Below are 144,179 nucleotides of genomic sequence, written 5' to 3' on the forward strand. Positions count from 1 at the left end.
CCTGTGGAACTTTGATCAGTATCGGCCGTGGATTGGCCGATCTCACTCAGATGATCGGTATCGGTGGCAAAAAAAAAAACGTGATTGCAGCATCCCAACCATCCACCCAACAGCTGTGAGGACATTTCACTAAACCATTGATGTGAACCTCTCCATGATTCTATCGAAAAAGTTAGGAGATGAACAAAGGCAACGGGATTCATCCTCTGCGCAGTTTCATGGCAATCCATCCAGTAGCTGTTCAGATATGTCTGTCTTGTTGTATCGACCGACAGACATCACCATCCAGAGCCAAGTCATCAGTGTGGCTGGAAACTCTTCAATTTGTTTTATATCCATTCTAGTGAAAAATGGAAACTCTGAACATTTTCACCTGTGGTAGATGAACTCCAGAGCGGGCAGTAAGTCACCTGTCAATTCTAATTAGATGAATGACATCAATCTGATATCAAAGGAGATGCTCAGGGGAGAGACCTGTGACGCTGTTTCCCACTTAAACTAGCAACAGTGTCAGTCCATCTGACTGAATGGAATTCATTCATTGTACAGAAACTACAGTGATAGAAATTGATGTAGGAAATGAGGAGAAATGATCAAATAAATGAATAACATTAAATCCGGAGTGCTCTGGGAAATAATAGAGGACGGTGACTGAAACAACTGGAGGGCTTGAAATTCACTCTGATCAGAATTACTCCACGCACCCAAATTAACCCAACTTCACCAATTGTCCTCTGAGATGGATTATATATAAGTCCGGAGTAATAACATTGAAGAAAAGTTTCTTTCTGTGCCAAGAAAAGTTTCTGAACCAGGAAGTATTAAAATAACTGCAACTAAGAAAAGGTAGCAAAGAATCTATAGGAGTTAGGGACTGAGGTGTGAGAAAAACCCCACTGCTAGTACAATGTTAACAATTACATAATAACAACACAAAACACACTGACTAAACCAACATTAAACAGTAAACAGTGGGAGTGATGAATGTCCTGAGAATTGTCCTGAATTTGCATGAAAGTTTTTTTGGTCCAGAGAAAGGAAGAGGGTTGTGTGTGTGTGTGTGTGTGTGTGTGTGTGTGTGTGTGTGTGTGTGTGTGTGTGTGTGTGTGTGCACATGTATCACGTACACAGGTCATGATTGTGGGTCATTTGCTGGATTGCCCTGCCTGTGTTACCATACTTCTTTAATTTCAGATGTTTATAGTAGGGCCCCAGCTGGAGGCAGGGATGGTCTCTGGTGACGGGGCACAGGTTCAGCTTGGTGCTGAAAGTGTGATTATGCAGCACATGATCTTTTAGTGCTGTCAGTCTGTTTGGCGCTACTGTGCTTTTAGGACACGTGTACCAAAAACCAGGTCACCCCCTCCTCTATTAACCAATCTCACCTCACCGCTGCTGGAACATTGTGTTGTTGTTCTGGCCTGAGACATCTCTAGAGCTGAAATATGTGCCACGTATTTATTACCCAGTATAAATTTCCAGATCATAAAGAGCTTTGACATCCAGAACATCAGATACATAAAGTACTGTGGAACTGCATGGTAGCCCATTGCTCCAGTTTAACATTTAAATCTGGTTCTTATTAAAGTTGAAGATTGTTTTACTTTGTCCCACTCTGAAATGCTTATCATAAATTCTCAGATAGTAGTCAGGGTCTTTATTTACCTACTGCAGAGAGAATCTGAGAGAATCTTTACAGGGACATATCAGTGCATGGGTGTAGCTTTGCATATGGATGGTGGGGACATGTCCCTATTAATATTTTGGGAGGACAGAGGTTATGTATCCAAGACGACAGATTTAGGCATGCTAGCATTGGATGTATTGGATGGGGTTGTTGTGTCCCTACTGATGCTGTGACCAAACCTACGCATTTGTCGCAGTCAAATCATACATGAGTCCGCTGCTCTGAGTTTCTTTTCTACTTTGCTGGTTTTTCAATCAGCAATATATCATCCTTGAAGCTGAGCACACACCGTACGGAAACAGTTTCATTGTGACGCCGCTACCAGAGGCACAGTGTATTTATCACCACGGTTAGTATTTACCATGATAGTTCGATGGTCATTTTTGACATTTTTAATGTGAAGGAGTAATAGAAGAATCAGCTGTTAGATAAATAGCTGCAGGTGACAGACTGCACTCGTCCAGCTCCTCAATAAACTAACCACCTTCTTTTACTGTGTCCTGCTTTTGTAGGAAAAAAAAACTACTCACACCGCCTGAAGCATGAAATTAGATCGCTGATGCAATTACTGACTGTTCGGCTTCACTGTATCACGTACACTCTTCTGCTCCTCTGTCGTATTTCTGACAAATTAGCCACTTAAAAGTGTGTGCTGTGGTTAAACCACGCTTCCTGTTACCACAGCAACCACAGTTGTTGCCAAATCAGCCAGGACTCAAATCTTAAGAATTACAATGTTGAGCTTCTGTCAAGGAAATTCAACACTTCCTGAAGAGATGTTTCACATTAAAAGCCTTACAGCAGCTTAAAGGGCTGAATCCTTCTCTTTCCTTGTAGGCTTTTAATTTGAAACTTTCATGAACTGAAACTTTTCATCAATGGAAAGAACAGCAAAGTAGAAGAGCAGTGATTAGAATAAATCAGTGACTGAAGAACATATTTCTGTTAAAAAGGAAAAAACAGAGCAGCACAGTATTGAGTACTGACATAACTTCTGTTTTATTGTTGTAGCTGTGGAGTAGAAATATAAAAGAGATTGAATTTACTCTGTGAACCGCTCCAATACAGGTAATTTCATCATCCATCAATATTTTTTACACATCCTTTGTTACCATTAGTTTGTTCATGCTTGCCATATTTCTGTATTATTTATGTGAAAACATTTCAATCTAGTATACCACCTTGATGCTGTCTACCACTCTGCACTCAGGTTCATTACGGGCAATGCTTATAATACTCATCATTGCATCCTGTATGAAAAGGTTGGATGGTCTTCTCCCTTCGAGAGGCATGATTTGCATGTGTATTTGTTTATTTACAAGGCGCTTATCTAACAACTGCCATCATATTTTACATTTAAGATCCACTGGACCACATTACACCAGGACTAATGATGGGCTCACACTCCATGTCCCTCGAGTTCATACTGAGCTTGGAAGAACTGCTTCTTGCTTCTTTGCACCGTCCGCCTGAACTCACTACAAAACACTTTGAAATAAATTTGTTGGTGTCTCCTGGTCACTTTAGATTAGTCATTTCTGTTTGTGCCTGTTTTAATTGATTCTTGTCATTACATTTTTTATTAATTGTATTTATATGTTTGTTTTAATTCACGTTCTTTTTTAACTGGTATTTCTATCTACTCAACATCATTGTTACTGAGGACTTTATCCTCAATGACTTTTGTGTTTAAATAAAGACATATATTCTTCCGAGCAGATATAAATATATACTGTAGCATATTAATATTGTGATTTAGAGTTTAAAAGAACATTAAAATTCAGTCAGTTATTTAGATTCATCTCACAAAAAACTCAAAAGTTTCTAATTTAGAGATTAAATATATGTGGCACAAACATACATTTCATATTTTTTCTTTATGTGTGTCTCTAGAGACCTCTACATAAAACCTGTGAGACTACCAGCGGCATTTTGAGTCCCTCACCACTCCCTCTCACCCTCTTCCCACCAGGTGTAACCACACGTGATCAATGATCAGATTCTACAGCATTAAATTCAAAAGTATAAATTTAATCTCATCTCTCTTGATACAATCCAGATGGGACACACATCAGTTCGTCTTTGTGTGTGTCTGCTGGCAGCTACAGTATGGTGGGATATTTAGGTCAAGATGATTTAGTGTGTGTTTCCTGAGACAAGCAGGATGAGACTCAACACTTGCTAATGGGAAGCCTGCCTAATTCTCTTGGCAAACATTAGTCAGAAGGAGAGACTGACGGAGACGACAGGCACACTGCAAGAAATAGCCCCAACAAGTCAGAAAAGTCACTGTCGGATATCACAGTGAAAATAGCACAACTGGGTCACGCAATGGCAAGTTTCTCATTTTTTTCCTATACAGTGACAGTATGTCAGGGGAATTATTTGCCTTATTTTCTCAACCGTTAAATATTATTCTTATATTTGTGTAGAGTCTCGGGTTATCACAGGTGAAAGTACGGTAGGAAATACATATTCTTCAGCCATTTGTGCTTAAACCAATTTACCGGTCACAACCCAGATTCAGCCTGGGGTGGGAGAGGGACAATGATGACCTGTACATGTGAGAAAATCCGTGTGTGTGTGTGTTACCATGAAAAACAGAGTGAGGAGGTGAAAGGAAAAGATAATGGGAGAGGGAAATGTCTGTGTGAGAGAGAGAGAAAAGGATGGATGAGGTAGAGAGACATTAAGAACTAATGGGCAAAAGAGAGAGAGCGGGCGAGAGGAAGATTTGATTGGAGCATTGACATTGATGGCTCACTGACTGCCAGGCCTGCCAGAAGGCTTATCCAATTTGTCCAAGCTAGACTAAATATGATCAGCACCCACTGGTTGGGTACAGTAGATATCAATTCTGTCAGTACGTGCACATGCTCATAATTCCTCCCCCAACACCCCCCCCAATCGTCTTCCTCATTCCCCCTCCCCATCACCATCGCCATTCCGTCCTCGTATCCCTTCATTTGTCGTGACTGTTAAATGGGAACAAAGTATCAGAGTGTTGAGAGCATCGGGGAAGTCAATGGGGCCCAATCCATCACCAGGAGGTGTTGGCTCGACTGGGAGGAGAGGTGGCGGTGTGGAGCAGGAGGGGCTTGACGAGGACGGGGATGTGGGGGGAGTTGAATTTAAATGGCTGCTCTTAATGGTCACCTCCAAGCAGCTGACTTATGGAGATTGGATTGGATAGTGTATCCTTGAGCAAGGTCAGAATTGTAATGTGCCCGAATATAAAAGCATCTCTAATGTGCAGATGAAAAGACAGCAGGGCAGTGGTAACATGGGTCCTTCAGCATGATGAGGGGACACTGTCCTCTTTATCACAAGACAAATGTTGGAAGGATGGAGAAATGCTGGGGGTGGAATCCAATGGGTGGAAATGATTTGTGAATGGAAGGTCTCCACTTTGAATCGACCCATTGGAAAGAAAAACATAAGATTGTGGACGTTGTTTCATCGTAATAATGGAGGATGCAGAAGGCCTCTTAAAGGTCCATATTGTATAAAGGTAGATTATAAAGCAGGTTTACGTTCTATATTAATACTGTGAAAGTATCAAAGTGCTCAGTCCACAGAGAAATTGAGCCTTGTAACGAGCCGTCAGGACTTCTGTCACTTTGTGATGTCACAACAAAGTCGCCGCTTTCAACCATGCCCTAATCCCAGGGGTTTGCAGGTTTGGTTTCTCTGTTTGTTTCCCTGAAATCTGCTATATTTTCATTGGATCACTCAGAAAACAGTCAGCCAATCAGAGGAGAGGCTAAGAGCCTACTCTCTTCTGATTGGCTCACTGACCAAGATCAACACCATATATATATCTATATATATATATAGATATATACATACATCTTCTTATGGATCAACACTCAAATAAAACACAGGAAAAGTGTGAAATATGGGATGATTGTAAAGCATATCTTTAATTGATCATGTATCAGACAAAAAGAAATTAAAAAGAAAGTATATTTCGCAGAAATGAAAATTGATATACATACAACATGAAATTAAATATATCAAATTAGGTGTGGTTTTTGTTTATATATAAAAACTAAACAACCATTAACTAGATTAATAAATTAGATTAATTGATTTGAATTAGATTTAAATAAATTAAAATGTACTGTATATTTCAGTGCACTTGCCAGTTCAATATGGATTTAAAAAGTCCAAAATTTAGCACATAGGAGCATTAAAGTGACACAACAGTCAGACTTCGTTAGTTTGGTATTTTCTTGACTTTGAAATGAGATTTTCCTCAGTGGGCACAGGTGGCAGGAGAGGCACAGATGGATGTAGGCTTTATTCAAATGATGCAGTGCAGAGCAAGTGATTGGCATTTCCTTTGAAATTTGGTCTTAAGGTTCCTTTACACTGTGTGATTTTAGGCTGTCTGAGACAAAAGTGAACAGTTCTGAGGGAAACGTGGAAAAATCTTTGATCATCAGTTTCGTTCCTTTTTCTTTCTTGACAGAGAGTAGAAAAGGAACGATCACTCTACTGAGCACACTGGATGTACTGACCTCTACTGGATTCATTTGAAGAAATACAAGCTTTTTAGCCAAATCAATACTTGGTTATATGACTACATGCTGTATTTTTTGCAGGACAGAACGTTCCCCTGGTCTTATTCCAGTATGTTCTGCCCTGTGCACAGACCGTACACTCGTGAATGTTTTTCATCACTGTCCTCTCTCCTGTGAGCACTGCATTTTATAGCCCTGTATACCCCTACAGCAGCATGGTACATCACAGCTATAAACTTGTTTTGTCACGGGAGGGAGTTGTTCATTACCACAGAGCGTAAGCAGATCATTGCTTACTCCCCTGCGCTACACACCCCCATTTTCCATGTATATACAGTATATATCCCAGGTTAAGCCATGCTGTTATGGCTTGTATGGGATTTTAGATGAAGTCATAACATGCTCACTCAGTGTGGGCAGACTGGGAGGAACAGAAAAAAAACCCTGTTGTTTGGTTTTGATTTGAAAGGCGGGACTAGATGTGAATCTGCCACAGTGGCACGGGTTGAAAATGTTTAAACTAGAGCAAAGAATTAGCTTGAATCTCAAGTCTCTATGAATCTGCTTCATGAATGCACTTAGACAAGGGGGTAAAGGAGAAAGAATGGAAGGGAATAACAGGATAACAGTTGGTGTGTCCATTGCTAGCTTACAAGTAACATACACTTAGTAAATGGGCTGTTTGGGGCAAATAAATGTAGCATATCCCCTTTAGTCTCATCAGTTAAACAGCTAGTGGTTTGTTATTGAAGGAAGTGAAACCATGTATAGCTCCTTTTCAGCTCAGTCTGTTGTAGTAATGTTAATACTGGTTAATACTTGACACTTCTGTAGCTCTTTTCACCAGGAAGTAAATATGGTTGTTGTCAGAAATGCTGAATCAATCATTTCTAATTTGTTTGTAATCATGGTCTGTGTCAAGACAAACCAGAGTTCTATAGGACAAATTACAACAAGTACATAAAGGAAAATCGTATAAAAATGGTAAGTTAAATATAAATAAGTTCCAACTTATTGGAATAGATAAATCAATAATTGAATAAATAAATATAAATAGATTAAAATAAATAGAGAAGTAAATAAATAGATAGAAATAAAGTAATGATAAGAGCATCAAGGAAGCACCATGCAGCATCACAGAAGTGAACAACGCTAGAACTAAAGCAGCTCAGAGAAGATGATGTTGTGATCTGGGGTCTGTGTTATCTGTGTGAAACTGTGTAGGACTGGTACATCTACAAAGTCTGGAGATAGATAGATAGATAGATAGATAGATAGATAGATAGATAGATAGATAGATAGATAGATAGATAGATAGATAGATAGATACTTTATTTATCCCCTAGAGGCAGCCAGTAAGTTACAACTTGAGAGACTGCTTGATGTGGCAAAGATCTAACCCTACCTGCTGTGCCAGGTAGCATCAGCTTCATGCCACAAGGGCTGGCTCAATAAAGGAACTTTACACAATATGATGTGAAGGTAGCACAGCACCAAACTTTGGAAAGATTTGAACAATACAAGTTTTTGAAAGCTGATACCAGTACCATATCTGTCAACCAGTATCATATCCATGACAATAACAGGATAATGATGCTGTAGATTGGAGGACTTGTTGGTTTTACAGCAATATCTACCTAGCTTTGCTAACATTAGCCACCATAAGCTAGTGGTCACACTACACCAAGTGGGGGTGTGGTAGCAAAACCCCTGAACACTGGAGCACTGAAAAGAGTAACTGGATGTTTTGTTGTTTTATGAATTGAAACCTCCATGTCTGGGGAAAGAGTGATACACCCTCATGCCCGCTTTGCTCTGGAAGAGGCTCACTGGAACATCTCCTCAGCGGCTGCCCAAAGGCCCTGGCAGATGGCCGCTATCGTTGGCGACACGACCAGGTGCTCAGGGCAGTTGCAGAGAGTGTAGCTTCAGCCATTAACACCGGCAAACATCACCGCCCACCAAAAAACGCAGTCACCTTCATCAAAGCTGGGGAGAAACCACAGGCTCGGTCAAGACAAACAACAGGCCTTCTCCATACAGCCCGTGATTGGCAGTTGCAGGCTGACTTGGGAAAGCGGTTGATATTCCCACAGAATATTGCAACAACCTCGCTCCGTCCGGACATGATCATCACCTCTGAGGCTACGAAACACCTGATCATGCTGGAATTAACAGTGCCCTGGGAAGAGCGCATAGATGAAGCCAACGAGAGGAAACGTGTTAAGTACCAGGAACTAGTGGAGCAGTCAAGGGGGGAGGGGCTGGAAAACTTTCTATGAGTCCATAGAGGTCGGCTGCAGAGGATTCACAGGACACTCATTCTGCAAGGTCCTCACTCGGCTAGGCATCACAGGAGCAGAAAAGAAGAGGGCTATAAAATCCGCCAGCGAAGCCGCTAGGTGGCTTTGGTTGAAAAGGGCTGATCCGTGGGTAGCTGCTGGGACGCAAGTCGGGGTCTGATCAGCCCCGGCTGGGTCGCCTGGGCGAGGGCGTATGTTGTAAGACCCGAAGCGCCTGATGACCTCGGGTTCACAACACTGATGATGCGTCCCAGAGTGCATCCCGGAGATGTTTCTTGAATATAAGGTACACAGTCTACAACTTTCACCAAATGTAATGTCTCATAGAGGGCTTCTTATCATCTGCTCTCAAAAGTCAAAACATGACACCCAGGATTTCTGCCTGTATTCTGACCCAAATGAGCATCTACTTTTCTCCTGGACAATAACAGTTTAACTTCGTGGTGTCACAACAAAGCCACTCTCAGTGATGCCCTAAGCCCCGCCCACCTGGACCCACCATCCAACCTTGCAGGATTTGGTTTCTCGGAGTGTTTACCTGAAATCTGCTACATTTCTATTTGATCACTATATACTGTATATATATATATATATGTTGTATATATATATGTGTTTTATATATTATAAAATGTATAATTCAGTCCACTTGCAACAAATAGGAGCATTAAAGTGACACAACAGTCAGACTTCGTTAGTTTGGTATTTTCTTGACTTTGAAATGAGATTTTCCTCAGTGGGCACAGGTGGCAGGAGAGGCACAGATGGATGAAGGCTTTATTCAAATGATGCAGTGCAGAGCAAGTGAGTGGCATTTTTTCTTTGAAATTTGGTCTTAAAGCTCCTTTATAGCTACTTTCCTCCTGGACAGTAACATTTGAACACCTCATTTTAAAAGGTTAAATCATAAAAAAGCATATTATTTCATCTAACCATACTGATACTGAGCCACACAATTACTGTGTGCTCATGTTTTGATGTAAATAACCTTCAAACATCTGCTGCCACCCATTTCAGTGGAGGATTTAGTGAAATTTTAAAGGCTAAAGCAAATCATGTTTAAAAGTATTCATCAGTGTCCAATAACACCCATAACCTTTATTTGTGGCAGTCTGTGAAACATGAGTTCATTTATAATCCACAGGATGGCATCACTCTAACCCCACTTGAAATGCAGTGAGGAGGACAGTCAGCAGACTCCTGCTGTTAGACAGTGATATGAGCATGCAAAACAAGCAGATTTGTAATGGAGAGACTTATCAGATATGCACACATATCACCACTTAAAGTCCCCCGAAACTTGGAGCTGATAAGGGACAGATGTGTGAGACATTTGGCGTATTTTTGTTTTGTTTTTTTAGCTCTTTGCTCATTTTTGGTTTGTGAGTCATGGTGAGTTTTTCATTTGCACTTCTCAGATTCAGATCCAAGACACAATACACACATTAAACTGTGCAAACAATAATGTGTTGAAATGTCTCAGTTGAGATAGATTTTCCTTTGGGCCTCTAAAATTTTATTTGTGTGTGTCAGTTTGTCTTTGGACTTTCAGTTTGGTCATAACGCTAAATGGACAAATATTCCATGGGCAGAGATTCTCTCTGCTGCTCTTCAGTTGGTCAGTCACATCCTGCAAGGAACTCTGGGAAGTGAACACAAAAGTACGGTGCTATTAGGAAGTATGTCACTTACCGAGACCATGGTACCTGAGAAGGTGGTGAGAGCTTGTTCCTTGATGCGGTGTTTGCTCCTGTGTATTGTTACACAAATCTACCCTGGAACACAACAACAACCAAAGCTCTTCATGTGTCATACGCATTTTAAGCTTTTCACCTCATGTGTCATCACATGCGAAAAGCAAATGGACTGCACTTATGTTCCACTTTTCAAGTCTTATCGACTACTCAAAGTGCTTTACACATTCCCTCAACACTTTTTCTATATATACTGCACTTTTCTATCAAACATATCAGGGGCAGTTTGGGGTTTAGTACCTTGACTTAAGACCCTTCAGGGTTGGGGAAGGCAGGAATCAAACCACCAACCTGCTCTACCTCCTGAGCCACAGCCATGATTGCGTGCAAAACTACTTAAGGAAATTCACGTTATCCATACCAGGCTGAATCACATTGTAATCTTTCTACATACCCATTAGGAAGGGTGAATATGTTCAGTCCTGTCCAAATCTTCACTACCACCCATAACTTTACTGTATTTTAACACACAGAGTTTGGTTTTGTTCTGTTTCTGTTGTGGGACAGCCTAATGAACACAAACAGGGACTTGATTATAGCGCATTCATGCTAATGTTCCCTGCTGACCAGGCAAACCTGATCTCCTGCACTGTTGTGCGTAGATTGACTAAATCAACACAAATGTAATCACAGAGAGGGTCAGAGGTGCCAGACAGCTGCTACACCCTGTCTGAGCAGGAGTACAACATTGTTATTGTACATGTATTTAGTCCACTCTGGAGGATGTGCAGGAAAAGTTGTAGTTCCAGGTGTAGAAAGATGCTGCTTTAGTAGGAATATAGTGTTTGTGTTAACTGCTTTAAACTGCTGTAACTGTAGACTGACAACAAAGTGACTGATATCATATACTTTCTGAAAGACTCAGAAGACTCCACCAGAACACTTTAGTTGTCCTCTTGCCCTCTGGATTAAGACTTTATTCACCACTGAGCTGTCAAATAGGTTCTGCTAAGCAGGCCTCAATGGAGGCTCTCGTGTGTAGCTACTGGATAATGTAACTGACTTACTGTTTCTTTTTTACGAGGACCTCAGTAACTAGGAGGAAGACCGTGTCATATTCATCAGCCTCCTACAGAGGCAGCAGACTTATTCCATCATCCAGCTCTAACCTGCCAAAATGTACAAAAGTCCCACTGTGGCAACCCCTGGGGTCTTCTTTAGGGTATGAGATCCTTTTGCTGACTTGTCTACTTGTCTGCAGCTGATTGGTTCATCTGGAACGCCTGTGTTCCAAGGTGTTCCAGAGTATATAGTTCTTGGCTGCCTAGTAATCTCTCTCTGCTTCTCTCCACAGGCGCAACTCGTCTTTGGTTTGGTTTTGTCTCGTCTTAGTTTAAGCCTTTTTATATACAGTCTATGGTTTAAGCCTTGTGTTTGGTTCTGCACTTTACAACAATTGCACTCCCATACCTCACACATGCACACCACGCAATACTGGTTTTTACTGATTTCCACACCTCATACTCATTAATTTGGGTTCCTAATTTGGTTTAATTTGGTTCGATAAAAATATTCTTTGTTAATTTCAACCATGGTGTGTCTCCCTTTTGTTGTGGCCGCTTGAGCCAAGGTCATAACAACACTAATAACTAATAATCATTTTCCTGTTATTTGTGTGTCAATAGACAGATATGAAAATACAGTATGTGTTATAATTAAGTTAACCAGTTAAGTTAATTAATCAGTGTCTTAGCTCAATAGTACAGGAATTAGGCAAGGAAAGGTAAATATATTTGTATAGCACCAATAACAAGGAAATACAAGGTGAAAAAATAGAAGGTGTTTGGTTTTCATTCAGTTATCTTACACCAGAAACTGCAGAATAATTACGTGCGAGCAGTTAAACCAGCTGGTTTAAGCGGCTGAGACTCTGCAGCACTGTAGTGTTCTGTTTTCTGAAATAAGGAAGAACATGAATAGGTTCAGCTAAATACCTAATATAATATTTTGAAGTTCTTTATTAAAACACCTGAAACCATGTTTGCTGTTTCCAGATTTTCCTGCTTAAGCATGGATATAACTAACAAATGAGCTAACAGGTGCACAATAACCATCACTTACATCTTGTTCTGCTGCTCGCACATGGACAAAAAAAAAATTAACCAATTCTGTTTTACAAATGAACTTAACTGTAAATGTGTAGTTATAGGTACAGAATCTCTTTTTTTGGAACTCACTTTAAATAAATATTAGAATGAGAAAGTGATTTAACCAACTGCTACCTTATCTACTGGTACCATTTTACCAGACTCTAAACTATGAAACAATGTAATGTAATGCACAATGCAAAAAATATTTATGCAGACCAAGTGGAACAATGAGTGGTGGTGGCAGATGACTAGATATTATTCATACTGATAAATTATTGTGCGTGTTTTAAGTCACCAACAGCTGAAGAGTTATGTTAATGAATAGTTGTGTCAGATCTGGATCCTGCATCTCCAGAGGAAGAGAGACCTGCAGAATGAGGACAGAGAGAGAGAGAGAGAGAGAGAGAGAGAGAGAAGCACAAACTACGAGAGAGAGAGAAAACTCAATTAAGACATGCAGTAGTATGATATAAATGCATGGGAAGGGAGAGAGAAAGAGGGAGAGCGAGTGCTCAGTTCATCATGGGAGTATCCACAGCAGTCTAGACCTGTAGCAGCATAACTAAGTGATGGTTCAGGGCTCACCTCTAAGCGTCTGAGCAACCACTCGAATGGTTTCCCTTAGGTTTTGTGCAGATATTTAGGGTACGGTAGAGAATGAACACAGACTGGTTGAAATATTTGACTTCAAGTAAAATAAACGTCAACAGCTATTGGATTAATTACCATTAAATTTGTTACAGATCCTAAAACCCGACTATCTAATGCTAAACACTTTGGTTATCACCTGACTTTTCCTCTAACGCCACCAGCAGGTCATAGTTTTCACTTATTCTGTTAAATGGATTAGCACAAACATTTTTTACAGACATTCATGGTTCCGTGATGTTGTTGATATTATGAGGTTAACATCATCCATCGGCATCAGCTCTACTTCATATTGAAGGTTCTGTAAACAAGCTTTTAAACAATAATAAAGCAGCAAACAACTATTTTCTATGTAAAGATATAGTGGAGTGATGGCGTCCTGAGCAGAGAACGAAGCCACACCCCCGCTGTGTCTGTTGTAATCTGAGTTTCTCTGGTCTTTGTTTTGGTAGCCGGTCCGGTAGTGTGTGCATGTTAGTGCACGTATGTGTGCCCGTGAGTCCCTCCTGTTAAACCGTCGGCCCTCTCCACATTTATAAACACAGAGGCTCCGCCCACAGGTGAGATAGCACAGTGCAGTACACAGCGTTCAGGTGAAAGCAACTGTCCGGAATTTCCTCCACTGAAGAAGAAACCAGGTTTTTGTTTCAGCTTGTTCTGTCTCCTGACTCCTACAAACTGGACAGACGAACATTACCCTTTGGTCACCGGGAACTTTATTGAGTAACTATATACATCGATCGTAGCTGTCATCACATCACTATTAGGGTCTGTGTCACACACACAACTGTCCGTGTAGCAACAGCAACAACATTAACAATCCCATTGTTACAGTTTTCATCAGGAAAGGCCTCAGAGAAAGAGATTAGACCAGAGCACAGCTGGACTGGACATGGGAACGACCATCAAAACATCCATAAAGTTTTGAATGTCTTTACCAGCTCCATCAGTGTCATTCGTGTGGCTAGTCCTGGTGGATGAGTCCAAGGCTGACTGTGGAGCCATCACTGGTCTGACTTTACTGAGAGGAGAACCCTGCGAGCTGCTTAAGGGTCCACAGCTGGACTCAGAACAGATTTTTCTTCTCCTCCATGGGTAAGTAACTCGATGGTTCATAATGTTACTAGCATAACACTTGCATTGCATAGCAGAGCGTATCACGGCAATGCTAGCATGGGCTAATGGTTGTGGTTGGATTCTTTTTGTTGGCTCTTCATAACTGATGATGGTGGTCTAATGTGGCATCTAGTGGCCGTGACAATCCTTTACACAACCTTTAAAATAATGGTAAACATGATCACGGCATCAATATTTTAGCATTGTCATTGCAAGCACATTAGCATTGTGATGATAGCATTTAGCTCAAAGCTCCGCTGTGTTTAAGCTCAGCCCCATTGAGCCATTACTGTGCTTGTTGGCCCTTAGTCTTGTTGCTTTCTCTTTGCCTTCCCGTTGACTGATAAAATCTGCATGATTAAATGGAAAAAACAGTCTTACCATGCCCATAACATGATCCCATCAATGTAACAAGTATTACAGTCTATGTTTCAGGTTTCTTCCGACTGGGAAAGGGCAGATCTGCACTGTTTTATTTTCCTTACTTGCTGTCTAATGCATGCTGGGCTTGACTTCATGAAAATGATAATAATTTATTGCCATACAATCTGGAGTAAACCAGCTCAGCACGCAGTGAATATTGAACTGTGCTGCTCATCAAAAGTATAGGATTTTTAAATTTCTAATGCATCTTGATCGATTCCGTAGTTATTGTAGCGTTGACTCATAATACTAAAAAACATGAATTTATCTTAGTGTGAGAAACAACACACAGTTTCACCCCAGATGAGGCAGGTAGATGCCACAGGAAGACACTGATGAAAACTGGCTTCAGGCTACACCGACTGGAAACTTGCACTTTTCCCCCCTAAGCTGAGCCTCCCAGGCTCGACTCCTCCAGGATGTTTACTGCCCCCGGCAACCTCTCCCAATCAGATACTTCAGGTCGTAGAGCGGGTCTACAGTCTATTGGTTTGAACAATGGTCTGCCAACTGAGGTTGGAAAATATGCAGCCTTCCTGGGAGGTTCAACCTCAGGCGATGAGCTGTTTCTGGCTCCGTTTTCTCTCCTCTCCATTCGTGATTATCTGCGCTGCTCTACATGAGGCGTATCCTGTGCCAGTCTGTCTGCTTCAGCCCCCTCTCCTGATTACTCCTCATACCCGTGGGTGGTATGGACTACATCAGTAACAGCTGATCAGCACTATTATGCTGTCATTTATAAATCTTTGAAAACTGCATTCAACAGCCAAATCATGATTGTCCATCATTAGCATCCTCACAGACAAAAAGTAGTATCCCACGTTGATGAGATTTAGAAGGATCGCAGTTTCCTAGTCATTTCTGATGCGTGAACTGGACATGTATTGTGTGCTCACACATCTCAGATTAAAGATTGGCTCTTGCTGGTATATAAACATGCTGTGTGCAGTGCCACTGTCACTGAGGAGCGTGTAGGATTTCAGCTGTAGCTGCAACCACACAAGTGAAATCCTTTACTGTCTCTGCTGAGTTGCGCGAGGCGCATTCGTACAGCAGCACAGTAGATTGTGTGAGTGTCGAATCACACATGATGTGTGTTTGTGTGTGATTGTGTGCGGCAGGCTCATGAAGAACTGTCACTGTGGAAGGGCGTGGGAGCCACACGCTAGCAGCAAAAAAAAAAAAAAAAAACAGATGGCTGCTTAAATATTCATACAGTCAATTTGTTAACATGCTCTGCTCACCTCTGTCTGACTGGCCTCACGTGCTGGAGGAGGAGGAGTAGAAGAGGCGGAGCAAGGAAGGAGCTAAGAGAAAGGCAAGATAAGAAAGAGGGAGGAGGGCAGGGGAGACCTAGCAAAAAGGTTGAGTGATAGATGGAGATTTGGAGTTGTGGTCTCTGCAGTGAGAAGTTAAAGTGACCCTGCTTCATGGAGGTCAGGTTGGCTTCTTTGCCAAATTTCTCTTCCTGGGCTTGTAACCGGCAAACTTTGGAGTCCAGCCCCTAAAAGGTGTTTACTTTCTGTGTCTTATTTATAGAGGTGCAGAAACTCTCTCCCCTGTTGACTTTTTACGAGTTTGAAGTCTGAATCTGTCTCTTTGCAATCTGGAAGAAGCATTGGTGAGTAAGATATGTCTGCTGCCATCTAATCTCTTCAGCTGTGACTGGAAATCTGATGAAAAACTAAGATTCACAGCACTGTACTTTAGTGATTTATTACTCAAATAAAAAATGGCAGTTAAATTTTGTATGTGCAACCTGTCAAGGTCGTCCAAAGCCTTGGCACAAATAAAAGAAAATGTTTTTATCGTATGTGCATGGCCATGAGTGAACTTTTATACATTGCCGTCCTGTTTTTCTAAAACTTACTATATGACCATCGGCCACACACCAACCATCCTTTTCCATGGAAATATTGACATATTGGCCATTTATGAAATTCCTAAAACAACATATGTTTATATATCAAGGACCTCTAGCAGCTAAGTGTCTCTAGCTAAGAGAAAAGGAAGAAGTAGCCTGACTTTGTTGGTACATGCTGCTCACCTCTCAAAGCATTGTGGGATAGATGGTAACACATGATTGATTAGTAATCTGCAGATATGGAGGGGCTGAAAGTTGAAAAAAAAAAAAAGATCCTTCATGCAATTTGCAGTGATTATCTTCTTTTGGAAGATAATCACTGCCATGTTAATTTGAATTATATTAGCAAGTGAAATGTAATCACTACTCAATACGTATTATTGAAATTTAAATACCACTGAGTTTATTGCACCCTGAAAATGTCTTCTTAATTTATTTTAATTTGTGAAATCCTCAGCAATCAACTGACAATGCAGTTGTGCAATTTCTTTATTTTAGGGTTCTCAAACAGAAAGAAAATTCACGACTTGCATCCGAAAGCTGCTCTATTTCAACAAGCTCAATTCAGTTCTAAAAACATCAAGTCAAAAACTCTGGTTGCTCATATACACTTGTTCAAATTCAGTCTCTAAAATTAAAGTTATAAAATCTGGGAGTCATCTGGGACTCTAAAGAGAAGCAGTCGAGCCTGAATGAAATTGATAAAACCTCTGGGAGGCATGGATGTGTTATGAGGAAGCGGATACCCCATTCATTCCTATGAAAGTTGCTCATTGGAAATATAAGCCAACAATGTTTCTGCAGGTTGTGTATGTTTTTGGGCCCATAAGGTATGGCATGTCCAAGATGTCTGTCAGCTGACTGACCTCCTGTGAGCTCCCATACACATGAATGGGATAAAATAATATCATTGACTCTACTAGACTTTCTAAATGTTACAGTGCGCAATGTGCTCAGTGGCACCGGCAGGATTATATTTCATAGTAAGCACCAGAACCACCTCTCCGCTCGTAGGCTACCTTTAGGTTTCCCACACACGTACTTAAGTCTACTCATCGAATGAGTGAGCGAGCAAGAGAGAGAGAGAGAGTGAGAGAGAGAGAGAGATTGATGTATTTGTATTTTAGCACTAAAGTTATGACACGACCCCACCATAAAACTCTGATTAGCACCACATGCATTTCAAAGACCAACCAACAGGCCTGAAAAACAACAGCAGCTAAATAACTGACTACAATAAACTATTATATACTATATTGAATATCCCAGAGAAAAGTCGACATTAAAAAACAGATTCCTTCACATAACATCATCATTATTAGAACAGTTGCCTAACTACTAAAGATAGTAACAATATGTGACATCAAGACCAAACCAACCTATTACGATAAACAATCAAAAGACCACATGAGACAATAAAATTAAATAGTATTCCTGTCTATTTGAAGTTCATTCTGCATCTGAAGGCCAGAACAGCCTCCACATCAATTCCAATATCATGACAGATGTTCATCAGTGCTCCACATCTGCAGTGTCAACACTGAGCATCAAAGAACCAAACTCCTCCTTTATCACCTGCTCTCAAGGGAAGTGGATGCAGCCAAAAATGAAGACAGGATCTCCTGTTGTCACAGTTTCATTTTCAAGATGGAATGTTAAGAAAACAAACAAAATCATTTTTAAAAAAAATTGTACCTACTGTGCGTACAGGATTACAGCTGCTGGCACCACTGAATGTGCAGAAAGGATTAAATGAAATCTGAAAGTAAAAAGTCGGTGCAGTTTGTGAGGCGCAAAAAAATGTACTTGCAGTTGTGTGGCCCCTTACCAATCATTGTTTACGCTCTGTTCCTGGAGGCTCAACAGCTCAGAGATCAGACAGGTTCCATACGTATAAATGTGAGTATATTCTTCACCCTCTCCCTGGTATTAATTACATATGAAAACTTAAAATTACAGAGAAGGAACCAGGAGTTAAACTACTAGGGACCACAAGGAATATTTTGTTGCCCACCTCCCCCTCTAATGTTAATCCTGAAAATGTTTCAACTTAACCAAAGCTCCCGAATTTTAACAAAGTGACTTTTTTTTAACCTAAGCCACAATGTTTCCCCGTCCCACAGTCTTTGTGCCTAAACTGAACCAGACCTCAATGACAGGGGCAGCAGATCAGAAAAAGCTCATTGTACCTTTTGGAAGGCAACAAGTGAGTTTGGAAGACTCGCTGGACATGTGTAACTGAGTTTATGTCAATACTTATGAAACTATTTGAAGATATAAAGGGAATGAACTGCACTATGGCTATTAAGTCAAACTTTGGCAATCTATACAGTGACAATACAGCGTGTTCAGTGTGTACTGTAAATCCTTTGAGTGAATTCTTCCTCACTATCCCCTCCCGTCTCCTGTATGTCTGTGATAATGAAGCAGGTATAAAGTCCCTGTAGTCTGATCCTGTGTGACAGATCTTATTTCCATGGCTGTGATGACAGAGCCCCCCCCCCGCCCCCCCCCCCACACACACACACACACACACCCCGCTCTATTCTTATCATACAGGCACAATAGCATGCTGCTGTTAAAAATCAGCAGAAGTCTTCAGGAGATAGCGACTGAATTCTTTGAGATCCTAAAACTGCTAATTGATTTTTTTGAGGTACGCTTCTTCAGTTGTAATCCTGATTATCAGATACCATTCTCGCCCGGGTATGTATCTTTATTTGGATTTCTGTTTCAGACCTCTGTGCCAGTCACAGTGTTGTACTGACATGGCTGACCCCGTCATTATGTGCTGAATTAGGATATGTTCAATCAGGAGAATCTCTTTGCAGAGGGAAGTTTTCGCACTGCTGTGGCCATACACCTGATTAGCAGTGACATCATGGGTTTTCTTCATATTAATGATGGTGATTCACAGTCTCAGTCCTGGTGATTATGTCAGGGTAAGTGTGAGACTGGGGCTGCACAGTGGCTGTCACTGTGCTGTCTGTCTGCCTGTTACTGCAGTGAGAAAAAGACAGATGTTGCTTTAGCTCCTGAAATCTGAAACATGGAGAGCACTGTGTTTATTATGTGGCCTGCACTATGGATATTACTCATGGTTCCATAATCACAACAGGGTTTCGTTGTACTGGCTTAAAGGACAGTCTTTTTTCTCTTGTTTTCCTTTTCTGAATATTGATCTTGAATTGATTTCATTTCCCTGGAGAACCAAAAATATTCTGCATGATTCTCAGGTCGATTCTCAGACAGCTTGGTGAGACTGGAAATGAAAGGCAAATGTTCCTCTTTGTTTTTACTGTTAAAGGTCCATATTTTACACTTTTCCTGAGTTTTATTTGACGTGTTGATCCATAAGAAGATATATTTGTGGTTTTAAGAACCAAAAACCATCTCAATGTAGTTTTACATCTCCTCTCTCAGGCTTCTCTCTGGAGCTCTAGTAACAACAGGTAGGTGAGCCAATCAGAGGAGAGGAGGCTCTGAGCCTCTCTTCTGATTGGCTCACTTGTTTCTGAGTGACTGAATAAAAATATAACAGATTTCAGGTAAACACTCCTAGGTAAACCAAATCCTGCACGGTTGGATGGTGAGGGGTGGAGGACGGGTGGTGACTGCTTTGCTGTGACATCACAAAGTTACAGAAGTCCTGATGGCTCGTTTTAAGGCTCAGTGTCTGAATACAGGCTGTGTGCATTTCTGTGTGGCATGCACTTTGATACTTTCACAGTATCAATATAGAACCTAGATCTGCTTTATAATCAAAGAAGACATGGACATCTACCTTTATACACTATGGGACCTCTAATATACAGCACTGTACGTGGACTATCTGTTATTCCTTTATATGGATGAACCATGCAGTTGGCTGAATCATAAGCAATTTTAAAGTCTCATTGCACCTTCCCAGTCATTAGAGAGAGAAAAAAGTGAAATGGAATTAACAAATTTATGGGGTAAGTACTAGCATATTAAACCTGTGTAACTGTCTGATGTTTATATGATAAAAAGTTTGTTTCTGTTTCTAATTGTATTCCCCTTGAATTAGACTTGGGTTGTGGATAGCCATTTTGTGGAACACAGGCATTTCAGTCAATTCAAACCATGTTAATTCAACGACTGCGTAGGATTTCTTTCTTGCATGCCAACTGGCACGCTTCTCAGAACCTTCTCAGGTACTTAGTGATGCCACCAGAGGCCATGAGATAGATATATCTATAGAGATATATAAGGAGGTGAAATGAACCTGGAATGTTCAATTTATGTTCCAAAGGTAGAGGAACACCATTTAAAATCACACTGACGTTTATAATGACGCACATTAATAAAATATAAACTTGGAACAGTGATGGATAGTAACTAGGTACATTCCCTTAAGTACTGTACTTACAGTAAAGACATTTGTTAGGTGCTTGCTACCTTATACTTCAACTCTACAGTTCAGAGGCAAATATTGTACTCTTTTCTCCACTGCATTTATGTGACAGCTATAGAAACTGATTATTTTGCAAATGAAAGGCTCTGCACACACAAACACGTGTTTTGTTACTCTGGCTTATGAAACCTATAACCTATCTCATCCTCCTGTTGTTCTGATGGGAACTTCACCATGGTGAACTTTGGTCGCTAAGGTCTTTTATACAACGGTTTAACTGACTTTAAGTGATTCCCGAAGTTCAACCCCATGCAAAAACGAAATATATGACATATATGTCCATATAGCAAGAGTGATGTTGCCATGTATGTCACTTATATTATTATCACATGTACACATGAAGATGTAATATATATATATATACATGTAAAACTTGTATATGAACATATATTAAAAATATCTATATGATGTTTTCTTACATGGTGTAACATGTTGCAACCATATAGGCTACTGTATATTAATGATGTATATTTAATTTATATATGCAAGTTTACTAAAACAACATACATATAAAGATTCTGTGTACATATGTATGTTTTTCTTCTTAATTTCTCATTAATTTTAATCATGTCACATTCTCCAAATTTATATAATATCAACATATACTGACAGGCTTTTAGGATGAATATATGTTACATATGTCTACAATATAAGCATACATATATAAACATATGGAGGCTATATTTGTATGTACATATATGTCAATATGTGAAATTGTTCCAATATCTAATAGGTTTCTCATATATTTTTTACATATGTGCTTTTATTTTATATGTACTTATATGTCATAGATACAAATTCAATGCATGTAGGCTACAAATTTTACATTTGCATATGGGAAGACTAACATAAAGGGAAAACCTGAAATACTTAAGTGAACATTTTAAAGAAGGTGTTTTGTGCAACTGGCCCGAGCTTTAAAAACATCTGGCCCATCCGGGTTTTTCCAGCAGCCACTGGCCACATTCTGAATCCGCCACTGCAGGTAGAGTTTTCTTATTTAGGCTGTAAAGACACACGAAACATCAACAATATTATCACAGTAGGATGAGAGAAAACACAGTATAACACTGTAACAACATCATTTAGCTTGTAGCCTGCAGTTTGATATATCGGGATGATAATGGAGCATATTGTTTTACTCAAACTGGATACACATCATGCCGCCCTGCGCTCTTGTGGCCTGAAAGCCGTGCAACAACGAAAACTGGAAAACTGGAATTACTTAAGACACACTGAGTACCGCATATATACCGAGGGGGGGGAGAAAAAAGAAAAAAAAAAACACTGAAACAACTCGGCTCTGTTCACCTGCTGTCGCCCACCCCGCACCTGTCCAGGGCCGTGCAGGCCAGGCGGGCTGCCCTTCCTTTTATGGTCTCCGTTTCCTTCCTGGAAGCCTCAGTTGGCTTCGAAGCGGAGAGGAGAAGAGAAGAGAGGAGAGGAGAGCAGAGGAGAGGAGAGGAGAGGAGAGCGCAGCACATCACTACTCCGCGTCTCATCCAGCAGAGCTGCTGCGCTGTCCACCCAGCAGCTTTCTGGAACATTCAGTTTCTTTTCTTTTCTAATCCGAAATGATAACGATAAATATGAAATAATTATAGCTCTGACTTGTTGGATACGGATGTTTTTTTTTTTTTTTTAATTTCACCCCATTTGTTGATTTTCTCTCGTTTTGTTTCCGCTCGCCGATCAGTCTGTGGAATGGTCTGCGTTTTTTCCCCTGGGTCGTTTCCACTTCAGCATGGGAACTGCAGTGTCCAAAAGGAAGAATCTGAGGAGTGATGCGATATCTTCCGTGGCAGCAAAAGTTAGGTGAGTGTGGCCGGGTGGATGTGTGGCGCGGGCTCGGGTGCCCCTGGAGCCGCACGGTAAGAAACGAAGAGGCGCGAAGGGGAAATGAGCCGTCTGCCGTAAAACTACAAAAGCCGATACTTTAAGATGATTTTTAGACACATTACTGGTTGGATGTGAAGTTACAAGGGAAGATCCAGTTATCTTACGTATTCCCTAATGAAGTAAAAACTGCTCCTCTGCTCCTCTTACCCGGTTCGTGACTGCTCCTGCTCCATGAGCCCTGCTGTCTTTAGTGGAGCGCAGGTGGCGTTACTGCTTTTAAAGTTTCGCTTTGGCTTCTTGCTCTTATTCTGAAATCTTTAGAAATTCTTTTTAGATTTATTTTTTATCTCCATAGGAATCCTGTCTCCCCTCAATATAGGCTACATAACATCTCACGTTGCTGCCCTTTTTGTAGGAGCTTATTTAAAGCAAACCTTTTTTGTGAATAATATGTGCATCAGTGAGGGTTAGCGGCTTTTATATATCAGTGTGCTTCATGAAATTTCGAAGTGCCCCTAACATTTTGAATTTCTAACACTGACTATAAGAAGCAAGCTCACTATGAGAATATATAGCATGTAAACATCACTTATGATGACATAAAACTGGTTTGTTGCTATTTTGCACAATGTTATAATTTTAGAGTCATTGCATTATAATTATGACATCAGGAAAAGCTTCGATTTTCCCCGTTTGTCCTTTTGTTGCATGCTGTTTACGTTAAACTATGTGCAGCCAAAGTGTGTATTTCCCTTGCTTTAGTGACATGGTCGTCCACAAACTTCTAGCTGCTAGACACACTGGACTTCTTTACTAATTCTAATGAAATTTAACTTCATGAAAGGTCTTTGTGTCATAGGTGTCAGATCAGTGCGTTCTCAGTCTGAAGGCTGCAGGATGACTAATGATCTATGGTAGGAGATGCACTCTGTCGCCCACTTACTGACCTTATAAACCTGAGCGTAGACAAATGAAGCTCCTCTGCTCTCAGTCATGTGTGCATACTCCTACTTTCTTCCTTAAATGTGTGATCCCTATGCACAGCTACTGTGGAGTAAAACAAATGCACATACGCTTAAGCACACAATATATTCAATGACCTTTCCATCTACTTACAGATTCAGCACCACGCTCGCTTAGCCTGTGCACACATTCTCCAACTCTGTTTGTCTCTGTCCTCCTTTTGCTGTTTATCTGTTTATCGCCTCGCTTGCTTTTTTCACACCTCACCCTTCACTCTCCATAAATCATTCCGATCGAAGCCGGCATTCCAGAGACAAATGTGGACTGCAGCCAAGTCTAGTACATGCTTCCCGCTCTATCGGCGATCATGAGCCGCTCTCCAGTTGACAAGGAGTTTAATGGATCTCAGGGAACAATAGCGCTTCAGCCCGAATCCCAGCCTCTCTGTCTGAGCTGAGCTGAGGATTAGTGGTTTCTCGATCCTGCTAGATGATCTGAGTTTATCTATTGTACACTGAAAGACCAGGGCAGAGCTGTTTTACCCACTTTAACAAATCCAATCCCGCATCTTTGTCTTTGGGTGTAGGTAGTAATACCGTAGAGGGATTATGATGGCACCGAGTGTGTGCGATTAGGTTCCTCTTGTCCCTGCACTCTGCTTTTGACCCTGTGCCTCACACATCTGTCCTTTTCGGTGCTATTCTATTCACTTTTTCACCGCAAAGATCTGTGCCTCAGCAGTAAGCTCAAGTTGACTTGGGATACATTGGTCAGGTTCCTGCAGTAGCAGAATTATCGTCAGTGATTTAGCCGACGGTAACGAAGGTAGGACTGCTGTGGTAGCCTGGCCATCCTCATAAACTAGCTCTGACAGTAATCAAGAACAATCCAAAAAAGAAACCAATTTCTTTACTTTTCCAACTTTATTCTCCAAATTCTTCCTCTGCTCCTCTTCTGAGCTCCACTCATGTGTTTCTATGGCCGTGGCTTTGTGGGTGAATGCAGTGCAAGTGCTTTTCTTTGCTACAGTTCTATACTGGGGATTCCAGGTGGATGGGTGTTTGTGATTTAGCTCACTTACCATGCTCTGTGGTTGTGCATTTTATCTGTAATTAAGGTGCCATAGATGCAGCCGTTAATTATCTTACCTTAATGGTAACATATAATCACCCTCTTACCTCACTTTATTAAACTGTTTTACATTGTTATACAAAGGGAAATACATCAGTCCAAGTGAAGATTTGTACCAAATTTGTCAAAATTCCCTCAAGGCGTTAAGAAGACGTACAACGGTTTAACTGACTTGTGTTCTCAAGGCCAAAACCATGCCGTTGACCGTTGACCGCCAAAATCTAATGAGTTCATCCTTGAGTCCAAGTGAACTTTTGTACACAATATATATATATATAGTAACCCAAAGTTGAAGGTATTTCCTTGAAGAGTTCTCGAGATATCGTGTTCACATGGCCAAAATCACGTCTTATGAGGCAATTCTGTGTGAGTCAGTGAAGCGTCTAGTCTGCCCTCAGTCCCACGAAGAAGAACAACTTCCTCCAGAGCTTGGAAATATACGCTACAGCTCCCGACAAAAAAAAAAAAAAAGCTTCGGAGTAGCATCACAGAAACGCAGAGATGGGTGAAGAAGAAAACGATCTTTATCTCCATCCTGAAGAACAGCTCCAACAAGAAACCACGTTCAACTTCAAAGAAAATAAGAAAACACGAGTAAATCCTGGTGTGTTTTTCCTCCGCTGGAGACAGCTCCAGGTAAAGAGATGCGGTTTGATGCCGAGGTGCAACTTTTCTTTTAGACTGGTGAGTAACATCTAATGTAAGTATCATTAGTGCAAATGACAAACCGTACCGACAAACACTGTGGCATAAATGTATAATGTTGACGTTTAAGTGATTTAGTAGAATTTCGCCTGTTCCTGCAGCTGTTGTCCAGCTAGATGCGTCAGTAACTTTATTTTTTACAAGTAAAACAAAGAGACTGTTTGATCCAGAACCAGCGGGTCCAGGATCCACTGCCTAATACTGTATTTATTTTAGTATATTCTATCTATCCTTACTATTTATTATACACACACAACAGACCTAACATGTTTGAATATAAAGAACTTGTACGATCTAATCTAATTGTCCTCTCACATGTTTGTCTGTATCAGGACCAGAATTCCTCCTCAGTGTTGGACCAGCACCTGCCTTTCCTTCTGCGTCTGGCCTCATCAACCATCAACAACCACATTACAGTAACACCTCAGAGTATTATCCGTGCACAGAACACATATTGTCTATAATGTGATCTTTTGCACATCCTGCTCAGCAGGAGTTTTGTCAACACTTTTGTACATAGTTTTTTGCATAGTTTTATTTTTTTAATATGTGTATCTATGTATATTTATCTTTTTGGCTCTTGCATATCAACAATGTTAACTATCAACAATAAATGCATATATAAATAATACATTATAAGGAACATGGGGAAAGCAGCAATATGATTAACTGACAGGGGGCAAAGAGGTGAAATGCTGCCCCCTGTGGAGGTGGAGCAAGTAGCAGGATTTTACACATTACACCTTTAAGGCATTATGGAGATATTGCGTTCACAAGGCCTAAACCACGTTTTGCGAGGTTACCATGACCTTGACCTTTGACCTTTGACCACCAAAATCTAATCAGTTTATCCTTGAGCCCAAGTGAATGTTTTTACCAAATTTGAAGAAGTCCCCTCAAGGCGTTACAGAGGTATTGTGATCACAAGGCTAAAACACAGAGCAGTTTCGACCACCATAGGGTCTTCCTCAGGGCGTGGTTGGAGAGAGAAGTAAACCAGAGCGGAGTGTTGTGATTCTTTATATAGATGGCATCTCACTGGCATTACCAGTATGCTATATAGATAAGAATATATTAGGAACCATCATGATGGTGTTCAATAAAAATTTGCAATAAAAGGATACCAACCATTTTCAGACAATAACAAGAGGTTCAAGGCATTTTACATGAAAGGTCCGAAATCTATTTCCTCATTAAGACAGGATACAGCATCAGGTGTAAAAATCCAATCTCCAGTCTCAATCTATGCAAAGTCTCTCTCTGAAGTAATCTGTTGAAATGATCACCTCCTCTGATGAGCTGCTCCAAAAGTTCAATACCCTCCACTTTCAAAAGCCTGCTGTTGCTGTTATGATAAATATGGAAGTGGTAACAGCAACATTATTAGTTTTTATGGCATATTTGTGTTCTGCTACTATATATTTCAAGCCCCTCTTAGAGCATCTGATGTAAAAGCAGCCACAACGACAGGTGAGGCTGCACACAACATATGTGGAATTGGAATTCATGAAGTGTTTATTTTTATGGATCTCTCTTGTCTTTAAATTTGCAAAGTCCATCTGTCGTTATGATGTTGGAACAGCGACACTACTCCACATTGGTTTACTTCCCTTTCCAACCGCGCCCTGAGGAAGATGCAGTGCTGGTTGAAACCGGTCAGCGTTTTTTTTCCCCCATTTTTGGGATTTTTGTTATATACTTTACTCTGATAAGCCATATATTCTTGGTTCTGTGAGTGTGCCTGAAGTAAGCCCAGCAGTTTCCTATTGTCTGTTTTACATAGATGTTTTTTTGCATTATTTGAACCTTCACATGCTGTTATTGTGGGCCCACCCTGGTCCCCTGGAGGGCCTGCCTGGGCCTGGGGTGCATTCAGACTGCTCACACCCTTTGACACTCCCCCAGTGGGTTCCTGACAGTCAGTCACTGTTTTGCATTTGTTTGTACACAGAGGGTGACAGAGGCAAAAAGCTCGAGAGGAATTTCAAACGTTTCCTGTCTCCCCTCTGCATGCCTGGCCAATCACTGCGTAAAGCTCCCCAACGCTGAACGATAGAAAGGTGTGCGTGCATATGTGCGTGTGCGTGTGTGTGTGTGTGGGGGGGGATCAGACCTGATACTGATGCTTCAAAAGAGCTAATTTTAGGTTACCATTTAAGTTAAATTAATGTGGCAAAATCATGTAGATGCTGGTTTTTCTATACCCATACTAATGTGACATCAGTTTTACAGTTCTAATGTAGGAGAGCAGCCAAACTAGATCAAGTATAACAAACAAACTTGAAAAAAATGAATTCTTGAATTAAATATTAAATGATTCCGTGTATAAAAAATACCTAAACAATATATACATTTAGCTCCATTGAGTCATCTTGTGTCAAATAAAAACATACTGTGATTGGCCACGTTGCGCACCCTGAATGACAGACACAGAGAGACAGACAGGGACGGTAAAATCAGTATACATTAATATTTTGGCGGTCCACCAGCCCACCGATGTGGCTGGATTTCTCCCAGTGCTCCCGATGGCCAGTCTGCCTATAACAGATGGGTTGTCAATATGTTTGTATATGAGAGAGAGGGAGAGAATGGAGCAAGGAGGGGCTGAGGGAATCACGGCTCCACACTGGAAGAAGATTTTACCGATTTGAAACAGTAAAATCAATCAAATCAAATCAATAGGTGGTGGCCTCTACAAATGAATCAAAACAGTTGATGAGGTGATGCATCAGTCGAGAAGAACCTTGAGTCAACTTTCAAAATACACTTTGTCTGCCTCTCAGAACACAGGGTAATGCAAGGAGCAGGCTGTAAACTTTACAACCAAGTCTTTTCTCAAAATGGCTGAACCACAAAACTAAATGTGATGGAAAATGGAAACAGGGATGGCAATGGAGGGTAAAGAGACGCGGGACAGAGTGAGGCAGGGTAGTGCGACTTGTCTCATGTGTCAGGTGTTCTGCCTGTCTGAACTGCATGTCTGTCGCAGGAATGTGCTCAGCTAAAGCGGAAGTTACTGATGTTATGCCGAGTACCCACTGGCTGACAGCGCTATCAACAGCTCAGCAGGAGATAATCGAGCTCTATATCTATATGAAAACAAAGGAACAAATAATCAAATTGATCGGCCAATTCGGATTTGACTAAGAAAATTCAGTTCAGAGTCAGGCACAGCCATATTACAGTGGATTGTACCAAAACTAGTAGCCACCGTTAATACTGCCAACAGAGGTGATACTCAGAGAAGCTAATGTTTGGATAAGGCTGCACAATTAATGGAACTAAATAAGGAACTAAACAATCTTTATTTTTTTTATTTTTTTTTTCTTTCTGTTGTCTTATATTTTGACTTGTATTAACAAAATGTATTGTTCAAAAAATGTGTCAATAAAACCTATCATATAGCATCATGTCATTTCCCGTGTCACTCCTTGCGTGTATAAAAATCAGTAGAAGAAGAAGTTTAAACTGCCTACGTAACCACAGAGAGCTCTATCCTGTGAAAGCTGGGTCAGTACTCTGTTTTGGTTGTTTTCCTCTCTTATTCCTTGGCTGTTCTTTGGTAGATTGGAGCAGCGACAAACGACAAATGAGTGTGCTGTGTGCAGTCGACCGACAACACCCTGCAGGATTTCAGGGACCTCGTCAAGATCTTCAGGCGTGGAATTTTCAAATAGAAACCTCAGGCTGTTACTGACATGTGATGTTGTGTTAACATTGGCAAATCAAACCAACCCTTCCTAAAAGTGTTGTTCTCTGGCTGAATGATGATATTAACTTCAGGCCATTCAGCTACTTTCCATTATTTATAATATTTGTTATTGCCGCATGGGTGGCATCTTGTTGGCAGAGCTCTTGTTTACCAGGGGAAGGTAAACTGAGACATTAAACATTAATTATGTTTAAAATCTCAGTTTTTAAGGGAATTTGGGGGGAAATTAGTTTTCTTTTATGCACTGTCCTGGAAGCACTTAGTGATGGCTCACACTGTCTTTATGAGAAATCTCTGTAGAACAGCACACCTGAACCAGTCCGTCTGCTTTGATTAGCCACGCGATAAGAAAGATTACAAGCACTTTAGCTTGTGTCAACTTTAATATTTCAAGAATGTCTGAGTCACTTCTGAAAGAAGTTTTCAGGCCTTAATAGTTTCCACTTGGGTGAAAATGTGATTTCATGGCCTCTTTCCCACAAGACTGAGTGACCAGCAGCGACCCTGTCTTCATCGCTGCACAGATTAGCTCCACCGTCATGGTCCACTGTGGCTGTTAGGTGGGAAACATCTGGGTCCCACCTCTAAAACACAAACTTCTCCAAATCACTGGTGGAAAACTATATGAGGCTTTGAAGGCAAAAGAACAAAAGATTTTGAAACCAATTGTGAAAGTTTACATACACTTGTAAGGGACATAGTCATCCCATAGTTTTCTTGGATTGACTTGTCTTTTCAGGGCAGTCCACATATTTTCAGTGGGTTTGAGGTCAGGGATCAGTTATAGATATTTTAGACTGGTCTTTAGTGTTGGACCAGTCTCAATTTAGCTCATAAATTAATCATAGCCAAAAAATTAGAACAGCACAGAAAAGGGAAAGAGTTTTTACAGACCGCAGCAATTTTTTTCTAAATCACATTTTTTTAAATCTTACAATAGTTCCAAAAGAAAAACATTTTCTGCTGGGGTAAACAGAGCTGAGCAGTTGGATGCGGTTCCTTGGTTGGCCATTTTTTTTATTTTGAAAAATGTCTTAATTTATCCAGAATTCATTGTACAGCAGTCCAGCTTAAGATAGTCAAGAACTAAACTGCTTTGTGCAACAGATGAATTTAGACGTCTCTCTGAAGTCTGACTCTTTGTTATATCTAAGACACAGTCAAAGTCTGTCTTTGTGAAACCAGCCCCTGAATTTGGGAACGCCATTCCAAAAGATTTATTTTAACCTTATTCCCACAACCACTTTTTATGTGTATTTAGGGTCATTGCGTGCTCGAATGCTTCCAGTATATTTAACTTTCCAGTTGATGCTTTCATGTTGTCCTCAGGAATTCTGGGGTAATCTTCCTTCTTTGTGCAATGCACCAGTTTCACCAGCAGCAAAACAGCCCCAGAGCATGACCACCACGATTCATGACAGTAGATATTGTGTTTTAATTATTTATTTTCCTCTGATGTACTTAGTGTAGTTAATATGCTTCCATAGGCGGCTGTTAAAATTACAAAATTCTTTTTATATATAATAATTTTATGCCTTTACTTGAAAGCCAACAGTAGAGGAAACACGGGAAAAGAGGGGAAAGAGAGGTGGGAACAACACAAACCAAAGGTGTTGCAGTTTGTGGCTGGCGCACTAACTCATAGGCCACCAGGGTGCCCTGCTTTTCTGGCTCACTATAAGCAGATAGTCTCTGTGGGCAGGGAAATAAAAGGAAGTGAATCAATAAGCAATAAAAAAATTTCTTCCTAAATACTTTTCATGAGGCCTAATTGAAAACTACTTTTATCTAGTACATTTCTGATATTTCGAGGTGGTGGATGGCCGTGTAGGGTGTCTACAACAGTATCCTGCTGGAGGTCATGTTGTAGGGCTCTGGCCGTGCTTCCCCTGTTCCTCCTGGCACAAAGGAGCAGGTAGCGGTCCTGCTGCTGGGTTGATGCCCTGTTACGGCCCTGTCCAGATCTCCTCGTGTAACGGCCGGTCTCCTGGTATCTCCTCCATGCTCTTGAGACTGTGCCAGGAGACACAGCAAACCTTCTTGCGACCGCATGTATGGATGTATCATCCTGGAGGAGCTGGACTACCTGTGCAACCTGACTGGGCTGCAGGTACCGCCTCATGCTACCAGTAGTGACACGGACACCAGCAAAACACAAAACTAGAGAAGAATCAGTCTGGAAGGATCAGGAGAGAGCAACTGTCTGCGGCCCCCACATGTAAAACCATTCCCTTCTTGGGGGTTGTCTTGCTTTGGCCTCTCCATTGCACCTGTTCTCACTTTCACCTGCAACCAAAGCAGGTGAAACTGATTCACATTAACTTGTGCTTCCTAAATGGACAGATTAATATCCCTGAAGTTTCACTGACTTGGTTTTATACTGTGATGATTAAGTGTTCCCTTCATGTTTTTGAGCAGTGTATATATATATATGTATGTACATGCACATGTGTGCATATATGTCATATGTCATGTCTTCATGATTAATCTAGTACTTAGTATGTTGCATCGAGTTTCTCGTGTCTTGAAGTCCAGTTGGTCTTGCCTTTAATAAAAGCCAATGTCAGCCCATTATGTGGTCAAACCATCGTAAGGGTCTCACACATCAGACCCTGATGCTGCTTCTGTGTGAGCGAGTACCCTGCCTCTTGTCTCCTTAGATGAGATACTTTACATGTGTTTTTTTTTCCCCCCAGTGCCCATTGATGAACCCTCTTACCCTCTCTTGGGAGATATGGGTAATTGCCTGACTCACGGCCTTTGTTGTCACTGGAGTGTAGTGGAACAAGTGTCTCTTAATGAAGCCAACCCTCCTAGTGTGCAGTGGGACAGGTAGCAACAGAACAGACACACACAAAGATAACACAGACCAAACTGGTGTTGTCTGTGTCTGTGAGTACAGACAGCTAGACGGGAAGCTGTTTTCATTTATACTCTGTTTGGAGTCAGCTTGGAGGAAGCATTCCCTAGTAGTAGATCATTGTCTATTTATTCCGCAGATGTGAACTAGGAATAAAAATCAAAAAAATCAATCACAAAAACACTTCATTTAACCGTCTCAAATTAAAAGCCCTCAGTGGACAGAAACTATTTATTTCTGAACAGGCCTTTTATTGCTGTGCTGCAGTAAGCGTATTGTCTCATTTCCGGTTGCTGGTGTTTGTGTTGTTTAGATGCTATTCAGATCTGCTTGTCACAGATGACTTCTCTCTCTCCCTCCCTCTCTCCTGCTCTCTCTCCTCTGTGTGTCTAATGTTCAGTTATTCCTGTGTCTCCTCTAGTACTAATGATACATGTAATGGAGGCGAGGCTCAGTGAATTGGAAGCGCCACTCCGCTCTCCTGCAGTTCCCGAGCAGCCATGGAAACCAGGGTGACTGCCTGTAACAAGAGGTGTTGCTGTAAGCCAGTGGTTGGCACTCATACACAGTCCAGCCATTTACCAGGTTTATACCTGGTCTTGTTTGAAAAAAAGTCAATTGCACTAAGTTGGCAGCAAACATCCCCTTAATAGAAACTGTTTGCTCCAAATCATTTTGAAAGAGTAATGGCCAATGGGGAAACTCCAACTCGTCGCATGGCATTCAGCTGACTAATGGTGGAAATATGATCAGTCAGTCAGTCATGGACAGTCATGATTATAGGACTGGCCCTGCTGTTGAGGTCCAGCCAAAAAGTGAGAGCTGGAAAAAGGTGAAATGTAGTTTTTTTTTTTAAAGTTTAGTTAATTTATTTATTTTAAAATAGACAATAACATAGTTTCAAAACAGGATATGAAACTAATGTGTTGCACAAAGAGTTTATAGCTGCTGTTAATTCTCGACTCCTGTCCCTAGTTGGGTTTTTATATGTGAAACGAAATTAAAACAATCAATAGCAAAAACAACACAAAACACACAACACAATTGATAATATCCTACAATTAGCTAAAAATATAGACAAGAACAGTCTAAAAACAGACAACAACACCACAAGCTACAACCTTGCTGTAAATGTAACTTAAAGCTCAAAGAAATGAAGGCAGTTGAAATGTAAATCAGCATTTAACCACTGAAAGCAGTTTAACTGTCAGTTGAAGGGTCAGGAATGAAAGTCCAGTGACCAATGAAAGCCAGTCAGAATGTCAGCTGTTGTCACTCCTTTTGCAGGCAAAGTGCACATATTAAAACGGAGCAGCCATTCCAACGTTTGATCTCCTGTACACCTGAGTATTTTAGAGTTTTGTTGAGCAGTTGTGTGGAAGATGGACTCTCAAGTCATCATAGCATGTATAATATAAAAGGAAATGAGACTCATTTTACACTTCTCCTTAATCACCTTAATCATGGCCGGAGGAGGAGTGCTGCTTCTCAATTTTGCAACTAAAGATCTATAGCCTGTAGATAAGCGAGATTCAACAGTGCGTACTCTATATTCATGTCCTGTAAAGAATCTGCAATTACAGATTCTTCATTTATTACATCCCTACATACATTATTACATCATTTATTTAATCTTCTATCCACCCTTTCCTTTTCCTCTCCTGTCCTGCTCACTTTTACCTTTGTCGGCTTTAATAACACAGAACTCTCTGGGATATAATGATGCCCTGTTGATGATAGAGGCAGGCAGGTGAGCAGTTAAGATGGCCGGGTGTTCCCCTCATTGATCCGATTAATTATGTTGCGTATCGCTCATCACCTCCCAGCCAGCGGATGGAGCATGCAGGGCACAGCGGGGTCAAGACTTTAACAAACCTCCTCCATCAGCTGGAGCTGGTCGTGGAGGCTGCGCTCACCTTACAGCCACGGTGAAGTGTTCGGTCACAGACTTTTATAATGACACAGCCTCACTTCTAAGAGAAATGACTGCCGCATCGGTTACTGTAATATATTACTTAGATGATACATTTGGGCTGGTATTGTCTTTATATTGAATTTCAGCCCATCACTGTCATCCACGTTGGGTGTGATTGATGTCTCCGCCTCCTGCAGCTCCAGAAACCGTGCAATCAAGTTTAGATTTCTTTGCACTTTTCAGGGCTACATTTACCTGCCGAATAGTGTTTTAAAGAAATTCTCCATCTGAAGGCAGCAGTGTGATGGATGGAGTTGGAGCAGTGGTGGCTGATCCTTGAAATGGATGTTCATGAACCACAGTGCATTACACTTAGCCATAGGTTAAGTTGCAGTACACAATTTAATACAACTGTAGCTTGAAGTGTGACATGAATAATAAAACATTAAAACAAAAGGGTTATGCACACCATTAACAACATGAATTGCAAATAAGCATTCATCGTGCAGCACTTTATGGCCTTGACAGCAGCAATCAGCACTATACACACCTGTAGCACTGTCTGTAGAAAACCCACACACCAGTCTGCTCCACATACAGAATTATGCACAATGTCCACATTAATACACATTGCCCATTGATAATAAAGCTGCACTAATCAATATTTTGATATTAATTAGAAGTCAGAAGACTACATGTAATATGATAGGTGCCACTTAAAGTGACAAAACTACATCTCCCCTTTTAGTGTTTCAATCTCTTTTGTTTCATTGTTTTAGTTTTTAGCAACAGTTAGCAGCTAAAGAGCCAGATATTCCTCTCAGGAGTTGTTAAAGGCCAAAACAAAAACTGACAGGAGAGTGAATGTTGGATTTACGTTTGCCAAACACAACTCCAAAAGAAGGCTAATGTAGTTCTGTCTCCTGGATATGTAAATGTATTTACAGCTTGTCCCTCAATCCCCAAGTGTTTTTTTTTTTTTTTAATTGACCAAAAACATGACATAAATAAACCAGAAGACAAAACAATAAACACAGATCACTCGAAGTCATACTAGAATGAAAACTAATCAGGCTTGACAACCTAAATAAGATATTAAAGGGTAAAATAAACAACTAAGAAACCAAAACAAAATAAAGGCAAAATACTTGACACAACATGACGATAGCAGAACAGATCAACTGCTGACTCAGATTCTGTGAGACAAAATGTATTTTCCTTGTGGGCCAAAAAATTACAATTATTTTTTAACTGAAAGGATTTTATAACTTGAGTGTACTGTTGTTTTATACAATGAATACATATTTGCAGTCAAAGAATATCACGATTAAAAGGTTTATGACAGTCAGCTGTCATGATGCCATGTTGTATTATACACTGTAGCACTGAACAAAATTAAAGTGCATAAGCAAACGCAATAGAAACTCAGCAGTGTTGTATCTAAGTTGTGTAATTTAGGTCTTATACATTCTTTTTAGTGGAAATCAAAATGCCCACATGCTCTGCCCGGAGAAACCGATGTAGTTCTTTCAAACTTAGCTCTCGTCCTCGTCTTTGTCATCTGAGTCGATCGCTGAAAGAGCTGCCAGTCGACCTGGGACTAGTTCATTTGTCAGAACTTCACTAGAATCTATTGGTGTCCTGCAGTAGCCTTTAATGTTGTTCCAGCCTGGTGAGATTCAACACGGGGAGAAATGCTGGAAGTTTGCTGGTTCGGGTCAAAGGTCATCAAGCAGCTCATCAAGCTGTGCCATCAGATTACCACATTTCTGCTGCCTTCACAGCATCAATCGGTTGTTTAATTACCTTGCTTTGGCACCGTGTGAGCAAGGAACTTTGTTGTTGTTGCGCTCAGGCCTTCGGCCAGATCCAATTCGTTTTCCCGTCCGGACTCCCTGATGCCGCCACAGCAGGAGGACAGGAGCCCCTTTTTACACAGCCTGATACACATACACATCGATAAAGAATGAGGAAGACAGATAAAGAAAAAAAGGGAAAATGGAAAGATAAGGATGAGTAGGAAATGTCACAGAGGAGGAGTAGTGGGGAAAGAGAAGGAGGCAGGCTAGAGGGAACGAAGGGAGGGAGGGATGCAGGAGCACAAGATCGCACTGGAGAGGGTTCGGGGAAAAGGGAGCAGAGGGAGGTCAGTGTGAGGATCTGAGCTGTAACATGATTGGTTGAACCTCAAAGAAGTCACAAGAGAGTCAGTGTGACTACGTGACCACAGGGACATCTTGTCATAGGAATACAGTAACACATACACAGTGTGAACACTATGGAGGGGCAACAGGACGATGCTTGCTGCACATGTAATTTTAGTCCAACACACATGTCAACAAAAATGCACACGCACATGAGGCAACCGTGCATTTATACAGCACTCAGCATGTACTGCATGCACTTTGACACACAGAGACCACACTCCAGCACACATAGACAACGCACAGCCACTCCATCAAACTACCTTTATTCTTGTATCTGTGCTACTGTGGCTCTTCTTTTTGCTTCTCCAGCTCTGTGGCTGTGCAATTAGGAGTGAATTTTTCCCCCAGGCACACTACACTACCCCACACACTACACGGCTTCTACGTGCCTGACACATACTATAGTCATCCCACTGCCTCACACAGAGAGAGAAGGAAGGAGGAGAAGCTTGACATATGACGAACACATAAGAGCATAATACCACCTAGTTTCTGGATCATCTGTCTCCTATCTGTCCCCTCTTCACTCTTTATTTATTATGTCTTGCTATCTTATTCTGCCTCCCTCCTTCATCCCACTTCCCACTCCATCCTTACTTTTGTTTTTTGTTTTTTTTTGTCTTATAAGCACATCTCCCCCGTGTCACCGTGTTTATACTTCTCCCTCCTCATGTCACATGGATGAAAACATGCGGCAGGGAAAAAAATAAAACTCCAGAAGCATAGAGCAAAGCTGCTGGCACAGCAGCTGCATGGGGCCACAGCAAATTGAGGCACAGCTGGATGAGGTCAGCAGAGTCCCACTGTGGTGTGTATTTAATGTGTTAAAACTCTACAGCTCTGTGACACAGAAGCGATGTGTGTGTTTTTGTGTTTCAGAAACCTCTGAGGTAAAATGAATGAATGCATTTAAACAGGTGACTGCTGTGATGAATATTATCAGACAATGAGTGAGGGCTGAAATGAAATTCATTCAGGGTCGATTTTTTTTTTTTACTGTGGCAACAAAAGGTTTTTTGAATGACCACTGTAACCAATAATATCGACAATGGCTCTATATCAATTTACTAATGCAGTTCCAGGGCCCGGCTATTGTCCACTGTTAAGACATCATTGGTTATTAGTTATCTCGAGAAAATCAAAGCTCCGTTATTCGATAATGGTGTTACCTTGAGATAAAGGAATAATTATCTCATTATCTCGAGATAACGGGACAGTTATTCCATGATCTCTTAAAATGATCTGATAACGCTGTTATTTGGAGATAATCTTGCGGTAACAAGATAATTTTTCCATGATCTTGAGATCAAGGAATAATTATCCCGTGTTCTCGAAAAACAAAGGTCTGTTAATAATAATAATTATTATTATATATGATATATATATGACTATCTCGAGATTATTTCGAGATAACCATATAATTATTCCGTTATCCTCGACAAAACAATGCACCATTATCTCAAGATAACGGAATAGTCATCCCGTTATCTTGAGGAAACAAAGCTCTGTTAGAATTGGAGTATTGCCTTTCTTGGCTTCTGTACTACAGTGACACAATTTCTCCAAATTTCTTCCCAGTTGATGCTGATTGCAAATGGTATCGTTTGGGGAAATGTAAAAAGGTGTAATTTTGCTAATGGAGTCGTAACAAAATCAAGGAGTGCACTTTAGGTCCTCTTGTGTAGCCCATAGTAATTTTTTTTTTGGGGGGGGGACAAAACGAGCAGTAAACACAAAACTGGCATATTATCACCTTTTAAAGCTAATGCATCTAACATGTTAGCATTAGCATTCATTGGGAGACACATTTCTGTCCGTCTAATGAAGCTATGTCTAATCCTCACTTGAATTTTAGCTGTGTTCTGGTCGGTGTTTGTTATTGATCAACTAAGTTAATGAACTAAGAGCTTTATTCTTCCTCTTCAATAAGTTTCCATGAGTGTTATTGAACAAAACAAAATAAACAGCACTGTACAGAGACAATAGAGGGAAGCTCAGAGAGCTGTTGTGACTGAATAGCACTGGCATGATAGCATGTTAGCAGTTAGCTCTGTCATGGTAAAATACTGGTCTGGTGTAATGGCAAAACTGAATAGAAGCCTAACCTGAGACTTGGGATGGGACTTTAAGGCAGATAATTACCTTTTACCATTTATAAAATTGAAAGATTATGGGCCATAAAAATTAGCAAAATTAATGTTTGGTCACATGTAGGCCGACTGCAATGTTGCCATATTGCCATATATAGAACCTAGACACACACACACACACATTTATATTTATATATTTATATCATACATAGATGATTTTCTCTCAGTGCCGTATATGGAATTTTTATTGGAAGGAGTTCACTGGAGTCAAGCAGACATATCAGAGATGACAGCATTTTCTTTCTGGTGCCCTCCCTCCTCCTCTCCCATCATCCGAGCTGGGAGGGAAGTTTTCACAGGGAGAGCTGCTGGCTGCACGTGCCGCCTCATATTTAATTACTTACAGTGTCGTAGCAGGAAGGGATATAGGGTACAGCAACAACACAGTAATTCCATTTCACCGCAGCCCCCCTGAGATTTAGCCCTGTGTGCATGTATAAGCATATTGTGTGTGTGTGTGTGTGTTTGTGTGTGTGTGTATATATATATATATATATATATGTGTGTAGCCTATTTATTTTTCTGCATGTGCGTACACTTGCAGACTCTGAGGATGTGTGAGTCTGTCTGCGTATCTGTGTGTGCAGATGGCAAGAATGCCACGTTGTAGTGAGTGGGAGGAAAGTGATTACAGGCTTTACTGTTTCTCTATAGATGTGTGTGTGTGTGTGTGTGTGTGTGCGTGTGTGTGTGTGTGTGTGTGTGGCCCACATCTTTTATGACGTGTAACATAGTGGGTATTTCAGCTGGAGAAATGTGTATATGACTATAAAATAATAACACTACAGAACAACTTACCTCTAATTTCAAAAACTTTATGTCGGCTGTTGTATAGACTGTGGAACTGAGGTGTCATGAATAGAAAAATTGTCAAGTTAAATCACTGAGAACACAAACAAAATTAAAACCAGAATCACTGCCTTGTGATTGTTTACCCCGGTAACCAGCCAAGTTACCAAGAGGAAATATGGTCACAATCTCCTCTTCCTGAGTTACAGTGTTGAATAATCACCAAAAGTGCTTTTGCGGAACATTACGATGTCACAGTGAAGTTGATCTTTGACCATTTGGATATAAAATGTTATCACTTAATTTTGTCCTTATAGACGTTTGAGTTAAATAGTGTCATAATTAGTGTGTGAATTTGTGAGTTATGGCCAAAAATGTTTTTTTTTTTTAGGTCACAGGGAGACAGAAGTGATGAACTTCCCTCTGGTCATTCCTGGTATATTGCATTCAGAAGAACATGAGAACACAGTGACCTTGAACATCAGTTCATCTTTGAGTCCAAGTTTGTGAATGTTTGTGCCAATCTAAACAAATTTCCTCAAGGTGGCCTTGACATACCACATTCAAGAGGCCAAAACTGCGTTTTGTTAGGTCACCTTGACCTTGACAGATGACCTTTGACCTTGGACCACCAATACACCATATAATCAGTCCTAATGAATGTTTGTGCCAAATTTGAATAAGTTCTTTAAGCGTTACTGAGAAATCGCATTCATGAGACCAAAAACGTGTTTCGTGAGGTTACCACGACCTTGACCTTTGACCACCAAAATCCAGCCAGTTCACACTTGAGTCTTTGTGAATGTTTGTACCAAATTTGAAGAAGTTCTGTCAAGATAAGATATTGAGTCCATGACAATGGGGCGGACGCATAACCCGAGAAAAATATGCCTCTGGCTCTGGCTGTTGCCGGCGCAGAGGCATAATAAAATAGGAGAAGGCGTTCCCCAAACAAACGATGAGAATCAATAATTGGCTGTTAGTTACGCACATTGACAAGCCATTCACATTTCTGTCTGGCTGATGACAGGTTGACTTAGCGTGCTGCTGCCCTCCGCTGTTCACTGAACACAGTCAGCCAAGAGAAAACACTGCTGCTGCACGGGAGCAATTTCAGCTAAGAGATATTAGCGACCCTCTTCAAGATAGATGAATTGTGGCAGTTGGTGGCAACAGGTGGCCCGCGGGCAAAATTTTTTTTAATCTTACAAAATCAGACTGACAGTCCCACATTTAGCTATAATGTCCAAAGAGAGAATCTCCCCCCACCTGATGAATGATTATTATTCTTTTATCCATGTTGAAAGTGAATGACGGACACAGTCATGTATCAGGCCGCAGGCTGCACTGCGCTGACAGCTGAGAAAGAACACGGTGTACTTACGGTAATTTACTGTAACTGTGTCACAAGGGTTTCTCCTCCTCCCCGCTCCTTTAGGAGACCCAGCAGCAGGTCTGAGTCCGTTCATTCCAATGGGAAAAGTGAACGTGATAAAAAACGAGCACGCATAAATTCCTACTATATAGTGTTGTATTGCATTGTTGTTATGTACTGACATGAACAAGCAATCATGACCGTGCTCCCTTAGGAGATAGGAAGTGTATGTCTTACCATTGGCACTGCTTGTAATGCGTCATTTTTTGTTGTAGAGTATCTTCTTCTATCCCATAGAATCACTTCCTCTTAGCGATTTGAAACTTTGTTTTTTTTTGTTGACATTTTTTGCCTTTAATCTGATAGTTGCAGTGAGAGAGAGACAGGAAAGTCAAGGAGAGAGAGGGGGGATGATACGGAGCAAAGGGCTGCGGGTTGGATTCGAACCCAGGCCACTGCAGTTAGGATAAAGCCTTTGTGGTACGTGCTCTACTGGTGAGCCACCGCTGTGCCCCCCATCTTCGCGATTTTGACGACAAAATAAAAGATTTTTTTGCAGCAATTGTGAGATTCATTCTGAAAGGTTGTGACAGGAAGTTCCAAGGGTTTTGTTGCTTGCTTGACAGATATGGCGGCCATACAATGTGTTATATGAAAAAAATAACACAAGTTCAGTAAATCAGTCAATCGTTTAATATGTGACTGTGGGCCACAGCGCCACACATGTGAACAGTGACAAAGCATATTGCAGTTGCATTTTTATCAAGGAATTTCTTAAATTAGTCTTTGATTATGTTCTGGCCCGTCATCTAATGGTTTAGAAAAAAATTGGCCTGAGACCAAACTGACTTGATCCCTGAATTAAGGTCTGGCCAAAAAGGCGCTAGATTTGCTGCTAAGCTCTTTTTATAGAAAAAAAAGCAATTAATAATCTCATGAAGTCTGCAAATTTAGCAACAATGTTACTAAGTTAGCAGCAATAATTGGAACTGAAGCTAAATAACAAAACTGCCCACACAGATATTACCAGTACCTACAGAAAGACAGAATCAAAATTCATGCCCCTTTTTTTTCCCTTTTTTTATAATAGTTTCATTCAGGGCTGCACTTTTCATCAAAATATAATCAAAATTGCAATATGGCCAAGTGCAATATCCAAATTGCAGGAGCTGCGATTTTTAGGTAAAATGTTGTGCATTGTTGGCACCATTAAGCAATGTGGTGTGGCTTACTGATCATATTCTCCAGACCTAAAGGAACATGTTTGTTTGGTACAAGACCCAACAAAAATAACATCATCAGCATTTTTAGATTTTTCTAGTGAAAATGAACTGCAACTGAAATCGCAATATCTGCATATCGAGTACACGTATACTTTGAAACTTTCAAATTTAGCACTCACTTATCACTTGGATCCCTTACAGCCTGTGTAAAGACCCAGATATACCGCCTGCGTCGTACAGTATAGGTGATTGTATAGTGTTGATCAATATAGTGTTGATTGGTTCTACTGTATGCTGAGAAGTGTTGTAGAAAAAGGTCTGGCCTTGTGACTTCAGAGGCACAGAGCTTCAACTATTGTTCATGAGCTAATCACAGTAATTCAAGGCTGTTTCCCCCTTCGCATGTGGTGCATTCAGCCTTTTTTCTGCAGCACTCTAGAATAGGTTCTTAGTTTCAGTGTGGTTCTAGATATGGTCCTGTAGCAGTGCAGGGTGTGGCATTTTGTTTCCACCAATGCTGAAAAAGCACTCATGGTTGCATAAGGTACTTTGGACAACATACCTATTAAATCTCTTTAGGTAAAACCTGACAGCATCATGTGAGGAGAATTACATGTGAGAGAAGGCAGTAAATTTTATAAACCGGAGACAGTCTGCCACATACACGTTCTGCACACCATGCCAGTTCCTCACTGCCTCATGTGTACGTGCTTCAATTTATTTCCTGGCTTTATGGCTGGCACATGCAATGTAACAGTCCCCTATGGGGCCTATCAGCTGTGCAGGGGAGGCAAGCTGTAGCTCCCAAGCTGTTTCCCAGTCCTGCAGTCACTATATAAGAACACGTTGTTACCTTGGTGAGAGACGGCTGTTATAGAGTGATTCAGGACACCAACACTAAAATCGCCTCTTACTCACTGCTGTAGTGGTGTAATCTACTTGACTGGTAGCATGAAGAGGCCTCGCCGATAAAAAGCACAGACAGACTGTTTATGTGGCTAAATTCCTGTGAAACCTTGACTCTGTGAGTCACTCCTCTGTGTTTGCTAATAGTGGCTACGCAGTAGGGATCAGGGTTAACTGCTGCATTTGTTGTGTCTCTACAGAGCAGCCAGAGCATTCGGAGAATACCTGTCCAATACCAATCCAGAGAACCGCAACGGAGCAGGTAGGTGACGCACATACACACACACACACACACACACACACTGGGAATAAAATTGTTATCTAACAACCAACACTTTAACATTAAGCAAGGAAGACCAAAACCAGGAGGCTAACATATTCTTTCTCATACAGCATTACTCACAACCGGAAAAAAGACTTCACAGTTCTAATAGACTTCTAATATGCTTAAATCAGTCATCAGTGCAGAGTTAATCTGTCTTCAGACACCTTTTGTTAATACGTTTTGTTTGTGATGTATAGATGTTCCATTCCACCAGATCCCCAAAATTACCTGCAGTCGTATCTTGACAGCAACATGCATCGAGCTAATTGTTGCTGTCAATTTCACACTCCGCTGAAGATGTACCTGCCTCACTACTGATCCATGAGAGAGTAAATACCATGGACTCTGTCAGCATTTAAAACAGCAGAATCTGTTCTTTTCAATATAATGGCCACCAGTGTTGTGCCAGTTCACACTTAAAAAACAGCTAGTTCTGAACGCCGTTCAGTGAACACGTTCATGCGCATCACTGATGGCCACTTTCAGCAGATTCACTCGTTGAGGAACCTGCATGAATCTTTTGTGTCAAAATAAAACTTTTGTAAATTTGAACCATTTTTTGATTAAACTATTGGAAAGTATTGTTCTGTTAATTGCTTATTTTTCTATTAACAACTAATTGTCTTGCTAACTGACAGTTAGGCCCCGTTCATACCTGGCATTAACATGCATCTCGGGTGGTGTGATCACAGGTGGACCTCACTTCACACCTGGTATTAGAATAGGTCTCCACATGCGTCTCGAGTGACCACTTGTGATCGGCTCTCACTTCCCCGCTCTATATGCAAATAAACACGTACATCAATTCTGTTTGCAAAGACCAAATACAATGTTGTTTTTAACAGCAATGTACTTCCTGTGCCAAGTCTGCCATAAGTTAAAAGAAGAAGAAGTCAAAACAATACAGACTGGAGTTGTGTCCCAAATCACTCACTCCTCCCTACTCACTATCCAGGGAGTCCAGTGTGGAGGACTGGATAGTGAGCTCATGGGTAACATTAAAAAGACACTACTCAGGTGATTTTCTCTGCACAGGTTTTCTGCCTTTCAGAGCATGCGCAATGCATGAATGGTGTATATTGCCTGGTTAGTGACGGGTGGTACACTACTTGTGCAATGCATTGTGGGATACGATGAGTCCACTTTATAGCATATAATAATTTTCACTATACATTTGGACACCACTACAAAAACTCAATATATAGTGGACTATATAGGGAGTAGTAAGTGATTTCAGACACAGTCCGGGTCTACTCCAGGCAAACCAAGAATGTGACATTTGTAACATATCTCTGTGGGCTGACATGTATTTGTTTGTGAATGAGACCGTACGCCTGCGTCACTTGACAAGCGGCCCTTTAATGTGTACCAGGACACGTTTGTGAGAGAGTTGTTGTGACTGACTAGCGCCAGTATGTTAGCATCTACTCTGTGTGTAGACGTGAGCTCTCCAGCTACAGTTGTGCACCTCTAGCATCGCTAAGTTACAAAGCTTCTAACACCTTCTAACACTTTTTTTGCACGGATGACAATTCGCTTTGCCACTTTCTGGCTTTGTACCTTTAAAAAAAGAAGCCTACCCAAAATAGTAAAGCTGCTCATGTGCATGTGCCATGCTTGTTTTTCTACAGCACAGAGAGCATGAAAAAAAAAACTCACCCATTCCCATGAGCTAACACTTATTTACAAGCCTGAAGCCTTGCAGCTGGTGACTCCATGAGAGGGAGCGTCCTTCCTCCAAGATCGTCCAGGACGTCGAAGCTTTTGTTTCTGCCAGAGCTCTTCATGCACTGAACCAGCTCATCCATTTCTAAATCTTTTCTCATTCCGCTTGTTGCTCTTTTTTCTATCACTCAGCCACCACTCTGCTTTTCCTTGTCATCCTCCTTGAAAGCTTTGCTGGCTCATAATGTTTACAACTCTGCTGCCAAGCCAACGAACCCTAAGGAGACACAAACAATCTCTCTGTTCATTTACATTTACATTTTAGGTATTTATGTGATGCTCATATACAAGAGCTGTATAAATTACAGATTTATCTCTCACTTTCTTTGCCTGTGGGTTACTTCTCTCTATCTTCTTTCTCCTTCATTCCCTCTATCTCCAGATCATCTATTGTCTGACAGCTTCCCAGGCCACGACTGTGACTCTCCCGACGTCAGCCGCTTGCATAACAACAATCTCCCACCACGGAGCTGCTGTTTGCCCGTAGCTAAATCCAACCAGTCCAGCCAATCCAATCCCAGTGCTCATCCACAGTCTCAGCCTCTGGTCAACACCCTCCAGGCTCCAGCACCTTTGGGCCCCTCCAAACGTCGACTCTCTGTTGAGCGCAGCCTCTCTGCAGAGGACCCACCAGGCGCCAGAGGCCCAGAGGGGGGTGTTGCGGTAAAGCCGGCGAGGGTTTACACAATCACCAGGGAAGGAGGGATGACCCTGGGGGGCCGTGGCACTGAGGAGAGCCTGGAGCTGGAGGTGCTGAAGGGCTCCAGGGAGCAGCCTCTGTCCCAGGCACCTGCCACTGCCAACCACAACCCATCCTGCACCAGCCAACCGTCCGCCTCAGCCGCCCGTGGTAGCCACCATCGCAGTAGCCACCACCGCAGCAGCAGCAGCAGCCATCACAATGCCCAGCAGCATCACGGAGGCCTGCCCTCATCATCGCAGCCGCTGCAGAGCTCGGGGAACGCCAACAACATCCGAGACTGGGGAATGAGGAGAGGGGGGTCGCGGGACGACTACACCCCAGACTGTGTGGCCTGCATTCGAGCTCCATGCCAAAGCCAGCGCTCCCTTGACCTGGATACCTCACCGCGGGATGGAGGGAAGCACCGCAAGAAACTGGAGAGGGTGTACAGCGAGGAAAGACCATCTAATGATGACAGGGGTAAAGAAAAATAGATGGGAAAATGCATGGGGGTGTAAATTGATGTATTGATATTGATATACTGTATATAACTTAAAATTTAAGGGAATAAAACACTACAACAAGGAATATGTTGCCCCATTCACCCTCAGATGTTTCACTTACGTAATACCGTCTTGCCACCCTGCATTCACTGGCCTCCTCCGCTAATTGTAAGGCCTGTGTTTGAATGCTCTGCTTGCTGATGCCACTACTTCCTTTTGTTTTCTGTGTTTTGCAGAGGACACTCCTAATAGCTGGTTCCCTAAAGAGAATATGTTCAGCTTTCAGACGGCCACCACCACCATGCAGGCGTGAGTATGGCATGGAAATTCACTCCCACTCCCACACTGTACATCTCTGTGTCTAACAGAACCACCCCCACGTTCGCAGGATATGGCCTCACCTTAGACTTGAAGCTCAAATGTAGCATTCTACCACAAAACTGCAATGAGCTTTCAACACATTTCTCATACGCTGGTTTCATCATCTTTTGTTGAGCACACTGTGTTCCCGATTTATATGTTATATAAATCAAATTTATAATGAAAATAACATCTTTTGTTCTAATTCTGGCCCACGTCATATGCACGCAAATTGAAAATAAAATTTAAAATGTATTAATTCGATTTCTTCATTACACTTCCAGGCCTAAATACTGGTCTCCTGCATGAATTAAAGAATATATAGCAGAAGTATAATCTGAAACTGAACAGAACCTTCTTTCTTTTACTCATATCATAGTGCAGCATATAACACGGAACCCACGGAACAGATTTCAATGATGATGAAATATACTTTCATTTAATTTTTTTACAGTGTACTAAATTTTGCCTTCTACAATTTTAAAATGTATGATTTGACGCCTAGATTATTCATATGAGAAAATAGTGGATGAATGTATTGCAAAAAATAACATTTCCTTTCCACATTCGGCGGCCATCTTGAATTTTGGAGTGTGTTTTAATCAAAAGAGTAATACCCAAGGAGGATTTGTGTCAAGTTGAGCACTTGTATCCACATTTGAAAGATTTCCATGAAACATTCAGTTATCTGCTGCGTTATCACATTAGACGGCAGATGCTTGATCGTGCACCAGTAGCTGGTGAACCAACACTGAAACGTCTAACACTAAGAATTTAATGTGCTGCATTATTATACAAACAAGACAGAGCAAAGAGACGATTTTGATAATAAACCATCCATACAATCCTTTGATACATTGTCACTGCTTGAGATGTTTGTGTGACCATGTCTTTACTTGGGATTTTTTTTTTTTTTACATTAGTATCCTCACATACAGCATCGCTCCAAACAAAACCGTCAAGTTCTGTAATATAATCTAGGAATTGACCAGATTAAGAAAGAGGATGTGCATCGATCTAGACAGTTGACTAAAATAACTAAAAACACACACACACACACACACACACACACATAAGTGCCTTCCACTCTTTGTGACTCGTTAATTATCACCTATCACCCAGATCTTGTAATTATGACCCTGGAACAGTCAAAGCTCACCCACCACGATCGTTCCCCTCGTCTCTCCCACGCTCTCTCTTCTCTCTCCATATGTCAGCGTCTCTCCTCCCTTTCTCCATCTGTTTCCATCTGTCCCTGTTCCTTTTTTTGGGTCAGACTGATATATGATCCTGACACGGGCCTTCGATTCCAATTGTTGGTCACTGTCTTGTAAATCGAATATGATCTGACAGGATTTGTTAATGTTTGACTGATTACACATTTGCTTTAGAAACCCTTTGCCTGTGGACAGTCCTCGACATATACTGTATATACTGTATGTTCCTCTCCTCTTTTTCCACCATTGATTTTAATGTGCATGTCCTAGTTCGATTTCTGTCCTTGTTCAATAACATGTTGAGTTTATGATCAGGACTTTTCCCACTCGAGGTGAGTTTTTTTTCTGCTTCCCTGAAGTCGAGAACTGGAACATAAAGCAGTCTCTGAAGTGTATGTGGAGTATCTGACTGGCCCCGTTGCTAACTTCTTCTTTTTCATCTGGTCTTCTCTTCTTCCTCTCCTCTCTATGTGGCGGCTTTCCAAACCACGACTGTAGAATATCGTGAGTAACTCTTTGAACCGCCCCCACTGTTCTTCCTTGTTGCTCTTCCCTTTTTCTCACTCTGTCAGTTAGGTAACATGTCTTTAACCCTTTTTCCTCATGTGGCTTTGTGCTATTCAGTCCGCTGTGTCCTTCACCCCCTCAACCTCAGTGTCTGCCGGACTGGGTGTTTGAAGTTACAGATTGTGACGTGCAGGGAACATACTGTGGGAATGAAATGATAATCAGCGATACTGAATTTACAGGAACATTCTATATTCACGAGTTGCAGAAATAGCTCATCAAGTTAAAGCGCTGCAGTATTGAGGTACCTTGTGTCTGAATAATGACAGTAGCTTAATTAAAGTGTTCTTTCATATTACACACCAGCACAATGCAACACAGATGGCTTATTACACACTTAATGTGTGCCTAAAGCCATTAGCTTACGCAACCATCATGAAAAGCATATTGGCCAAAGCAAAGCATCACTTCAAGCAAAACCACTTTCATTGTTGTTCCATCTAAAGATAGACACGGGTGAAGCTGATGAATGGGATAAGTAACAACTTGTATTCATATATGTAGCATTAAAGCTGCTTTTAGCTTTATAAAAGAGAGGAGTCTACTCACGTAAATATAGCAGACAGGATTCGAATAGGACTCAAATTTGAATCATTTTAAAGTGGCAATAGACTTATTTTCATTTTCATATTTCATTATTAGGAAATAAATGTTGATTGCACGACGTAATGGCTGTAGAATAAGGACACCATCTGTGTTTAGAGTGGTTTCTCGTAAAGGTTTGACGACACAAAGGATGCGCGTCTGCCACTGCGCAACCAAAACAGGTAGAGGATAGCACTAGTTAAGGAAGTAACAAAACCTGCCTACTTATTAATATAACCAAATATTTTTACTAAACTGCCTTTATCCTGAGCATTAGCTTTGAGGAAAACGGACAGCGATCCGGTCTTTGTGAAGGCGGCACCAACATTAATACCACTTGGAAACACTAGGGGGTGGGGGAAAGTTTTTAAATCCAAAAGTGGAATTTGAATAAGTGCAACTTTCAAGAGTTGTGATGTAAATGACATTATTATTTATTGTCTAAAGAAGCTGTAACAGACGACAGATTTGGTCGGTCGCTGTGTTTATCTCGCTGATGTGAGCTACGTTAACGTTTCTCTGAAATCTCTCGGCTGTTTTCTTTCTTTCTCATGTTTAATTTGATGTAAATTACCAAATAGGTCCGGAGTTTAATTCACAGGAAGGGTTGGATTGGTTGGGAAATCTGCTGGATTGCTTGGTGGCAACAAAGAGGAAAAGCGCTGTGAGCTTTCAGAGCTGATGGCAGATGGTGGAAAGTGTGAGAGGCTAAAGGAAGAGTCTGGCAACATGTTCATCTTTTCAGGGAGAAAGTGACGGACAGGACAAGACTTCTTTTCAGACATACACTGTCACGGATGATTCTCATTATGTCTGACACCCTGTCAGAGCCATTACTGTCCCCTTTGGGAAAGGCACACCCACGCAGACCAACGTACACACTGGCAGAATGAGAAGTAATGGACGTCGAGACAGTCGCACAAAACATAATGCTTTAAAATTTGTCTCTAAATAAAATGAACATAAAGACTCAGAGGTGACGTAGGATTAGGAATTGAATGGTTAATACTGGTAACTTGGCAGTAAAGTTAACTCGCATTGATTACGCAGGATGGGCAGTTTCTTGGTTACGAAGCTTGTCTTGTAGACCTCTATCTTGCATTGTGGTCCTAGTGTGTGTGTGTGTGTGTGTGTGTGTGTGTACTACGTGAGAATATCCACAATGGTGGATAAAACGTCCCTGTGCTTTTACCTCTAACCACGCTAACCACTTAGCAAAGCTAACCAAACCCCGCACTAACCCTTATGGACTTAAAACCCCTCACCCTCAACCCTGTACTGTTGCCCCTCCCACCCTGACTGGAAGTTTATATTTATGCCCGAACCCGACGAGACCCAGAGGGCTTTATCACTTTTAGTAAGGCCTAGTACCTATTAAAAAAAAACTGTAGCTCAAAACTAAAAGTATAAATGATTTCTGACTTACATCATATAAGTTCTGTAAAGGTTATTCCCCCCCCCCCTCGGGTCAGTTTGGGTTCAGACAAAAATTCTTTGGTATTAGGTCAGGTGCAGCTAAAACATCAAACCTTTATGTCCCCACAAAACCACTTAACGCTTTGACGTCCCGGCAGGGCTTTCCGCGGCATTGCTGAGAGAAAGAGGCGGAAAAGAGAGCAGGAGGCAGCCACCATGATGGAGAGGTACCGTGTCCCGGCTGTCCTGTCCTGTCCTGTGTGGTGCAAAACTGTCCCTGTCACAGTTCCCCTATTACACAGCAAAGAAATACTCTTCTTGATGAGTCTGATATCATATCTTAAAATCTCTTTTTTTTCTTAATGGACCGTGTCTGTATGTGGAGTTTTTACTTAGCTCAAATGCAGAGAGAACCCTGCTCTACTTTGCAGTGCTTTTGTTCGACTCCTGATACGCTATTGTTAATGAAAGTCAAAACCTCCAGCACGCATCTTTCAGACTAAAAGCATTCCAGTGACTGATATTCCCTCCTGTGTCTGACAGGCTTTTATTTTGAAACAGCTGCAGGAAATATTGAGTTTCACTGTCAGTCCTTTAACATCACTTACATGTGACTCTCTTATTAGGGTTGCAGAAATGTACATTATGTTGTATTGACTATACTTACTGCAGTATAGATCCTTCCACTCAATGTTTTTTTTTACCTGGACTTCATTAGTAACCTGCCTTTATGTGTTCCTGCTGCCATTAATTATGGCTTTTAATTGAGAATTCACAGTGTGATGTAACAGGTCTATGTAACAGGGTGCAGTTGCTCCTGAGTATACAGTTTACAATACCCCGTATTATCTCTTCTACGACATGATAGTTCCAGTCTCTGCGTTGTGTAGAGGGCGATGTGAACGGCTGGCAGTCGACCGGTCAGCTCCAACTAAGAGGCTCAGACAGCTCCGATGTCGATTCACTGACTTTTTTTTATTTGCTTACAAACACTTTGGGATCCAGTCTCAATAAAACTATTCAATCTAAGATAAAACCATAATCAAAGGAAACTTAAAATACTAATAAGTAAACTATGAATAAATAAATCATGGCCAACAGTCTAACTCTAATCAGGATCAAACATTTCTATCATGAATTATATAAAGACACTACTGGTAAAGATGAATTGATACACATAATCATTCTGTAAGTCAATATAGTTACTTTCTCCCTCAGATAGATATACAGTAATGTATTAATATTTACATATTTTCATTTAACAGTGACACACACGTGGGAGGTTCAAGCCCAGTCTGACAAGAATGTATGACTGCAGAATAGTTGTGCTTTATTCCTGTTTTTCCTTTTGCTGGCACTAGTTTAAATGATATATATATATATATATATATATATATATATATATATATATATATACCCATATATGCATTAAAAAGTCAAAGCAAAACAGATGAAATAAATACAACCCTATAATAAAATATAAACCTTAAATGAGAAATATATAGTCTAAATTCCACTCTCAGATACAGCTGCCAGTGATATCTATGGGTGAGTTTGCAAGACTGCCATCCATCTCCCAGTTCCCCCTCATGATGTGAGCTCTTATTGTGATATAACTCTGATGTGTGCAGCAGGTCCACCAGTCTGTTGTCAGCAAAATGCATTTGGCTGCTCTCAAGCTTTCCATCACATATAGTCTTGTTCCTCTGTAGAGATTTAGTACGACTACACTAGAAGTGTTGTCTTGAGTGAACTTAGTATTTTGCCTCCAGCAGTGTAAGCAACTTTCTAAAGCCACTGCTTTCATCTACAGAAAATGGCTGTCTGCGGCTATTTCTTCTTTCTAGTTTTTGAAAATGATTTCAGAAGTGCTTTTTGGTCCTGTGGCAGTTTTTTTTTTCCCAGTGTGTCCTTTTCCTTTGTCAAGTCTTGACGATAGCAGAGGAGATGAGTGCCCATGTTAGCTCTTGTGTAGGTCATTGTCTTCATCTTGTCAGCAATTCGTTATTTTCTCCTCATTTAACAGAAACGCTGAAACACTGCCGCACCCGTGACACCAGGCCAGGAACATGTCATAATGACATTGCATAAAACTGACATCTCCCAATATAGTAGTCTATATCTTGGCTGAATCTGAATATGTCAGAGTAGTGAAGAAATATAAATATATTTTGAACCATTTTAGCTGCTGCACGTGGAGACAGTGACATTTTACTGATGTTTTCTGTCAAAAATAAATAAGAATTTAATTTATGATGAAAAGAAAACCAATAATCCAGTAACCTGCAAACTCTATAGAGAGATAGAGCTGCAGCAGCAGAGTCGCAGCCGGTGTGAACACACACATGTGCTTCTCCGCAGCGGCTCAGCGACGGCAGCCGCCATACTCAAGCAACTTGGGCGGTGTGTTCCCGGCGTCAGTCTCTTTATATTTAAAGTCTGTGTAAAAGAAATTCAGAGATTTTTTTCTAAACACATTAAACATGTTAGAAAATGATGCTGATAGTATGTGAAAAGACTGTGTGAACTATGAATGCATTAGTGAATCGTGGAGTTAAATGTTGCAAAAAAAAAAAAAATGTCAATAACATCAGACATGGTTAATAATTGGACTGAATGATATGCAAGAAAATCATATTGAGATTAGTTTGATATATATTGTTTGTTGTGATGTGAGTCGTGATTTCAGTGTGAATGGTCACTTTGCAGTTCATTTTCACTGAAGAAAAAAAAAAAAGTAGTGATGATGTGATTTTTGTTGGGTCTTGTTCCACACAACCACGTTCCTTTACATCTGGAGAATATGAGCAGTAGGCCGGGGCGTCTCTGTAGCACCACAGCGCTTCTTTTATGGTCTGTTGTTGTGACACATTTTACCCTTCATCAAAAAACTTGCAGCTCCTGTGATTTGGATATTGCCCTTGGCAACATAGCAATTTTGATAATATTTCGATTAACTGAACAGCCGTAGTTAATAAGCTTGTTGATAATGTCAGTTTGTATTAAATTGTAGAATAATACGGAAGTAATGTGGAACACTTCTTCGATTCTCTTAATTTATTTTAATTTATTTTGCATCAAATGCTAATGAGATCATCTCATGCTTAGGGGCAAATATCTCTATTGTTATACTCAAACACACAGTGACTCACTCTACACCCTCTGTCTGCTGTTATTCTGATGATTCAGCAGTTTGAAACGTTGACTCTTGACACACAGTCACACGCACACACACTCACACACACTATTTGTGCATTTGTCTTTGCCTCGATCTACATACTGGTGACCATTTACTTTTCCACATAAAACAAAACAGTCTTTTCACTCCTGTCTTCAACTGCTGTTATAAGGCCATCACAAACCTCTTAACAATGTCCTGTGGTGTGTGTGTGTGTGTGTGTGTGTGTGTGCTGTGAATCCTGGAGGCTGTGAGTGGCAGGTTTAATCAGTGTTCTTCACTGAACACTGACGAGTAAAAGCAAGGTCTATCAATACAGGGCCGTAGCTCACTGCTCTGTGGCTGGCTCTCAAAGTGAACGAATCAATCAATAGTTGGCAACAGACCTCACATCCACCAACAAATCAGACATGCCATTTGTTGTGTGAGCCTGTGTGTGTGTGTTTGTTGTGCCAGTTCTTCAAACAGCGCAGGAGAATTATGTTTCTTTGTTTGTGTGTGTGTGTGTGTGTGTATGTACGGAGTTGTGTGACAAACTCTCAGAATGCTTTTAATAGAAAGTTACATCTCAGCTGCACAAATCTATTTACGCATGTTTGAATAAGCAAGACGTATTTCCTCTGCAAAGCCTTTGGAAAGGTCACAGCGGCACGGAGAGAGTCGGGTGAGATAGTTGCAGAATGGCAGAAACACACGTACTCACGAACACACTGAATTTGACTCGATCGTCTTGGTTCACGGGTGTTAGTGATTTCAAAAGCTGTTGTCGCTAAGTATGAAAATACAACGCTGGTTGACTGATGGATCCCCCTCTGCTCTGAGTCATCCCTCTATTTTAGGCTCTTCCTCCTCGACTCCTGCAATCTTCACTGACACGTCAACATGTTTTTGCCTTCAAACTGCACCCTGAACACAAAATAGCTTCAGACAAACAAAACATGCACGTGGACCGGTGTCAGCTTTGCATTTACTTTCACATTTTTGTGAACCTCATTGCTGTTTGGTTAGGGTTACACTATTATATTAGCTTGAATGTTGGCTCTCTTTTATTTTTAATGCACAAATGTGATGCTTTTACTTGATGGTGATGTCCTTCAGTGTTATGAAGTGGAAAAGATAGCAGTGACTTACTAGAGAGGTGGGGCTCATTAAAAATAATGAGCTGTGGGGTAGTGGGCCAGCCGTATCAGCAGTTTCACGTGGCTTTGTTTCACATCAGTCCATTGTTTAGTTCACCACAAAGCTTCATCACCCTGCCGACACAACAAATGTGTGATTAAAATTACAGCTCCACAAATCTGAAACAAAATACTTGGTATCCAGTATCATATAAGTAACAATGCACCTAGACATGTCCAGAGTTGATCCTAAGGATTGGTATAAGAGCCAACCACGCTGTATCTGCTTTAAGTTCCACTCCAATGTGTAGTGACCAAAATCGGCGACCAGAAAGATGTGTCAGAACGGTAAGCGTTGTTATTTGTTCATGTTGTTTGTTAGCTTTTAACTGGCAGGGTGAGGGTGTTAGCGGCTGTGCTAATGCAAATTCTTGCTGTCTGTACTGACAAGGTTTCAGTGACTGGTGAAATTGCAGAGTATCGAGATGGTTAGAGGAGGAAACATCAGAGAGACTGAGTCAGACCCAGACTCAGATGAGGAGACTGTTGATACCAGAATCAGAGACTAGCAGACGTATCAGAACAGTTAGCGTAGTTAGCATCTTTTATTTGTTTATGTTGTTTGTTAGCTTGTAACTGGCAGTGACTGACACAGTGTTAGTGGTTGTGCCATTGCTAACTCTCGCTCTCTGTACTGACAAGGTTTCAGGTTTATTTAGCCCTGCCCCCCGTCCCCACAAGTTGACAGGATTGGTTCATTAGGTTTGTGATGTATGAAACCCTGGCTGTGTGAATCTGTTTTGGTTCACTGCAGTTCAAGGTGGAAACACTCAGTCATGGTGTTGACCGATTATTTCACATACTATGTCTTGTATTATATAAAAACATCATATCTATAGAAAGAGAGTCATTCTCAAAAAGTACTGAACTCTACATTTCCCATAATGCAACTCAATAGCTTCTCTTTGTTAGACCCTCCCTGCGTAGTAAATCCCTACGGCCCATGTCTTTCAAACTCTTAAAAATGTGTAGTCTCAAGCCCAGTCTGAGATCACCCGTGATGACATCATCTCTGACTCGACAAAGCTCACAGGCTGATTAGTTCTCCCGGTTGTGAGTAAACTGATCTTCATGTGTAAAATCCGTTTTCCTTTCAGCACCAGTAATTTTGCAATACCCCAACTGAGGCAGTGTGTACTTTCTGCTGCAAGAAGCTTTTAGTTTCATAGCCTCACTTAAAGATTTACAAAAATTTAAGAGAGCGCGAGGCCTACTTGCACTACACTGAACCCCCACAGTCAGACAAGCTTTGATGAATAATAAAAAGCTGTGTTTTAGGCCGCACATTGTTCCACTTGCTACCACTTACAGCTGTTTCTGTATTCTGTTTCCTCTCTTCCTTTCTGTTTCCTTTTCAGATTCTCTCTCTCTGTTTTGCTGCTTTTCTCTGCTGGTACAAATCATGAATCATACATCGGCTTTCATGAAAAAAATAAAATCTAGGACTTTATAATCAGAGGCATAACTCTGGAAAAGCTATGCCAGTCACCAGCTGAGAGGGGAGAGGAAAGAAAGATGAAGAGGGAAAAGAGTCAACTTTAAGATACAAATTCAATTCTGAGATTTCCAAAACTGATGATGATCATGTATCCAATGTCTGTCTCAAATAGCCTGTTTAAATGAGTCCAAAAACAGTTGTTCCTTTTTAAGATTTTTTCTTTTGACTTGACTCTTAAAGGAGTATAGAAAAAGTTTGAGATGACATGTCTGAGTAACTTCAAACACTCATCATTTAAAGCAATACACTGGATTCTTGGGGAGTTTGGGCCGGTGTCTAAAACAACAACTGATGCCAAAACCACTTTACTGTCAGAGAGATAATTGTGTCCTCTTTGAATGCTAAGACATTAGCATGCACTGTGTAGCAATTATCAGGCATGACTCAAAAAATTATAGCAATTAGTTATCTCACAGGGCTACTACTGTGGCAGGCAAGCTAACACCACACTAGTTAGCTGGGAAGATGCTAACTCCAGTCAGTACAGGTCAGTGCATCTTGTGTATTAACATTATATTAAAGTCAAAGAGCTGAGCATCTGACCGTCTTCCAATTACATATAAAATGTAATTTTACATTATATTATTTTATGTATAAAAAAAATGGTATTTTACATTATATTATTTTATGTATAAAATAATATAGTACATCCATGTAGATGATAATAAATGTTCGCAATTACACAAGGGCATCCATAAGTTTTGGCTACCATCATTGTTTGAATGTAATACAGCTGCTGTTGGGGAATGTTAAAAAAAATCTTTGTTATAATGTAGCAGCTGAAATATTTGTCTTATTCAAATGGTTAAAGTATTACCAAGCACTCCTTTTTCAGAATCATTGATGGTTTTGTTGATAAATGAGAGGTACAAACTGAGGCTTGCAAGTTAATCTGTAACATAGTGTATGCCAACCATTAGCATGTGCACCAGGGCTGTTTTAAGTTGACCTGGATACCACATTCAGAGGCGCTCCATTCATTCCAATAGTCACTGGGCGCATTATGCAAAAAAAAAAAAGCTTCATGGGCTTCTTCACACTTCCTTTATGCTTCTGTGTTCTTGGGCCCATAGAGCATGCTTATTAGAGTTGGTTATTAGCCTTCACATCGGATGGCGAATTCACTTTACAGCAGAAAAACAAGGGTCCTGCGCAGCGAAGTGTTAACCATCCTGAAAATCCCAGTGGCGCTGTACTAAACAGCCAACCTTAGCTATAATGCTAATGTTGGTAGCAGTGGTTTGTCACATTTCAGACTCAGTGTTTTTCTATCAAACGTGCATTTGCAGCTGCATTTGCAAGTTGCGTGAATATCTCTGGTCTTGATATGAGGCCAGTTTGCTATTGCAGAGGTTCTACAAATTCAGCAGCACAAATAATTACTTTAGCATCTTTTCAGTGCAAACAGGGGTCAGCACAATGTTTGTGCATGGGAAACATGCTTTTTGGGTCAGTGTGCATCACACAATTGACATAGAAGTTGCAATACTCTGTGCAGCCACTAAAACCAAATCGCTTCATAGCAAAGCTCAGTTCCTGGGGGCTTGATGTGCACAGTGCAGAGCTTCCACTGAAGCCTCAGAGGTCATTTTGGTACCAGTCTTCTCATCACATCTGGTCACTTGTTGAAGATGTTGACCGGTGGCCAAAACTCCCAAAACAGTTGAAGTAATCCTTTCATTATGTAATGAACTGCCTGACATCTGTGGTTGGGATTCAGATTTGTCCTCTGTCTGTGATTTGTATTCACTCGTGTCTGTTGGTTTGAGACATTCTTTCATTCTCTGGTTCCGTCCCTACGTCCTGATATCTCTGTCTTCCTCCTTCTCTTTCCCTAAAATGGAAGAAATTTCCGGAAACACCTTCGGATGGTGGGCAGCCGCAGGATGAAGGCCCAGAGTAAGTCCTTCAGTTTACTCTTTATGCATGTACTGTATGTGTTCTGATGTCACTACGTTGTCATGCATCCATGCTCTAAAGCGTGTATCATCATAACATCGGAACTGAGGTGTATCAGAACTTCTTCATGCTTTATGCATGGAGTACTGTGCATGTGCATGGGAATATTTTGCTACAGTATGTTCATGAAACCGTATTCCTCAAACTCCTCGTTTCGACTGGTGTATGTGTACAGTATGTTAGTGGTCGTGTGTTACTGTGACTGTGCACTCACTCACATTTGCTTTATAAAAAGAATTTATCATATAGATCATATCCAGGAAAGTTGCGTGCTGTAATTTATGACTGATCGACTGAGCACTTCCATGCATCAGTGTATTTGCTGTATCTGTGACACCTCTGAGTTCATTTTGAGTTAAGTTTTTTTTTGGTACCACCATTTTCCAAGTTTGACTGACAGTCCCTCTATATTCAAAATGAAAATTCATCATATCCTGACACTCAAATGACTGGGTGAAGGAGGGAGTTTAGAAGCCTAGACAAGAAAATATGCAAATAGTTCTGAATTCAACCCCATCTTGCAGGAATAGGACAGGAAACATATACAGATAGCCTGACCAGTTATAGTCTTTGGAAACCATTGTGATATTAACCCAGACTGAGATGAAACACCTATTTGTACCATTGGCTGGAGCTTTTCTACAAACAGATACCTCGATATTAGTAAGAATGCTATGTCTCTGTATATATTGAGATATATTGATATCTACCGTACCATATGATAAAAATAATAAAAACAAATTTGCTGTTCTGAATGTTCTGTCAGAAGTTATAAGTTATTTTTAGTGATCAATTAAACAGTTTAAGTAACTTTTCAAGTAAAAATGCCAAATATTTGCAGATTCCAAATTCAACTACAAGATTTTGCTGCTCATCTTTGTCTTATGTGGACTGAAGACATCACCTTGAGCTTTGGAAACTTATTATTTTCTGCCAAATTATTTACTTTTTTAATTTGATTTAGCTGAGTATTCAGCCAGAAATGTATCTGAAAAAGCAGGAAGGAGTTGCCCTTTAATACATTTTGTTAAATTGTCACTAGAGTTTGATTGGAATCAATAAATTAGACAATACAATGATGAAAATATCATTTTAACACAATAAAATTTCAATCAATCAATTAAAGTAATTTAAATACCACTTAGCCATATGTTAACATAAAACAGTAAGGTCAGTTATGTACAGTGACAGGGACATTAAAATCACTTTTGTGTTTATCTTCTTCACAAACACTGGCTCAGCAAGACCGAACACTTGACTTGTGAGGTCAATTATGCTTTGGAGAGTGTGTGTGTGTGTGTATGTGTGCGCGTGCATGTGAGTGACTCTTTTCCCCCCCTAACTCCATCAGCCTTTGCCGAACGTCGAGCCAAGAGCTTCAGCCGCTCGTGGAGTGACCCCACCCCTGTCAAGCCTGACTCACTGCATGACTCCAGAGACAGTGAGTGGACACAATCTCCATCACTCACAGACATGAACAAAGACACAGACAATTACTCTACACGGTGCACACACACACACACACACACACACACACACACACACACACAGTTTTCTCTGCAGACTCTTCTCTTAAACACATAAGCAGACATTACTATAGATGCAGTGCAGTTTTGCTTACACACTAAAAAAAAAAATACGATTGCCGCCTTGAAATTAACCATTTGTGTGAAATTTTGTCATAATTGCTGTGTGAAGTCTTAAGTAATGGCTAAAAAGTGTTTTGTGAGGTCACACTGACCTTTGACCTTTGACCACCAAAATCTAATCAGTTCATCCGTGAATCCAACTGAACATTTGTACCAAATTTAATGGGATTCCTTTGAGGAGTTCTCGAGCTATTGCGTTCACATGGCCAAAATCATGTTTTGTGAGGTCGCCGTTACCTTTGAACTTTGACCTTTAGCCATCAAAATCAAATCAGTTCATCACTGAGTCCAGGTGAATGTTTGTGCCAAATTTGAAGAGGTTGCATCATGGCGTTACTGAGAAATGTGTCTACAGGAATGGGACGGACAACCTGAAAACAATATGCCTGCGGCGCAGACGCATAAAGAAATACATATGGAAACATACATAGTCTTTTGCAATTGGGAGAATATACAACTAGGTGCTGTACAGACACATGCATGCAAGTACGCACACGCAACCAAACATATGGGTACACTCACATCAAAACAAGCACACACACAAGGATACAGTAACAGACAGACTGACACGCACATCCGCTCCCATTGTAGTCACTGAGTGACTAAAGTGTATCTGTTTACAGTGTGTGTGGCCTACAGCTCCACTCTGCCTGTGTGTGTGTGTGTGTGTGTGTGTGTGTGTGTGTGTGTTTGCACTCCTCCTCTTTGTACTTGTACATGGCTGTTGCCATCCATCCACACAGCCGTCCACATCTTTCAACCTGTTGTCCCTCTGCCTGTTGCTTTGTGTCGTAGCCGTCTGCATCTGGCTGAGCGCATCAGGAGGGTGTTATTGTGTGGTCTGATTTTAACTGCTCTGCTCCTCCCTCTGTGCTGGAAAAATAAAATAACAGGTGCAGCACTCTTAAATGGAGCACCTTCTCTAATCGCATTTGTGTGTTATCCTTTCATCTCGCCCTTTTGTTCCTGTGCGTGTGTATGTGTGTGTGTGTGTTTGAGCCAGGTGGTGAGCTTCAGACCTCGTCAGGGACTCTAGATGAAGGGCTGGATGAGGATGCTGAGTGGGAGGAGGAGAGGGAGTTGGAGAGAGCAGCCTGTGAAGGAGAGGACTTCATCCCACCAAAAGTCATGGTGAGGGTCCTGGTAATCATCTTTCAAATTGCCTGAGTCAAGTGCTGTACAAAATATATTCATCAAGTTTTTCTTACCTGCGCTGAGATGTCTTTGTTTCCTGTTTTCCACAGCTGATCTCCTCCAAGGTCCCAAAGGCTGAATATGTTCCCAACATCATCCGCAGGGATGACCCCTCCATCATCCCCATTCTTTATGTGAGTATCAGCTATCAGCAGCTTTACACCACCATTGTATTCAGTTTATGACACTTTGTGCTGTATCCGTTTATTCAGCCGTTCATTAGTTTCAAATAAACACAAATAGGTTTAATACCAAATTTTTACACGTTTTTATTTAATTTGTACATATATGTCATATATGGAAATTCAATATGTGTTGATATATTACATTACAAGAGGAACAGACTGAACAAAGACTCACACACTGATGTGTGTGTTGGCCTCTTTTTTTTATCTGCACTGAGAATGGTTATTAAAGTGGATGTTCATGTTCTACTCAGTTAAAGCATCTGGTAAGAGTCCACAGCTGTGTGGGAGAGCCTGTATTATGCATGATGACAGCTTTGCAGGAAGTGCAGGTCTTTTGTTCTTCCACATGAAGTCACAAAAACATGTTTGATGTATGAAACTGCAAGTCATCCCCAAGCTTTAAAAAAAAATCAAGAATGTCTTTTTTTTTCTCAGCTGTACTTTGTCAACTTCAGTACAACTGAGAATTAGACTCGTTTTAGAGGGAGTCGGACAAGTACTTGCTCCTGAAAATGTGAAATTGTCCTGTAATTCTCAAAAAGTAAAGTTTTAATCTAGTCTGAGGGGGAAAAAAAAGATGTTCTCAACCTACCCTGTTAACCCATTCACACCGGATGCTGCGCAGCGCAACATTGCCCCTCCCGCCGGTTGCTGCGTAGCGCAGCGTTGTTGATTCCTCATCATTTTCTTGATATATTTATACATATTTTACATATTTATATGCTGCATGTGTCATGAAAATGACGAGGAATCAACAATGCTGCGCTACGCAGCAACCGGCGGGAGGGGCGATGTTGCGCTGCGCAGCATCCGGTATAAATGGGTTAATCACCTGACCTCTCCTTACTTCACCTTGCGACCCTTTGGAAGGGTTCCGAGCCAGATGTTGGGAACCAACCAGTCTAGGGGATAGAAATGTAAATTCCTTGTTCTTTTGTTGTACGTCTAGCAGGTTGTATGATCAGCACTAATGTCTAAATGAAATGTGATTCTGTTAATGGCTGTAAATGAACTAATGTTCTTTATAGAAAATGAGCGGGTTGTTTCCCTTTTGAATCCTTTTCTGCTCAGCAGGATTTCATTAAATAATAATTCTGTTTTAATTTTGCATTTGAAGGACCATGAACGCGCCACGTTTGATGACATCCTCGGTGAGTGCGACATGTGTTTTTTGTTTTTTTTTAAAACGTTAATTCTCAAGTGAAAATTACTCTCCCAGTGAAAATGTGGAAAAAGACCAGGGTGGAATACGTTTGAGCTTGTTGGCGAGCAGAGATGACTCATTGTTTATCTACTCACGAGTGTGTGTGCGTGTGCGTGTGTGTGTGTGTGTGTGTGTGTGTCTCAAGAGACAGCCAGTTTATGTGTCTCACCATTTTGGCTGAGTGGGAAAAGTGACACCTCTCTCTCTCCTTCTCTCTCCCTCTCTCCCTCTCTCTCCTTCTCTCTCTCCCTCCCTCCAGATGAGATAGAGAAAAAGTTGACTGCTTACAGGAAAGGCTGTAAAATCTGGAACATGCTCATTTTCTGTCAGGTGAGTGAAAGCAGAGACAGATCTGAGAAATAGTGTGACATCATTATTAGGTCATGGTTTCCTTTAAATTAGTGTTGGGTTAAAATAAGTCAGGTTAGTACTGTCTAACTAGTCATCATGGCTTGAAGGACAAACTGAAATAAGTTACATAGGATAATTTTTTTTTTTTTCTGCCTCACAAACACTGACATATATGCAATATGATAGTATACAGTATCATAACAGTGAAGTGGCCTGAGCTAGGTTTGATCCCGGGTCTGGTTTCACAAAGATAGAATTTGACTGTCTTATATAACAAATAGCAGTCAATCAATCAGTCAGTCAGTCAATCAATCAAGTAATCAATCAATCAAACTTAATTTGAATAGCACTTGTCACACAGGTTAGTACAGTTCAAAGAGCTTCACAGACCACTGATAAGCTAAAAAGAAAAGGACAAAAGCTGACAGTGAGATACAATAAAATAGATTTACAAAGCTCTAATTTCAGTAGAAAACAAAAACAAACATAATAAAATGAATAATAAAAGAGAGATAAAATAGTACATAATTACAATAAAATAAGTTGAATAAAGTGACTAATGACTAAAAACCATATTTGATTAAAAGCCAGGCTGAAGAGGAACGTTTTGAGTTTACATTTAAAAAATTCAATACTTCCGTCTAGTTCTTGACTGTCTTAAGCCAGAGTGTGGTGCAGGGATTTCTGGGTAAATTAAGACTTTTTTTCAAAATAAAAAAAAAGTCCCACAGAGGAGCTGTATCCAACCGCTCAGCTCCGTTTACCCCAGAAAGTGTTTGTCTTTAGAAAGAATTCAACAGTTTCAAGGACATTTTACTTTATAAATTCAGCAAAGAGTGAAACCATAAAAAGAAAAATCTGATTTGGAAAAAAATTGCCTGGACCTCTAAAACTCCTTCCCTTCCCGTTGCTCTCTCCATAACAATGTTATCAAACCACAAATTATGAGCCATGTTTTCCTGTTTTTTTGTTGTTGAGTACTGGTGGTCAGCGCAGGTGTCATTGATTGTTACCGTGGTAACATTTGTCTTAGGACTGAGTTAGCCTGGTGATAAGATATCTAATGATTTTAACTTGAAATGAGTCAGTCTTTTTATTTTTGTGAAGCAGTTTGACTAACATCAGACTCATCTATGAGTAAAATGAGGACTGGACCAACTGGCCCGTTGTGGGTGTCTTATAAATACTCTGCCAACACTTCCCAGTATACAGAGAGACTCAGGACAGTTTACACAGATGCATCTGTTCTAAGTTACTACAGGGATATAAAAGGAGTATTGCAGGTCTGAATTGATGTGGTACAGTCAGTGAACTAGTGAACTCCATTTTTTTTTTTTTTTTTTTCTTGTTGATAGTGTCTCCCACCTGCGTTCTGCTCTCATTTGCAGTCCTGTTGAATAATGTAACACACCTCCTGCTGCCTTGATGAATTATATTAGGCATAATCAATATCCAATATCACATTTACACCTGCTATTTTTATGCACATGGAATTGAAATTGGTTAAATAAACCACTTCATTGTAAGATGTACTGAGTTGTTATGCTCGACACGTTTTCTTTACTTTAAGATAATGGAGCAGCTGTTTCTCCTCAGGTTTTTATCAGAAACTGGAGCTAAATATTTTGTCATCATTGTGTGGTGGCTGAAGGCCCAGTGGTGAACTGACATTTTATAGATAATATATAATTATAGATATAGATAAAATATTACTTCAGTTCTACAACATCAGAAAGAATGAAGTGACTTTTATACTTTTATACCTGAATCTATCTTAACACAAACACCTTTCCACAGGGAGGTCCAGGACATTTATATCTGCTGAAGAATAAAGTGGCCACATTTGCCAAGGTGGAGAAGGAAGAAGACATGATCCAGTAAGACCTGCTTCATTTTTGTAGCTGTAACCAATAATCTGTGTGTATTTGTTCAGGGTTCAACCACAGAAAGTCAATGTTTATGGAAAAATGCGGCATATGTTCTTTGTGACTATGATAATGACAGAGAGAGAACAAAGTCATTTCAGCAGATTGTTCAATCCTGAATTCATAGCATGCTTGTATCTAGTGTGGGTTTGGATAATTATGCTACACATACAGTACAAAGACTGACGGTCCCGTCAGCTGTGCTCCATTAAAACCTTCAGCAATTTAACAAACACAAATAATTCAGTTAAATAATGGCAGTCGGCATAAAATCCTACCGTGAAAATCTCCAACCATAAGGTGCCTCCAAATTGCGTTTATAATCGTGACCCTCATGCAGTTACTCATTCACTCAGTTTTGACCTTAACCACCTTACTAACTCACTTCTCTCATTTCCCCCGCGCCTCTCCGGTGTGGCCAGGTTCTGGCGGCGGCTCAGCAGGCTGATGAGTAAGCTGAACCCAGAGCCCAACCTCATCCACATCATGGGCTGCTACGTGTTGGGCAGCGCTAATGGAGAAAAGGTAGTTGTCTTTTTTCTTCTGATTCATGAAGAGCAAATAAGACTCCCAGAGTAACTGCTAGTTAGTGTGAAGGTTGACTTGAAATGTCTTCATATGCGCGGAGACACGCAAAGCCATATGCTGTTGTTAGCATGTTGCAGATAAATCATTGAGACAGTCTGTTGGTGTTGTCCCTCGACACGGCAGAGCTGTGCAGAGTGTAATGATGTGAGCACTTTTTGCATAAACGTATAACGACAGGGGGAGCAGTTTTGCACGTAGAAGATACAATAATGTAAAGGAAAGTGATTCTTAGAGTCAAGTGTTTGAATTCTGACCTCACCAGCACCTTCTGCTGCCTGGCTGCAGCTCCGATCCTGCTGTCAGGCTGCCACACAGCACGGGGGGGGGGGCAATGACAAAGAGGACACACACACACACACACCACTTTTGAATGACAGGAAAATAGACTGATGAGACACCCATTTAATTAAGCTACACCCACTCACCCTTGCTGCACTTACACACACACACACACACACACACACACACACATACACCCACAAACACATACCTCCTCCAGTACTCCTGCCACGACCTTTCCGACCCAACAGAGACTTGCTATATGCAGACACACTCACATAAAACATACGTACATGCAAACACGCTAAAATATTCATATTTCCTCGTGCAGCCCCATCTAGAACCACTGTACCACTGCTGCCTTCACTCTTCTGCACTTTCAGTACAGTAGAGCTTTTCCTGTCCTCTTCATAAAGAAGTCTGAATTAGGAATGAATAATAATCCCAGGATATCAGAGGCGGGTAAAGAGCATTTAAGGCATCTTGAATTCTTGTGCACCTCTTGACCTTGATGGTGAGAAATACGGTGCTTGAATAGTGTGAAGCAGGAAGCATTGTGAAGACACAATGGTGAGAAAAGCCACAAAACAGATGTTTAATGTTGCCACATCTAATAAGACAAATATAGAATTATTTTTATCCTAATTCTTTTTTAATAGTTAGCAAAAATAAGCATCAGTGAGGAGACTGGCAGCCTCTGCGATACAATGAATAATTTATTATGATGCATCTACCGGAAACATCTGCTCTGTTTATGGTGGTTGAGAAGTCAAAGCTCTGCCAACGGTGCATGGAAAATTTGGTTTCAAAACAAATGCAATAGAATAAGGAACAACACAACAAATATGCCATAATCTGCAAAACTAGAATTTCCGCCTCACAGTTTCAGATTACATCAGTTTATCCAGAGTCAAATAAAATGTGAACCATTTGTGTGAAATTTTGTCATAATTGCTGTGTGAGGTCTCGGGTTATGGCTAAAAAGTGTTTTGTGAGGTCGTTTGTACCAAATTTGAAGAAATTCCCTCAAGGCGTTGCTGTGGAGATATCGCGTCCACGAGGCCAAAACCACATTTTGACCTTTGGCCCAATTTGAAGAAGTTCTGTCGAGGCGTTACTGAGATATCGTGTCCACGAGTTCATACGTACAGACGGACAGACAACTCAAAAACAATACGCCTCTGGCTCTGGCTGTCGCCAGTGCGGAGGCATGAAATATGAAAACATCTAAATGTAGCACAAATTTAAACCAAATTTCCAGAAATTTAGCAAGAGAAAATGTGGATTAATGTGTACACGGCCGGCTGTGATGCTCCAGTCAGGTTCCATTAAACCACTGAAGAAGAAGAGGATGCAATGAGATGATGTCAGTAAAAGATCTCCAATCAATCCCCACACTGTGAAAAGCGCGTAGAAAACATGCTGGAAACATGACATGTATGTTTGTTTCATGTATGAAATCAGGAAAGGTTATGTTCTCCTTATCGCTCCACACAGATCTGATGTTTTCGTCTGCTGTGATGGAGGTTTGAGTGAAACACAAGTCAGATGATTCACATGATTTATTAATTAAATCTGTTTCCATCTACATTTGGTTTTTTACTAATACACCACCACAGCCAAGCAACATTTCAACTTTTCTTTTTGTTTAAGTCTCCAAAAACCCTCTGGTTTTCTTTTTATGTGCAGTGACAAATCATTTGTTAGCCACAAACACCACTGAATGATCAGTGTTTTTGTAGTACAAGATATAGCAGAGAATCATTTGTAGTAAAACGATATCACAGATTACAACACATTAGTGTTAGTAGCAGGAATGTCCCAGTTAAACTTTTATGCTGTTAATATCAATATTTTAAGATTTTCAGCTTAATGGCTCTGAATCCGGATTTCCACCACATTGAATAAACAGCGTGTTAGTAGAGACAACCTGATTTCAAAATATTTTTCATTGTATCATATATCATACATATGTCATAAATATATCATATCATGTCATGTCATATCTCATATCGTAATTTACTGTATATCATGGTATTTCATGTCATATATCATATAATCATATTATATATCATACCATATCATATATCATATCATGTTATGTCATGTCATTTCTCATATCATATATCATATCATGTACTAGCATATCATGTCATATCATATAATATCATATCATATTATATATCATACCATATCATGTCATATCATATCATGTCATGTCATTTCTCATATCACGTCATATCATATATCATCATGTACTATCATATCATGTCATGCCATGTCTCATATCATATATAATTTTATGTCATATCATGTTATGTTATTTCATCTCATCATGTGACATCATATCATATATCATATCATCTGCTGCTCATCATATTTTCAGGTTATCTACAGGCTGTAGAGCTTCATTTATTCATTAAGCTGCCACTCAAAACTGTTTGTTCCTCTCCTGCCAACAAAAGGCGACAGAAGATAGAAATTGATTGTTTGACTTTTAGTAATTTATAACTTCAGTAATTTGCAAATGTTCAAAGCTCAACCTAATAACAAAATGATTCAGTTAGAGAAAATAATATTGAATCCCAAGCCTAGCAACGAGTAACAACAATGATTACGCTGCTCCATGTAGGTCTAAGTAAGTGGTGTCAGTATTATTGTAAATACGGGATTTTATTCAGATGGCAGTGTCAGGGTTGAACCGGTCAGCTGAGTCAGAACTTCCTCACACTGTGCCTTAAAACCAGGAGGCTGATGAAGGAGTTTTGCCACTTGGCTGCTTATAATTACAGCCTGCACAGTGTGACATGAACAACAGAGAAAGTCATTTTCTTAATGAAAATGTCCCACTTGGCGTTTCAGCGGGTGAGACGACGTCATAAATCAAGGTTGAATCACAACGTTGATATTGCAGCGTTGTTTCCACATCTGACTTGTGTCAACGTTGACTTAACATTGAATTAAGTACTGATTTTTTCAAACTAAATCAATGTTAAACTAATTGATTAAACTGCAGATCGAGTTGTACACAGTTGTGCATTCAATTATATTATTGCCTAGTTTACAATCGGATCAACATGACAATACTGATTAAATCAGTGATAAACTGAACACATCCCATTGTTTAAATGCAGTTGTTATGTGCATGCAGCTTGCTGTGCATGACTTGCAATACTGCTCTCACTAAGCCATACACACAAAGAGTCAGTGGTGAAGCTTGAATGTGATCAAATGAGAACTCATTGGAAAAATAGATTGTGGCACCTTCCTGAATAAATATGAGGCTGTTACAATTTTCTCTCCCGTCAAATGTCCGTACTGTTGAGTACGTTATCTATCTGTACCGCAGGAGTGGGATGTTCCACATTGAGAACAAGAAACACTGTATTAGATGCCAGAATGAGAAATGAAACTATACGGGTTGTATCCTTGTACTGTTTTGTCACACAGTGTGTTGCATAATCAAAAGGGTTGAAACAGCTAAGGTGATAAAAGAAGTTTGTTGTGTTCCCGCTCTTGGTCGGGACGCTGTTTGGTTTTCCTGCACATTTTACACACAATGATGTTCTGATAACGGTCAGACTTCATTAAAGAAACCAAAACCGGGACACGCTGCCCAGCTAACCTGTCCTCGATGTTACAGTTTTTCTCGATTGCTTTGATGCAATTCAAACCTCAGGAACATCATTCTCTCCACTATATCTATATATATATAGATATATATCTATATATATACACACAGTATATACTGTATGTGTGTGTGTGTGTGGGTGTGTGTGTGTGTGTGTGTGATCCATGTTTTGCTCCTGGTAAATCCTGGTAAAATAATAATAATAATGATCATAATAATAATATACAGGGTAGAAATGTTTTTTCACAACCATTACCATTAAACGTTTCACTGTTTTTAGTGCTGACATTATTACAAGCACACCCCCACGTTGAGGGTGAGGACATGAGTAAAATTACAGACATTAACAACTCTGTTAACTGGCCCTGCATTAATCTCCACCTTGCTCTTATTTGTTTGTGGTAATTACAACCAGGTGTTTGAATTAATTTGACAGTGATACGTGAGTGTTTCAAAATGCTGCTTGAAGCACATTTACAACAATCGTTGTTATTTTGCTATTGTGCAACTCTCCCACTGTAGATCTGTGTGACCATGGTGGCAAGATATTCACAAAGTATATATATGTGTGTGTGTGTGTGTGTGTGTGTGTGTGTGTGTGTGTGTGTGTGTGTGTGTGTGTGTGTGTGGTATCAGGCTCGGCTCTGCAAAGTGTATAGAATGGAAACAATACGAACAACCTCCAACTATGGTGGAGATTTACACGTCACAGGAAAACGTTAACCTGCTATCAGACTGATTTAATACAACCAGGGAGGCTTTGACCTGTGCTTTCTAGCTACACACACACACACACACACACACACACACACACACACATTGTGCATTACACATATTAGGACATATTCACATAAAATGATGTGATGGAATTCAGTCACCCTGGGCTCGGGTGTGTTGCAGTGCACCGTGACAGTCACCGTGACATTTGGCATCTTCTCCACAGTGATTCAGTAGAGGTAAAACGAGGAGGGATATGAATAGGGAAGGGCTTATTCGCTGCATTTAACAATTTTTACCCCTGCTGCTGCCTGTGTGCGCTCCTGCAGGCTCAGCTGGAAAGCCACTATTAATAGACTGACTGACTGATCTACCTTCAGATGATGCTCCACTCCACCCAGCATCACTCCCTACAGCTCCTGCTATCAACCATTCAACCCTGCAAAACTCATCCTGCACCATAACTATAAAATACAAAATAATACTCTCACCAGTCAAATTTCTTTTTTTTTTTTTTACAATTCATAGCGTTTGTCTGTGTTTTAAACAACACACTCAACTGTCCTTTTTTTTCCCCACAAGCTGAACTTGTCTTGAACCAATCCAACCCAGTTTCAAATAATAATAATAATAGTTCCAAATAATGCCAAGATCCAACAGTACCAGTCATCATGAACTCTACATGCTGGTTTACAGCATGTGGTGACTTATTCTGTCAAACCCCACTGTGGCTGTCATTTGTCATCCCGGGACATTTCCCGGTGACCTGATGGTCGTTTTGGCCCGCACCATCAACAGTCAGCTTAAACCAGTGATAATGCACCAAGCAGGAATGAGTCGATAACCTCTTCGTCACCTCACCTGCGTATGAGGCTACCTGGCTGAACTGCTGCGTCTGCGGTGTGTGTCCACACCATTACTGCTGCAGCGCTGCTACTGCCAGCCCTGTCTTTACCTACCTACCTTTGATGATGGCCATCAATAATAATAATGATTATCCGTAGCTGATGAGAGATCGGAAAATATGAGTTCAGAAAACAGTCACATGAGAGAGAGAGAGAGAGAGAGAGAGAGAAGAGAGAGAGAGAGAGAGAGCGCAGGGATGGAGTCACGTTCCCTGGCCTGAATTATTGTTTTCCCTCTTTCTTCCTATTACTTTCCGACCAACCTCACCTTCGCCCGTGCTTGTGAGGCCGTATGGTGCTGCTAGCTTTAGGCTTCAGCACTATTAACACTGTGTTGCAGGTGTGCTGCTGGAGAGATGACCCGTGGGCACAGGAGCAGTTATGGATTAATATGATTGAATAGAAATATCTAGTTAACACCAATTAGTCGCTGTAGGGGATGTTTCTGTGCTGCAGCCTTTGGTCAGAGGGTTCTCAGCTCCAGCCAATAACAGTGCGCAGGGTGTGAGGGCAGGAGTCTATTAAAACGTAGTGACCAGGTTAAATCGCTGTCTCTGTCTCTCTTCATTCACTCTCTAGCTCGCTCAACCACCAGTGCTCTCTCTCTCTCTCTCTCTCTCTCTCTCGTGGAGCTGGGGAGGAGGAGCCACCTCTGAATGGTGTGTTTACAAACAGAATCCAACATAAATCAGATCGACAGCTCTAGTAAAACATTAATACTTGCTAAAAGCTTCCCTGCATTAGCATTTGTGTCACTGACCTCATCCTTGAGAAGTCGTGCTCTGTTGATGGCCTGTCACTTTAAAGCCACCGGGAAATGTCGACGCTGAGCTTCCAGAGCAGGTTGCATTAGCGGCACAGAAAGTCTCAGGCGGGTTGCGTCGCCTTTCACCTTTCGACTGAGTTCCAGTTCTACTCAGTGCCCCTCTCGTTCAGTACCACCACTGCTATCAACAGACCTGGCTGGTCCACATCTACTGCTGTAATATTATTATAATGTAAGTTCATTTACAGTAATGAACAGAACTGGACCTGCCAAAAAACATGGGGCACGGGACATAACCCCACATAAAGACACAATATGATGTTGTTGCACTTTGGTTTTATGGGTTAAACAACCAAGATAAAAACATTTCAGTTAGCAACATTTAAAGGTGCTGGTTGGTGTTTTTTGTTAGCTCACAACTAGCTCAGTTTCCACTCTTTGTGCTAAGCTAAGCTAAGCTAACTGGCTGCTGGCTCAAGCTTCACCTTTAACACACAGATACTATGAGAGTAATACCAATCAGTTAATCAATCCATCAATCAATCTCTCAAAATGTAGAACTCAAAAAAAAATGAAGGAACAAGAACACATTTGGAAGAAGTAAATTGTAAAATTGGACCCCAGAACAAAATCTTCCCATCAATGTCCTCAATTGAAAATGTTCAAAATATGTAACAAAAAATCCCCAAAAACCTTCAGAAAAATACCCAAACATCCTCTCTGGAGATAACTTATCCTTTATTCCTTATTCTACATTTTCTTATCTATGAAAAGATTAGTCATAACATGGACTAAAATTTACCTCCATATCTAACACTGATTTAGTGAAAGTCTTTTTTGCTTGAATATGGGAAAATATATTTTGAGACATTTTTTTATTCCATTGCATATACACTATGCCCATGCATTTTCATCTAAATTTTCATCCAAATTTTAAACAAAACTTTAAACAACAAATGAAGAGATTTATACTTTTATACTGAAATTTCTTTTATTAAATGATTGTAATTACAACATGCCGAATGTACAGTCTTTAGTGAAAGACCAATTACATTACCTAATTCTAAAGCTAGTTATAATTGTAAAGTAATTGTTTAGTTAGCTTTCTTGTACCGACAATAAAATTATTATATTATTTAATTTTATTTATAGAGGAAGTCTGCAAAATTGTGTATTTTCATTAAAGAAAGAAAAGCACTGCATACACAAAAATCTAAGCCTTTCCTCTGTGTAGCGATGGATGCACAGCAGAGTGTTGCGGAGATGAAACCTGCAAATGCTGCAAGGCTCCATGTGTGATGGCACACCAGCTGGCACTGGACCAGACCCCAGGGAGTGAGAAGCAGGACAGGGAGGAGGAGGAGGAGGAGGAGGAGGAGGAGGCAGTCAAAGTGTGTTTGCCAAAAGCAGTAGACTTAGTATCATCAAGTGTGATGGGCTTCGAGATGCACAGACACACGTGTGCAGTAGAAACCTGCAGGAAGTGATGGAAGGACACATTTCATCCGTTCATCTTGTGTGTTTCCGTCATAAAACTCTTTGCCAAGAACAAAAAAAACAAACGGCACATATAAGTACATGAGCGCACGGAGAGGTTGGCGACTCGGGGAGCACAGACATGCTGTGTCCCATTTCAGGGGCTGCCATTTTTCAAATCCACATTTCAACACTGAGCACGTCACAGCATGTCGAAAAGGCATTTCACAGGTTCCTCAAGCCAAGAGAAGCTCTGTCAGCATCCCAAACCCAGCATGAGACATGAGTTTGAGTCTATGAGGTTTATGGGAGCTGGTGATGATGCTATGATTAATCCTCTTTAGCCTTATCCATCCTTTGTAGACTGTCACCACAGAAATGGGACACAGCTAGCTGAGCTCTCGGATACAATCAGCGACATTGTGGTAGGGCAGGGCAGGTTTGCTCATATAATACAATTGATACTCTGATGAAGTAGAGGGTAACGTTAACTCAAAAAATATATTTTTAAGACATTTTTAATGTTTTCCACTCGTCAAACGAAAGCACCTCGTCACATCACGACTACAATCTTACACGGTCAGGCATTTTAACATTTCTGTATCACTTCTAACATGACACACGTCTGAAGTGATTACTGTCAGATTCAAGTAAAGGCTGAAGCTGAAGTTAAATGAGCCCAGAGACTGAAAAACACGTCTTCTTCCAGCTTCTTACGAAGTGCCAGAACGTATTACAGCGATGAGCGAGCGAGAGAACATCAGATTGTGTCAGTGTTTCCCAGTGAACATGTCCTAACCTGCTTCATGTGTCAGCGGATATATCTGCACTTGCCCCACCTCCAACCTGTTTTCAATGGTCCAAATCGACACTGAATCAACACTGACGTCATTTCCGTTTCCCAGTCAGCAGTTACCATGGACGAAGAGAGACTGTTGTACATCTTGTATGGCCCACAGCACCATTTTAATGAGGATACAGTCTAAAGAGGATGAGGTTTGGAAGGACTTCTTCTGCATCGCTCCTTGTGTATCTGCACAATTTCTTGCTCGATCAGCCAGAGTTCGCTGTATGTGAGGAAGATGGCAGTACAGCCTTTGTCTGTGTTAGTGCAGTCTGTGTTGATGATTTTTTTCCAGCATATTTTTTCAAGTACGTCGGTATCTACAGTGGATTTTCATTCATGAGCTGACAGTTTCAAACTTTGACACTTGGTGCAATCCATTGGATTATGATGTTAATTCAAAGTATTGGACAAATTAAAATTCTGACCTGATGATGGCGCTCGATGAAAAGTCACACGTTCACCAAAGTGATGACAATCCTACCAATCGATCCTGAGGGGAAGATGAATGTCTGTGCAAAACAATCAATCCAACAGTTGTTGAGACATTTCAGTCTGGACCAAAGTGGTCGACCGACCAACAGACCAAAATCTACAGTCAGCATGGCTAAAATGATTTTTCCTCATGGGGTGTGGCATCAAAAAAGGGGATAAAAACAATCATATAGTAATTTAATACTTCAGACTGAAACTTTACTCCCTGTATTTTCAATTTTATTCTTTTATTCTTATTTCAATTATGAATGTCCATCGAAACACTTTACTTCCAGTATGTGAGTGAAAGAGAGCCCCAATATAATCTCTTGTCAATCTGTGTCAGACATTAGAAAACAGGCTTCAGAAATAATAACTAATAAAGCTGATGAGAAAACTCTCTGTAAAAAAAAAGAAGATGAGCATCCTTTGCACTCACATGATTGTTAATCACTGTTTCACAGTTAAATACATTTCCCGCCTGTAAGAGATCTCAGCCCACTTTTCTTCTTTCATGGATCATTATTTTTCAATTCACTGTCAGACTCCAGCGACATCACAGCTCCTTCTTAGCTCCAGGTGTCAAATATCTCACAAGCCACGGTGGTTGCACAATATTTTACATGTCTAAATAGGCTATTACAAATCAGACACCTCTGAATGAGCAAAAGCCTTTACTTTAAGGCTAGCAATATTATATTAATAAATTTATTATAGATAGAAATGTATTATATTTATATTTTAAACTTTTCATGTTTTATTTGAAGTGTTGATCCATAAGAAGATATATTTTGATGTAAAACTACATCAAAATGTAGTTTTACATCCCCTCTCTTGGGCTTCCTCTAGTAGCTCTAGTAACAGCCAATCAGAAGAGAGGAGGCTCTGAGCCTCTCTTCTGATTGGCTGATTGTTTTCTGAGTGACCTAATAAAAAATATAGCAGATTTCAAGTAAACACTCAGAGAAACTAAATCCTGCAAGGTTGGATGGTAGGTCCAGGTTGGCGGGGCTTGGGGCATGGCTGAGAGCAGTGACTGCTTTGTTGTGACATCACAAAGTTCCAGAAGTCCTGACGGCTGGTTTTAAGGCTCAGTTTCTGAATACAGGCTGTGTGCATTTCTCTGTGGACTGAGCACTTTGATACTTTCACAGTATTAATATAGAACCTAAACCTGCTTTATGATCAAACAACACATGGACATCTGCCTTTATACAAAGTGTCAGTGCTTGAGTGAGGTTTTTTTTTTTTTTTAATGAAGCCCAGTCCTTGTGAAACAAAGCTCTGGGAAGGCTCTCACTATCTTTACATTTTAGAAAACATATATTAGATATATCATACAGTATGTATATATATCATATGGTATATTTCAATATTTAAAGGTCATGGGACCTTTAAATATTATTCTAAATAATATTCTAAAAATTATGCTTTTTGTCCTGTAAAACACATTTTCTCGCTAAGACCCATCAGGCTTTTACTTGTGTCATGAATTAATTTAGAACAAAGGTCTGTGTCAGCTTTTAAACATAACAGTGATTTAGTGGCTTTATGCTACACCACCTCCCTGTATGTGACCCTGCTCTGCCAGGCCTTTGCCGCACTATAGATCCACTCTGACAGATGTGTCTTTATGAACAGAAAACATTACCATATGTGCCTTTCATGTATACTCAGCTATTGCCATGTAAGTGGCACATTGACCTTTTCACATACGCTAAAGCTGCGGTGCTACATGAACAGAATCAAAGTGCTGCGGGGGCTCCTCCTGCTCTTTCCATCCGGTCATATCTCTGTCACTGGTTTGTCTGCTTTCCTTTCAAAATAACTGATGGCATTTGGAATCCAGTATTCCCTCACTCTAACTCTCTCTCTCTCTCTCTCTCTTTATCTCTGCCCTTTTCCCTGCAGCTTATTCAGACTCTGAAGAGGCTGATGAGACCCTCCTCGGTCGAATTCAAGTCCCCACTAGAGCTCTCAGCACAGGGTGAGAGCACCACACACACTGCCTATAGTTACATGCAATATTGTTGGTTTTCCTGTTGTCTTGACACAGAAAACATGTGGTTACCCCTCCTGTACCATAAAAGAGCTGCATGCATCACAACAAAAAAAACATGCATACAGTATTTGTATTGATTTAGAGCAATCGGCCTCACCAGTACACCCACTGAATGTTAATAGCGGGCATTAATCAATGCCAGTAAGCTGTTCAGCAAAGAAGAAAGCACATTAGGGAGTGTGAGCAAATACAGGTGTGAACTCTGCTGAGCTCTCAGCGCATCCCTCATCAGTCATTTTCCTGACATCAATTGATGCCACGCTAATTATTTTCCTATTAAAATGTCATTATTGCCTCTATGGGTTTTCCTATCCTGTATTGACCCACCACACTCTGCTTCATCTCCGCCTTTCTATCCTTCTTCCAGACATTCGACCTGTGGTGCTGTGTGAAAGCATTCAGCTCTTGTATTTTATTTATAAGACTGGACTGAATGTTAAAAGATGTGAGGGAAAAAAAAAATACTAATTTAATAGTGTAGGGCAGAGTTCAGCCCTTAAACCTCAGTATCTGATGAGAGCCGCAGGCGAGATGTTTGTACAATATCTTTTTGCCCAGTTTTTTCTTTGCATTTTGCATATTGATTACTTGGCTAAAGTGCACACACATATAGCCTTGAGCAGATTGAAGCAATTGTTTTCTAGGTCATAGAAAGTATTAGATTAGAATTCATCAGCATGAAGCATCTTGTGCTAAAAAAAAATGTTGCACATAACACCAGAAAAATGACTTGCGAGAAGTGATTTACAATTTTTATACCCTTGTATCTTGAAAAAGGTCCATACTTTAATACTGATATGTGTGTATATTAAACACTTTTGCAATAGTGTTAATTAATAAAGAAAATGTTGATTTCATTTTCTCTTTTCTGAGAGCCTCTTTCTGTCCCAGCCGTACACAGTCAGATTTTGCAGCTGGGCTGAAGTAACTAAACACAATCACTATACATCAGCGCTCTCGCTCGCCCACTCACTCACTCCGCTAGCGGTACCTAAAACTGTCAAGACCAACCAAATGGCAAGTCTTTGCTCTTCAACACAACTGCTCAACAAACTTTGTCCTTACATTTTGGTTTTTTTTTTCGCTGCAGGCAAAGAGATGATCGAGATGTACTTTGACTTCCGTCTGTTCCGCCTGTGGAAAAGCCGCCAGCACTCGAAGCTGCTGGACTACGACGACCTGTTGTGACGTCGCCCACCTCCTGTTGGCTTGTCGGCCGGTTATCTCATATCTGAGCCTACTGTTGTACGGTGACGGGGCGTTTGGTTGAAGGGCGCCTTAGGGGCGCCTGGACCGGCTCTGTGGCAGAACTGGAGCAGCGGCGCAGTTTGGGTCTGTTTGTCCCTTCTGAAGCAACACGGTGGCCCTGTAGTTTCAGCCAGTGGTGTACTTCCCTTATCCATTTTTCACTTTCTACCTGTCTCTCTGAGAAAAGAGAAGGAGAGGGACAAGAAAAAGGAGGAGAAGCAAAAGGACTCATCATCCTATCCTAAATGTGTCAAACGACACTAAGTAGAGTTAGATTCCTGAGTTCAGAGAGGACGCTAGATGAAAGAGTGACAGCAGAGAACAGAAAGAGTTTAGAAGGTGACAGATCTTGTTTATCTATTTGTTTTTTTTTTTTGCCTTTCTTTGCCTCTTCTGTTCTCTCAAGATGGAGCATTATAGGATGGAAGTCTTTTCTTTGTCAAGTGTGGAGGTTATTTGCAATGGAATTAGAGCCTATATGTAAATAAACAAGTGCTTACTGGAGCGTCCCAGCATCTCTCGCCATGCTATCGTGTGAAAATCTAGACATTAAATTAGTCTGATAAAAAAGTTAGGTGTCTTGACTTAACCCAGCTTTTTTTTTTTTTTTTAACTTTAAATAACTGTATAAGCATTTTGTACAGACTGTTGTATTAACTCAGGTTAAATCCCTTGTTTGGTACTAAGAATTGTACTTAGCCTACTGTTCGCAACATACTGTAGATCAGAATCCAAGGCCCACACACTCCTCACAGAGCCGTCTTCAGTGGAACGTCATGAGCGTCAGGGATGTCATACCTTAGCTTGTGCGTGAAGGGTGGAGGTTTTTTCTACACTTTTCATAGTCTTTCAGGTCAACCGTAGCTGAACAGACGGATGTATTCATGCATGTTTCTTAGCATTACATTTGACCCTGCTGAGCCAACACTTGCAATTCTTTCTTGAGCTGTCGGTTCACGGGTGCTGATCCTTTTTAGCGTGTTTGTATTTCGCGCGTGTGTCACTAGCTTACCTGCATTTTGTGCAGGTGGAGACTATGACGCCAGACTCTGCACACCATGGGCAGTGTCTTTGTAGGAAATAGACACATATACATACTGATAACACTCATACTGTACTGTATAATTCATTCATTCAACTCTCGATTTACTCATACTTTTTGGAGTAAATGAGAATTTCTTATTGAAGACTTAGCTTGAATCATTCAAAGTAGCAACGGAGTGGCAGAGGTGATACTATACTATGTTATTTTTGTTTCTCCTCACCACCAAATTGTTGTTGTTGTGTTAATATACTCTTACAAACAGTGCTCTAGCAAATTCATTTTAGCGAATATCACAATATGAAGGTCTGTCTCTCAAAATACAGTCCTTGCCGTAATCATTTCTGGCATTGATATCCATTTTAAAACGTCAGAACATCTTAGATTTTGGAGTTGAAATGATGTGTGTGTTGTATTACCATTAAAAAAACATAGATATTTAGTATCAGGCTTCCATAAAGTTGAGGGACTTGTGAGATTAAAAAAAGGGACGAAGCAGCATAGGCCAAAGTATTCCGACTTTTAATCCCTGGGCCAAACTCCAACAACACTGCATCCCATGTTTCCCATAAAGCAACTGGATATCGTCTTTTTCTATTAGACCCTCCCTGCATGGTAAATGTCTTTCAATCTCTCACCTTCAACATTTGTAACACATGGTGTATTATACACCAGTTTTCACATGTTGAGTGACACTCTTCATGACAAATGAACTCATCTTTATCTTTACTAAAAAAATGTTTAAAAAAAAAAAAAAAAAATTTAAATTTCACCAGACAGACATCAATAAAGGTTTTACATGCTTTCGTCCATTATATCAGACTTATAACCCATTTTACAACAAAGGCCAGTATTAGCCTGATGTTGCATTATTGGCCTATCTTGTATTTATTAAAAGCAATTCTATTTTTTTTAAAGAAGGGCTTACCCTATTGCACTGTATAGCTATAAAATACTCACACTAATGGTAGATAATGAACTGCTGCATAAAGTTACTTTAACAGTAAAAGTTTCTGGGGAGAGTGTTGTCGAAAAACTGTTTTGGAGCAGTGTAACCGCCGGTGTCGGTACTGAATAAGTGTAGTGTCAGACAGGATGAGTGGCATGTACATTGCTCCATCTCAAGCTTGCGCTGAGGTGGCCATGTCCTCTTGTTATATATATTCTCCCTCAAATATGCAGGTTCATCATTTGATAAAACTCACTGTTTGTGTGTGTTCTGGAACTTCCTTCTGCAGACTCTCAAATGTCCTCACAAAGATAGAAATCAAATCACAAAATTGAAGCTGGGGAAATTTTTGGGCAGATCCTGATCATTTATTATGAGTTAGACTTTTTTTTTTGTCTTAAGTCTGCTGTATGTTGTTCTACATTGGCTTTGGCTGAGGTCTGTGCTCTCTGAGTGCCCTTCAAGTTTCTGTCTGTGCTAGTGAAATGCATGAAAATGCTTATGTACATCTTGGTTTTCAGTTTGGCGCCCACGTTAACAGGTTAGAGCGGACACACTGTCTCTCCTCATCTAGAATATTGGCGTCTCGCCTTTTTTTCACTCGCAAAAATAGACAGTGGAAAGATCTGTTGGTAGTTATACTGACATCACACCAGCAGCATACAATTACATAAACGTGTCACCTTTTAGTTTCTATCTATAGAATGTATCTGAATATGCCATTTTAGCATTTGTATGTGGAGACAGTGGCGGCCATCATATCAGAAACCTAATGTTAGCTATGAAGATATTATGACAATGGTTTAACAGGTGAATGGCAGTGTTTGTCTGGTGTGCTCTCTCTCTCTGGGTTTTTGAATAAGGGTAAAAAAAGATTAATAAAATTTATATTGAAAAGGAATCAAACATTCTATTATTAACGGACATTGTGTAGAAAGACTGAGTCTGGCAATAGCAGAGCTGTGGCAGTGTGCACGCATACACACGTGCGAGCTGCAGCAGTGCAGAGAAGTAGCCATCACACACACACACACACACACACAAGGCAGGCAGTGTTTCCCAGACGTTGCACATACATGACACACTGCTGTCAACTCATTGTTGTGCCACAACGTAGCAAGTGTCACCAGATCACTCTCTAAATTAATTGTGATAATTTGGTGGAATTACCGTAGACAGCTAAGACCACAGTGGCTGGTGGCACTGGTGAGTTTGTAGGTTTCAATTCTAACATCACCCGAGAGAAGCAGGAGTTGTATTGATAAGTAACTATTCCTGGTTTGTGCCATTAATTCATCTGTAAATTCTAACAGGCTTATCTTAGGAACGGGGCTTTGTTTTGAATGTCTCTCAGTGTATTTTATCATGTTTTAGTGAGAAACGGTCCTTGCTGCTGTTTTATCGGCAGGTTTGCTGTTAATGCAAAGCTAAATTCGACATATTGCATATTTTCACAGCAGCGATCCCATCAGTACAACAACAGAGTCATATCATGCTCACTGTCGCTCAGAAATACTTAATAAACAACTCTTTATACTTACACTTATACTTTACACTTTTTTCAGTCGCGGTTGACCGTCCGATCGTTCGTGTCAGTGAAACTCAGCTCTTCTCGCACAAAATGTTTTACAATCTGTGCGGGAATGTTGTTTTCATACTGGTGGAGTCAGCGCTGTGGCAGTTTACATTATGTTGAATCTATCGAGTATTTCCTGCAGCCAGTAAGTTGTGCCGTTCTCGATGATGGTACTGCGTGTTCACAGTCTTTACACCAACCTCAAAATTAATGTTACGTCCACTCACGTTAAAATCAAAAGACTTTAAAGTTCCTTCAAACATTGTATCCTGACTGTTGAACCTCATGGCCTTTGTCTTGTGTGCTCAGCTATCTCTTTGCTTAAAGGTAGGATCTGACCTTTGTAACTGTTGTACATTCATGATTCTGCTTCATGTTGATATGTATTTGTTTAGACATCACCTGCTCTCCAGATCTCTGTAGCAATATACTGTGTACGTGTATATTTCGCTAGGTTATTTCAATTTCTTTCATGTAAAGGATAGAGCACATTGTTCAAGGTATTTTATTAGTGTGTAATACCTTTGAATTTTAACGGCTATTGCTTTACCACACTGTGGATGATGGACAGAAACAAAGTGATAAATACGTGGAAGACTGACAGCAGAATGGGGTCTGCTCGCTGCTTGGCTCCTGAAGTGCTCACGAGGACTCCTCTGCTTTCTCCTCTGCTATGAGTTTAAGTAAAGTCCAAACCCCAGAGCCTAATTACATACCTGCTCAACTGTTGTACCTGTGTCTCAAGTCAATATATTTAATCCTGCTGCTGCCGGGTTTAATAGCAAGTTGAGATACACTCAAAATTTTACACGAGCCTGAAGGATTTCTAATGAGTTCTGTGATCACAAAGGAAACAGAGGTCCATTATCTGCCATCAAGCTCAACTAAGTCTCCCCGAGGCTGTGATCAGATAACACACTAACATGTCTGAAACACAAACCAGCACCAGTAACGTGAGGCAAGAGCTCAAAGGGTGTAAAATGTTTGATAGCATCACATTATCTGTGTAATTAGCACTAATCTGAAGTAGTAAAGCAGAAAACATGTTGCAAAATATTAGCTAGTAGTGTCTATTTGCTTTCGATAAAGTCATCAGGATGGTGTTTTAAGCTTTTATGGCTCTCCCTCTGCCTTTCCGCCCTGGTGGGATGGCAGATTGCAGCCAGTCTCCATTCAAGCGAATGCCCTCGTCCCTTTACACATCCATCAGACTCACATTCCTTTTAAGTTGTATTTTTGGCAACTAGCATCTAGCTCCACATTAGCTAGTAGGTAAAGTCACCAACTTAGTCTATCTACCGTTAGGTGCTGAGCAGGTGGCATGCAATGGGTTTATCAGAGCTTTTTGGGTGGGCAGCAGCGGGTTGATGCTGCTGGTGATGAGGTTTATTGGTGGATGGAAAAAAACCAAAACAATGACCTAAAAGAGGCTAAAAAATCTCCACTATAAGCTGCAGTTTTAAGGTAAAAAATGAGCTCTACTGTATGGGCACTGGAGGAAGCAGGAGACGCAACCTAACATAATGTTTTTCCTCACACTGAAGGAGTCAAGCAGGGGTCCCTGCAGAGAGTCATGTAAGGACAGCCTTGGCAATCTTTTGTGGATGCTGGCAACTTCGAGACAACAACCACATCTTGGGCAGAATAAATACGTTTCCTAACGTAAACCCATTGCGCCAGTGTGTTGACCAAGCAAGCGACACACAGAGTTTGATTTGTCGTGCTGGCTCACTGCCTGGTAGCCATTTCCATTTCATGAGAACCTACAGTAATTAAAGAAATCAACAGATTGGTCTTTGAACATCTCCCCTCTCCTGTTATTTTCCAAATGAAACTGTGTGTCACAGTTGGGACGCGGACCCCCCACCCTCCAAGCTCTTGCCGGTTTCCGTGCAGATTGCCAGGGCTCAGTTGGGAGTGTGATTGAGTTTGATGAGGATGATGGATAGATGCTGCTTTCATTACCCTGACACCGCCAGTCAGGCTGTGATTGTATTTTCGGAAGAGTGGAAAATAATGTGTTTATGTAATGTCTGTTTCACTTTGTATCAACTTCTAAGTCTGAGCATTAGATTTTAAAATAGCTAGAGACTGTAGGAGTGATAGATGTTACACTAAGGTTCAAAAATAAACAGGTTCATCATCCATATGTTATTTTGTTTATTATGAAAAGGTATAATAGCAATTAACATTACTGTATACTGTATCTGTTGATTTTGATACTAGTAATAGTCACAAATATATCTGGGTAGCTTTGATGAGCTTTTGGGTTTTTCCTTAGAATAGACATTATAGATGGACCTTGAATCCAATGTGGCAAATTATTGTAACTGAATTACTAGCAAAGAAATGTGATTGCATTGCACATTGTGGGTACCTGTAAGAAATAATTTTGTTTTTAAAGCATTTCTTTCCAGTAAACCTTAGTTCTACACAACTTGTGTCATTGTCTTAGTTATTGACTGAGTGATGTCATTATTACAATTATTATACACTAGTATATATATATATATGCTCACACCTCTGTCAGAGTGTAGTCAATGCTCATACAACATGCTGATGTTTAGCACACATAATGTTTACCATGTTCCTCATCTTAGTTTATTATTTTATTATTAAGTTAGTTAGTTAGATCCCCATTAGCCACTGTATTGTAACACTGGCTACTCTTCCTGGGGTCCTATTAAATTCAAAAACAATTCTCCAATGACAATGGATACATTAATACACATCCATGTCCTTCATTCTCACAATGAGACTTGCAGCACGCAACACAACCGCTATGATGCACAACAACCAACACCGACTCAAAACCTAATCTAATACATGCAATAGCTCTATTATAAAATAAAACTTTTCACAATTCAATCCGCTAATTAACAGAAAGATTAAAAGATCAAAAATAAATAAGTGGGATGAAATAGCTCCCCATTTCCATTTCAGAAAACAAAATTCTCATAAACAATAAGGTCATAGTGTTCTATACTATTCTTAATGTAAACAAATACGATGATAACTTTTTTCCAACCCCAAAAAAAAAATACTGTACTATTTTCTGATGTCAAGAAATTTGGGAATGAATTCCATGCCAACATTGCTTGATAGTTAACCGTTAAACTAGTTCCACATGGTGGCAACAGAAAGTCAGAAAATGTCTATCTGAGAAAAATGATAAATTCCTAAAACGTATGTGTGGGTTGTAGTTATGATAATATTCCTGATATAGCCCACAAGAGTAGTGTAACCTGCTTCTTACACTTAACAAAGCCAAACGATTATTGTGCTGTTTGATATCGGCGGTGGAGGATAATTCTGCTTTATTCTCCTGTAATCTGTTCAAAATACAATCTGTTGTGTTGGACCAGATCACTGAACAATAATCTGACTGTAATAACACTAATATTTGCACTAACTGTTTAATCAAATATCTAGTTTTGTGTGTTAGCTTGCTAATAATTGCTAATTAGCACTCACACAAGTGCAACTGAGGCTGATGGGAATGTCGTTTCTCCATAGATTTGGTTTTAAACCAAAGTATGATGATGGTGCTAAATAAAAAGCTGAGAAATCACCAACATTATTAGGATTCACTCCTAGGAGGACGTGGATGTGTGTAATAAATTTCATGGTAATTCATCCAATAAATGTTGCTATTTTGCATTCAAAGCCTCGTGGTGGCATTTGAGGAAACCTCAGGGTGACATCAAAGTAATTGGGCTCACCATGTCACCATGGATATCTGTTCCAAATTTCATGATGATTCATCCAATGGTTGTCAAGATAGTTCACAAAAAATCAAAAATGTCAACCTCCCATTGGTGCTAGAAGAAAAGTTAATGAATCACCAAATTCAGTAGGATTCCTCCTCTGAGGACCACGAATGACGGTACAAAATTTCAGGGTAATTCATCCAGTAGCTCTTGAGATGTTTCAGTCTGGACCAAAGTGGTGGATAGATGTTGCCTCCATAGAGCCAAACCTTGAAAGACCAATTTATAATTCTATGATTTGTTGAATCGACACCATAGGTACAGTGTAGGTACATCATAGGTAGTAGCTACGCTGAAGGTATAGGCGTAGGTGCATTGTAGAAGTGGAACTTGCACTTCCTGATGAGAGGAGGGATGTGTGGGGATGTGTGATTTTCAAACGTATAACAGTTTTTGGAAATAATATTTTCTGTCCCCAAAAACAGAAATCATATAATATAAATGCGCCCTGGAGTGCTAATATGCATTGCAGCTCCACTGTTATTAACAAAGGTTATTGTTAACCGAACAGATGGGGGTACCATATGTTCAGAGGCTCCACATGTGCATTGTTACCTGCAGCTAGGAGAATGGAAGAGTCATTAAACGCATGCTGAAACCCCTGATCTGTGGCTGACTGGGTTCAACATGTTAAAGGCACAGACCAAACAAAAACACTTGGATGTATAGGCTGACTATGAATTCAGCGTGCACACTGACACACACACACACATACACACACAAACAGACATATGAGGACACTGTAGCCCACTGAAGTCGGCAGCCTTACAGTAACCAGCATGTGATGAATAATTGAACAGAGGTTGGAGGGAACCAGACCACACCAGAGCAAGAACAAAGCCAGAGCTCAACGGTCGGGAGATGAGATGCAGCCAGGGAGACTGAGGGGCGAGTGAGGGCCATCTTATGAGTGAGACAACAAGAGAGGAGGGTTGAAGGACGAGAACCTGAGTAAAAGAGAGAGAGAGAGAGAGAGAGAGAGAGAGAGAGAGAGGGAGAGGGAGAGAGAAGCAGCAGGGAAAGAGGAAAGTTTTTGAAAGTCTTTTATCCTTGTGTATACAGCCCCAAAACCTTCAGTCATTTACATACACTGTACTGACCAACGAGTCCTCCAACCTAAACAACCACATGGGTCGTTTTTTCAACCCTCTGATACGACCCATTGGACTGTCTCCTGAAATAGTGCCATGGTTACCATAATAAACCGACATAAACTGCTAGTTTCCCATGGGAATCGAACACCGTTCTTCCTGTTTCACATTCATCCATCCACCTCAACCTCCTTCTGACGCGGACTTTGTCTCTCTTTATTCTACATCACCGCACTTTTCCCTTTGCTCCTGTCATAATTACTACGACCACTAGATGTCGCCTAGCAACAAAACGTAACTATGGGTCATAATAACCTGCTGCACAGACGACCCGTGGGCTCGGTTTTTACAGGAGGACAGTCTCGCACTGACAAACTGACAAATACTGATTAAAAAATTCTGTGAATATATTTTAATTAATCGAAATGCACGCAAGTGCCAAAAGCATGCAGTAACAACAAAAGAGCATTTTTTTTAAATGTGTTTAGAAAAGTGTAAAATATGGGACCTTTAAGTTTTCTTCAGTACCAAACTAATCCAGTGATAGGTGTCCGTACGTTCATGTGTACACTGCAAATGGAAGCTTCTCATAGCCGATTCAGTACTGTCAATGGGGACAATGTCAATTTTCTGGGGGTAGAATGTCACACTTTGAAAACCCCTGAACTAATCATAGTACACAGACACATACAGCCAGTGATGACAGGACACAAGTAGGGAGTAGTTAATACACCACATGCAACTAGTTTCACTAAAGTTAGTAAAAGATTCCTTGAAGCCCTCCACTTCCATCCTTTCCTCAGCAGGTTGTTGTTGTCATCCCACATGAGGAGAAGTCTTCAGACCTCTCTGATTGCAACTGTGAAGGTTTCCTCCTGATTGGAGAGATTTGACACCCTGCTGCAGATCGGTGTCAAGAGCAGGTGTAAAGTACAGCACAGTTCACTGCAGCCCTGACCTTCAGCCTCCCTCTGAGGAGCTCTTCTTCACTGACAACTCTCCCTCCCTGAGGCTGATCACAGAGCAGAGTTTATGGTTTCTATAAAAGGCCTTTACAATAACACAGGCTTTAAATCCTGCTGCTGTTTGCCCTACAGCGCTTCTCAGAGAGGATTTCCACTGGCTGTGACTGGCTCTGAGTGTGATTGTTCTCCTCAATTTTTCTTAAGCACCCCCCACTCTCTCTTTTTTCCCTTCACACTGGACAAAAAAAAAACTAACTCTCACTGACATCTGGATTTTGTCTTCTATGTGAAAAGGTACAATTAGCATTGATTCCCAAGTCAAATTAATCTGTGGTTGTCTGGGATATTTATCGGCTCCAGCTCTGATCAGCAGCGATGAAACGTGAAATGCAGGTGGGCGAACGAGCTGCAGAGGCCCAAAACACTTCCAATAAGAGAAGCAAGCAGCAAATTCATAAACGATGTAAAACACATAGGAAAATACAAAACAAATACAACAACAGGAACGTGCTGCAAATGAAAAACATGCCGCAGGAAGACGAAGCAAAGACATGAACAGCAAACACGCTGCAAATACTGAAACGATGCAACAACAAAAACACACAAACCCTCCAAAACAAATGCAAGTTTGAATTGAAATAAAACTTGTTTTTCTTTCCTTAACAATATTATTCCTATTATTATCATGTAACTGTTTTTGGAGGGAAAACAGAGTATTATTAGACTGATATGATCCTGGACTGGATTGATCAGATATTAGAATAGAAGATAAAAACGAGCGGCAAAATCAGGCGCAAATTAATTCTGTATCTAGTGTTGTATTGTGTGTGGATTGCGTTATCTTCTGTATGGGGTATCTTTGGTCTGGCATCGGGTCAAAGCTCAAGCTTATGGTCAAGGCGTTCCACTTAGAGCTCCCCCAAGAGGCCTGGAGCACTTCCGTTGTGTTGTCTGAATATGCAGCGTTTCTTTCCGTTGCATTTGTTTTGTGAGTTTGTGTGTTTTTGGTTGTTGCATCGTTTCAGTATTTGCAGCGTGTTTGCTGTTCATGTCTTTGCTTTGTCTTCCTGCAGAACGTTTTTCATTTGCAGCACGTTCCCATTGTTGTATTTGTTTTGTATTTTCCTATGTGTTCTTGAATCTGCATCGTTTGCAGCTTGTTTCTCCTATTGGAAGTGTTTTGGGCTGCTGCGGCGCGTTTGCTCTTGTCGGCCACCGTAGGGCCGCGACGCAACGACAAGCGTCGAAGTTCCACACTTCAGCATGTAAAAAAGTTTTTCACAGTCTGTGGGAACAAAACGCAACAGCGGCTTCGTTCTTCAACACTGCAAGATGCAACATTGGTAAGATAGTGAGGTGAGAGTGAGTGAGTAATTAACTCTTGTAACAAAGTCACTGGTTTACTGGTTCTGTTTTCTGGCGTATTTGTGATGTCGAACGTGACACAGCAGAAAAACAAAACTCGTGGCAGTGGGAGTCAACCATCTTTTTTAGCGGGTTTAGCCACAGGTGGAGAGTAACGACGTTGCTTGAGTACTCTACTAAAGTATTTTTTTTAGAAGAAGAATCTTTTAGAAGATTTTAACTTCACTACACATAAAAGACAAATGTTGTATTTTTGACTCCACTACATTTCTCTTGAGTTTACTTTTCAACTCCTCCACTGTCAGTCATGTTTGAACTTGTCAGTGTCCTAATGATGATGTTAAATAAAGATGAGGCAGAAGATTCTTCACCACAGCACCACAGCACTATCTGAAGTCAATGTTTGAAGGTTTAGAAATACAGAAAGTTTCCTTTCATTTTAAATATTTGCTGTTTACCATGGCCAGACTTCATCACTGCCTAAAGCATAAGAAATACAAAAACAACAATGGCTCCTTTTGTTTATTCAGTTGTGTTTTTATGGTGATTTCCATTGACTTTGAAGCATATCTGTATTCTACAGGTCCTACAGTCAGTCAGTTCATTCAGTAGGTTGTTTCACAGTCATTTGAATCTGTAAATGTGGAAAAATACAACAATGTGTTAACATTATAAACATGTATTTAAATACTTAAGTATTTTACAAGCAAGTGCTGCAGTTCTTTAAGTAAAAATCTGAACTCAGCTTTCACCTGTATCAGAGTATGTTTGAGCAGGAGGATCTGTGCTGTGACTCAAGTCATGGAGTGCTGGACTTGGTCCACCTCTGGGTTTAGCCTTGTTTAAGANCTAACTCAGCTTTCACCTGTATTAGAGTATGTTTGAGCGCTGGACTTGGTCCACCTCTGGGTTTAGCCTTGTTTAAGAAAAACCTGCATATACACACTAATGCTGGTGTAAAGAGTATATATTTGTTCCTCTCTGTCTCTCATGTTCTTCTTTTCCCTCCACACACACACACACACACACACACACACACACACAGATCTCCTAACACTCCAGCCTTCGTTTGAAGGTTAATTGGGTTGAACTCCAGGTATAGATCATAGTGTCAGAACATGTTTACATCTGATCTCTCTCTCTTTCTTTCTCTCTCTCTCTATCTATCTATCTATATCTATCTATCTATGTGTGTGTGTGAGAGAGAGACAAAGAGAGAGAGAGAGAGAGAGAGAGAAAGAGAAAAGACTGAAAAGAAATGGATTTAGTGAGTGGTGCATATTGACTCACAGCACCATCAGTCTCTTCACAGCTGCTTCCTAATCACTTTAAGTTATTTGTTTAAACGGTTGAAATAAATTTCTCCAGTAAAGTGGACTTGTCATTGTGTTTCAGTCTTTGCTCTTTTAAACAGTCACATTTTTATTGACTATATTCAGATAAGCAGTGCTGCGTCTTGCCCTAAATTTACCAGCGTAACCCTCATCGTATGAAATTACTGTCATTTTCCCAATGATGGTACTTGTGCTGCTCACCTACAACATCATCATCACACTCCTTATTAGCTTCAGCACGAGCTTCATTATTGAACTCATCTCTGGCGTCATGACATCATTACAGCATCAGCACAAACTTCATCAGCAAGTGCATCGCTGGCCTCAGCCTGACCTCTTCAACATCATCAGGAGTCCCATCAGCTCTCCCCCTGCAAACCACCACTTTCACTGACTGGTCACTGCACTGCAAAAAGAGAAATCTGTCATTACTATATGTCATACTGCGGCAAGAAACAAAAGTTGTTGAGATCCATTTATTTTTGTAAGTAAATAAGTGAAGGTCAGACAGATAAGTAATCTAACCATAGGACGATTTCAGATTAGTTTTATTTCAGCTTATTTGATAGGGTTATGTGAGGTTCTTATCTATAGTCTATATATTACATGAATTTCCCTTAGGCCCTAGGGGATAAATAAAGTATCTATCTATCTATCTATCTATCTAGTCAGTGTACTACCAGCAGTAGATTGAAGTCGACGTGCTGCTAGTTTGGAGAAACAGCCAGGATCACTGGCACAGACAGTTAGCGTTAGCATTGTACTGCTGTGGATGGGGACGTCAGAAAAAAAGTATTTTAGCCACCTAAAAAAATACCCCAAATATCGGTTGAAGTGGACGCCATTATTTGAGTATTTTCATGGCTTTATCTTGCCATCAAACATCAAACAGCTCTTTCCTATGGCACTACATTTTTTCAAGAGTTCAACCTCCATATTCCTACGCATGAGTGTACATACACTGCACACTGTATTACACCACAGATCAGTTGTTTGAGCCATAGAGGGCTGTTTAATGCAGGTGACACTCTGCAGAGAACCAAGCCTCAAACTTCGAGGCTGAAAAATTAAGCCAACACTGAAGTACCAAAAAGTGCAGTTCTTTGAATGACCACTATAGTATGCACCGAAGTCTCAGCTCCACACTCTCCACCTCTTTGCCAATATTTGAACAAACTTTTGTCCATTTGAAGATCTCTCCAGAAATCCCTAGATTTATGTCAAAGACTGTGACACAGAGTTACATTTGTGCCAGATGTAATGAAGTTTCCTCCAGGTGTTCCGGAGTCTATGAGGATAGACTGCCTTTTGGAGTCTGCCTTATATGGTCATTTGAGGAACTGCAGTTTTTTGACACCACGTGTTGGCTTAATCGTTCAGCGCCAGATGTTGCATCTTGAGTGCAGTGTAACCAATCAAAATGCCACAGCTGTGACGATGTGATGGATGGAAGAGATGTCAAAGAAAACTTTAAAGTCTTTCATTGTCCCTCATCCTATACCAGGATTTGAAGTCAAAAATATCAAATTGGCTCAGATCTTAGCAGTGTACATGAGACTTAGTGAGATACAGCCACACAACTGTTCCCTAGATCCCATACAGTTGGTCCTACTGTGCAGGCAGAATGACTTGAGAATGTGTGTTTGCGAGTTGCAGTATAGATTTTATTAGCAGAAGAGATTTTCAGAAGACCCTTCTAAAGTTAGGCCCAAAAACAATAGCCAATCGTAAAGAGATTGTGAAACAGCTGTCCACAACCAGCCAACACATCACATACAGTAATGACATGACACTGCACATGTAACAATCTAACAGCAGTCATACCAATTCAGGCCTCGCTTTATCCAGTTCGTTGTCTTTGAACTTCTGTTTTCTCTTCACTTTCTGAAACGTATTTATTCTATAGCATTTAGATGACCAGCTTTTTAAGAATTCTATTGTAATGTCTAATATCAATTAAAGCTGATGCTTTATAATGATTTAGGTCTGAAAGGATGAAAAATGTACAAATAACTGGCCAAATACATTGAAATCCCACTCCGGAGACAGATCACTTAAGGACACTGTATTGGAAAATATTTATCTGCTTGTTCGGTGGCAGCATCCAATTCATCAGTATAAAAATAGGTGGGCGTTTGTGTGGTCAAGAGCCCAATAAATATTTCAGAAGCACATTACATAACATAATTGTCGAGCCTGTGACCTTTTAGTCACACCAACGATCAATTCACTGTGGAATTCATCATGCCTCCACTGCACTGTGTGAAGCGCAGGGGTAATTAAAAGTGATGACATACAGTATGTACTGTGTATAACTGTTCTATCGATGCATGGGTTCGTTTAACTGAACTATAAGAAGGAAATAAACAAGACATTTGTGTTAAAACAGAGCAAGAGTTGTTTTCTGTAAATTCACTCTGACATTATTATAGATGTTTCACCTGTAAATGGCCCCCAGGGGAAACATAGTTATTTGCACCTATTAGCCTTCATTTCTTTTGCAGTACCTTGGTAAAGAAAAAGGCAGAAGTGGGGGAAGCATTCAGATCCATCACTGAAGTTAAAGAAGCGATACAGCACTGAAAAAATACTCCATTACAAGTCAAAGCCATACACTGAAAATTTCACCTAGTCCAGCTGAAAACTCATTTCCTTCATCTCTCTGTTCTTTTGTTTTTAATCAAAAGGAAGAAAACAAAAGTGTCTTTGGGGAAATATCAGAAAAGCTCTGTTTCCTCTCATCTGACTGGAGGGGTGTGTCAGTGTCTGTGTTTGATTGACAGCAGCTGACACTCTGCCAGAGTGTGTTACACTGTAGGGAACAAGAGGCAAAGTAAACAAACTTGCTTTAGCTACATGTCATGGGCAGACAGTGTGATGTTCGTGGCACTGAGGAGTAAGGAGCACACCAACATCCAACTGGACCGAGGGCACTTTCGCCTGGTGAATGTTTGGGCCAGCTAAGGTGCAGGACAGGGTGCGTGTTCATGCTTGTAAGCAGGCGCCAATCTGATTGGCTGTATTGCAATAAGGTCTCCATCCGTATATAGCGGCTACCTGAAGGTACAGTATTCTGTCAAATTCCGGCAAAACTGTTGCCTAAATGTTGTAAAGTAAAGGCTTTAATGGTTGCCATTGCTGCGGAGTAGAAGTACAAAAAAAAGCCTATTTTGTATAAGCAATATTGTTTGTTAACCCAGAGATGTAATTGCAGTAGCAGGGTTTTCTTTTTGGACAGTAGGGGGCAGTGTGAGGTAAGGGTTCGCCACAGAGACTGTAGCGAGGGCGCATGTCCTGCTGGTTTTGCTCATAACTGCGGAAGACTCAGCTAAATCGATCCAAGTCTCCACGTGTCTTCCTCTTTTCCCTGTATGTCAGGTTATTAGCGTGTCAAAACCTCACGGAAACTACTGTAATTTATTAGTAAAGGTTCAGAGACAAATCTGGTTCAAGTACAAGTGTAAAAAAAATGAATGGTGAGGTAGTTTGTGCCGTAACGTTTACAAAAACGGGCGCCTGCAGAGAGTGGGGGTGCTGGCGGGGCCGTGCTTAGTTACTGTGTTAGCAAACAGCTTATGGTTAGATGTTGGTTTGTGGCCACACTTCTCCATTATTATGGGTCAAAGTATAGATGAACAGGTTCCATGATTTATTTTAGCGTGTTTAAAGTGGATTGTGTAAAGAACTGTTTAAAATGGTTTAAATATTAAAATTCATAAGTTAAGATGCGCATAAACTAAAATATACTAATTCCTGAGGTTAAAATACACAAATTCATGAGTTCAAAAGCTGTAAGGTGGTGTCTATTTACAAATCACTGTGATATGCAAGTCCGAGTGCTGCTTTATATTATCAGCTTGTCAATGCATTTAAGATGCAATTGTGATGAATGTAGCAGTATGAAAGTGACAGAGAGAAAAAGTGTGTTTGTTTTTGGTTCGATTTATTTTATATGTGTTATGAGCATGGAAAAATGTCGAGAGACAATAAATATACAGTGACAGTAAATGCTGGTAAAATGTGAAACGGACAGTGCTAACAGTTTTCAGTGAATAATGGAAATAAATATAACTGCGGAAGACTCAGCTAAGTCGAGCCACGTCTCCATGTGTCATCCTCTTTTCCCTGTACTTCAGGATATTTATAGCTGTTTACAGGTGCTGCAGTTCGGTACCTGTTACATCTACAGAGATTTTTAACATCTTCCAACACGTAGTTTACATCCTGCAACATTTCTAGTTTTATTCACTTTTACCCTTCTCATAGTGTTGATTCCACATGCCTCATCTGTTTTCACTCAAAAGGCTCTGAAAAACCTCCGGACAGAGGTTTGTGATGGGCTGCTGAAACATTTAGCAGCTGAAGAGACAGATATTTCCCTCAGGAGTTGGTTGACAAAAACAGAGCTAGAATGACAGTGAATATTGGACTTGTCAGGTTTCCAAAAACATGACATGAAATGAATGCTAATGTTGCTCCATAACTGTTGAATGAGTAAACAGGCAGCTGTTTGCAAGTTAACCACAATAGCTCGGATCAAAAAAAAATCATCTGTTGCAACTTTCAGGTTGTGATTTAAATGAAAAATGTTTTCTCTTGTATCACTGTTAGCTGTCTTCTTCATAGTCTTACCCTCACCTTAAGTGCTTAGAGTCACATGAGCATAACCAAAAAACCAAATTAAATACATTGTCACCTAATTTTGCAGATACATCCGATAACAAGTCCTTGATATATAGAGCAAAAATACATTTTCTTTCAAAATGTACAGGGTTGATTTTCCCAGGTGTTAGTCTGCAAGTAGGCTACTGTGCCTGTGTATGATTATGGCTTCTCTGCATGTCTTTGGATGAGGATATGTGTGTGTTAAGTACACTCAGGGGACTGATCTACTTGGACATATTCTCCCTGACATTCCTTTGAGGCATCCCGACACATTTTCTTAAAGCTGCAGCAGTAATTCATCCCATTCTCTCCTTTTCCTGCTGCTAATGCAAAGATTAGCTTTGACAGCTACAGGCCATCCAAAGAAAAAGGTGATTGTGTGAAACTGCTGGATCTACAGCCACCACTTCTTTGGTCAATATGTGACATGTATATGTAAGACACAAATAAAGAAGTATGCGAGCGATAATTCATGCGAAGGGTTAACTTCATTCTTGTCTAAAGATATTGCAGGATTATATTTTCATGGTTACGCAATTTAGTTTTTGGTTGCAGATGATTATCAGTCCTGATTAAAAAAGGAAAAGAAGGATGCAGACAGATGATGCAGCTCGTCTGCCTGGTTTAATTCCTTGACTATCTATTGGTAATACCTTGGGACTCCAGTGGGAGGATCACACTTCTCTTCGTCACTCAACACAGACAAGTGAAGGCCAGAGTTTCTTCATTTTTCTCCCGCTACTCCCCCATTACCACCCATACCACACCATACACATGTGAATGTATGTTAATAGTAGTTTTTGTCTGTACAACTGTCTTCCTTTAGCTTTATATTCACATTTTATTTACCCATACACAAATTTAATGTACATGTATTTAATTTCCATATATGAAATATATGTACATATGAGGTAAAGTCATATATTTACATATAAGTATATGTATACATTATATATCGAACAATTTGATATATTGACATCTACTGTATGTGTAGCTAACACAAACATGTATGTTTATGCATATTGTAGATATACATTACATAAATCTATATCCATCCCAAAGCCTGTTAGTGTATGTTGATGTTATATATATAAGTATAAAAGATAGACATGTATGTATCAATAAGAAATGAATAAGAAAATCATATATAAACAGAATTTTTATGTTTTAAATATGTTGTGTTGATTCATTACTATGAGTACTTCATATATGTTATAAACTTCTGGCTAATTCATACAATGCAAGCTAGAGTCCGTCTCTGTTTGAGGTCATTGTTTAAGATTATTAGTCATTGTATTCATTTGCATTGTTATGTGCTGTAGAGTTCATGTCATAATTTTACCACTGTAAGAGCTAAGTTCATGTGACAGCAAAAGTGAGTTAAAAGTGTATTGCATATCATATCTCACACGTCATTTGATAATTAAGTTCAAATGGTGAGTTAAGTTAAAAACGTTACAATAAACTAAAAAGATCCAAGAGAAAAGATACATGAGTGACAGTAACAACAATTACCAATTTACTCCACACAGAATTTACAGAAATGTTTTTTTTTTTTTTCCATTATCCTGAATCAATGAAGGGCTCTTCAGTGGTTAGCACTGTCGCCTCACAGCAAGAAGGTTCTGGGGTCGAACACCGAGCCTGGGGCCTTTCTGTGTGGAGTCTGCATGTTCTCCCTGTACCTGTGTGGGCTCTCTCTGGGTGCTCCAGCTTCCTCCCACAGTCCAAAAACGAGCACATTTGTTTAACTGGTGAGTCTTAAGTGCCCATAGGTGTGAATGTGAGCGTGACTGGTTGTTTGTCTCTGTATGTCCGCCCTGTGATCTACTGGTGACCTGTCCAGGGCGTAACCTGCCCTCGTCCAATGTCAGCTGGGATTGGCTCCAGCCTCCCTGTGACCCAACAAGGATAAGCGGTATAGATAATGGATGGATGAATTAATGAATGACTTTGAACCAGAATGGCCCTATTTCCCAGTAAAATCACTGCTGTCACTGTGTCCCTGAAGTTGTCCTCCCCTTTGTTAGCACCTTAAGGCAGTGACAAGGTGGGTTTGTATGTGCAGTGCATGGCATCCACAAGCCTTCACAACGGACAACATACAACCTACAAACCCAGTTTTGGTGCTCACCATCATCTTCTTCGAGTTGCATCCTCCTTGGCTGCACTTAATCACTGTGTGTTCACATTTTCCTTTGCTGGAGTCCTCACGCCGGCATTGAGCCAGCTTTGGCCTGTGGTCAGTGGATAACAAACGACTCTGTCACCGAAGCCCAACGATAGTCCGCTGCTCCTCTGCCAGCCCTGATCTATCTCCAGTCATCCTTTTATTGGCACACCAGTAAATCCTCCGTCAGTGGGTGCACTCCAATCCTACTAATAAATGGAGAAATCTCTTTCTGTCTTACTGTCCTTCAATTTTCTTGAAAACAGCTGATTTGATCAACTTGAAACTTGGCTCGGTGGGGATTAGAGGGTGGGGGTGTCATCTGTATTGTCCAACCTCTAGGAATGGCCAGACTCTCTCTTTGGCTTCCCTTCCCTCCTTCACATTGTTCAGTGCTTTATAGATATCTCCTTCCAACTGTCCTTTGACAGGACGCCTTCGCACTCATGCACATCCACTGCTCTTTCCAGCTCTCTCAGCACTTTAAGGGTGAGTCATCTGCAGGGAGACAAATGAATACGTCAGGTATCTTTCAGGAGCGCCTGAACCTAAAGTTAAATGGGGCTCAACACCAATAACTCTCCCCCTGCATGTCGGTCAGTTCCTTAAATAACTTGACTTTAATATTTCATGGTGGACAAGTGTTCCTGTTCATTACCTGACAGTTGCTGATGACGGGTGTGCACTGAGAAGATGTTGCCACGAGTTCTACAGATACATGATGATTATGTGACGCCTCCAAATGTATGATCACGTTTAGTTTGTTGGAATTACAATGTTATCTGATTTTGGTTAATTACTGTGGTTAATTTACCTCGTGAAGTTCTGTACTTCATCAACCATTTCCACTGTCAGACGAGTTTACCTTTCGGAGCGATGTCGCATGACCACAAAGCGCACACACAGACGCAGGAGAGAGAGAGTGAGCTGCTGAGCCTCCATGTGAGGCGCTGCGATCGATGAGTGCGTGTTTTTAAAACTTACGTCGGGGCTGCGGCTCACTCTTTCATCCCCAAACGCAGTGTAACAGCACTGTGCTGGACAGGTGACAAGTGTGTCTACAGTGTCTCTGCTCTGAAAGACGTTACAGCACGGAAGATAAAAACAACACATTTACTATCCCCTTGTTCACAAAGTGCTCATGCAGCAGACCACCCCAGTACTATTACTGGTCCCTTGTCCTCATCTGTGGCACAGATGTGTTGGACATGATATTATTTTAATATTTAAATGCAGACATTCAATTGGTGGATGGATTTCAAGTTTAATGTGATTACTTATTGAACATTTTCAGCACATTTTAACAACACAGCAATAACACTGATAACCGTAACAGTTTTCGTCACTATGATCGTGACATTTTTATATCGTTTCATCTCTATAAGATTCCACATTGTTGTGAAAAGTACAGGATTTTGTGCTTGGCACTTGCCAATTAGGATGGATAGGGAGTTGCCCCCCGTGGCAGACTGGTTGCCTGTCCAGTGTTTTCACAAAAATGCACACACTGCTGTGAACAGCTGCAATCTGACACAAATGTCCTTCCAAAAATCCATCCTCCAAAATCAATTTGTGCTTCAGTCTTTGATATTAGATCACTTTGGCCAAATCCCTCCTTGTGGACCAGAATCTCCAACTGGCCTATTTTACACACACACACACACACACACACACACACACACTGGTCACTGACTCTTGACTTTGACCTGAAAACTATTCAAAACAAACAGCTATCTGGGCTGTTTAATAGTCAGGGAATGAAACACAAAATAGTTCGTGACAAACATGTTCCTGTTCTTTATCGTGAAAGTCGTGTTGACACACACACAAAAAACAAAAATAGCCATTCGAACCGACATCACATGACAGTCTAATCAACCAGGATCTCACTGCTCACGCTGCACACTCAATGACTGATATAACACACTTTTCTTATCTCCAAATATTGATCTTAAAAGCCATCCCCCACAACACACCTTCATGCACTATTTCACAGATGTCTCATCTGTCTGAACTATTCAGGCCATAGGTTGTGAATCTGCAGGGAACTGTTCTGACGCCATGCTGAATCCCGCTGCATCCCTCTGGCCTGCTTTTTCCACGCCTGGGGTCTGACATTTCCAGGCTGTTCATCGATCAAAGGCTCCGTGTGTTGATATGTTGAAAGAGCCTGGCACGCACCAGACGAGCTGCAGACACTAATGAAATATGTAAGCGGAAGCATTCAATTTGTGGAGTTAGTCATTTTTCCATTTGTAACAGATTAAAGTTTTCAAATTATATTTATGGTGTATTTATTTTGATTTTGGCATTACTTGTTGCTGAGACTGGGAATTTTATGTAAACAATGATCGGTAAAACTTACAGTAATAACAGCCTGTGGTTTAAACTTTAATTACTTTGCAGGAATCAGATGCCAATAAAATACTGTCTGATTCGTACAGGTCCTTAACGTTCCTCTCCAGTTTTAAACTCTGTAAAAATCCTCTGCTGTGATTAATATTTTGTTTAATGTGCTTTCCCCACATAAAAAGTGAAAAAAAATTAAAATCAAACACTGGGGCTAGAAGCACATCTACTCTTACTTCCTTATTGACAAATCCCAGCCCACCACCTGCTTGCTCCAGGTTGAAACAGGTGAAACATCAGAGAGTATAAAGATGGTCAGTGGAGGAAACATCAGAGAGACTCAGACACGTTTGAGCCTCAGTCAGACCCAGACTCAGATGAGGAGTCTGTTGAGACCAGATTCAGAGACTATGTGAGAATGTGCGGAGGAAGATTTGAGCCGTCAAGATCATCTCATACTTGAGCAATGACTCTGCATATATCCTCTGGCCATGACACGGATACATGGTTTCACTGTTGCCTGTTTCTGTATAGCTGATAATGTCAACAGCACATCAACGTACAGACCATCTTCCGGCTTTCCAAAGGAGCCAAACACCTTCTTCAGGGCCTCATGCTTGGCCCACCAGCGTGTCTCGCCAATAGGAGCAAGGCATCTACGTCATTTGTTTCGGCCTGACTCTTCCTACACATTCATCCTTTGATATGACTCTTTGATGAATACCGCAATGCCATTGAGAAGCGCAAACAGGGACCCACTCTCAATAACAATCTGGGTTGTGTTTGCAAGCACCAGATTTAGTACATGTGCGTAGCACCATACATGCACCTGGTTTGGAGATTGTGCAGACAACAGTGAGGAGAATCCTTTGTATTGGCCTTGCATGTTTGATGCCCCATCAGTCGCATTTCCAATGCACATGGTCTTGCTGAGGCCCATTTTGTCCAGAACTTCTGACAGCATGTTGACAAAGGCCTGTCCAGTGGATGAACTGCACTTCAGCACTGCAACAAGCCTCTCATGAACAACATCAGTAACATACCTCATAATTATAGAGCATTGATCCTGAGAGGTGATGTCCTGCATTGTGTCCAGCTGAACTGAAAACATTCCTGCTTTCTTGATATCACTGGAGATGTTTTCTTGAATCAGATGGTGAATTGCATCTATCACTGAGTTGACTGTGGTTTTGGAGAGTAAAGTTACAAGGGAGCCTCTGCCTCTCGTGCCACCAGACAAATGCAACTTTTTGATGTTCTCAATGCAGCTGTCCAGGTGCTCTTTTAAACAGAAATCATACTTCCCCAGTAGAAGTATGAGTTCCAAGAAATTACCATGATCAACTGTGTGGTCTTCCAGAGTATATGCTGCCTCCTTTTCTGACCTCCTGTATGCAAACCCCCTCTTCCCAAGAACCTTGATGACATCTATGATGCGCTCCAAAACCTGCCGTCTCTTTCTGACCTGCTCTCTGTGCGCCGACATCTGACTGCCACCAAACACACTGCTGATATCAGCACTGGCGGATTTCAAGAGGTAAGCTTCAGCACAGTTTCTGTGTGCACTGCTTCTCTCATGCTCCTCTGTGCGCTGGTGTATATGCCTCCAATCTGACATTCCACTGATGAACAGACTGCTATCAGGGTTTGCGCAGTGCGTTAATGGTTATGCACCTTAGTTTTATTTGTGATTCTTGCTATTATTCTTTTTGTCTGGTTTTTGCTTTTCATTTTTGTACGTCCAAGACAGTCTCATTTGCGAAACTAAGATATGGAACCTGCTCACTACCACAGTTATATATTTCTATGCAATATAACAATGTCTAGTCATAATAATAATTTGCGCTTAGCCACCTGGAATGTCAAGGGTTTGGGAAGCCCCATCAAGAGGAATAAGGTTCTTTTCAGTTTGAAATCAACCAGGTATGATGTTGTTTTTTTGCAAGAATGCCATATGTCTGTGAAGGACTCCAAAAAATTACGTAGAGGATGGGGGGATATGTTTTTTGTAGTCCGGGAACGAACCGAAGCAGAGGCGTTATTACTCTAGTGAATAAGCATTTACAGTTTAAATGCATAAAAGAGGTGAAAGATGATTGGGGGCGGTGTCTTATTATTTTAGCTGAAGTTCAAGGGAGAAAATAAATACTGGCTAATACATATGCCCCTAATGCTGATGACCCTTTATTTTTTGCTAACCTTGAATGTACACTGACTGACGGGAAGTTATCCAATTATCTGGGCTGGGGACATGAATATTGTTTTGGATGCAATTTTAGACAGAAGTGTCCATAGTAGGACTAGACCCCCAAAATCACTTCTCACGATTAAAAAACTGTGCTCAGCCCTGGGTATTGTGGATGTGTGGCGTCTGCTTAATCCCACTGGGAGGGATTATACCTTTTTTTCAGCAGTTCATGGTGTATTTACAAGAATCGATTATTTTTTTATTTCAAAAGAAATACTCCCATCTATAATGTCATGTGCAATAGGCAACATACTAATATCAGACCACGCAATAGTAACGCTTGATCTGGCCCCTAATTATGATAAGACGAAATCCCTGAGATGGAGATTCAACTCCTCCCTCTTGCAAGATTACGCCTTTAAGGCTATGCTGAAAACACAAATAGAGTTATTTATTGAAACAAATATTGCCTCTGTCCCATCAGTAGGCACAGTTTGGGAGGCCTTGAAAGCTTTTATTAGGGGACATGTTATTCAATTTTCATCGCACAGGAAAAAACAAAACACAAGGAAACTTGCAGACTTGGAGAGGAAAGTGGGAGAGGCAGAAGACAAATTAAAGCAGAACTATTCCCCACACAACTTAAAAATAGTTACACAGCTTAAATATGAATATAATCGGATAATATCACAGAAGGTCGAGTTTGGACTTTTTAGAGCAAGACAAAGGTATTTTGAGCCTGGGGACAAAGCCGGGAAACTTTTAGCATGCTATATTAAGCAACAGGAGTCCATGGCTGCTGTCCAGTCTCATAGTGGGGGCCTTATGACAAAATCGTCAGGCATAAATGAAGCCTTTAGAAATTTCTATGTGGAACTGTACACCTCCACATCCTCTTGCCAAAAGGAAGACATTCCTTCATTTTTAGAGGGGTTAGACCTCCCAGCTTTGAATGTAGAACACCGTGAGATGCTGGATTCTGCAATCACTATGGAAGAAATAAAGGAAGTTATCCGAAAGTTGCGTGCTGGTAAATCACCCGGACCCGACGGGTTGACGGCAGAATTTCATAAGTGTTTTATGGATGAGCTCACTCCACTTTTGTTACAAATGTATAATGAAGCTTTTGAAAGAGGAGTGTTATCCCCCACTTTATCTCAAGCTCTAATATCACTGATCTTGAAGAAAGGCAAAGAGCCCACAGACTGTAAAAATTATCGTCCAATTTCTTTGATATCAATAGACACTAAAATACGCTCCAAAATCCTTGCAAATCGTCTCAGCACTGTTATAACTACGCTAATACATACAGATCAGGTTGGGTTTATATGTAATAGATTTGCCTCGGATAACATTCGACATCTGATTAATGTTATGTGGATGGTTAGGAATAACAATACACCTACTGCAGCCATCTCGCTCGATGCTGAAAAAGCATTCGATTGTGTAGAGTGGCAATACCTTTTTCAAGTGCTGGAGGTTTATGGTTTTGGGCAAACATTTCTTAAGTGGGTGAAACTGTTATATAATGAGCCTCAAGCAGCTGTACAGACTAATGGCTTAATTTCTTCATATTTCAAGCTAGGTCGCGGAACCCGACAAGGTTCACCCCTCTCCCCATTATTGTTTTGTTTAGCACAAGAACCTTTAGCTGCAGCAATTCGTAAAGACCCTAATATCCCCGGAGTCTCTATTGCGGGGACCACACACAAACTTCTGTTATATGCTGATGATATTTCAATATTCATCACGGACCCAGGCAAATCTATTCCCGCGCTGCTCAAAATTATAAGATCTTTTTCTAGTTTTTCTGGCTATAGAGTGAATTGGACAAAGTCTGAGGCTCTCCCTTTGACGAATTACTGCCCCAAAACAATTTCAAGCCGGATCATTTCAATGGCCCCCTAAGGGAATAAAATATTTAGGAATATTATTCCCTAGACAATTAGGCAAAATAGTGCAATGTAATTTTGAACCTCTCCTAGAAAAAATTGGCACAGATTTGGAAAGGTGGTCTCCACTTTATCTCTCATTATGGGGTAAAGTCAATATTATAAAGATGAACTGTTCTACCAGAGTTAATTATCTACTTCAGTCTCTCCCACTAAATATCCCTGTAAAATACTTCAAACAATTTGAGGCTCTGTGTAACAAGTTTTTTTTGGAATGGTAAAAGGCCAAGAATACACCTGCGTAAATTGCAGAAGCCTGTAAGGAAAGGTGGCCTGGGACTACCAAATGTTTTGTTCTATTATTATGCATTCAATCTGAAGCATTTGGCACATTGGGCATTACCTCCGGAGAGAGCGCCACCTTGGTACGCAATAGAGCAGTCAATGTGTAATTCTTTACCTCCATTGCTATTCTTGTCAGCCAGAATGCCTCTAAATGCTCGATCCCATCCTATTATCTCTCACTTACAGGGACTATGGAGAAAGGTGTCGCATATATTTAAGATCAACCCCTTTTTAAGTTTATCCTCTGGTCTGTGGGACAACCCAAAACTTCTTATTGGTAAATCCTCACCTATATGGAAGGAGTGGGTGATTAAGGGGGTAAATACTCTGGGTGATCTGTATAAAGATGGTGTCCTTAAATCATTTGACAATTTGGTTGAACAATTTAAGCTAGCCAACAATCAATTTTGGAGATATCTTCAGCTGAGACACCTCCTTGTCACTACTTTTGGTGCTACACACACACCACCCCAGGGCATGGACCTCATTAAAGAGATTTTGCGGATTGCAGGGATTAGACATGGGGCTTCCCATTACTATACTATGCTTATGAATAATTCTGGTTATCCATCCAACACAGCTCTAAAAACCTTATGGGTAAGGGATCTGAACATAACATTTGAAGAAAACGAATGGGATACAATTGTTGGAATCACTAAACAAGTCTCCAGGGATATCAAAATAAGGTTAATGCAATTTAAAATCCTTCATCGATTCTGCTGGTACCCAAATGGGTTATTCAGGCTAGGTTTGAAGGAAACACCAGACTGTTGGAGGTGTGAAGGTGAGCTGGGCACCCTAACACATGTCCTATGGCAGGGCTATTCAATTACAAATTCATTTGAGCCAGATTTTAAAACCGAGACCTTAACCTGGGCCGGACATTTTCAGCGGTCAATAAGCAGGAGGTAATGACAAATTTCAAACCAACACAAATAAATATAATGAAATAAGTGATGTTTAGTCATCATTTCCCCTTTAAATTTTTTTATAACGCAGCCACATCAAAAAGTGCATAAAATACAATTCAAGAACAGTAATTGAACTGAGGTAGAAGCAATACTTTTTAACTTCTGAAATATAAGAATAAACATTTTTTTCTTATGTAAATCATTAAAAGAAAAAGTGCACATTAATGGTGATAACATTGTTATCTCTTTTGAAATAAAATAAACATATCTGACACAGAAACATCAAAAAGTGCATTATAAACTTCTCTAAATAAACAGAACCTGAAGTAGTAGAAATGCTGTTTTTCACAAACGAATATTAAATGAATTAAAAGAATATTTTTGTCATAAACTTTTGTCTCCTTTTTGAAATGAAATGAAAGTAACATTCTGGTCATATCTGACTGAGGCACATCACAAGGTGCATTTAACTTAAAAAAAGAACAATGGCTTTTAGTGCACAAACCCATTACATGTCATAACAGTAATTAACAATCAACAATGAATACTACACGTCCACCACAGTGCACGCTGTTTTAAATCACCACACGTGTGATTGTGATTAGGCATCCCACTTTATGTTGACATGTATGCCACAGTTAATAGTACTTAGTGCGAGAAGTGACATTTTTTATTCTGAACTAGAGCAGTGACATTTGGCTCATAAGATGTCACTGCAATCCGAAGGCACTGGTGAAGAGTACTGTCAGAGAGGGAGCAGCGAGAGCTGCTTTTTATTGTGTTCATGTGTGAGAAGCTTGATTCACAAGTATATGTTGATCCAAACACACTCAGAACATGGATCGCTAAGGATTGGATGGATTGGATAAGCATAGCAATTCCTCTCGGAAGATTTTACCGTCAAAAAAACGGACATATATGCACAGTTGTGCAGTATCCCCTCTGTCTGTGGACTCATCTACTGCTATAGACATGATATCAGCTTTCTTCAGTTCTGTCAACAGCGTTTCAAACACATCTGTAGCAAGAATTTCAACCCTGCGAATGTTTGAAGTGTCTGACAGGGGCACATTTTAAATCGCAGATGTTACACTTGTTTTAATTGTGTTGTCATTTACCACTCCATCCACGACGGCAAGCATGCAGTCTTTCAAGGTTTCAGAGTCTGTGAATGGCCTTTTCTTCTTTGCCAAAATCCACGAAACACGAAGGAAGGCTGCTGTGGCTCTTTCTTGTGCTGTACATGTTCGCGCCATAATAGTACTGCTCCGGTTGTAAGATGAAATTTAACTTTGCACTTTTAAAGTTCTCTGCTGAGATCCTTCGGGGTAGTTTGCCCAGAAAGTCGGGTGTTTCTCCAGGTGGTGTCTCCGGATATTGTACTCCTTAAGTACCGCAACGCAGTCATGGCAGAGTAAACACATAGGTTTGGCGTTTGGAGTTGGCGGTAAAATAAAACAATACTTGTCGGTCCAGGCAGGGTTAAAACGGCGGTTTTCATCGTCAACTCTTCGTTTACGGGTTGAGAGAGACACTATGCTTGAGATGCTAACATGGGTTATATCTGTTAGTGATGGGTCGGTCACTAACGAGAGCCGGATTAGAGCCGGCTCTTTGAAGTGAACGACGGGAGCCGGGTCGCGATTTTTTTTTTTAATTGTCTTTTAAATTGTCTTTTTTATTTAAAATGTATTTATGCATATGTTAAGTTATGTTAAGTTTATTAATAATTCACTGTCTGAAGTACTGTAGGGGTTATTCACGCAAAATGTGTTTTTCTCTGTTTTTTTTTTTCTTCTTCTTCTTCTTCTTCTTTTTTGTCTGAACCACGAGCTGGGCCACTCGGGTATTGCATCTGGGCCGCATGTGGCCCGCGGGCCACCAATTGAATAGGCCTGTCCTATGGTCTTGCTCAAAGATTCAGACATTCTGGAAAAGGGTTCAAGAGATTATCACAGAGGTCATATGAGTGGATTTTGAGTTTTGCCCCAGTCTTTACATATTAGTTAACCCTAAACCCATGGCCCGTATTGTAAAACCCTTATCCAATTGGACTCAGACAAGTATAATGGTTGGTAAACAGATGATAATGAGAAAATGGAAAGATGCAAAGGGTCCGGTATTTCAAGACTGGCTTACAGAGCTAGGCAAAGTAGCTGCTTTTGAAAGGATATCCTATAGTATAACAAATGATATAGATAAATATAATGAGAAATGCTGAATGTTTTTAAGACAATATTCTTTACAGGGTAGCTGAAATGTACCTGCACATACTGATCGTTGGGGGCTGTTTTTGGGGGACTGGCATGGAAATGAAGGTGGAGGTAGACTGGGTGCAATACAGGGATCTGTTTACTGGAAGATTACTTGTGGACAGTGAATTTTACATGGGACAATGAATAGACATGCAGCAGTGTTGTGGTTGTCCCTTGGACAGACTGATTAACATATCAAGCATGGACTAATTTTACCTGTCATGGACCGTTTGTGTATTTATTTTATTGTATTTTATTTTATTGTTTTTACTTTTATCTGTTATTGTCACAAAGAGATTGTGTATCTTATTTTTGCTTTATTCTCTGTTGGTCTTCAGTTTGATGCTGTAAAAAATTCAAAACTCAATAAAAGTTGAATCATAAAAATAATAACACATAAAAACAATTAAAAACATGAATTTCCTCAAATACAGTAACTAATGTTAATGAAATTATTATTGATTATTTGATATGAGTGAATATTGATATATAAATAAAACTTTTTTTATTAAGAGAATAGTTTGGATTGCCTTTTGATTTTTAGTCTTATTCAGTAGTAATACAGTATTAGTGACTGGAGATTATTTTATAATTATAATATTCTATAATATTAAATTTATCTGTAGTAAATGGTAATAATTATCATTAGTTTTAATTTATATAATTCATATTAATTATCTGTAATATATCTATATTAACTGGAGATATTACAGTACAATACAGTATAATAAAATACAGTAGAAATAGGTCAAATTACAATATACAGGAAAAAAAAATACAGTAAAATACTGTTTATTAGTAATACACTACTGTTACTGTACTAATTATTTTTATAAATTCCCACAAGATAAAAACTATAAACTGACTATAAAACACAAAACATTAAAAGGCTCAATCATTGGTAAAAGGTAAGTGGTAACACACAAAACAATCTTCACAAAACAGTCTTTCTGTCACTGTTTACACCCCTAACACCAGCCAGGCTTTTAACAACAAAAATCTTTTACAGTGCAGATGTATCAGAACGATTAGCGTAGTTAGCATCTTTTATTTGATCATGTTGTTTGTTAGCTCACAACTGGCAGTGACTGACACAGTGTCGGTGGTTGTGCTATTTCAAACTCCCACTCTCTGTACTGACAAGGTTTCAGGTTTATTTAGCCATTGGTTGTCCCTGTCATTGGTTCACTGCAGTTCCAAGGTATAAATATGCAACCATGACTATACATAGGTACTTTGCGTAACCCCACATCAAATAACCAGAACTAGCACTTTAAATTAAGCTTCATGGAAAACCCAAAACAGAAAGTCTTTCCAATATGTTATTTTCAAATGAACCACTGTTGTTGATGTTGTTAAAATGATGTGTTTCTTTAGTGTGTCTGCTATTCAGTATGAGGACCTTCTGTTACTATGATGACTCACACATACACACACACACACACACACACACACACAGGATTTCTATTTAGAAATGTTGTTCATTAACAAAATCATCTTATCACAAAAAGCTTTAATTTTCATTACAGATCATTTCAAGTGTTTTCATTGTCATTATCTGTCTTTGGTCCTTCATTGTCAATATTTAAGGATGGCAACATTTATCAAACATTCCTATTATTGATGTAGTTGCTTAAAGCTAAACCTCCATCAACATACTCCTGTGTGATTATAATACTGTGCATGTTGCTATTATTAAAATTCATACCAGATATGCTTAAAAACCATCAACAAACTTCAAGGTATCAAGGTAAAAGTGAACTTAGGTGTTAAGAGACAAGTACTGCATGTATGATAAAAAGAGGTAGTTGAATCTCCAATGCAACATCATTTTTAGTAACAAGTATAAATTAACCAAAGGAAATGATCACCCAGCTGCAGTTCCCTCAGTTACGTGGAGCATGTTTCTGTCTTTGAGCTTGTTGTTTACTTTTCTACCGCCCACAACTGCTTTTGGTTTTACACTCACCATTCTCGTCAATCTTGGTTTCTAGCTAAAGCATGCGACTGTTCTCAGCAATAAAGATTACATAAGCCCAATGTACAGACAAAATTAGCAAATAGCTGGTGAACATAGTGGAGCATTAGCAGCTTAAGAGCCAGTTATTTCCCTCAGGAGTTGGAGGAGATCAAAAAGTTGGTGAATGTTGGACTTGGTGGGGACATCAACCGTGCTAACCATGTGTAAACTTTCTGCAAGGGAGTGTTGGTTTATTTTTTTATTGAGGTGTAAGACGAAGGTCAATGTAAACGTACCTCACTCCTCCAGGAGTGAAATCATCTGCTCCTCCCCACCATTCTCCTGTGTTCACCCCCATTTCAGACAAAGCATTAAGCTGGAAGACATTCTGTCAGGCCTGCAGTGATTACTGCACTGATAACATCCCACACCAGAAAGACTCATAAAAAACCTTAACAGTGGCTTTTATACGCCAATCTAACTTTGATTCAACATCCTTTATGACACACACTAACGCACACACACAGACACACATGTCCTTTTTCTACTTTATTCGTGGGAAACCAACATTGACATAATGCATAGCCCCTTACCCTATCCTTAACACAGCCATCACAACAAAGCTACACATTTTCTCAGGTAGCACAAACACACATATCCTCACAAACATATACATGGAGACCCTCATATTTTGTCTTCACACCGTTGAATAACTGGGTTTTTATGGCTTTTTTTATGAGCTCAGTGAGACAGGAGGAATATTAATCTTTATAGTCTCAGCCACAAGTCCAGAAACTCATTATCTCACCAGGTGTGGGCTCATCATATTTAAATCTATGTCTAGGAGGCAGTGCATACACTCCTTACCTGCACACACACACATAATCACTCACACGCTCTCACACACACACACACACAAAGATATTTGCTTTGTACACCTTATCCGCTTCAAACACTCAACTGGGACTGAGATGTCAAATGAGACTAACCTTCTCGTTGGTTATAACTAGGACAGATGTCATGAAGGCTGAATCTGAGCAGCGCTGTTGTGTAGAGAAACACTTACATGCACACACATTAAACATAGACATTTATTTTATTTATTAAGTGAACAAACTGCAATTCCGAACTGTAACTATGACACCAGCTACTAATTATTTGTGTAGTTGAGTTTATGCTCAAAATGTTCTGTGATTTGTTATTTGATTTATTATATTGTTTGTGGCCTGTTTTGCTTTGATTGTTTGTGTGTTGTCATGCATGGTTGCTGCTCTTGTTTGCTTGAGCTGTGCTACATTATACAGAGAGGAGGTGTTTCTGTTATTTAGCCTACTTCCATTGATATAAATGTGGTCGACAAAATAACAGAATCACCCGGACACCACTGCAAGAGTCCTTATGTTTGAAGCAGTAGTTTTGTTTTGGAATATCGGTTCCAAATATCGGTTATCGGTCTTCTTGATTACTAATAATCGGTATCGGATTTAAACTGCAACATGGTGTAAAGTGAATGGCGCAAGTGCATTTAGCGCATTAGTGCATATGCTTACTGCAGCACAGCAATAAAAACCCTGTTAAGAAATGAAAGGTTTCTGTCCTCTGACATGCTTTAAACTGAAATGCTCACAGGAAGTGTTGAGTTTGTATTAACACATAATGTAGTAACTGTAATATGAGGGGATCAAAACAAGGCTATGTACTAAAATATGGCTATGACCAATTACACATATCGAACAGAGGGAATTAAAAATAAAGACCTGCCTTTAATACAAATCTGCCTGTTACTTTGAGGTAGATAAAGGCCCAAAAAGTCTCTATATCTTTAACACCGCAGGCTGTAAACACGCTGCTAATAAAAACTAATTAATTTTGAAAGAGCAGCGGCCAATGGGGAAACTCCAACTCAGTCACATGGCATACAGCTGACCAATGGTGGAATTATGATCAACTATGATTCATTCAATCATGCGATTTTGGCTGCATGATTCACCTGTGATGACAAAAAAGGGCTGAAATGTTTTAAGGAGTCATGAGTCATTGCCTTGCTAAGCAGACAGGGATGACTGGATGCCCCATAATTTTATAAATAAACCTCTGAAAAGACAATAGTTGATTGTCATCATCATTGGCCATGAACACATTTCCACACAACTGCAGCCACTCTATGCTACTTCACTCCAAACATAAAGTCAGCTTGGTATTATCTTGAACTGTGGCTGGAGCCCGGAGCAACATGTGAGGAAAGTGGTGTTTCGTAGTGTTTTTATCAACTAAGGAATATTTCCAAAATTAGATTGATTCTGTCTTTTAGTGACACTGAGAAAATGACACATGCTTTTATATCCTCCCGTCCAGATTATTGTAATGCCTGGTGTACTTGCCTGAAGAGCTGTGGAGGAGCTCCAAACTGATCTAAATTCAGCAGCCCGAGTACTAGCCAGAACATATCACACCAATCTTAGTGTCATTTTCAGTCTCCTTTAGAATCCATTTTAAAGTACTTTTAATCACATACAAGGTTTTCATGGTATGGCACCAGCACACATAAGAGAACTACTTTTTCCTTACTGTCTGAAAGCCCCCTGAACGACTGAAGCAACCTCCAGGGCTGAAAAATGAAGCCAACACTAAAGTGCTGAAAGATTGCACTTCCTCTAATGCCCATGAGAGTCTGTCTCCAAAAGTGAGTCAATCCCCATAGACTCCCATGTTAAAATTTCCACTTTAACAGCAGAAATAAACATGTTTACAGCCTGGTGCAAAGAGGCTGTTTTGGTCTCTATAGCTAATTTCCTCCTTCATGACAACTGTACCGGGGCTGTATTTTTTATATAACTCACCTGTTTACATTTTATCAAAGCTTAAAGTTCTGTATAAATGAGGGTGTGACTGCTTTGCATGACCGGTGGGTGAGCGTATACTCGCCACAAACCGACATGCACCGGAGTCTCAGCTCCACACAGGCCCCACCTCTTTGTACATTTTTGGATTAGCCGGGAGTTAAGGGCGGAGTCAGGCACTGCCAAGATGGCAACGGCGGAGCAGTTCACTGTGAGCTTCAAACCGCTCTTCAGGAACATGTGGGTGATGTCACAGAGGCCGACAGACAGACTATCTATTTAAATTTAATTGTAAAACTAAAACCATTAGTGAAAAGATGTTAATACATTTAATATTAATTAATAATTAGGTGATCATTCTCTATGAGAGACATCTTTTACATAATACATAAATTACATTTTTAGTTTTGATGTCAGTGCATTTTACATATTTACGCTTTTCCACCTATTTTTTTCAATCACTCTTTCAGTAGTCCCAAAGAATAATACAAGACTAACTTGAAGACAGTTGCTTGGGAAGTTTAGCAAGCTGTAGTTTTCATTGTGAGCCGCCAGGTTAGATTTAGTGGGAATACATTTGTTTATTACAAAAGCAGAAATGATGTCTGTTTTGTAGCACCAAACAAAAGGTCGCTGCTTGGTTCTCAATTAAAGGTGAGGTGCTCCTACAAAGTGTCTGTCTCCTCATTAAAGTCAGACAAAAATGGGGCAGTTAACTAGTAAAAAGATGCTCTCCAACAAGAAGTGACACTGGCTTCACTCCTCAAACACAATCAGTCACCGACATCTTGACCTTGTTTTTATGTGTTCAGTGACACACACACATTTTGACAGTGATTTGAAAAAATCTACATTACAAGCAGACTTGAATCGCTTTTAGACCAGGGAGGTGTTACTGTAGTGCAGTCGATGACACTGTTGTTCATCTTGACCACTCATTAACAGTCACTGGTTTCAGAATAAAGATGTAAACTGTTGACATTACTGTCCATTTCCATCCACAGACGTTGGAGCTGTGGGTTCAGTGGCAGAGTCTTGGTTGAGCAAACACTACCACCCTGTGGACAGTCAGGGTAATGTCTGTCTACAGCACAGAACAGTATATTTGTGTTGTTCTTCCTTTCGAGTTGAAGACTTCAGTGGCACTGTAACCTGTTTACATACAAGTTTCCAAATTGTTTTAAAAGACAATGACTGAATGAATGAAGTACCTCATATTAATGCCACCTCTAGTAAAACCTTCACCCTGAACGAAGCAACCGTACCTCTGAATGTAAAGGCCTCTGGGAGTGCAGTGAGATATAGACTGTACCTTTTGTTTACACTGTAAAATCTAATTAGTTGACCTTACTTAAAAAAAGTATGCAAACTCGTTGCCTCAAAAAAATTAGGCAAAGTAATCTCAAGATTAGTGAGTTAGAAAAGCTTGTTTATTTTAAGTGTGCAGTACTAAATCAAGTAGTACAACTAAAAAAAAAAAATTAAGTTCATGTAACTTAATAGCCATCCTTAGTGTTAACTTAATTTTTTCATTTTGTGTGGACTACTTGATACAAATTTAACCCCACTTAGAATTACTAAATACCTACAACTTACTACTCACTCATTTTTCAAGTTCACTTAAATTAAACAAACCAATTTCTTTGAATGGGTCCTTGTCCTTCTTCTCTTTCTCTCCCATTTCTTATCTATTTTAGCTGTTATTATCTAATAAAGGCAAAAACACCACAAAAATATACTTTAAAAGAAAACTCACTGGGTTGATTCAGCTGCATTACAACATTTATTAAAAAGATAATAATTGCATCATTGACAGATCTAGGCTGAACAATAAAGATTTGATATTGTTATTACCGTAAATCTCAGACTATAAGCCGCTACTTTTTTCACACGCTTTGAACCCTGCGGCCTATACAACGATGCGGCTAAATTATAGATTTTTAATGGCCAAAGGCCTTCAGGGGGCGCTCTAATGGCCTCTGGGGGGCACTCTAGCGGGAAGCGCAAAAGTGAGACAGACATGTGGGGAAAGATTATGCGCCGAAGAAGACACGGTAGTTTTGATTTTGATTTTGAACTGTCATGGAAAACACACGGAGAAACGCATATGATGTGGCTTTTAAGTTAAAGGCAATCGATCTGGCCGTCAAAGAGGGAAATAGAGCTACTGCACGTAAGCTTGATATCAATGAATCGATGGTGAGACGTTGGAGGCGGCAGCAGGAAGAACTGAGTCAATGTAAAAAGACGGCAAAAGCTTTCAGAGGACATAAAAGCAGATGGCCTGAACTGGAAAACATTCTTGAAGACTGGGTGAACACACAGAGAGCAGACGGCCGAGGTGTTTCCACTGTGCAGATCCGGCTGAAAGCAAAAGCAATCGCAACCGAAAAAAATATTGAAGATTTCAGAGGTGGACCATTGTGGTGTCTCAGGTTTATGAGATGAAAAGGCCTGTCCATCAGGGCACGGACGACTCTGTGTCGGCAACTCCCTCCCGACTACGAGGAAAAACTTAAAAACTTCCGCAACTTCACTCAAACAAAGATCGCTGAGAATTCCAATTCTATGTCAGCACAGATTTAGTTCTATTTTAATGCAGACCAAACTTTTTCTTACGTGCAAGTACTTACAGAGCATGTCTTGAAGAATTCACTGGAGTCGTCACCAAGTAAAATGGGAATGCCTTTGAGGACAACAGAGCGAAGTACTGTCACGTCTGGTGTCTAATAATACACAGAGAGAGAAAAGACCAGTTAACAGAGTAATTTGCAAGGCACAAGCACAAGTCAGACCGGAAATAGAATAGGTTGGTCTGGATCAGCCAACATCTAGCCAATCATGTTACGCTCCATTGGTCATGTGACACCCACCCAGGTAGGACAGACTGATCCAGCCATGGCCACAAACGCAGGTGATGGTGCTTCGGTGAGTCTGTTTACTTTATTTGCCATTTGTGTTCGTAAAATTGAGTAATAGATATTACTCGACACGTTGCACATTAACCGGATTTATTGAACAATATCTACAGTGAACTTTTAATGAGGTGGCGTTCGTGAAAACTGCGTTAGTAACTAGCTGAGATAAAGAGATGGTAGATGGTGAAACGCTGTTTATTTATTTATTTTTTCTGTTGGGGGAACAGTGGGTGACAGGCATATCGATGGTGGGTTGTAGCTAAGGTTGGTTGAGTGTGGAGATGGTGTGTCGAGCGGCTACAGATAGCGAACGAAAGCAGTCTATACTACCAGTCTCCCGTTGCTGGCCTTAGCTCTCTGCTTTAGTGGTATTGTGGCCAAGCATGCTTAACGAGAAGCCCTTGCTTCATACAGCTCGTGCTTTGAGGTGACTGAACGATCCCATTTTCCGCATATTTTTCCATACTCTCTACTAAAATGAAACGATCATTTCGGAGTAATTTATGCTCGGACTGCCGCTCCTTAAACAACTGGTTATAGACCACTTGGCCAGAATTTATGTTCCATTCGCGCGTCTATTTTTTCTCATTAGTTTGTTTTCAATACAGGCTAGGGGTTGTCAACGAGAACCGATCTTCGGTACAAGTCGCTCGGTAAAGAGCAAGAGAATAAACGTAGGTACAGTACCTGCATTTTCGGTACCCCCCTGATTACGGATATACAACTTTCCCAGTTCCGGTCTTGTCGAGTCTGTCGGTTACAGGGGCGTGAGTCGGTGGGCGCTACAGTCGAGGTCCGCAGTCTGTTTATATGAACACAGGAGTTTAACCTGAGTTTATTGTGCCAATCATTTTATGCATGCATCGGATTTGTGAACTATTCAAGTATTTGATGAAGCTGTTGTTTTACGAATTGCACTTTTCAAACAATAGTGCTTACAGTCATGGATGTTGCTTTTCTATTGTTAATTTTCTTTTTGTTTTTGCTCTCTAGGACATAGATATAATCATCTTTTAGAAAGACTTCGCTCTCGATTGGAACATATTGTGGTACGCATGCCTCTGGACCTGGACTTCTTAGAGTTCACTTGCACACAAGAACTTGTGTTCTTAAATGCTGTATCCAGTCAAGTAACTGTTTGTCCAGCTATTTTAGATGCACTGACACAGCTACACAGTCTCATCAATTTGGAAAAAGACAAAAGGGAGCAACACATTGCAGTTGTGCAGTTTGAGCAAGGACCAGCAGGGCGACAGCGGATGACCATATCCCCAGACTATCTTAGCAAACTTCTGGAACTTAATTTCTCTGTTCCGTGTATTGCTAAACTCTTGGGGGTGTCCAGACGTACAGTATACCGACGCATGGCTGAGTCTGATCTCTCAGTAAAGGCACTCTACAGCCCAATGACAAATGAGGAGTTAGATCAGTGTGTTAGAGAGATTAAATCTAGGCAGCCTAACTCTGGATATCGGATGACGAAGGGCCTCCTGCAGGCCAGAGGACTGAGGGTGCAGTATAACCGTGTCAGAGCCTCCATGCACCGCGTTGACACCATTGGTGTCATAAACCGAATGGTCCATGTTGGGTGTCTAGCTAGACGGACCTATTCAGTACCCGGACCCCAGGCTTTGTGGCACATTGATACGACCCATAAATTGATTCGGTAAATTCATATTTAGGACTTTTTTTCATAAAGCCATAACCATAGGAGTTGAATTAATCAAGAGGTCACAACAGGCCTTGGTCCATAGGTTTTATGTCAAAAACAATTTCATAACAATTACAAAACTTACACTTTCAGAAAAAATAATTTAATTTAAGTTGAACACTGGGCACAACAACTGGCCAACACACACACACACACACACACACACAGAGAAAGAGAGAGCAAACTTTAAGTGTAAGTCTGGTGTAAATTGACCCATAGTCCTGTTGTATCTCATTCTTTTTCCTACGGGCTGCATGTGGTGAGCTTGAACAGGACTATGGGTCAATTTACACCAGACTTAAACTTTAAACAACCAATGAAATTAACAAAACATACAAGTTGCTCATTATCATTACAGTTAAAGCAGGGTCACAAGTTCTTTAGCTCTGTGGCCTTTTCTTCAATCATTTTCTCCACTTGGAGAAGTTCTGTATTCTTGTCTTTCTGTCGTCTTCGAAGCGTGTTGGACTTCGTAATCAGCTCTGCCATTTTTGTTCCTGTCTTTCCTTCTGCCATTTCAGCACACTGGATCAGCGTCCTTTTCTAGTGACTGGCACACACTACTGAGAACCTGCCGCTGGTTCCGGAGGTCCTCCAACTCCTTCTCTGCGGCTTTCCTCCTCAGTTCTTGTGTGGCACTCTCCTTTTTTTTCCGTTCACTATCAATGTGGATCCTGTAGTGTGACCTCGCTGAAGCAGCAGAGGCCAGGAGCTCCTTGGTCAGAGGAACCTTCAGAACGCCACCGCAGATCGCCACCTTATCGCAGATTAAGCGAAGGGCTTCAAGAGATTCGTCGCGTAGGTTGCAGGTTTCTACCTCCTTATTAACTGAGAAGCCTCTCTCCACTGTGGCTTGTCCATGGGACAGGAGGAGAGCACTTTGGCAGAACTTTAGCAGGTCAGGATGGGACGTGCAGAGCTTGGAGTGGAGAAAGACATCTAGACGCTGCCTCAGGGGTTGGAAGGAAACAAATTCTTCATCTCCGCCCACAACTGAGAGAAAGGATGTGAATTGCTGAATGACGACATCACCTGCAACATTGACAGGAAAATTTAGATATATTCATAATTTACATTAACACACCCCAGTCAACTGCTTCATCATCCATTCGACAAACGTACATACGGTGCATCATAAATACACAACAGGATCTTAAAGGAGAGTATCAAAACGGCAGCTAAAGCAAACCTATGGGGGCAAGCTCAGGCAAGCAAACCGAAAGTAAAACTTAAGGAAGCATGCCCCCATAGGTTTGCTTTAGCTGCTGTTTTGATACTCGGTCAATATTGTGCCAAATTGTCTCGTTATTTTTCCTACTGACAGCACTTGGTAACCTCAATCAACAGAGCTATGCTTTAAAAACGGCCGGAGTTCTCCTTTTAAGCAGTGGCTCTCAACCTGGGGGCATGGAGGTCTTGTCTAAATTACAAATTGATCATTGATACTTTCACACTTCTGAGAGTAAAAAGGCAGAAAACCACAAATGAAATTCCTAGCACAAGACCTATAACAATTTCAATAACCTATCCACTTCTACTGTCCCTATAAAATATTTCCTTACCAGCTGCAATGCCACCTGCCAGCTGCTGTCCCTGGATGAAAGTCTGTACTAATGCCTTCATCTGCTGGATGCACCACTCTGGATCTTTGACCATCCTTGTGGGATCCAGGCAGGTAATCTGCCTTACAATGGGGAATTTCAATGGAGACTTCTCCTGCAGTTTCTTTATCATCCTAATAAGTGACTGCAAACACTCTTTTCTCAGGCTGAGAACAGAGAGTTCCCCTATCTTGCTTCCTGGTTTGCCTAGCAGTGCCTATTGAGGAACATTAAGGAACATTCATGCCAATGGAAGGAAATGTCTGCATAATATTAATGATGATACTTAACAAATTGTATTTGCTAGTTGGTTTGTGTAGGCATCAACATTCACAAATTCACCTCACAAAACAAATAAACAATAAAATTACCTTGATGTCAGATTCAGCCCCCAAGCCTATGTCCACCCTTTTAAGGGAGACCCAATTCTTCTCCTCAGAAACGTCCAACTTGATCAGCTGCAGGGGGGTTTGGTCCTGTAGGATCTCCTCTTTTATGAACCGCTGATGATGACAACAGACAGATAGTTACCAAGCCATTCCATCAATTAATACATGTTTACATTCAAGTGAATTAATCAAAATCTTTACAGTGATACTTACCAACAGAAGCTCAGTCAAATCTTTTGCCAAAAAAGGCAACACTGGCTCGTCTGTTTGGTATCTCTGAAGAAAGGGGTTAAAACTTCTCGCAATGGCAAGGAAGAATTGAAGCTTTGGGATTAAAAGTGGATCCATACAGTATAATATAGGTTTGGCTTTATGGGAGCCATGCTCAACCTTTTTATAGGGCATATCTTTGAATGGTCATGCAACATTCACTCATTTTCCATTCATTTTCAATTGGGTTTTAAAAAGAGGTTATCAATGCAAAGACTATGGAAATAATAATCATATGTATGCAAAGACTATGGAAAACCTGTGGGTTACAGTTAATACCATAGTACCAAAAATCCCCTATGTAACCAATACGTATAGGAAAATAAACTTACTTTGATGTGCTGCAACAGGTCGTTAGCTCGTCCATGTCCCAGGAATTGTGAGCCAAAATACCGAGACCGTACACAACCATCCTCCAAAAAGCGAATGTGTATGTCCATCTGCTTTTTCTTTGAAGATTCGCTAAGGCTCTCGTCAAACATGAGGACGTACGGTCCAGCATGGTTAATAGCTTCAACCAATTGCTTCTTGAAATAGGGGGCGATGCCAAATTTGATGATATAGCCGGTCTTGTCCTTGGCCAAAGCGAACGATTTGGCGATTTGGGAGTCCAGGAACATCTTGCTAAACAGCTCTCCTATGCCATCATTCGACCTAAACGAGTGGTATTTTACTGCTAAATCCAAACACCACAGTACCTCGGCCTGCAGAGTAGCGGTGGTAGTGCAGAACGTCAGCAGTGGAGGTTGAGGACGAGGGTGTAGATGTAGCCGCACTGCTAGCACTAGTGCCGGTGCAAAATAGTGACAGCGGTAGCTGCGAGTTACGACCCCGCATCCTTGCTTGGTGGGTAGTCGACTCCATGTGCGATTTAACCGCCTTCACCCCCATCCACGTAATGTGTATAGTCTTCTTACAGACGTTGCAGTAAGCCTCTCGGTTGTTGCCAACTACTGGCCGAAGCCAGTCTTTAAACGTTGATTCCTCCATCCAGAGATCAGAAAACTTACATTTGCCCATGTCTGCGGTAAACTAACGAACCCGCGAACTGTGAGCCAACCAGGTACCCAGATTCAACGCGACCGTGACCAATGCACGTACATCATTCCATTGATAGTATTCCTACCACTCAGGTCCTACTCGCAACATAGAAATAAATTCACGAAAGTTTAATAACTTAATGGCCTGCAGGTAAGTTACACAAATTGAAAAACGCATAGGTCCAGTTGGATGGAGGCTCAAAAATTTACTACCTCGTCAGATGACGTTTACTACTTTTTACTACTTTTTACTGGCCTTAATTTGGCTTAATTTAATTTACTACCTTTCACTACTTTTTACAACCCCGAGGCCACCCTGTTCATTTAATAAAAAAATTTAACATTAGCCTTAAGTGAAATGGACCATACACATTTTCAGAATAGACACAAACAGGGCTGTAAACTAACTGTTTGGCTCACCTGCCAAGGGGGCCGGTAGATGAAAAAATCTACCGGCCAAGTAAACTTTTTACCGGCCAAGTAATAAATTGCCTCTTTTTGTTACATATACATCTGTTTCAGTACTTTTCATTGAGATAACAGTATTATATAGCGATATATATTTAGAAAAGAGACCAAAATATTATTCAAAATACATTTTTAATCTTTTGAATATTCAAAACATTGCGAACATGGACAGTTCCAGTACCAGTTAACCTCCTGTTCTGATAACAAATGATAATAACAAAATTCAAGGAAAATTTAAAAAAAAAATAGAACAGAACAAAGTGGATCAGTGCATGATCTAATCAGAACTCATCATCACTGTCTTCAGCAGACACCCTCTTCGCACGGTGCAAACAGCGTGACATTTGCTTCCTTCGTGCTCTCGGACGGTCTCGAGTTTCATTGTTTTATTGCCAACCACAAATGAATTGGTGCGCTGCTTTTCTTTAGCATATTTTCTACAAACTGAACAAAACATGATACCCGCCGCCTCCTCGTACTGCAGCCATTCCCTCTGAATCTTCCATTTCTCATTGAAGTTTCTTACTTTTGCTTTTATCTTTGATGTTTCGCCTTTTTCATCCTCCTTTCCATCTATCTCCTCTGTACTCTTTCTTTTTGGGTCAGTCACACCGGGTATGTGCCTCCACATTGCTGCGCCGGAACCACACTGCGCGGGCTGGTGGTGACGCGTGAAGGCTGATTTATACTACTATGTCAGGTCGACGCCGTCACGACGCAGAGCCTCTGCGAGGACGTGAACCCCCGACACAGAGCCTCTGCGTCCGTCAACGTGCACCTCCAAAAATGTCTAGGCATTTTATAGCAGTAATGTTTTGCTATATTGTGACAAACATTTACCTGCCCCATGGCATGTAGCCCTCCAAAATTAAGTCGCCAGGGGAATATTTTAGTCGCATTTGGCGAGTGGCGACCGTTAGTTTACAGCCCTGGACACAAAACATCATGCTTTCTTCTGTTTACTAACTTAGACTTAAAAATCTGCAATACTGGGAGGAAACAGAGCATTCAACATAATACTATCATTACTTTGATTTTGCCTGTACAAATCAACAGAGTGTAAACATGTGTATACATAGGGCTTCATTTACAATAAACTTCTTTTTACCTGGTCATTTCCATTTGAAGTTGTTCTGTCTGTCTCTGTTCTCTGCAGGATTGTATCCAAAAACATTTATTAATCAGCAATACATCTACAATGTATAGTAAAATTATGTACATGAATTAAAGTTAAATACTAAACCTTATATGTTGATTTGTGAAGCCACCACTGGCTGCACCTTATTGACCAGACGAACTGAGTAATTGCAATAAGCGACGGGCTGATTGCAAAATATTGTCACCATGACTGCCCTGACATCACAAACAACAAAGAAATAGTAAGAAGGGTATTACAAACCAGCAGCACAAAGATTATGTTTTAAACAGCTAAATGTTAATGGACTTTAATTAAGGTGACCATATTTTGATTTCCAAAAATAGAGGACACTTAAGGTATGCCTCCTCTTTATGGATTACACAACAATTTTATACAAGTTATACAATAAAATAATATCTCAATAGGTAAAGACACAAATTCAGATAGGCTTTTTCAACATGCTTGATTATGCCTAACGTAATCTATTTTCAACTTTCAACAGTACATAAAATAAAAACAAAAACCTCTGGAATGAAATAATAATGCAGTAGAAAATCAACCTATAGCCTAAAAATGTTGTCCTGTTACGTGAGAACGAACCTCGAATCTGGGCCACTGCATGAAGCCCTGGTGATACCGGCTCTACCAGGTGAGCTACCGGAGCGGCCAGCTAATGGGAGGACTGGTGGGTATAGACTGGTTTGTTGCTTGTAGCCGTTTGTCAACAGCTGCCATCACCAACTTAGAGCAACCACGATATGCTGTCACCCACTGTTTCCCACAGAAAATAAATAAATAAATAAATAAATAAACAGCGTTTCACCATCTACCATCTCTGCCAGTCAGCCCCTCCACCTGCCGTCTCTAATTGTACAGTGTTAAAATTACCCCCTCCCCGTCTCCTAAAATCCTGTGGGAAACACTGTGTCACCAGTTAACACTATCACGGTTTAATAGCCTACTTACCGTTAGCTAGTTACTAACGTAGTTTTCACGAACGCCACCTCATTAAAAGTTCACTGTAGATATTGTTCAATAAATCCGGTTAATGTGCAACGTGTCGAGTAATATCTATTACTCAATTTTACAAACACAAATGGCAAATAAAGTAAACAGACTCACCGAAGCACCATCACCTGCGTTTGTGGCCATGGCTGGACCGGTCTGTCCTACCTGGGTGGGTGTCACATGACCAATGGAGCGTAACATGATTGGCTGGACGTTGGCTGAATTGAGACAGGGATTCAGTCTTTTTAGACTGAATTTTTTGAGGTTGAATTTTTTTAGACTGAATTTTTTGAGATGTTGAATTTTTTTAGACTGAATTTTTTTTAGAAATTGAATTTTTTTTTTACACTGAATTTATTCCAACATTGAAAAAAATTCAGAGGCAAAAACAAATTCAGTGCTAGAAATTTGATGGTTTTTTAAATTCAAAGTCTGATTTTGATACTGAAAAAATTCAATCTTAGAAATTCATATTCAAACTCAGATGGCACAGAAATACTTCCATACCGCGACCGTTACACTAAAGTTTCTCCTCAACTTTAACGTGACAAAAGTCTTTAATGTTACTTATTTTCAACACCAAGGAAGTCGTGGTTTGAAAAAATAGTATGACCGAGTTTCATCAAAATTTAGCCACGTTATGTCCATGATATAGTTCAGCTAGCGTTAGCCGACATTACTACACACATCATTACTAGCAAGCACGAAAAATAAGGCGCTTACTTACAGAAACAAAACGGTCTAAACAAGGGTAAAATATTACTCACCAAATGAGTGTCCCAAGCACAAGAATGCTGAAAATAATAATCACGAGTCCCGTTGCAGTAATTAGGTCCAGCTCAATTAAGTCCAGCTTAATAAGGTCCAGCTCCACCTCGTCCGTTGCGGGCATGTTGTTGACATGTACCTTTAAGCGTAGAGAGGACGGATCTGCGCATGCCCACAGGTCGAAAAAAAAAAAAAAGCGGGCGAAGTTTTCAAATCCATAAGGAAGCAAAAGTTCTACCACCACTCCGTGAAACTACTCTGTTACAATACAAGTACAGATCCTGCAGTGAAAATTTCAATTAAGTAAAAACATATAACCACAAAAAGAAATACTTAAAATATTAAAAGTAAAGGTAGCATACTCAATGGAGGAAAATGGCTCTTGTGATTATTATTATTATATATCACGTATGTATTATTACATATGCAGTGATGTAAAAAGTACAATATTTCCCTCTGAAATGTAGTGGAGTAAAAGTAGAAAGTAATATGAAAAGAAAAAAAACTCAAGTAAAGTACTTAAAGTATTTTGTACTTAAGTGCAGTATTGAGTAAATGTACTTACCTACATTCCAACACGGAAGAAAAAGCACAATTATCAAAAACGTACTTTTCTAAATGAATCCAGCTCAAATAGACTGAGCTGGTGAGATTTTTCAACCACAAATTACAAGTAACTTACTAAAAGCGAGTGTTATTAGCAATTTGATAAAAACTGATTTAAGTCAATTTACTATTTTTAATTAAATACCATGTTTGCATTTACAGTGTAGATCAAACATAATCCATGATCAATTACACTGCCACCAGTGAGCTCCTTTCCCCTGGTGACTGCTTATAAAGCTGAATCCAACAATGTGGCATCTCTGTCAGAGAGTGGCAGATTTAGAGATGCTGTACTAAGATTTGAAATAAAAATACATCAATTAAAAGCAAAATAAAAACCCCAGATAAAATATACAAGAGAGTACAGTACAGTATAGGATGCTGGTTAAAATCATAAAATACCACATGCTATGTAAAAGGGGTGAAGGAAATGTGTGTCTGGCCGTGTAGAGCTCTGAAAGTGAGCATTCTAATTTTGCAGAGATGTTAAAATAGGGGTTAAATATGACCATATGTTTGATTGTGTTAAAATAAATGTGTGCATTCAAACTCATGGACTGGTCAAAGATAATGCCAGGATTGCGCGGACTGGGTTGAGAGGAAAAGGACAGGTCACTGAGCTTCTCCTTGATTGCTGATTGGAGGCTGTCAGCAGTAATAATGAGTACTTCAGTTTAATCTGCATTTAACTGTAGGAAATTGTTTGACATCCAATTCTTAATGTCGTTTCAACAGTTGGTCAATGTGGAGAGTTTGTAGAGCTCGAAAGGTTTAAAGGAAAAATAAAGTATAGAGTATATGATCTGAAGTGAAGGAGGGATATGTGTGAGGTTTACTGTAAATTCACATAAAATATTTATCCATATGTAGTAAGAGATGGAGGAGATCTGAATATTCAAAATGTTACTTCAAAATTGAGTGTGAAAGAGCAGAGAGTTTGCCGCTTTGTAATGGAAATGGAGATTCGACCTTTTTGCCCACAGATTGGTTAAGATGTATTTTAAAGTATTTTGATGCCATTATGATTATATAAAGCCAAACCATCCCCCTCTGTTTGGAGTTGAAAGGACTTTGTAAAAACATGACTTTACCTTTTCATCCAGAGAAGTTTCATCCACCGCACCATCCTTCACATTAATGCACTCAAAACGCTATTTCCCAGAAAGTCTGAACATTTCTGGACGGCAACCTCCACTGACTCACCGCCGTCTGATGGCATTCAACAGACTGGAAAATAATCTCACCCCCTCACTGTTCCAGGTAAGGTCTCCTCACAGGTCACAGATTCAAAGCCTCGCAGGCTGAAAGGAACTGAGAACATTTTTATGCCCATCTTCACATCCTGTACAGTGGGACTTGTGCCTCACCTTTTCAAGCAATGGACCCCAGATTATTGTATCTTTACTTGTACTTACTCTTTACAATACTGAGTTATTGTTATGACAGTTTATTGTTTTGTTGTGTTTTATTTTCCCGTGATACAGACAATCTATATTTTCATGTAACTTAACTACTGTTTTATGATGTCTTTATTTTTCTCGTTTTTAATTCCCCTTTTTTCTTTCTGTAAAGCATGTTGTAACTTTGTTAAGAAAAGTGCTATATAAATAATAATGATTATTATATTGTTGCTTTTTGAAGCTATAGTGGCCAACTACAATTTTCCATTCTTATATGAGACGACAGTTTCGTAATTTAGTCACTTCATAGATTTGATTAGATTAGACTGATGAATTACTGTGATTATATCACAAAATATTTTAGATATAATAATAAATAAGATAATACCAATGTAGTCAGATTGCATTACAAAGCTTCATGATCCAGTGTTTCATAAGAGCACAAGAGCATTAGCGGTAAAGTCTTATATTTTTCTTGCCCTGTCTGACCTGATGAGAGCTACACAGCCTATCATCACCCTCATCAGACCTAAACCAGCCACAAAAACAGATCAGTGTCTGCATAATTCATCCTCATCAAGCTTATTCTTTATATTCTGATGCTGTGGGAGAGAGGGCAGACATAGCGTGTTGTGAAAAAAAAAAACCCTGAAAGGAGCCACTGAATGTTTCATGATCTTTTGATGGGTCTGTGTGGTGCTTTTATGTAAGATAGGCCGGTTTGTGTGTGTGTGTGTGTGTGTGGGGGGGGGGGGGGGGGGGGGGTCTTGAGAGGCAGGCAGGAGAAAGCCTAAACAGCGAGGTGTTTCATATGGCTCAAAGAGAAGTCTTTGGTCTTTGGTCCATTAATTAGAAATATTTCCTTTATGTTTCCACACTGATTATGCTAAAAAGCTTCGCTTCAAAGACATAATTAACATGGTCAGACCTCCTCGGAAACTACTAAGTGCTCCCGACATGAAAGCAGTTTGCCCACAGCTGTAGCAACAGATGTTTGTTAGATCCTGACTTAGAAAATAATTTAAGAGCAAGCAAAAGTTAAGATGGTAGTTTATTATTTGCTGTAATGGACTGTGTCGAGGCTGGATCACTCACTAGGCAAAGCAGGCAGCCACACAGGAGCATATATGAACCATACTTTATTTCTGTATTATAGTCGGAGTCAAAGCTTAGTGCACCAAAGCTGACAACAACCAGAAGCCCTCAGTGTCAGTGCTTTCGTCTCATGCACTAATGGATCAGTGGGTTTTACTCAGCTTGAGACAAAAATTAATTAGTCAATAAAACTGATAGAAATTGTTTGTAGTTAATGACATTGTATGATTTCATCTTTGGACATCATTCGGTTTCACTTATATCTACTACGGTGGTGCAACTTGAGAAAACACATGTAAATAGACAAACAGAGAAAACATCTTCATCAGTTTGACAACACACGTCCTGCAAATAGTCACAACACAACAGAAGACACTTGAGAGAAAAGCTTGGTTTTCTGTCGATTATATTTTAAAATGTCTTTGAACAGTTTTGAGCAAATATAGATACATTGTTTGGTTTGTGATGTGACAATGATTATTTTCTTTCTTTCTTTCTTTCTTTCTTTCTTTCTTTCTTTCTTTCTTTCTTTCTTTCTTGTACAAACCTTTCCCCAAAGGGATGCATGTAATGCATATTATCATGCATGGTAATGTATGATAATACAAATTACCCTATTTAAATTATATTTAAATCCTAAATGAATCCATCCCCAGTCATATTACTCACTTCCCTTGAGGCACCAGCTGAAGAGGTGGAGTTGAAGACATTTTAGACTCAAGCATATGAATCAACCCTGAACCTAAACTCAGTCATAACTCATTCAAAAGCCTTGTTGTTCATCTGTCACGTCCAATCTGGAAAACACCAAAGGCAGTTCTATTTGTTAGAGTGAGCTTTGCTCCTGGCCTGTACTCGCAATTCTTAATATGAATTTCTCAGTTTTTATCAAGTTTAGTCCTTATTGATGATTTTAATATTCATGTGGATGGCAGCAGTGCCTTGAGCCATCCCTCAGTTATGCTGCTTTAGGCCTTGTGACGGCCTCTAGGCCTCCAGACTAATTTCCTGCTTGTTGGGATGTGGGGAGTGGCTCAGAGGAAGTGATGGCTGACACCTGGTGACTGCTCACCTATATACTGTATATTGGTGCCTGAGCAGTCAGTCTTCCCTTAGGTTACTTGGTTTGGTTGGACTTTTGGTTGATTTACATTTGGTTTTCTTACACTCATGCATGTTCACACATCCACACACACATACACATTACTGATGAAGTGACTGCACACTAAATTAAGTTTTCTTAAATAAATGTATTTTTACTTTAAAAAGTCATGTGTGGTGCCAGGTGACTTCCCGTGATGCACAGAGCTCATCTCTCTCCTCCTCTCCCTCTCCATCTGTACGCATCTATATCCCATCAGTACACATCACTGACTCTGCTTCTGCTTCTTCCTCTGTAGTTTTACTGCCTCCTCGTCTCTCTCCTCCTGTCGCTCTCTGCAGGTACCGTCTGCCTCCGGAGCTGTCGAGTCTCAATCTGTGACAGCGAGCCACCTACTGCCCCCATGATCCTGCGCACCACCCACTGCTACAATCATTATCATTAGTCCTGTTATTATTATAATACATCTCTATGTGAAACTTGCATTGTAATATGTTCTCCCCCACCCAAAGCCCGGTTCTGCTCAAGGTTGCTCAAGGTTTCAATAAAGTTTTCCCTTGCCACATTAGTATTGTAACGAGTCTAGACCCGCTCTATATGAAAAGTGCCCTGAGATAACTTCTGCTGTGATCTGGGACTGTATAAATGAAGCTGACTTGACTTGACTTACATGGCGGTATATGGTAAAACCTAATGCAGCACAGAGAAAAGCCATAGATACAGTGAACTGACTCATCGACATCAGTCATATTAATACACAACAGTTTTAAGATTAGTTAAAGCACAACAAATGTCGTCTTTGTAGGGACCCTGACCTTTCAGACAATGGTGACGAGGAGAATCTTCATGAAATATATTAAATGGCTCAGTAATGGAATAAGAATCTCAAGCTCTACAGTCACTTCTGAGAGACTGGGTGGTTGGAGATATTCACCTGCAGGAGCACAGGGCAGGAGGTCAGGTAGGGGGAGGTGATACCAGTGAGTTGTTCGAGATGATTTGCCATTGTTTAAGGTTCTTGTCGTTTCTTTCCTTCAAGTTTTCTTTACATGCAGTGAATTTCAATTTATTGTGTCTTTGTATCTTAACAGATCCAGAATCATAAGAAGCTGTTTGATACCTACCGTTGAGGAAGCAGATCATGTGTTTAAGCCATTTAATATATTTCATTTGAGATAATTGTAAGTTAGGCAAATAGTTATGTTGTTGTTGTTGTTGTTATATAACTTTGAATCGTGTATTTACTTATCTTTTCTGTAAACAGGATAAACAGTCTGTCATGGTCTCAGCCTGGAGGCTCCAGGGTTTTGGTTTTTTGGACTTTCTTGATTTAGTTTACTGTGTTTTTGGTATTTCTAGTGTCTAGTTTAGTCTTCCCTGTCTTGTGCTCTGTTTCCCCGTGCACTTCCTGTTTTATTTTGTAATTTGTTTCCTTGTGTGTCTCAGTGTTTTTGCTTCCTGTCTTGGTCCTGTTTTCTGTGTGGTGATTGTCTGCCCCGCCCTAATGTGTTTCACCTGTGTTCAATCACCCTTGCCTCCCTTGTCTATATAGTGTTTGTGCTCCCCTTTGTCTGTGTCGGTTCGTCTGTTAGTTCTGGGTTTGTTCACGCCGTCTGTTCATGTTTATTATTTTTTGTAAATAAACCTGTCTGCACTGTCTCCCATGTGTTGGCTGCAATTGGGTCCACCCCTACCTACCACCAAACCGTGACACAATCCAGGCGAAGCGATTTAAAGATTCCTTTTTTACCGTAGTGGATTAACTAACAATGTAAGCTGACGTATTCACGCTTTCTTTATTATTTGTTGTGGTATGCATGGCAATGTATTGACTTTATTTGTTGTATAGAAAATCATCCATCCATTCATCCATCTATCCTGTTTTAATGTGCACACCAGCTAGAGGCTCTATGGTCCAGTGATTCTTATCGTACCATCAGGCAACAATATCCAAATTTATAACACGTCAGGATTAGATTACATATTCTCCATACTGTCTTTTTACACAAACTGTCTCCCACTGTCTGTTTGGCCCATACAGAAGCATTACATCAATAAACTGAGAAACTGAAAAATAATTTAACAAATCCCCGTACAGATGAGTTGTACATCAATCATTTAATTACAAAAAACTAACATGGAATCATCCCAGCAAATAACACATTTAATGAGCATTTATAAACAGTTTTATTGTTGGTGTCAGTGAATGTAAAATATAAATATGTATAAAAAATTTGGTTAAACACACGGGTATCTATATGAAAAGGGACACTTTCTTTACAATACAAATTTTATTTAAGTAAAATAAATGAAAATGGTTACATTAGTTTTCCACGATGTGATATGAAAAGTCTGAGAGAATTTACCTGGAGAATGGAGAAAACTGCCTGTGTAAATGTCTAAATGGGAAATAAAGTTATAGATTATTTTTATTTTTCTCCTCTTCAGACATTCTTCTCCTTGGTGAGTCTGTTATCCAACTCATTATTATTATTTCTATATTTAAAAGTCTGCTTGGGTTTTTGTGTATTTTACCTGTATTTCATTATTCTCTTTTATATTTTTCCACTCTTTTATCGTGTGTGTGTGTGTGTGTGTGTATGTGCAAGAAAACTAAACCTGTAACTCTGAAGTCTGAAAACCAGCTGACATGTTTCCATTTAAAAAGGCAGAAGAAAGTTAATCGGGCAGAAAATAAAAGTGGCTTTTTATGAGTTCATTTTGTTTGTAGCTGCCTGAAAAAATCACTAACAACACACAAACCAGAAAGTAGTCAAAAGTGGTAAACTTAAAAGAATCTGGACACTTCCAATCACTAAAAGGTGGCAGAATTAATAAAAAAAAAGAGAAAGCAAAAGAGAAAATCATAAATATTTAAACACACATGTTCAGCTCAAAGTAGCCACATAAACAACAATAACAACAAACTATGTCAAAGGAAAAAAAGATTAGGACGTTAAATTGTGCATTTGGTTATTGGAAATGGACGCGTTTTGTAATTTTATTGTTGAGAAAGGTATGTTTTTGTTGAGAAAAACTCGGTACTCAGTAGTTATTACTAAATTATTACATGACTACTCAGATCTCATGGGTTCATTGGACCACATCGTTAGCTACACACCTGTAACGTTTCATGACTGTATCTTGTACAGTTGCGATGCTAAAACACCTGCCACACTACTCTGAGCTAGCTCCTGCTACAGTAAGCATCTCCAGGACCACATTTTGCCATGATGACACGCGCACACACACACACACACACACACACACATGCACACACACACACACACACACACCAGAGGCTTTTCACAAGTTGAAAACAAAAGCAGCCACACGCTGCTAAAAATAGAAAGTCGTCATGCTAAGTAAAGTCTAATGGCCTAAAACTAATTTTTTTTCTTTGTTCCTGTAAAGCTGATATGTTGGAGGCTTTCAGTATTACTGTGCTTAATACAACATTAAATATGACATGATATGATTGGGTTTGATTTTGCCATATTTGAGGTTTCTGCCTCAGGTTCAACTATTCTGAACATAGAAAACAGCTTATAATCTCCTTAGTCCTGCATTTGCTGTGGTGTTCATGGTTTGTCTGTTGTCTGAAACAGTTTTTCTGTCCCATCTAGTATTAAGTAACGTCTGGTGATTTCTTTGTTAAAGTCCCAGTAGAGAGCAGAAGACTCTTGCTCTGTTAACAAATGCAATTTCCTGTTGGAGAAGCGTCGAACTAGAGTCCAGGCCTGCAGAATCAAAAGGGACGGGCAAGCAGACAGAGGAGGCAGAAAACACATCAACAGACTTCATCATCCGTCTCGTCGGTTACAAAACAAAACCACTCACAAATAGCAGGAAACAGAGGAAGGAAGACAAGAAAACAGAAGTCATACTGCTATTTACATGTACACAAATGTGTCAAAGCAAAATGTCCACGAAGGTCAGGAGAGTTTCCACTGCTCATTTAAAAACCACATCTAATACTGTATATCTGCACCACCTCAGTGAAGTCAGGTTCCACCATGGTCATGTGTTGTGCAGCTGATCAGGTGTGTTTTTGCTTATATTCAGTCCAGTTTCCTGTCCAGACAGTGACAAATAATCGCAGACCCTCTGGTCCTGTCGCTGAATCTGTGGAGGTTTCCAGATGAACCACTCAGCTCGTGGTCAGATCAGATTTTGGCGGCAACTCCAGGGTCTCAGCGACTTCTCCCAACTCATCCAGCAACTCTGTGAACGCCGGCCGTCTGAAGGACTCCAGCTTAGATTAGAAAAAAAGACAGTGGCTCTGTGAGGACATGTGTTCTTCTGGCAGTTTGTCTTATTGCTTTATATCATTGGTATTTTCATTGGTGGAAGAAATATTCAGATTATAAGCAGAGCGACCGCAGGGGCCCACGCTCAGTAGGGTCCCCTACTGTGTCACATTTGTTCTGCCATATGATGACAGAGAGTAGACATAACAAATCTCCATCTGTTGTACTACACTTCAGCATGGCCTCTGGCAATCAGCAGAATTTAATTATCTACAATTTTAACAAAATGATAAAAGGTAAAGAAACATGTAATATACACTTAGTTTGCATTTCATTAGGTCCACCTGGTTAAAACTAATGCAGTCTAATCCAACAGCTCTGCAACAAATCCTTTTATCATGAAGGTTGTAATGTTCATTTTGTAGGATGTAGTTGAATTGTATTATTTTATATTGAAAGTGTTTTTTTCTGAAGGGTGAAATAAAGAACATTAATGAACTTCTCCTTCTTCTTTTAGTGGCTTACTGACCTACTGACCATCTCTTTACATAACTTAATGCTCATCCCTCTCGTTCTGTCTGCCTCCACTTAACTAGTTAAAATTGATAAGCTAACACAGAGCAGGTACATAAACCTTATGACTGTTATTGATGATTCCCCGAAAAATGTATGGAACAAGACTAGGTCTAAACCTAGTACATGTCTGGACGCCTATGGTCAAATCCTGATTTTATATTATAACCGCAACGCCATCTGACTAATCACCAAACACATAAATTAAATGTATTCTTCAATTTACTGTAAAATGATCACTCAGAAAGCTAGAAGAGACAGAGAGAGAGAGAGAGGGAGAGAGAGAGAGAATAACACACAGCAAAGGGCCACTGGACAGACTTGAACCCGGGCCACTGGCACACGCTCCACCAGCTGAGCCACCGGGTCGCCTTAATCTCCGAACTCCAGAATGTAACAGACTTTCATTAGAGGCAGGTCTTTACGTCTAACTCCCTCTGTTTGATATGTAGAGTCTGTCATAGCGGTTAGTGCGAAGCCTCGTTACTGATGACTTCTCTCTCTCCTGCTCTCTGTGCTCTGTGTCTCATGTTTAGTTATTCCTCTGCCTCCTTTAGTAATAATGATACATGTAATGAAAGTACTTTATTTGTACTGTAATGGAGGCGAGGCTCAGTGTATTGGAAGCACTCCTCCTCTTCTCTGCAGTTCCTGAGCAGCTGGGAAACCACAGCGGCTCTGTAGACTGCTTGAAACAAGAGGTGTAGCCCCTAGCCCCTTGGTCAGCATCCATACACAGTCCAGTCATTTATCAGGTTTACAGCCAGTCTGTTTGAAAAAGTGTCTAAATCTAGAGACAATGAGCTAAGTTGGCAACACTGCAGCTCCAAACACAGCCCTAATAGAACCTGTTTGCACCAGAAACTCCAACTCAGTGACGAAGCACTCTGCTGACCAGTGGTGGAAATATGATCACTCAGTCATGGTCAGTAATTCAGTCATTCAGAGTCAGTCAGTCAGTCAGTCAGTCAGTCCAGCCAATAATCCATCCAATAGCGAGAAAAAACACTAATTAAACTACTTGCTAACAAATTATTACTTCATGTCTATTTGTCTTCACAAATTAAAGATACCAGTCTTATAGCTTTTGATTAACATTGCACGTTTTGTTCAACAAGGCAAGAACAATGCTGTGACCTTGTTTTTGTGTTACTGTGTTTCCACCTACCATACAGCAGCTGGCTGCTAACTCCAGGAGACGCTGAGGACAGTCGCTCACCAACTCCCTGAATGTTTTCACATCCAGCCCGTAGTCCTGAAACACATTTACATCAACAGTCACTGCAGTATAGGCACACTATGTTATACACTACATTTTACTAGGCACTTACTAGAAACTGTGTCTTGCATAAAACTATGTATAACACTACACACACTGTGTGTGTACCTGGAACAATGCAAATTTGTTTCCCTTTCACAGCTTGTGATGAATTGGTAACAACACATATCAAGCTAACATATGTTGCTATTCACATGCTGTTTTGAAGAAGAATATTCATGTGTTGACTCACACATGACACGTAAGGTGTGGTTTGACTCATAAGTGTATTGCAGGTCCATATTTAAGAACTGCTAAGTGCTAACATTTAATATTCACATATGTTTTGTCGTTACATGGCCAACATTAGTAATAACTGCTGTTTACTAGGAATGGAAAGCAAAACCAATATTGTTGTGCTTCTATTTATATTCTATTCCTTCTTTTATTCTACTGAAGTTAGCATGCTAACTAGATTCCAGCTTTGTCCCGTCACTTTTTGATACTGAGTCAGGCTAAAGCATCCAGGCTGCCCTGAAGCACTGCTCAGAGGATGTATTATAACCTCTTGTCTTGTAAATGCAACAGTGGCTGAGGCTCTTGGTAAGAATGGTAAGCAGAGGTGGGGGACTTTAGTCACATGACCTGACTCAAGTCAGACTTGAGTTAAAATTTGAGGACTTGAGATTTGCTTGACGAATACTGATAAAAGACTCGATTTGACTTTAACTTGGTATTCATGACTTGAGACTTGACTTAGATTTGCAACAGAGATTTGCATGGACTTGACTTTTTCATCAAACATTTGCACTTTCTAGATATTGAGAAGATACATTTTTATTTTTGAAACATGATTGGGTGATTTCTAAACCTGGCAACCTTTTGGATGCAGCAGACCAGCAGAGGCCGATGCACAAGGCAGCTATCATGGGGACTGAGTCCAAAAGTACTAAAAATTTCATTTCACATAGCGATGTATAGTAATAGTAAAAAAGAATGGCACTCAGTAGAGCACATACCTTTGCCAAGGCCAAACAATCCTATACATTATAGAAAGTGATACAAAATTCCTGGATCTGCCCCATTAACTGGAACCTGGCCTGACCATGACTGTAGCACTGGGTGGCTGCAATCACAGGACCGGACTAGATCAGTGAGATTTATTGTTGTAAGCAGCTGCAACAGTTTTCATTAATGTTGGAAGAACTAAACTTTTCATAACCACTGTCTTCTACCTGATTCAAATGTGGCAACTGGTGCTGATCATCAGTATTTCGTATAACTTGACTTGTGACTTGCTTGACCCGAGCAATGACTTGACTTGACTCTCACCACAGTAACTTGGGACTTGCTTGAGACTTGAAGGTTAAGACTTGAGACTTGCTTGTGACTTGCACATACAGTATGTGATTCACTCCCACCTCTGCTGGTAAGTAAAGTTTTATGCTATAGTAGGCTATATAGCAACAGCAAAACATTAGTAGTTAGATAGTAAACATTTCTGGGAAATAGGCTTCTTCAATCTCTTGTTCCGAGATCGATGCCATTCAAGCTACAAAGAGGCAAATATTTTATATATTGCAATCCACTGATGTGACGTAGTTTTCCAGATTGTGTATGTGTATGATTGCTCTCCCTTTAGAAGCAGCCTGATATGAAGCATGTTCTGCTGTGATGACTTGGTTTCTCTTTGACCTCTACCTGTGTTCTGGGTAGTATCTCTGGGTCGGCAGGAATCCTGGCCAGGATTTCACACAGCACAATGCCGAAGGAGAAAACATCCACCTGGAGCAGGAGAGATAGGATGCAATAATTTAGGCAGACAGACACATTGGTTTGAAGTTGGCAAACATTACTTAGGTCCAGCCTCTCACTTCTGATAACTTGCTGCTTTCCTTTGTTTTATATGACAGCAAATTAATCATTTTTGGGTTTTAGACAATTGGTTGTAAAAACAACCTTCGGGACATCACATGTGCACATGTTTCCTGGAACAAAGTGAACATCCAGCTGCCAGACAAACAGTCTCTCTTTACTCTCTCCACTTATCAATAGGCTCAATGGGATCTGCTGTCAGCACCTTTCCAGAGCACTAAATAATTCACCCAACACCACATGTGAAGAGAGTCAGTTCACAGCTGCCTGTGTGGTGTAGGCAGCCTCCATCACTCTGACTGACTGATATCTGCTTCGAGACAACACCTTGGACAAGCTGTAGGAAACTGTTTTCTGACCAATTAATAGATTCATTGAGAAAATAATAAGTAGATTTATTTTATTTAATTTATTATGTTTTATATCATATTAGCATATTTTTGTTGTAAGATTTATTTTTTTATTTTTTTATTACATTGATAGGATATCATATAAATTATTATTCATTTATTTATTTTCAATTATTTTATCTTTATTACATTCTCCCTACGATTATATTTATTTTACATCATTAATGTCCACTACACTTTCCTTTTCACCCTCTCACAAAACAGATACATATGACTACATCACATACAAACCTCAAAAAATACACACACACGTACATACACACACACGCACACATACCATACACATCACATTGTTTTTGTTGTCATTTACATGTCTGTCTATTTTATGTGCCCTTCGTGTCACACTTGTTTCTGTTATGCAAAGTCACAACGTAAGACATACAAGAACAGAAGTTTCTAGCAGTAAACATGAGTGTGTATACTAAAAACAGGAAGTTTCCAGTCAGCCTTTGCGGTCGTACGGCTCCCCTCGGAGCATCTCTCAGGGGCCATCCAAAAAGGCTGAGCCACTAGTGAGAGCTTCCTGCCGGGATCTTTAACCGGCAGCTCCACCCCCTCGCCAGGCAAAGTCTGTCACCAGGGCCTCCGTCCCGAGACGTCACCCGGATCAGGCAGTTTGGAGAAACGCAAACAGGAGTACAGGTTAATGCAGCTGCAATGTAACTTATGTCAGTAGATGGCAGTGTGAGGCTGACGGTCTGAAAAAGCAGGCAGCATCAAGTTCTCTTTTATCCGCTATGTCTTTAATTTTTTTTTTTAAAGTCTTGATGTTTGAATGTGCTTCCATTGATATTGTGCACGTGTTCCTGGAACAAAGTGAACATCCAGCTGCCAGACAAACAGGTCTTCTTTACTCTCTCCACTTATCAATAGGCTCAATGGGATCTGCTGTCAGCACCTTTCCAGAGCACTAAATAATTCACCAACACCAGCTGTGAAGAGAGTCAGTTATCAGCTGCCTTGTGTGGTTGGCAGCCTCCATCACTCTGACTGACTGATATCTGACTTTTATGGAAAAAGTTAATAATTTCTGTTAAATAAAAAAAAAAAAAAAAAAGACAAATCACGGTTCAGGGAGTTTAGAGGATGAGAGCTGGAGGTGTGATGACAGGCAGACAGTGGGAGAGCTGCAGTTGCATAACAACAGTGGGTGGCCTGAAGGGTGTGTGTGTGTGTGTGTGTGTGTGTGTGTGGCGTATATGTGTGATATTGATGCATTTGTATAACTCTGCATGTATAGAGAGAACCTTTGTTGATAGAGAACAGAAACACGAAAATGTGATTTGTGTGTTTTGTCTCCCCCAACAACAGAAATACATATTCTATTCATCCATTTTTTCTCTTTTTGTACAGCAAACTTACAAACACCTCTCAGATCATATCTGCTCTCTTGTACTGAAAAACTTCTTCTTCTTCTTCTGTACGCAGTTTTGGAGTGACTTTGACTCAGCTCTGAACATTATTTTATAACATTAAATCATTAAATTTCCTAGCATGAGTATTTAGAAACATTTGAGATTTGAGAACAATGAACAATTCTGTTTGTAAGGTGTGTTAGTGTGTGTGGCTGGGTGTGTGTGTGTGTGTGTGCGTGTGGAAGTTGAGTCTCTTAGCATCTGGCTCCCATTGCTCCAGAAGCCTTTTCCATGCAGTAGCCTGTCATTACGAGGCTCTACTGGGAAAAAACTTCAGTCCCAGACTTCACCCCTAAATTTAGCTCCAGGCCCCTCACCTCTCTGCCAAGGAAAGTAACGGTTTGGGGAACAAAAATGGAAAGCTCTTGTAGATACAAAGAAAAAAAAAGGCAGCTTGTAAGCACTAATTAAAAGGGGCCTCAATTTTCCATAGCTTCAACTCAAGCTAATCGGTTACTGAGGCATATTCACAATGACTGCATCAGTTCAGGGGGGCTCTGGAATGTCATTTGCCTTTTAGATGTCCTGAAACATTGACGTCAGGACACTGGGCAACTCAATCGCAGGAAACTTTCTTTCAACAAATTTAAAGTGCAACTTTTCAGGCTGGGATTTGGATTATCATTACTGCAGCTATAGGGACCATTTGTCACACCACAGACAAACAGGCTCCAGGAAATGTGTAAGATTAGAAGTTTTTTTTTTTTGCTTTTTAAATCATGGAAACTTGGATTGGGGTTTATCTTTCTACCATCAATGTGGTCATTTTCATCAAAGAAACAAGACTTTCATATCTTCTCTAACAAAGAGCTGAAGTCATGACTACACAGTAGTTGAGTACGTGACAACACACAAGTTTTCACAGCAAGAAAACTGACAACTCCAACATCTCTAATTTGGTTAAAGGTCTTATTTTGTATAATAATGAAATTAATAATAAAATAATACATTTTATTCATAAAGCGCTTTTTATAGCACACAGATGCTTTACATTAGTGAAAATGATCACAGAAACTAAAATTATACTAAAAATATAAAGCACACAAAATTATAACATATAAAAAGCAGTTCTGAAAAGGTGAGTTTCGATTAGGGATTTAAACATGGACAGCAAGATGTCCATGTCTTTTTTGATTAAAATGCATCTCTAGGCTCTATATTAATACTATACCATAATGAAAGTATAAAATACTTATTAGCGACATCAACAATTTTGATGTCGCTAATAAGTAGAGAAATAGTGAAATAGTGAGAGACATGCCTCATTTACTCATATGTTTTGGTTTTACACAATATTAGACATTATATGAAAAAATAGACTTGCATGAGCAAAGAACAAACAAAAAACTAAATATAATGTTTTGTTGATGTTTACCATGCCCATACCATGCAAACTGTGATACTTAGCCTTTTCCTTATTTTACTGTGACGATGTACACCCTGCTACTCATGTGATTTTCCTATGGGACAACTCCAAAGAATTTGGTAGTTAAAGAGACTACAAACAAACCACAAATTACTATTGCGGGGAAAAATCTGTCTTGGAAGGGAACTCAGGCCGGAGATCATGTTTCTCTTACAGCATGGTCTGTCAGCTGTGCTGCCAAGGCTTTCAAATCCAGAGTGTGAGCTCAGTCTGTTTAGTTTTCTTTACTGGGGTAAATTACAGACAGGTAAGCATCTAAAGAGAGGTGAACTAGTTTCTGTAAGGGCCTGGTTCGGCTACCAGCATGCTATTCACCTACCTGCTACATGAAACATTTTACCAGTTAACTTTGAGGAGGATGTTTTCCTTCTCTTTGGCCTTGTGGATTTCTAAGTTTACTGTATGTTTACTATACAACAAGTTTGCAGGAACTCTGCATGAAGTTGCTTTATGTCCAAAAGTAATGTTTTATAGTCATTTATGTGCTCTGGTCTGGAGTGAAGCAGATTTTCACATATCTGTATATACCTCCTCCAACCTGAACAACCACACAGGTCTTTTTTTTTTTCAACCCTCTTATCCGACTCATAGGAGTGTCTCCTAAAATAGCGCCCCTACAGCGGCTTGGTGTACCAGACCTTGGTTGTCATGGTTACAATAATAAACACGTGGACTTTACCGACAGCGGCGTACCTACCTTTGTTACCATGGATTCTTTAATAATGGTCATGGCTTGGTTAGGTTTAGGCTCAAAAACTACTTGGTTAGATTTAGGAAAAGATCATGATTTGGGTTCAAAGAAGTACTTCCTCAACATTACACGGTCTTTGTTGTCACGGTTACAGTATAAACAGATACTTTCACATGGGAATTGAACACTGCTCTCCTGTGTCATATTGCTGTGTTTTGTTGACCCATCCATCCACCAAAACCTCCTCCTGACATGGACTTTGTCTCTCTTTGTACTACGTCACCGCACTTTTCCTTTTCTCCTGTAATAATTACTACGACCACTAGATGTCGCCTAGCAACAAAACCTAACTAAATACAAAAATCGTAAATACAAATGGAGACATCAGCGACAATGTGAGATATAACCCAAACCCCCACCCCATTGGTCCAACAATGTCTGATGCTGTTTAGGAGTAAACTTTCACACCAAATCTATAATATAGCTGACCAGGCCTCTGTTCCAGAGCGTTTCAGCCAATGAGGCTCAGGAATTCAGCACAACCAGCATGTCCTTGTCAAGTTAATTCTTTTGGATGTTTTATGTTGCATATCAGAGGTTTAATCGCTGCAATTATGACAAATCTCAAGAGGCGCAGGCTCTGACGGATACACTTCAAGGTACCGGAATGTTTTCAAGTCCTCAGTCTGTCCCCGTGGGACAGTGTCAACTACAGTGCCCCCCCCTGTGGGGTCTCTGCGGCGGCCCACCGGGGTGGTAGCTGTGATAGCAGATGATGAGAAATGAGATGAAACATTAATGACCCCTGTGGGGGACACTGGTCTGACACAGGAGACTGAGGGTCTTACCTTCGAGTTGAGGTCTCTGTGGTAAATGTTCTTGTAGTGCAGGTAGATCATTCCTCTGCTTATGTCACAGGCCAGGTCCACCTTCTCTCTCCAGCACAGGGGGACATCTTTCCTGGCCAGGAGCTCCTCCAGACAGCCACCATTTACATACTGAAACAGCCAGCAAAACACCCGGTTATAGACAGTGTCAAAATAAAAGACTACTTCAAATTTAAATAGCAGCATTTGTCTTATGTAAAGTATATAAAATAAATTATTTATATAGAAACTGTCATATATTTTACATGATGTTGCTGCAGGTGGACAATATAAAAATATCAAATTATGTGCAACTTCTTCTCATGTACAGTCTCATTACTCTGAAGTTATGACTATCGCCACCTTTATGATAAGATCTGAGATTTAAGCTCACTGCTGGACCAAGGTCCGGTTACATAATTAACACCTCACTCAGCTCACTCAACATTTCACTGTCAATATCAGCTCACGTCACAACAAAGCCAGCCTGGGAACGTACACCGCAACAAGGACTCAAGAACAAACAAGAAAAAAAAGGGTAGGACTCACTTCTAAGATCGGATAGAGTTTGTCTTCTTTGACACAGATTCCCAGATATCTAGAATAAGAGGAACAAATATGTATTATTACTTTTTCATCACGTTTTCCATCAAAATAGTTTATATTTTTTCATTTTAATGTTTTTTTGTTATTTAAATTGCTTATGTATACAGAATATTTTCATTTTGTTTATCGATGACGTTAATCCTGGCAGCCTTTTAATAAAGTGATAAACATGAGCTAACTGTCACCATACTTTAAACATGATGTGCTGATGTAGGTGATATTCTTTATTTTTCTTGTTGTCAACATCCTATGAAAAGGGTGAAACCAACCATGTGTTAGTCCGTCTCTCAATATTTACTTTCATATCCTGTGTGTGGCTCTTATAGTCTACTGGTTCCTACTGAGGACCAGAATCTTTAAAAACTGATTAAAAATACAAGAGGAAATAGTGCATTTGTTGGGGACTACTTTGACTTGTGAAATAATCCACATTTGATGTTCTCGTGAGAATTTCTGGCAGCAGGACGGTGTATGTGGGATTGAGTCAAAATCAACTACAGAGTGAGTGTTCATGGTAATGAAGGAACATGTCAGCCAGTGCAACAGTGTGGCTCACTGTTTTAACAATGGAGCTCTGTGGATACAAACACAACTCTTGCTGGTCGGAGGCGCTCACTGCTGGTTTTGTTCTTTTTATGGGTTTTCTTGACAATAGGAAAACTGGAGACGATCTTGCGATTGGATCACACCAGCTGTCACGCCCATCAGCATGTTGACGTTCTGACCTATGAATACTCAGTGGTCGTTACTAGATTATTACATGGCAACTCAGTACTCATGGGTCGGTTAGCCTTAAGTTTGCCCTCTAGGTTCAAGGTTCAAGTTTCAAGGTAATCTTTATTATCCCCTAGGGGCAATTTGTTGCACAGCCAGCAGTAAGTAATTACAATAAATACAGTGATCACACACCAACCTACACTCAAACAATTTACACAAAAGACAGAGTTACATAAGACTATTCAAAAACCAGTGGGAGCAGGAACAAATGGATTTTTGAATCTATTGGTCCTGCATCTAGACATAATATATATATCTGTGACCAGATGGGAGCATCAGGAGGTGACTATGGTCAGCCAGGATCAACTGGGCCTTTTTTTTTTTTTTTACAGCTCTGGCTTTGTACAGTTCTGAGAGTTCCTCAAGATTTCTCCCAGCTAGTTAACTGAACAGTCTCACTATGCCTTCCAACCTGTTTCTGTTTTTCAGGGTAAGTGAAACCAAACCAGCAGATAAATGACAAGGTCAAAACAGACTCATAAACACTCATAACATGCAATTTGGAAGTTGCAGTTTTAAGAAAAGTACAGTATGTATAAAATGATGTATAAAGGGATCGTATAAAGGGATCATTGTTTTCACAACCATGATTCAGTGCAAACTGTAGTACAAGGTTATTATAATTGAAAAGCTTTAATATCAAATTTAACAACATTTAAAATATTGAGTGAGTGACCTCTCCCTTTTCTATTCTAGATTTCTCTAAATCAACTTATTTATATTTTTCAGACAGGATTTTCAAACCTGATCACAGATTATTTTCAAATTTGGTATTGTATAGAAGAACAATTAAGCAACCTCGTGTTTTGAGAACAAAGGCTTCAACAAACTTTCACACACTGTGTTCGGTTTAGTTTGGTGTGTACCAGGTACCAACACTATGACCTCATCAGATACAAAAAGCTACACTCTGATAAACTTACTGCCCCTGACCTTGCTGTATAGCTTAGTTAAGATTGCTTAGGCAAACAGTATGTCTGCCTGGCTTCTCACCTTATGTAACTGCTGCAGATGACAGGGCCTGTATTAAGGTCTCGTTTGTGTTGGCTGTAGCTGCAGAAGGTCTGTGCCTCAGTTGTGTTACAGGCACCAAAGTAAATGCAGTTAATAACATTCTACTGGCAAGCTATTTGAGCTTTTGGTGCCAGTTTCTTTTAGGTTTTCTGGATTTTTCACTTTTTTAAGTGTTTTCAGATAATGTTACTCTGGGCGTGTTGGACGTGTTAAATAAGAAACTGTTTGCTGGCTCAACTTTATATAAGATAATTGGCCCTGAGAGCTCAACACACTGCAGCTTAAGAAAACACACGCAAACAGATAAAACCCAAGCAACTTCAGAAAACATCTTCATCAATTTGACAACACACGCGCTGCAGATACTCACACACTAACACAACAGAAGTGTTTCCAGAGGAACAATAAAAAGTGATGAACCTGGATGGGACAATGAGTTGGTGGCTTGTGAAGTTAAAAGCATTGATCAACATGTGCACCAGGTGAACCACCGAGGCGTCTCCCTCGTCACTTCTTTGTGTCTGCTGGAAACACTTCCGATGTGTTGTGAGTATTTGCAGCACGTGCTGTTCCACTGCCTCCGCGTGCTCAATCTATAAATAGATTTTTTCTGATCCCTGTATAATTTTTAATATATTTTTCCTACTATTTCAGGCAGCCTGTGGTTTCTATTCATTTCCACATGGCATAAAAATTGTCATTTGTTTTAATTATCTCTCTGCTTGACATACGCTTTAATGATGATCGGGTCTGAAAGAAATATAAAGCAGATAAATATCAACCGGATTATGTCAACTGTAGATATTTTATTTCATCTGGACCAAAACAGTAGCGGAGCATCGGCAAGGTCCAGCAGCTCTACACCTTTGGATCCACCTCAATGTTGGATGTGGTACAAAATAATTTAACCCTGCTTTCATGCAAAACATTGTTCAACCCGCAGGAAATGGATGAAGTTGCGGTGATTGGACAAAAATGCAAGGCTGTGCAGAATGCACGGGGGTTGGTTGAATTTGTGTTAGTAATTATTGCGATCGCAGCATCACAACTTTCTGGAGGGATTGATTATTAGTTTAAGTATGTATAAACAAGTCTAAAGAGTATTATCATTATACTGCTCTGTAATTGTGGTGGCCATAAACACTGCTACCACACCACAGATTGAGAAGTTGAGATGAAGGGAAAGTGAGAGTGTGACGTCTGGTTGGGTTTGGGTAGAGACAGAGACAGAGAAAGAGACAGAGAAGAGAAACTGAATGTGTTGCGAGGGAGAAGCTCAGGCAATTTCTTTTGCTGTAGGAGAATTTAACCCGTTAGAAAAGCTTCAGTAGACGGGGGGCGTGAACAGACTGTTACCTGACGATGTTGGGGTGGGAGAGCTTCTGCAGCAGGCTGATCTCTCGTACGATGCTGTCTTGGTCCACATCGTTTTTGTAGATCTTGACCACCATCACCTTCCGACTGGTGTTGTGCATCACCTGAAGGACACAGTGTAGACAGTGTGACAGGAGCTTTTAAACTAAATTCTGAAGGTGTAGGTAGGAAACTGATTTGTGTTTTCTTCTCATATTTTGATTCAATTTTTACATCAGTCCAAAATCAGAGAGCAAAGCTGCACTTTCTCCAGTTCACTCAATTCGGACAAATCAACGCTCTGATTTCCCCAGTTACTCATCCATCCTGTGGCCTCTTTCTAGCTCATTTCATCATGGACAAAGTCTAAAAGTATGAAAATCATCTGTTCCTGCAGCACTGGTTTCACATTAGGAGTTATGTAAGGTCTCAGCTGGGGATGAGTATTGCGCCCCCATGGTCTCCAAAGCTGGTGGGCCAATCACAGAATGGCAAGAATGTCCCAATTAGTGGTTGGAACAAAGCAAGCTTTGATGGCAGTGACACGTAGGCTGGCAACAAGGCAAAACGGGGAGAGGACAGAAGGAATACCTTATAGACTTTGGAGAAAAAGCCGCTTCCGATTAGCTCAGCAGTAAAGTTTTCCCAGAACTCCAGTTTGCGGACGGCGGTGCGGAGCTTCTGCCAACGGTCCACATGGTAGTACTTGTCTGAAGACTCACCATATAGGGTGGGGCTGGTGGGCTCTGAGGACACATCCACATCACACATCCTGGAGATATCCACTGGGAAAGTAGGGACACATAATAATAATGATAATGAGTTTCTGGTGAATGGGAACATGGTCTACGTCACTGTACAGACCTGTTTGGAAGTGAGAAAGCAGGGATTGAACTTCTCTCTGAGATGGAAAATGTATGCTAAGGTATAAACACTTTTTGATTTCTGACGTGGTTGCACAACATGTTGTATGAACCCCTTCTTTTCTTGTATTAGCCTGCCCTCGGTTTCATTTGTTTCAACTTGACTTTCATGCCTCCTCGCCGGCGACAGCCAGAGCCGGAGGCATGTTGTTTTCAGGTTGTCTGTGTCCCATTCTCGTTGACACCATATCTCTGTAACGCCTTGACGCAAGTTCTTTAAATTTGGCACAAACATTCGCTGGCATGCAA

General features: G+C 40.3%; 1 protein-coding gene and 1 pseudogene across 1 annotated transcript; one reads left to right on the forward strand and one right to left on the reverse strand.

The window, feature by feature from the left end:
* The first annotated feature begins 22,535 nt into the window (after positions 1-22,535).
* Positions 22,536-77,422, forward strand: nsmf (NMDA receptor synaptonuclear signaling and neuronal migration factor). Its single transcript, XM_022756554.1, has 16 exons — positions 22,536-22,658; positions 42,819-42,880; positions 45,051-45,830; positions 46,090-46,162; positions 47,929-47,934; positions 50,157-50,225; positions 57,699-57,751; positions 59,163-59,252; positions 60,464-60,591; positions 60,705-60,788; positions 61,960-61,993; positions 62,306-62,376; positions 64,195-64,274; positions 64,745-64,847; positions 75,914-75,989; positions 77,155-77,422. Exons 1-16 carry the CDS (start codon positions 22,588-22,590, stop codon positions 77,250-77,252), a joined length of 1,878 nt encoding a protein of 625 aa, XP_022612275.1. The 5' UTR covers positions 22,536-22,587; the 3' UTR covers positions 77,253-77,422.
* A 51,239-nt stretch (positions 77,423-128,661) lies between these two features.
* The window catches only part of LOC111229000, a 38,000-nt pseudogene continuing 22,482 nt past the window's right edge, over positions 128,662-144,179 (reverse strand).

The sequence above is a fragment of the Seriola dumerili genome, unplaced genomic scaffold, assembly GCF_002260705.1.
Source record: "Seriola dumerili isolate Sdu_G_001 unplaced genomic scaffold, Sdu_1.0 BDQW01000017.1, whole genome shotgun sequence".
In the NCBI taxonomy this organism is placed as follows: Eukaryota; Metazoa; Chordata; class Actinopteri; order Carangiformes; family Carangidae; genus Seriola; species Seriola dumerili.

What these genes read in the sequence shown, in the direction of transcription:
- nsmf (XM_022756554.1), top strand. Translation starts at nt 22,588, where the DNA reads ATGGGAACTGCAGTGTCCAAAAGGAAGAATCTGAGGAGTGATGCGATA. An exon ending in ACCATCTAATGATGACAGGG is followed by an intron (nt 45,831 to 46,089) that starts GTAAAGAAAAAT and finishes TGTGTTTTGCAG; the next exon opens with AGGACACTCCTAATAGCTGG. An exon ending in AAGGAAGAAGACATGATCCA is followed by an intron (nt 64,275 to 64,744) that starts GTAAGACCTGCT and finishes CGGTGTGGCCAG; the next exon opens with GTTCTGGCGGCGGCTCAGCA.